Genomic DNA, 110,696 nt, shown 5'->3' with positions numbered 1-110,696 from the left:
GAATACACCAAAATATCATCTATATACACCACCACAAAACGGTCCAGAAAAGGATGAAATATTCTATTCATATATTCCATGAAAACACCTGGCACATTAGATACTCCAAATGGCATCACAGAATACTCATAGTGTCCATACCTCGTTCGGAACGCAGTTTCGGATATATCTTCTGCCTTAACTCTAATCTGATGATATCCTGATCTCAAATCAATCTTGCTGAACACTTCCGCACCAACCAACTGATCCATCAAATCATCAATCCTTGAAAGCGGATACCGATTCTTGATTGTCACCTTGTTCAACTGCCGATAATCCACACACAACCTTATGCTTCCATCCTTCTTCTTAACTAGCAACACTGGAGCACCCCATGGAGAAACACTCGACCTGATAAACCCCACGGAGAATCACAATACACTTGAGCTTGTCTTGCTCGACCTCAGCATTATAACTAAGAGCTTGAGCTTGTCTTGCTCGACCTCAGCTTTATAACTAAGAGCTTGAGTGTGTCTATTTACAAATTTGTTTTTTTTTTTGAGATATATTTTGGGTACACCTGTTCTATCCATGTTTGTGGATTCGTTGCTATCTTCATTGCTGCCTAGTGGATTTATTTTTTTATTTTTTTATTTTGTTTAGTTCCTCTTTATTACATGTTGGTTGTTTCAATTGCAATTTATCAATCTCAACTCACCAAACTTTATTCTTTTCACGCCCATGAGCGTTTAACTTTTTCTCTCAAACGGATGCCATCGCCCAAGTGCGAGTCCACCGTTTTTTAAGCAAACTTTTTTATGGCCATGTGCGTTCAATCTTTTTCTAAAAAAACGGATACCATCGCCCATGTGCGAGTTTTTCTCTCTTTAAGCCAACTTTTTCGGCCAAATGCGACTAAATCATTTTCATAAATAAAATCAATCAACACAAAAAAAAAACACTTTCTACCTAGAACTACGTAGCTTTGATTTCTCCATCGCACCTGGAGATACGTAGGAGCAAGATGAAACTCTTGTCAAGCACAATAATAAAAAACCATTTTTTTGCATTTTTCTTTATATTATTTCTTTATTAGTTTAAATTCAACATTTTTTAGTTATCCATGCATATTTATTTCTTCGTCATTTATTTTTATTGCATTTTAATATAGAATGTATTTAGGACCAATGTACGATATAAATGAGGAAAAGTGTGTGTGTGTGTTGTCTTTTATTTCTTTACTGTTTTATATATATTCGAAAACAACAAAAACATGCAAATATATCAAAAATCACAAAAATATTTTCATAAACAAACCTTGATCTTAAATCAAGTGATCGTTCATTTTATTTTTTAATCAAATCATCAATCAATTTAATTCTACCTTGAGTCATCTTTCTTTCAATATAAAAAATACAAACAAATTCCAATTTGCCATTTGGCTTTTCATTTTAAAACCTTTTTCAAAACATAAAAAACATTCAACCAATCAAACGTCAACTTCTACCCCGAACTACGAGGTTTTGATCCTTCACGGGTACCTAGGCAAAGGACATGCGTCTTTACAAATCAATAAAAATGTAGATAAATTAGGTCTTTCTTTTCTTTCATCATTTCAAATTTCATTTTTTAAGAAAGCAAGTTTATAGCACAAAAGTTAAATAAAATCAAGAGGTTCTCGTAGAGTACTATGAATATTTAGGGTGCTTAACACCTTCCCTAAGTATAACCAACCCCCGAACCCTTAATCCCTAAAAATGTGGTATTTGAACCTTTTTCCACTTTCTTTTGAAAAGAATTAAATGTTCAGTCGTGAAATAAAATGTGAGTCAAACGGTAATCAAATGGCCTTTGACTAGTCCGAAAAATGACGCGACATCGGTGACTGGGTATGCTGCTAAGTTTGTGGAATTGACTAAGTTTTATCCACACTACACTGTTGAGACTGGTGAATTTTCTAAGTGCATTAATTTTGAGAATGGCTTGCGTCCTGAGATCAAACGGGCCATTGGATATCAGAAGATCCGTAACTTTTCCGAGTTGGTGAGCAGTTGCAGAATTTACGAAGAAGATACTAAAGCCCATTACAAGATCAGGAATGAGCAGAAGATTAAGAACCAATAGAATCGTCATAAGCCTTACAGTGCCCCTGCTGATCAAGGTAGTCAAAGAGGGAATGATGAGAGGAGACCTGGGAAGAAAGATACTACTGATGAGGTTGGTTTCTACACTTGTGGTGAGAAAGGCCATAAGAGTAATGCTTGTACTGAAGAGGTGAAACGGTGTTTCCGTTGTGGTAAGAAGGGACATACTATTACGGAATGTAAGCATGATGATGTGGTGTGTTTTAATTGCAATGAAGAAGGACACATGGGTTCACAATGCAAGAAACCTAAGAACGCTCAGGCTAGTGGGAAGGTGTTTGCTTTATCTGGTACTCAGACAAAGGATGAGGATCGTCTGATCTGAGGTAAATTTTCGAGGACGAAAATTCTATAAGTTGGGGAGAGTTGTAACGCCCGTTTCGATTATTTAATTACTTTAATGAGTTTTAGAACATATTTATATGATTGGCGTGATTTATATGAGATTTATGTGATTTATATGATTTTAGAGAAATTTATGAGACTTTGTGACTTATTTTATTGTTTAATAAAATAAGATTCGAAAATAAAATAAATATTAAGTTGTGGGGTTATTTTGTGAATTTAGAAAGTTTAGTGGTAGAAAGAGGAATAAGATAAATTAGATGAGGGGTTATAAATAAGAGAAGTTAGGTTAGAAAGACAGAGAACGCGTACGGTCAGTTTTTGGTGAAAAGGGGAGAAAAAATCAAGAGAAGAGGAGAAGACCTAGAAGTGCTGCGCTTTCTACTTTCTAAGGTAAGGGTGAGACGATCTTTCAGTAATATTAAGTCTGTGATTCTGAAATTGCATCTAACATGTTGTAGGTTTAGTTTGTGAGAATTTTGGAATTAGGGTTATAAGTTGTAAATTGTTGATTAGATGATGGAAACCTGTTGAATTGATGTAGGAAAACAGTGTTCAGACCTTAGAACTTTCATAGTACAACGACTAGAACCAGTTTTGGGGTTGAGTTGATGAAAATTGAGATTTTGAGAAAAGTGATTGTAAGTGTTTTTGGGAAATAAGTGATTCTAGGATAAGCTATTTTGGAGATTTGAAAATATGATTTTTCAGTAAAATATGATAGGATTTGTCGAATAGAACGCGTAGGCGAAAACAGAATTGGAATCAGGGTAACGGTTAGGTTTTTACGGACGAAAACCGGGGAAAAATCAGGACTGCACAGAGTTGCAGCGCAGGTCACTGGCTACTGCCTGCCCATGCCTAGGCGCAACTTGCCAGCGTCTGAGCGCAGCAAGGCAGCCCCTCATGGGTGACTGCTTTGTTGTGTCTTCGTTTGTGTGCTGTCATGACTTCGATTTTTGCGTTCTTGTGTCTTTTCACACATTTCTGTTTTGAATTGGCCTTAGGTGTAAACATCAAAGTTTTAGATAATTGTGTTAGCTTTCTAATGGTCTTGGTTTGGCTCAAAAATGATTTTTAGATTTTGAGTTATGATGAAAATACTCCAAGTGGGTCTTAGTAAAACTTTATGAGTCATTGTTGAACCAAGATATTATGAGATTTTTTGTTGAGGCCCTTGTGCCAAAGATTATGTTTAAGTTGTTGAAACTATTCCGCTGCGAAGTTTAAAATAATTACGTTGTTGGATTTGAAGGATAAATATTTATTTATTCAGTTTATGATTTTAAGAAAAGAATGTGACATTCCGTTATGATTGAGAAACTCTTATTTTTATTATGAAATTTTTATGTTGGGAAAACGGGGTGTTACAACTCACATGTCAATCTTTTTTCTTTGAAGAATTGTAATTCTAGAATATCTAAATATTTAAAGAATTAAAATCTTGCTACAAAAGACTTATAAATTCTTTAATTGAATTTTGATGACTATATTCAATTTCACTTACACCTAAAATTTGTCACAATGCAAAAAAATCAGGCAATTCATCAAGCATTCTAGAAAACATAATCATATTTAAATTACTCTCCATAGATAACCCGAAATTGAAATTATTTATAGCATCACAAATCAGTATTGCTACGTTATTTATTTAATGAGTATAATAAATTATTTGTAATGACCGTTGACATGGAGGTTTAAATTTATCTCTTTTCAATGATACTATAAATACAAACTAAATAATGAAGCATACTAAATACCTAATATACAAATCATTTTTTCAAACTTAATTGTTAAATTAGATTATTATAAGAGTAAAGCTTGTTTCTTTCAAACATACTGGGAAATAGTCATGAAGGATGTATATGCTCAGTTCTTCAATTCTTTCGATCTGGCTGGATACCTCCCAATTACTATTCAAATACTCTCATCCTTATTCCAAAAGCCCCCAATGCAGATAGTATTGAACAATACAGACCCATTGCCCTAGCTAATTTCAAGTTCAAGACCATCACAAAGGTTCTAGCTGATAGATTGTCTCAGATTCTTCCAAATTTAATATCTAAAGAACAAAGAGGATTCATTAAAGGCAGGAATGTCAAGGATTGCATAGCACTTCAGAGGCAATAAATGTATTAGATAAAAGATGCTTTGGAGGAAACTTGGCTCTCAAGATAGATGTTTCTAAAGCTTTTGATACTTTAAGCTGAGAATTTTTGCTCACTGTCTTAAAAGGATTTGGATTTAATCAAACTTTTTGCAGTTGGATCAGCTCTATACTCCATTCAGCTCATATCTCCATATCTTTCAATAGATCTCAGGAAGGCTATTTCAAATGTAATAGGGGAGTCAGACAAGGTGATCCCTTGTCACCACTTCTCTTTTGCATTGTTGAAGAAGTTTTAAATAGAGGAATTGCTAGGCTTATTGAGGAAGGAAAGATAGATTTAATCAAAGCTTCAAGGAATGCACATATACCTTCTCACTGCTTTTATGATGTTGATCTCATGGTTTTTGTAAAGGGAAGTTTTCTAGTCTTCAAGCTTTGAAGGAACATTTCACTAGATATGCTTTATGTTCTGGTCAAGTGATGAATCTTAATAAAACTTCCATTTTTGTTGGGGGAGTTTCTGATGCTAGACTGAATCAAATGGTGCAACTTTTAGGATTTTCAGTTGGTTCTATACCTTTCAATTATCTTGGGCCTCATATCTTTAAAGGGAAACCAAAGAAAATCCACTTTCAACCAATAGCTGATAAAGTGAAGTTGAAACTTGCCAATTGGAAAGAAACTTTACTCTCTATGGCTGGGAGGGTTCAATTGGTTAAGTCAGTTGATCAAAGCATGCTAATAGACACCATGTCCATTTACTCTTGGCATGTTAGTCTGTTAAGAGAAATTGAAAGATGGATCAAACACTTTATGTGGAGTGGGATGTGCAAAAGAGGAAGTTGGTGACTGTTTCATGGAAAAAAGTTTGTGCAAGCTATGAGGAAGGTGGTCTTAGTCTAAGATCACTAGTTTCTTTAAATGCATCTTTTAATTCGAAAATTTGTTGGGCCATGATCTTCTCTTCTATATGGAGTGGTGACAAATCTGAATATCAAACACTAATAACCAATTCAAACTGGTTGGTTGGTGATGGTAAATTAATTAACTGCTGGCTAGACAATTGGTGTGGAGATATTTTGGTTGATTTGTTGAATCTAAAGCCCCAACAGATATCTAAGTTTCCAAATCATCTAAATTGCTACATCCAAAATTGTTGCTGGAATTTTCCTATTGATGTTTTACTTCAGTTCCCTATTTTGAAGAAGCTTGCAGATCAAGTCATAATCCCTAGAAAAGCCAAAAGGGACAAGCTCATTTGGAAGCACAATACAAATGGTATCCTCTTTAAAAGATGCTTGCAATTTTAAAAAACCTAATTTTCCAAAGGTTAGCTGGGCCAAGTTGATCTGGTCCCTGATTACCCTCCCTCTAAATCTCTTATGGTGTGGAGATTGATGTCTAGAAAGTTGCCCACTGATGATAACTTAGCCTCTAGGGGATGTGATCTTCCATCTGTCTGTTCTCTTTGTCACTCAAAATTTGAGACTTCATTTCATCTATTCTTTGAGTGCTGCTATGTCATGCATATATGGAGTTGGTTTGCTAGCATTATCAACAAAACCTTCAATTTTCAATCAATGCAAGATGTTTGGAATTTTTGCAATAACTCCTGGAACCCCCAACGCAAAACAGTTCTTATAGTTACCATAATCAACATCTTTAATGGAGTCTGGTTTGCAAGGAATCAATTGAGATTCCAAAACAAGAAAATACCATGGAAAACTTCAATTGCTACTATTTTGTCTCAAACTGCTCTATTAGGTAATCTATCAAAGAACAAAGCTTATGCAAACATATCAAATTTCATGCTCCTGAGGAAGTTTAATGTTACTCTACATGCCCCAAAAGCTCCTCAAGTGAATGAAGTCATTTTGCAGCCTCCATCACCAAACTGGACCAAATGTAATACTAATGGATCAACAAATGGTAATGTCACTTCATGTGGAGGCATTTTGATGACATGTCACCTTAGGTTATTCTTAACATGTTTTTCAGTCATTTTCAATAGATTTTAGCAGCAAAAAGGAGGACTATTAGAATGATTGCCTACGATTTTGGGACTTTTATAATGTTTTCTATATTTGAGTCTGTAATTCTAGTTTTCTCGAAACATAGCAATTTTAGGGGGGTTTTGAAGTAATTCACGAAGAAATCATGCAAATCGGTAAATCAAGAACAATTAAAGAATTGTCAAGACTCTGGCAAGACAAAGAATGAAGATTCAAGAGGCCTTGAGAGACTTTACATAGGAAGGAATTCTGTTTTCAAGTTCCGAGGCAAGTTGTTTGAAGATGAAAACCTAAAAATGACGAAGATCAAAGAATTTGGGCCCAGAAGCACAAGAGCATGCGCCTAGGGCATGAAATTTCATTACCATGCACCCAGGGCAAGCAAAAAGCGCCTAGGGAATTTGCAAAGAGGCATATGTGCCTCAAGCACATGCCATGCACCCCAAGCATCACAAAATGCGGGGTCGCAATCGTCATTTTATTTATTTTTCTGGGTTTAGCCCGCGTTTTTAGCCCAAACCCAGTTAGAAATCTCCACTATAAATACTAGCATTCCTCATTCAGAATTTCTCGTTCGAAACTATGGCAATTCAAGAGGTAGGCTACTTTGGAGCTTCGGGAGAGAGTCTTTCTTATCCTTGATTTTCTAGGGTATGTTTTTATCTTCAGTAATTTGTTTTTAGTTACCATGTGTAACTAAATCTTTTTAGGTTAGAGTTCTAAGATGAACCTCTATATATTTTTGTTGGATATTTATTTAATTTAATATGTCATTTATTTTATTTATTTATTCTTTTGTTCGTTATTAAGTATTATTACGAAGTAGTTTTATTTCTGTGAGAGGCGCAACCCTAGATTAGGTACTTAGGTTGTGACAGGGCCTATTATTTATATCACTAATTGGATTCTTATATCTTTATATTTATATCCCTTTATTGATAACTGTCTATCTAGGAAGTAAGTGATTATTAACTAGCCAAAGATACCATAGGAATTGTTGACCCTAAACGTAGGTACCCAGTGGATGATCCCATTGGGTCGTGTGGTGCATTACCGAAGCTATGAATTAACTAGTTAGTAATTAGGGAAACAAGCACCTAGATGTCCGACTTAAAGCTATAACCTAATAGAACCATTCTCTTGAAACCCTTAGTAAGGTAGACGTAGATTAGGGCTGCCCGTTTGTAGAACTACTAAGAAAGAGTAGAGAGTGTGCTATGAGTGTCCTAAGATCCATAGATGGGCAGACCTAAGGGGACCTTGGCCTCCATTTCCTCGGGAAACACTAGAAAGCCAATATAAAGTTTATGTTTCAATTAGGTACCCAGTGGATGATGCCCATTAGGTCAGGTGGTGCCTTACCTGAGTAGGAACTCCCAACGGCCTCATCACTTGCATAGTCTACCTAAGATAAATAAACGCGACATTAATATTACTTATTACCCAACAACATATATACAGAGGGGATTCGAAGAATCCTAACCACTGCTTAATTTTCTGCAATCAAAACAGGTAAACTTGTTTTGTTGCAAATAGATAAAAATTGCAACCTAACTTTTATACCTTCAAACTTACAAAAATAAGTAACAAGAATTGTTCGAACGAAAGGACAATCCATGTTGATACAATACTCTACTTATCACTTTATTACTTGATGATACGACTGGTACACTTGCCATTAAATTAAAGGAACACGTTAATCGTGACATCAAGTTTTTGGCGCCGCTGCCGGGGATTGTTAATATTTTCGACATAACAATTTGAATTACTTATTTTTATTTATCTTTCCGCATTTTATTTTTCTGTTTTCAAAAATTCAAAAATACCAACAAAAAAAATTCAAAAATTCAAAAATGTTTAGTCCTAGTTGAGTCATTTTCATTTTTATTTTGAGTCTAGTTATTACTAACATAGTTTAATTTTTAGTTTTCCATTTAGTTTATTGTTTCCATCTAGTACTAACATTTTTATTCTTCTTTTTTGTTTTTCCCATTTAGGAACTAACCCCATTCGTTTATGTTCATTTTTATTTTTATTTTTATTTTTTCTAGAGTCTTAGTTTAGGTTTTATTTTATTGTTCTCATTTTATTTAGGGAGTCGTAGTAAAAATAACAAGTTGTTATAATATCTACATTAGATAGAGTCTAGTTTAATTAGGTTAATTATTTACAGTCATTCATTTAAATTTTGCATTTAGGATTAGGATTAGCATTTAGTATTAGTAATAGAGTCTTAGGTTTTAATTAGTAGTGTCATTAGGTATTAACTTTAATAGTTAATTTAGATCGTGTCTGCATTTAGAAAACAATCGAGTCAGTTGAGTCTAAGTGAATAAAAGTTAAAAACTAAAATCAATTATAATTATAAATCAATTTTACATCATAAGAAGTAGGTCTAAATCAAACTCACCAATTGAAAACTTGTTGTCATAAAGTATTGTTGTATTAACTTCTTGAAGGTACCAAAACTAAAGAAGAGGATCAACATGGCAAGAACTAAACGAACAACAAGAAAATCAACCGGAGGACGACCATTTGTAAACTTGAAGAAAGATCCACAAGAGGAGATCCGACAAGTCAGGTTCGAAGCAAAGTCAAACATAAGAACACTTTCAGAAGGAGGGATAGAGTTATGATCAAATCCCATGAGCTTTTCAACCCACCTACTCTTGTACATAAGGCTTGGTATGGGCGTTTCGAAATAAACCGCATATGCAAGAACAATCGTGTTGAGATCAAGGACCAGACTAGATGGATGGCAAAGGTTCCAATCAAGGAAGTAATGCATCTGCGAGATTATATGGCAGGCCTAGGTAGCTGGAGAGAAAAATCAGCTACTCAAGGGCCTGAACAAGACACTTAGACATATCCGTCAGGCTCGGGACGCTAAACACGCGCTGAATAGGAGGCAACCTATTTCGTCAAGCTAATAACTCAAAGGACAAAACTTATGCACAGTGCTATAAGTGCAGTTTTTGCTGTTCCCCAATCAAAATATGACACCTGTATTAAATTTCCACATCATTTAAGTTAACCCCTTTAATAGTTAACGTCCGTTTTCTTTCCCCTGTTTCGTGCCTTCCTAATTTCTCTCCCTCCATCAGTTTCGTGCCTTAATGTTTAGCGCTTCAAGAAACTGTCAATTCAAAATCATCTTCTTTTCATGTACCCATGAACAATCAGTGACATTAAACCTTGTTCTTGCACACGCATCGTTCCTCTTCCCTCTGTCTCTCTAATTCTTGCACCCATCTTTTATCTCTTTGAAGCCACCAATTCCAAATCCTCTTTGTTTCATGTATCCATGAACAATTGCTTCAGACCATTGTTTTTTTAGTTCAAGAAGGTACTCCAAGATGGAAAATTCAAATTTCATTGCAAGCAATGTCAATGAACCATTAGGGAGTGGCGATAAACCTCCAGTAAATATGAATTCTAATGGTATGTATTTTTCTATTTAAATTATATTCAATGTTTTTAAATATTTTTAGGAGAAGATACTTAGAAATTGATAGATAGGAGTTGGTCAGTAGGTTAGAGATGGTACAAATTGATAACATAATAAAGCATTGTTCTAGTTATAGTTGTTTATGTTGGTACTGTCATAGAATAACACACACTACAAGAAAACAAAGGGTTCATAGAGACATAACTACACCTTTAATAATAACACTATAATTGTAATTTATAACAACGTTTAAATTCATAATAATAGTAACATTGAAGCTTTATCTACCAAACTAGAAAAAAACCTACGTTCATGTTAAATGTTTACGTATTGCTTTTTCTTATAATATGTTTGCCGAATGCTTGTTTATAATAGATTGAGCCGATGATTTAACCATTAAATTTATATATTTTCTTATTCACAATTAAAGGGAATGATAATCTTGAGCATGAACTAACTGAAGAAGATATAATCCCATATGTTGGCATGGAGTTTGATACCGAAGACCATGCATATAGATTTTATAATTTATATGCTGGCTTTGTTGGTTTTAGCATTAGAAAAGATTGGAGAAACAAAAGCAAATTAGATAATGAAACTGTGATGTCTCGAAAGTTTGTTTGTTTTAAAGAAGGTTTTAAGAGGATCAAAGAATATGATGAAAAAGTGTCTCGTAAGGATATCAGAACTGGATGTTTAGCACATGTTGTCATTAGTCGGGAATCAAGTGGAAAATATGGTGTTACATCTTTCAGAAAAGACCATAATCATGAGCTTGCATCCCCTATAAGTAAGCATAAATTACCATCACAAAGGAGGGTTTCTGCTGCTCAAGCAGCTGAGGTAGAAATGGCAAATCGATCTGGTATACGTCAAAAATTGATTTTTGAGTTTATGAGTCAATACGTTGGAGGGAGGGAGAATGTTGGTTGCACTTCTAAAGATATTAGAAATCATTTAACTGCCAAGAGGATGAAGGAAATGAAGGAAGGTGAAGCATATACTTTGCTTCATTATTTTAAAGCAAAGCAAACAGAGAATCAATCATTCTTTTATGATATTCAACTTGATGTTGATAATCAAATCACAAACATTTTCTGGGCAGATGCTAAAATGGTTTTGGATTATGTTTATTTTGGGGATGTAGTATGTTTTGATACAACATACCGCACTAATAAGAATCTACGACCATTTGCTCCTTTTATTGGATTCAACCATCATAGAGAAAGTGTGATATTCGGTGCAGCATTGTTATACGATGAAACTGCAGCATCATTTGAGTGGTTGTTTAAAACTTTTCTTAAGGCAATGTGTGGAAAAAAGCCGAAGACAATTTTCACAGATCAAGATGCTGCCATGGCAAAAGCAATTTCAGAGGTTTTTCCTGAAAGTGAAACATATCATCGTTTATGCTTGTGGCATTTATTTCAGAATGCACTTAAGAATCTTAATCATGCCTTTCAGAGATCAGATTCTTTTGCTATGGATTTGAGAAGTTGCATTTATGATTTTGAATATGAGGATGACTTTCTTGCAGCTTGGAATTCGTTACTTGAAAAGCACGACCTTCACCAAAATAAATGGATGCAAGATCTCTATAAGAAAAAAGAAAAATGGGCTTTAGTATATGGGTGAAACACATTTTCAGCTGGTGCTACAACAACACAATTAAGTGAGAGCTTCAATGGTCGTTTACGACTTTACATGAAGTCCACTTATAATGTGTTAGAATTTTTCACACACTTAGAAAGATTGATAAATGACATGCGTTATAAGGAGATAGAGTCTAAATATGAAATGAGCCAGAAGATGCCTGCATTGAATATGGATATCATGTTACTCAAAACTGCTAGAGATATCTACACACCAGTTATCTTTTCTCTAGTTCGTGGAGAATATGAAAAGTCTTGTAATCTTCTTTTGAACAACTGCTCTAAAAACTTGCAATTATATGAATATGTAGTAAGTTTTTTCAGGGACATGAGGCAGCATAAAGTTACCTTTAACTCTGAAGATCAAAGTGTTGAGTGCAGTTGTCGACTTTTTCAATTCATTGGAATCCTTTGTTGTCATGCTCTTCGAGTACTTAATCATCCAAATATAATAGTTATTCCCCAAAAGTACATATTGAAGAGGTGGACTAAACAAGCTCGGAGTGGATGTGTGCTAGACAGTAAGGGACAAATTATCAAAGAAGATCCAAAGATAGTTGTGGCAAATCGCTTCAAAGATCTATGTCGCACTGCAGTAGGAATATCAAGCAAGGCTGCTGAAGATGGAGATGCTTCAGCAGTTTTAGCAAGAAAATTGATGGAAGCTAGCATTGAAGTTGATAAAATCTTAAGCAAAAGATCTTCCACATCAACAACAAATCTTGGTGAGGTAAATAGTCAAACCAATGAGATAGTAACAGATGATATTACCACTGTATCAAAAGCCATGGGTATAAAAAAGAAGGATGGTAAATCACGCATAAAAGGCAGGCCTAAGAGTTGTGTGGAGAAAAAATACAAAAGAAGCAAAGGCACTCACAAGCGTAGTCATGTGACACAAAATTATTCAACCATCATGCCAATTATGCAGGTACTACATAATAGTAACTCATATTTCTTTGTTTGAGTATAAATTATTTTGTTCAATACTTTATCTATTAAATTAAATATGTTTTTGATTGTTGTATGTGCAGAATTTTCCATTTTCACATACATATCAAGATCTAGAAGCAGCCAGTATTAGTACATCACGGGTTGGATTATTCATCACACAATTTATTTTTCTTTTTTGTACTTGCAGATTATTTTTTTTGTTCAGCTTTATATGTGTGTCATACTCATCATATCCCCTTCAAATGTAGGCTAATGACATGAATAACGAAAATGGAGAACACGGGGAAGAATTTGGTCATTCTACCGATGCTTATCATGGACAAAAGCATCTGAGTCAAAGTCGCATGCTTAACTCAACAAATGTAGAGCCTCAGGCACCATCTGCTGAGTTTCAATTTCAACCAAGTCCTTTGGTATTTTAAGCACTCAATGCTTTATCACTAATGTTGTCAACACTCATTACAAGCAAATTTTTTTAATCAGTGGTATATTTTTTGTTGGTGTAGGAATTTAGCTTACATGATGGCTTGTCTTCATGGGGTGGAAACAAGGAGACCAATTGATATGGTTCTTCACGCTAATCCGAAGATTGGAAGATGTTTGACTACATATTACATATATTATATTTGTTTTTTTCTGTATCCATTGAGACTTAGATACTGTCTTATTATTATTATTATTTACGTGCATTGAAAAGAGTTTTGTACCAATTAATTTTTTATTTAGCATTTGAGACCATTGTTTAGTAGGGAAAGGTATACTAGTGCATAATATTATTAGTAATGAAATTGGTTTGACATTAAGAAAGGCAGCAACAATCATAACCATTCCATTTAATTTGCTTGTTTTCCATTGGTTTATTTTGATATCAATGGGACATAAATCACACAAAATTACACACACTAACTATGTAGCAGAGAAAGAACAGAGAAGAAGAGATTTTACAACATTATATTTTCATTCACAACATTGATACTACACAATGGTTGCTTCATGCCTTTTTATAAGCTTAGTTTCTTAATACACCAGCTAAATAAAATTCTTAAATATGAGGTAAATAAGAAGGTGATGCAGCTGTACTAAGAATGCAGCTCTGCTACGATCAGGTAGAGGGTCGAAACTCCAAAAAATAAGACCCTCCAAACCCCAAGTACAACCTCGAATCGCTACTGACCCCATACCATTAGTGGTGATTGAGACTCCCACAAATTCTCCGCTGTAGAAAGAAAAGAAAAGACGATCATCAACACATTCAAACTACAAAAAGAATTGGCTGCAGACTGATGAAGAAAATGCAGAAAAACAGTCTAAAGTTGCTTCCTCGCCTTAAAAATGCAGCCTACAATACACAACTAGCAGAAAGTTTCACTGCCAACCCCAATAACAGTGTGATTACTATGAATTTTAGTGCACCTTATTAATATGATTTTTCTTTTGCAAAAACAAAATTGAGACCATGATTTTTTATTTCAATTGAGCTTTAGAATGATGGATATATATGGATATGCAATGCGTTCTCCTCATCATGAACCAAGCACGTGCTCTTTAGTCATAGGGGTTAAAATTTTCTTTCTTTGTTTGTTATCCTTTTATTTATTATTTCATTTTTTATTTATCAATATTATAATCGTATGTGCCCATATGCCATGCTATTCAGGTTTCAGATTTCATGTTCTTTGTTATTTTCTTGACTTCTTTTGATAAAATCATTGGTTGTAGTGAGAGCATTCCGAACCTTTTAAATAGTTTCTTGCTTTGTAGTTTGGTTCATAAATACAATCAACTTATTTTCCCTTTCCCTGGAGTGATGTGCAACAACCAAATCATTGTTTAAGTATTTAAAAGAAAGGATGTGCAACACTTAATTGATTCGAGCAATATGAGAATATATTGAGCTTTACGTCTGCGGACAAATTAAATGTAAGCACACATGTCGTTGTCCTGTCAGATACCGGAATACATTGTACACCAACATCGACACGTGTTATACACCAACGTGTGTTGAAAGCCAGACACTTCTTCAATCGAAAGTGTCGGTGCCACATACCTTATATATGCATCAATCGAGTGTTTTCACAACATTTTGAAAAGGATCACATTTTCAAAAAGAAAAATAAATAAAAATCATTCCCAAAACTCAGTTCTCAAAGAGTTAGTTTCATGAATCCTCTCTAATGCTTCGAAGCTTAAATGAGACATGTGTGTTGTAAGGAAAATTTGAAGAAGAATCATAAAAAGATGCTAACTAAACTTCAGAACACTTCAATGGAGCATAACCAAGTCTGCATTCTATGTATCACACAAAATCTGAAAATTCTGTTATTCATAGTTTCTAAATTTCCAAATCCAAAGACAATTCCACTTCTTCAACTCCACTCACAGTATAACTTCCCTTTAAAGATGCAAAACTTTCAACAATTGAATACCCTTTAAGTTTCAATTTTCTTCATGAACGATTTCTTAATGATCTCATAAGTAGGTTAAGAAAAAAAGTAAAGGTTGCACCACGAACACCTTCTTCTTCTTCTAGAAACTGGAATTGCTGATTTCTACTTAATTTCACTAATTTTTAATGGTATCTAAAATAGAAAGTTTTGGAATTGCTGATTTCGCGAAACTGATGGAGGGAGAGAAATTAGGAAGGCACGAAACAGGGGAGAGAAAACGGACGTTAACTATTAAGGGGTTAACTTAAATGATGTGGAAATTTAATACAGGTGTCATATTTTGATTGGGGAACAGCAAAAACTGCACTTATAGCATTGTGCATAAGTTTTGTCCTAACTCAAAAGAAGCGCTGAATAGGAGGCAACCTATTAACCGTCGGGACTCAGACGTTAAACAAGCGCGGAAAGGGAGGCAACCCATTATTTTTATTTTCCTCGTTTTTATTTTTGCTAAGCTAATATGATCTGACTAATCAATTTCTGTATTTTTTCTATTGCTTTTTCTTTCAAGTATTCATTTACAACCTTTCCTTTTATGCTTAAATTTGTTTTAGTCTTAGGTATTCATTTCAAAGCATTTAAGGTAGAGGCTAGTTTCATACATTCAAGAGCACAATTTCCTTCTTCCGCCATAGGAGGTAAATTTTTAGGGCTTGCTAGTAAAGGTACTTATAGGATCACCAACTCTTTTCTTAATAGCATAACTGGTGAGATTCAGAGCCAAATATTTCCATATCCATTCTAAGTTGTTAGATACTTAAATATTTCTAATATACATATTATGAGTGTTCCATATGAATGCTATTTTTGCTTGAATTTGTGGCCGTTCTTTACGGACGATCGATTAGGTTATTATACACACGAGGAAATTTCCTTTGGTACCTTGAGCCTTTCAAGCCACCCTTTTTAATATTCTTATTATCCATTGTAAAACCATTTTGAGCCTCCAGATGAAAGTTCTTTTCTTTATTAGTGATGAATTACGTCACAATCCTACATTTTACAAGAACCCTGTTTGATTTCACTTAGAGTTAGATAGGTATATTTTTTATGACTGCACATGTTTTGAAACTAAGTTTGGGGTTGCTCTTTGGAATTAGCAACATATTATGTTTGGGGTGGGGTAACAGTAGAACACATTTGTCAGAAAAGAGAAAAATGAAAAAATGTAGATAACCATGGATCTACAAAAAAAAAAAAAAAAAAATCAAGAGCCAAAAAATGATCTCTTAAAAAAAAAGTATCTTTCTGTCAAAAATAAAAAGACAAATAGTTCTACTGTTTTACCCATTTAGATAGAACCAAGGAAGGAAGGATGGCGGTGCAGTAATGTTTTAGTAGGAATCCTTGGGTTAGTAAACTAACTCCAAGTTTCTTTTTTAACCTACTTTCCCAAATATATCCACCCATAACCTAAGCCAAGTTATAAATCTCCAAGTCCTCCAAGTGTGTAAATAATCTGATTTTGACTGTCTGTTTAGAATTTCTTCAAATTTATAGCAAGGTACATTCATGTGACGAATGGAGTGGGAAAATGTCATGACCAGCCCTACGGGCTTTAGGAGATACATACATGTATCATGAGAAAGAGTATAGTTGTCAATATAGGTTACTTTTATGAAGCCTGGTCCACTTGAATGTACTGTGGTAAGCTAGTTGTTGATCTGCTATAAATGCGATGGATGATGTCCTAAGTACAACTCCCGGAAAGGTATGTTTTTCCTGAAAAAAATTGAAATTCTAGCGCACTTGTTTTAATATGTTCTGTCAGATGTTTTAACGTTTGCGATGTTCCGATTAATGTTTCAACATCATGCGATAAACAGAAATAAAACAAGAAAATAAAGTGCAGAAAAGTAAAGAACACAGGAAGTTTGTTGACCCAGTTCAGCACAACACGCTTACATCTGGGGGCTACCAAGCCAGGAAGGAAATCCACTAGTGTAGTCCTTGTTCAATAGCTCTCAGCAAACTCCTCGTTTACACTATATGACCTAGGACCTACCCGTCTAGACTTCAACCTAGGAACTCCTAGATCTGAGATCCCATCTCACTATCCTAATGGTCAGTCACTGCCCCAGTGACCTATCAGACCTCAAACACAAAAGATTAGAAGTTACCTTCCAACACAAACAACCAAACCTTGTTTCACAACTTCGGTTTGATGTACAAGAGTATCAATACTCACAAAACCAGTCCTAAACAAGTATCTAACACGACACTAGAAAGAACACACAATACATTCTAGACTTGCATCACAAACGACACAAGAACAGAATACATGAAGACTCAAACCCTAAAGATCTAAACTTTTTAGTATGACGGTTTGAATGAGCAATTAGGTCTTGAAGTCTTCCTTTTATACTGAAACAGCTTGGGCTAAATAATCATTGGGCTTCAGTAAACTTGCAGATCGGTTCAGCAAACCTGCAAAACAGAATCAAAAACAATTCTGGAAAGTCCTAGTATGTCGGAACCTATTTAGAAACATTCCATATCGTAACAAATATTTCCTAAAATAAAATATCTATTTTAGTAATATTCCACAACTGATTCTTATAAGATATGCGTGTTACTTGGTTAGTAAGTAAAGGAAATATGGTTTCCTTAAACGATAAAATACGAGTGTACAGATAAGGCAGAAACCCAGACACACTGAACCGTGCCAGAATGTTGGAACATTGTATCCAACATCTCACAGAGCTGCCTAACCACATGCTGGAACATTGGTTCCAACTTACAGAACAAGGATATTTGTTTTAGCAACAATGCAGCCAACACAAATACCCAACAATCTCCCCCTTTGGCAAATTTTTGGCTAAAACAAATCAAGGCCAATACTTATGTAACAGAGGGATACAAAGATACCGTTCCTTCAAGAGCATGAGCACACACCAATGAAGAAACAGCTAGCACACAGAATCCAAAGAGACACCATAGATACACTTCCTCAAGTCATCACGAACACATATTCAAGAAGAAGAAGTAGCAGATAGTATCACTCTAGAGAAAGCAGAAAGTGTGCATACATAGAATACCTCACGTATCTTCAATCTCAGCATAAGCTGACAGAGGTATTACACTGGATCAGAGACATGCAACAGCGGATCAGATCAGTAGCATAGTCTCAAGAGCTGAGGAATAAATTCCTAAGCTACAATTAGGGAACATAAGTTCTTGTACAGAAGATGAAGAGAGAACCAGTTTCTCTCAAGAGCAGAGGAAAAATAAATTCCAATGCTACAGTCAAGGAAGATAACTTCCAACACAGAAGTGGAGAGAAGCAAGATCTCTCAAGAGCAAAGGAAAATCAAGTTCCGATGCTACATACATAGGATGTTCCAACACCCTTTAGCACATCAGACAGGAGAACCTGCCACACATAGAGGCAAGGGAAAAAATAAATTTCCCATACCTACAGAGTACTGTCACTCACCAACCATAGAAGCACAAAAACCTAAATTCCTACACTTACATGTGACAGACTAGGATGCCTTCAGATAACTATCACCAACAGCATAAAGAAGTCAGGAAACACAAATTCCCAAACTTACATGTGATAGATACAGATGTTTAAACTTCTGACTCAACATCCTTCACCCAGCTTGGTTCAATCACAAGCACACATAGAAGTATCACTCCCCCTGAATATAATATCTCATGAGTGACTACTTACAGGAATATTCCATTACTCCCCCTGAATACATGCATACAGAAAATCTGAACAGATAAACTCCTAATGCATAGACATAAAAGATTCAGGATCTGGACATAAGACATTCTAGGAATATTCTCAAGCTAGCAAATTATCAGCAAACACATGCTAGCAGACCTATCAAAGGACACACACAACAACTTGACTTTAAGAAGTCATTCAGACATGTTCCATAATATAAAGAAGTAGCAGGAAACATGTACACTAAGAATCCTAAGAAAAATAAATTCTCAGAATTACACCAAGATGTTGCAGCGAAAGTGCCAACATCTGCACAGAGTCTCATAGACATGTTCCGACCTTGTATAGAACGTTTGCAGGGAACATGTACAGCATCTGAGAGAACCAGAATCTTAGAAGCACAGAGATGTTCTAGCACAAGTGCTAACATCTACACCAGTCTTCATAGACATGTCCCAACATATCAGAGAATGTCAGCAAGGCACATGTACAAACCAAAATTACTGAGACAGATTCTCAGATTAACATGAAGACCTAGCAAACCATCAAGATGTTGCAACATGAGAGCCAACATCTACACACAAACCTGAAATGGTTTGCAAAAGAAATGCAACAACATAGAATAGCAGGCGCAGTAATATCATTCAGGCATATACAAAATACAAGCATATTACAGATACATACATATACAGATAGGGAGTATAGTCAAGGAAACATCATTTTTCTCCCCCTTTTTAGCCACAAAATATGCCAAATAAAAATGTTCAGAGCATCAAGAGTACATCATTGATTGTATACCCCTGTTATACCCTAATTTTGGACCTAAAAATACTAACTCAATTCTTCTTTTCTTGCATTTCAAGTCATTTGAACTGTCTCTGATCAATTACATCTTTCTCTGCATTTTATTTCAATATTATTTACAAAATTCACATAGAAGGGTATTTTAGTCATTTCCTATGTTAAAATTTCTTTCAGTCTTTTAAAAATTTGTTTGAGTCCTTTCAAATAGTTTGATTAAGTCCTTATTTCAATTCTATGTCAAAATCCACTTCAAAAGTTGCATTTGGAGTCATTTTGAGTCAGTTTTGCCCCTAGGGGCATTTTAGTCTTTTCATGTGTTAAAGCTCTGCTTAATCCCTTAAAATTGTCTGAGTCTTTTAATGTGTTTGTATAAACTCTTGCTTTAATTTCCTGTTAAAAATCCATTTTAAAATTTGCATCTGAGTCATTTTTAGTCGTTTTAGCCCCAGGGGCATTTTGGTCATTTCACACGAAATTTCGGCAGAGAGAGGTTACTTTAAAGTACCTCATTTAAGTCGTTGGTTCGTTTTAGTCCGTTTTGTCAATTTAATCGTTCCACTTTATGTTATTTCCAAATTACGTTTTTTACCAATTTTATTATTAATTACTTTTTAGTCCTTTGTGTCATTTTGCATTTCAGTCCCTAATTTTTAATAATTGCAGTTCAGTCCAAAAGTTAGTTACAGTCTAGTGCCATGTGTCAACAGTCCATTGGTCCAGGTCCATACATGTGTCAGCCTATAAAAGGCCAACTCATCATTCAGATCCAGTCATTGTTGTACAACTCATCACAAACACTATTACTCTTTCTCTTTCCACCTTTCACAGATCAAAACCGAAAATCAACAACAAAATCTCAAGAACATTCATATCCGAATCATCATCACCAAACCCTAACCCATCAATTTTCCACGATTATCGCAAATCAAAGCCAAATTCGTTCGAATTGATCACTGATTTCTCAGAAATCAAGCAAGTTCATCCGAATTCAACACAAACTTCCATCAATTCCAAAGAAACAAACGCAAATTCGAGTCTGTTACGAACTCAAATCAGCTCCCAAAGAACATAAAAAGCCAGCAATACGAAGAGGAAAGGATACAAAAGCCAGAAAGACGAAAGGAAAGAACACGAAGGTTAGAAAGCACGAACAAGGGAGGTATTGATTCATACTTCACGAAGATTCGAAGAATCTCTGAAGCTTCTTCCCAAATTCGTCTCAAATTTCCAAGCCGAACTCACAGGTAGGCTCGTTCGCCTTCTTTCTTTGTTCAAATACAAGTTTTGGTCCGATTAGATCCTGGTAGATCTAGGGTTATAGAGGCTTGATATACGAAATTGGAGGCTAGATTTGGAACGAGGAAGATGAGGAGAACGTTTTGGCATAAAAAGATTTTCAAAAAGCCTAAAAAATAGCTCCGGTACGGTGGCGCAGCCGGCGAACCACCGCACCGGAGCAAACTCCGGTCATCTTCCCCATTCGATCACTTGCAGAGCTTCTCTCTCTAAAAGTGACCTAGAGAGAGAAGCGTATGTGTGTTATGTGTGCCTCTCTCTGAAATTTGCTTTTATACCATGCCTGTGCATCACACGCGCGCGCGTCCCTGGATCCACACCGTGTTCTCTTATGTTTTGACCTTTGGATGTGCTGTTGTGCCACGTGTACGCTGGTGATCTGTTGTGTCCATGTGCCAGGTGTGATCTGCCAGGTTCCCCTACGTTTAGACCGTTGGATCTAGGGTTTGCTAGATCTGGATCAATCCAATGGCCCCTGAGGCATCTGGATGATCCAGATCCAGCATTGGTGTTGGGTTTGGGCCTAATGTTGCTGATAATTTCGTGTTCTTTCACTTTTTTGGCTATTTTTACACTGTGTGTTGGTATTTACACCCCCTGCCTTGCCTAAAATCCTCATAAAAATTCCATAATTCTTTTTCCATATGTTTTTGATATTTTTCTTAACATTTTTTTGATACTTTTATGTGATTAATCTTGATAAAAATATGTGTAGCATTTTTTTAATTTGTTTACTATTTTTTGTTAAAATATGTGATTTTCTTGTACCTTTTTTAGTCCAAAAATCCTTTAAAAATTCTAAAAATTTTCACATATATTTCTTGATAATTTTGTAGTGTTTTTGTGATGATCTTTGCATATTAAAAACTGATAAAAGTAATGTGAGGTGTTTCTTGTTATTTTGTGATGTTTTTGTATTAAAAATTGGTGAAAGGTACATGTTCTTGATTCCTAATCATGATACATGAATATGATTTGTGAAGTGAGAGTTTATAATGGTTTTCTTGCTGTTTTGGAATGTTTGTTACTGCATGTGAATATATGGTATGAGTTTACTTGTTTTATAAGTCATATGAGTGTTTGTATGTGAATAAAATGCTAAGACATGTCTAAGACCTATCATAATTCTTGACTTGAGTATGTACTACTAATCCTCATATTGTTTAGTGTGATAAGGCCTTTAGAAAAGTTGACGTGATGTGAGGATTATAGGTCATGCACTTGTCTTAACATTAGGATAGGTTTTAGGGATATCTTGCCACTTTTAGGTTAGGAATTTCATTAACCTTTGCCAAGTTTTAGCATTTCCCTTGCTTATAATTTTCGATTTCTATTATTCCTTATGCCACTAACTATCTCTTCTCATGTTTCATGCATCCCATAAGCTTCTTTCATCTCATATTCATCTCTACTTTTCTTGCAATTTAATTCATGCAAAATTTAGAATGTAAAAAACTTAGGAACTTTTGTAATTTCCTTTTATGCATTTTTTTTAAATTTCTTGCAAGACCATAGAATGTATCTAGGGCATGATGTAAAGGACAATGGACTCTAATAATGTACACCGACACAAGCACCGACACATGCACACACATCACTTTAGGTACATAGCTAGAATATGCATGTTTAGATGTATGTTTAGGATTGTATGTTTAGATGAATGCTTAGGATTTACACTTAGAAAAATCAATTTTCCAAAAAAAAATATATGAACCAACTTCACTCAAATATTTTTCTTAATAAACCTTGGGATCAAAATCCCATTGAATTTTCCTTTTATTTTCTTAATCAAACTTTAATGAATTTTAACCATACTTAGACCACATTTTGCAAATGACTAATTCCACCTCACATTTTTTACAATCTCATGCCCTTGAGGCCTCTTTCTCTCATTCTTCAAAATTCATTTTCAAACTTAAAATCAACCAACAAAAACAAAAACATTTTTGGAAGAGAACTACGGTGGATTTGATCCCTTAAACGGGTACGTAGGCAAGGAACAAAATTCCTTCAATTCAAATAAAATAAAAATTCAAACGCTTTCTTCTCCCTCCAATTCTTGACTTAGTAAACCTTAGGTGTAAATATCAATTTTCAAATAGCATTTAAAAATAAAGCGCGCGCGTAGAAATTAAAGACGGTTCCTATAGGTTACTATAGTCGTTATGGGTGCCTAACACCTTCCCGTAGCGAAAACAACTCCCGGACCTCGCTTCTCAAGGGTTTTGCTTACTTTTTCCCTTCCCAAGAAAAAATGAGATATCAAAGGTTAAAAAGGTTCAAACGTAATCAATGTTTGACACCCGAAAACCAAGATAAAACAACCCCACATCACAAAGACGTGCAAAAATAGAAGTTTGTCAGTACGCCTCACACTGTAGATGATTAGGCTTCCTCATGTAGGCAAATTCCTAACTTGCCTCTTAGATGTTCAAATTGTTTAGCATCCAAAACCTTAGTAAAAATATCTGTCAGTTGCTCCTCTGTGTCTACATGCTCAAGTGTCACAACCTTTTCTTCAACAAGATCCCTGATGAAATGATGTCGAATGTCAATGTGCTTTGTTCTGCATAGGATTTTTTGAAATGTTGATAGCACTTAGGTTGTCACAGTATAAGGTCAGAACATCTTGCTCCACATTATACTCCTGCAGCATCTGCTTCATCCAAACAAGTTGAGAACAGCTACTCCCAGCTGCTATGTATTCAGCTTCAGCAGTAGATAAAGACACACAATTCTGTTTCTTACTAAACCAGGAAATCAGATTATTTCCTAGAAAGAAACATCCTCCAGAGGTACTTTTCCTGTCATCAGCACTTCCAGCCCAGTCAGCATCACAGTATCCTATCAGCTTAGTACCTTCACAGGATGTGTACAAAATTCCATAGTCACTGGTGCTGTTGATGTACTTCAGAATTCTCTTCACCTGAGTAAGATGACTCATTTTTGGGTCAGCTTGATGCCTTGCACACACACTTACAACAAAGGTGATGTATTGCCTACTTGCAGTAAGGTATAGTTAACTCCCAATCATGCTTCTGTACACGCTTTGATCAACAGATATGCCTCCTTCATCCTTTGTCAGCTTCAAGTGAGTTGCAGCTGGAGTTCTTTTGTGACCACCATTATTCAAGCCAAATTTCTTCACAATGTTCTTGGCATATTTACTCTGAGAAATGAAGATTGTATCCTCCATTTGTTTAACTTGAAGACCAAGAAAATACGTCAATTCACCAACTAAGCTCATTTCAAACTCTGACTGCATCTGATGAATAAAATGTTGAACCATCTTGTTCGACATTCCACCAAAAACAATGTCATCAACATAAACCTGGGCAATCATCAGTCTCCCATTGTTATCCTTTACAAACAAAGTTTTGTATGTACCTCCTTTCCTGTACCCTTGACCTACAAGAAATTGAGTGAGTCTTTCATACCAGGCCCTAGGTGCCTGCTTCAATCCATACAAAGCTTTCTTCAATCTGTACACATGATTTGGAAAGCTAGGATCAATAAATCCTTTAGGTTGTTCAACATAGACTTCCTCATTCAAGTACCCATTCAGAAAGGCACTCTTAACATCCATCTGAAACAGCTTAAATTTGAGAATACAAGATACACCTAGTAGTAATCTTATAGACTCCAGTCTAGCCACGGGAGCAAATGTTTCATCAAAATCCAGACCTTCTATCTGGGTGTAGCCTTGGGCTACTAGTCTTGCCTTGTTTCTAGTCAAAATCCCAGGTTCATCAGACTTGTTCTTGAAGATCCACTTGGTGCCTATCACATTTACACCTTCAGGTCTTGGAACTAAATCCCACACTTCACTTCTTTTGAACTGATTTAGTTCCTCTTGCATTGCTTCAATCCAGAACTCATCTGTCAGAGCTTCTTTGACATTTTTAGGCTCAATCTTGGACATAAAACAAGAGTTGGCAATAACTCCAACTGATCTTCTGGTTGTGACACCTTCATCAGGATTTCCAATAACAAGTTCTAATGGATGATTCTTCTGAACTCGTGTGGAAGGACCCTTCTTAGTGGACATTTGATCTGACTCAGTATCATTATTTTCATGGTTCAGACTCAGTCACCTGAGTAGGTGCATTAGTTTCCCTAGTAGGTGTCACAGCATCATCATCAACATCAGGAACCCTCTCTTTAGCCACATCATCAATCACTACATTGATTGATTCCATCACAGTTTCAGTTTTAGAATTGTAGACCCTGTAGGCTCTGCTGTTAGTGGAGTACCCTAGAAAAATTCCCTCATCAATCTTAGGGTCCATCTTCCTTCTATAATCTCTATCAGACAAAATATAGCATTTGCTACCAAACACATGAAAGTATTTAACAATAGGTTTTCTTCCCTTCCAAAGCTCATAGAGAGTTGTAGTGGTACCAGTCCTTAGTGTCACCCTGTTGTGAATGTGGCAAGCTGTGTTCATAGCTTCAGCCTAGAACTGATATGGTAGGTGTTTAGTATGAAGCATGACTCTTGCAGATTCTTGAAGAGTCCTATTCTTTCTTTCCACCACACCATTTTGTTGAGGTGTTATAGGTGATGAAAATTCATGTTTAATACCCTCTTCAGCACAGTATTCACTATACCTAGTGTTTTCAAATTCAGTTCCATGATCACTCCTGATTTTAACAATACCACACCTTTTTTCTCTTTGTAATTGTGTACACAATTCTTTAAATACATCAAAGGTGTCTGATTTATCTCTAATAAAGTTAACCCAAGTGAACCTAGAGAAATCATCAACTACAACAAGAACATACCTCTTTCCACCAATGCTTTCAACTTGCATAGGTCCCATCAAATCCATGTGCAGAAGTTCAAGAACTTGAGAGGTTGTTTGATGTTCCAACCTTGGATGAGACATCCTCGTTTGTTTTCCAATCTGACATTCACCACATATGCTGCCTTCAACAATCTTCAGATCTGGTAAGCCTCTGATGGCTTCAGATGACATGGCCTTCCTCATCCCTTTCAGATGCAAATGTCCCAACCTTTGATGCCACAGTTTGATATCTTCCTCTTTGCTCAAGAGACATGTTGATATGAATGATTCTTCCTGAGATACCCACAAATAGCAATTGTCTTTGGATCTTGTACCTCTCATAAGAACTTCTCCTTTCTCATCTGAGATCTGACATTCTGGTTTGGTGAAGTTTACTCTCAGACCTAGATCACACAGCTGGCTAATGCTAATCAAGTTTGCAGTTAGTCCTCTGACTAGCAGCACATCATCAAGTCTTGGCAACCCATGTTTTATCAGGTTTCCAATTCCCACAATCTTTCCATTAGCTCCATCACCAAATGTGACATAACTGGTTACATATGGTCTTACATCCTCCAAATACGTTTCAACACCAGTCATATGTCTTGAACAGCCACTATCAAAATACCATTCTTCTTTAGATAATGCTCTAAGGGATGTATGAGCAATCAGACCAGCCTTGGTGTTTCTGTGGTTCCACCCATTCCTGGACAGATTCTGCTGGAAATGCTTGAATTCACCTTTCAGCTTGAAGCAGTAGGGTCTGATGTGTCCCTTCTCTCTACAGTGATCACAAACCCATATCTTTGACTTCTTCTTAGTCAGATGTTCCTCAGAATGTTGGAACATTGACTCTGCTGACTTCATTTCAGACTTCATTCCAGTCTGTTCATCAATCTGGTTCAGTTGAAGATTCAACCTTGACAGTTCATCATTGAGCTCTGAGATATGAGCCAGATTATCAAACCTTTCATCCTGCAGTTGTGCAATCTCTCTTGCTTGCTCTTCAAGTTTCTGTGTTAGTTCACTGTTTTTGGTCATCAGGTCATGATAGGATATAGCAAGATCTTCATAAGACATTTCTTCCTCACAAGACTCAGTGTCTGACATTATTCTACCAGCTAAGGCAAAAACATGACTAGCAGATTCAGCTTTCACTTCATCATCTGAGTCATCCCCATCTGACCAAGACACAGCAAAACTTTTCTTCTGTTTCTTTAGAAAAGTGGCACACTTTGTTCTGATATGACCATAGCCTTCACATTCATGACATTGTACCCCTTTGTAGTGAGAATCTACTTCATCAGGTCTTGTCATCTTCTCTTTAGTTGGTTGACTGTCAATGTTGGGTCGGATGTTCTGCCCATTTGATCTGGACCTTCTGTCAAATCTTTTAAAGATCTTCTTGAACTGTCTCCCAAGTAGTGCCAGAGACTCTACCATGTCTTCATCATCTTCAACATCTACTAGTGCATTATCAGCATTCACACTAGAAGTAAATGCAATACCTTTCCCCTTTTTGTCAGACTTGCTGTTGACAGTTAATTCAAAATTTTGCAGGGATCCTATCAATTCATCAACCTTTAGACTAGATATGTCCTGAGCTTCTTCTATAGCTGTAACTTTCATGTCAAATCACTTAGGTAGAGATCTGAGAATTTTCCTGACAAGCTTTTCGTCAGAGATTTTCTCCCCAAGGGACTCAAAAGAATTTGCAATGTCTAGGATATTTAAGTGATAATCCTGAATGCTCTCATCTTCTAACATTTTCAGATTCTCAAATTTAGTGGTAAGAAGTTGAATTTTAGCACTTTTTACCTTAGTTGTGCCTTCATGAGCAGTTTTGAGAATCTCCCAAGCATCCTTAGCCACAGTGCATTGCTTGATTAGTCTAAACATATTTTTGTCCACACCATTGAATAGAGCATTCAAAGCTTTTGAGTTTCCAAGAGCCAATTCATCTTCATCAGCACTCCATTCTTCTTCAGGTTTCAACACATCAGTCCTGTTGCCATCAGCATCAAGTTGCACAGGATGTTCCCAACCTCTCAGAACTGCCTTCCATGTTTTGCTGTCAATAGATTTGAGGAAGGCACTGATGCGTGATTTCCAGTAATCATAGTTGGACTCATCCAACAGAGGGGGCCTGTTTACAAAACCACCTTCCTTGTCCATAGTGCTAGAATAGTACTCCCTGGAGCTCACCCTAAAACAGGCAGGGTGCCTGCTCTGATGCCAATTGAAATTCTAGCGCACTTGTTTTAATATGTTCTGTCAGATGTTTTAACGTTTGCGATGTTCCGATTAATGTTTCAACGTCATGCGATGAACAGAAATAAAACAAGAAAATAAAGTGCAGAAAAGTAAAGAACACAAGAAGTTTGTTGACCCAGTTCAGCACAACACGCTTACATCTGGGGGCTACCAAGCCAGGAAGGAAATCCACTAGTGTAGTCCTTATTCAATAGCTCTCAGCAAACTCCTCGTTTACACTATATGACCTAGGACCTACCCGTCTAGACTTCAACCTAGGAACTCCTAGATCTGAGATCCCATCTCACTATCCTAATGGTCAGTCACTGCCCCAGTGACCTATCAGACCTCAAACACAAAAGATTAGAAGTTACCTTCCAACACAAACAACCAAACCTTGTTTCACAACTTCGGTTTGATGCACAAGAGTATCAATACTCACAAAACCAGTCCTAAATAAGTATCTAACACGACACTAGAAAGAACACACAATAGATTCTAGACTTGCATCACAAACGACACAAGAACAGAATACATGAAGACTCAAACCCTAAAGATCTAAACTTTTTAGTATGACGGCTTGAATGAGCAATTAGGTCTTGAAGTCTTCCTTTTATACTGAAGCAGCTTGGGCTAAATAATCATTGGACTTCAGTAAACTTGCAGATCGGTTCAGCAAACCTGCAAAACAGAATCAGAAACAATTCTGGAAAGTCCTAATATGTCGGAACCTATTTAGGAACATTCCAGATCGTAACAAATATTTCCTAAAATAAAATATCTATTTTAGTAATATTCCACAGCTGATTCTTATAAGATATGCGCGTTACTTGGTCAGTAAGTAAAGGAAATATGGTTTCCTTAAACGATAAAATACGCGCGTACAGATAAGGCAGAAACCCAGGCACACTGAACCGTGCCAGGATGTTGGAACATTTTAACCAACATCTCACAGAGCTGCCTAACCACATGCTGGAACATTGGTTCCAACTTACAGAACAAGGATATTTGTTTTAGCAACAATGCTGCCAACACAAATACCCAACAAAAATGCAAAGAATAAAATATTTTTTTCTTTCGTTACTTGAGGACAATCAACAGTTTAAGTTTGGTTGGGATGGCAGGTCATCTTACGCTATTCTTAGCATGTTTTTCAGTCATTTTCAATAGTTTTTAGCAGCAAAAAGGAGGAGTATTAGAACGATTGCCTATGATTTCGGGACTTTTGTAATGTTTTCTATATTTGAGCCTGTAATTCTAGTTTTCCCGAAACATAGCAGTTTTAGAGGGTTTTTGATGTAATTCACGAAGAAATCATGCAAATCGGCAAATCAAGAACAACTTAAGAATTGTCAAGACTTTGGGAAGACAAAGAATGACGATTCAAGAGGCCTTAGGAGACTTTACATAGGAAGGAAGTTTGTTTCCAAGTTCCGAGGCAAGTTATTTGAATACGAAAACCTAAAAACGATGAAGATTGAAGAATTTGGGTCCAGAAGCACAAGAGCATGCGCCTAGGGCATGGAATTTCATTACCATGCGCCTAGGCCATGAAAAATGTGCCTAGGGCATTTCCAAAGGGGCATATACGCCTCAAACATATGCTATGCGCCCCAAGCATCGAAAAATGTGGGGGCGCAATCGTCATTTTATTCGTTTTTCTGGGTTTAGCCCGCGTTTTTAGCCCAAACCCAGTTAGAAATCTTCACTATAAATACTAGCCTTCCTCATTCAAAAATTCTCGTTCTGAAGTGTGGCAGTTCAAGAGGAAGGCTACTTTGGAGCTTCGGGAGAGAGTTTATCTTCTCCTTGATTTTCTAAGGTATGTTTTTATCTTTAATAATTTGTTTTTTCGTTACCATGTGTAACTAAATCTTTTTAGGTTAGAGTTCTAAGATGAACCTCTGTATATTTTTTTTGGCTATTTATTTAATTTAATATGCCATTTATTTCATTGATTTATTCTTTTGTTCGCTATTAAGTTTTATTTGGAAGTATCCTCTCAAAAAAAAATTATTAGGAAGTGAGCGGTGCAACCCTAGATTAAGTACTTAGATTATGACAGGGCCTAATATTTCAATCACTAATTTGATGCTTATATCTTGATATTTATATCCCTTTACTGATAATTATCTATCTAGGAAGTAAGTGATTATTAACTAGCCAAAGATAGCATAGAAATTGTTGACCCTAGACGTAGGTACCCAGTGGATGATACCCATTGGGTCGTGTGGTGCATTACCGAAGCTACAAATTAATTGGTTAGTAATTAGGGAAACAAGAACCTAGTTTTCCGACTTAAAGCTATAACCTAATAGAACTATTCTCTTGAAACCCTAAGGTAGACGTAGATTAGGGCTGCCCGTTTGTAGAACTACTAAGAAATCATTGAGAGAGTGTGCTATGAGTTTCGTAAGATTCATAGATGGGCACGTTGGAACAAAATATGCTTAACATTACCACCTTAAGTTTTGATGATAACAAGATATTAAAAAGTCAATTGGATATGCTAATATTTGTTCAAGTGTGCAGGACCAAAGACTAAATATTTGTAAGTCTTAAATCAAAGTATTGGCTCTGAAAGAACAATAGAAAGCAATGGAATTTGCAAAGGAAGCTTAGGTTGCAAGTCTAAGTCTGAAGACCATCAGAGTCTGAAGATTCATCAAAAGCTGACTACCAGAGTCTGACGTCATCAAGCACCTGAAGACCATCAGAGTCTGAAGTCAAGAAGCTGGAGTTAGTTAAGTTAGTTACTTTGAAGACATAAGATTGCAGAAAGAATAGAAGCCTGGAGCAATGACTATTTCAGAGGAATTAGAAGGCATTGGATGCTTATCCACTGAAGAGAGCATGAGAAGGACATAGTACAATTGTACAACCACTACTCCACTACCATGTCTGCAATAGTACAAGCTACAGATGTGTCTATGCTGGTTATTTCTCCAAATAAGGAATGGATTTCAAATTATTCCCTCCTAGGACATTAACCAAATCAAGCAACAGATCATTAGTAATGATCATGCTTCAACAACGACTCTTTTGATCGGCTGGCAATCTTCAACGTATCTTTCACACCTCTATATAAAGGAGTGAAGACTTGAAGATAAATAGAGACTTAACAATGTTTTGATAGTGTCAAAGCTCTGCTGAAATTGTTGTGCATCAAAAACTTAGAATTTCTTATAAACTTTCATATCTTAGAAATTCTAGAGTCTTAAGAGTCTGATTTTGATTTGTATTGTGAACATCACTGATAGTATATTATGTGTTCAAACCAAATATCTTTCTATGTAATTTTGTTTGTTTAGAAATCTCTTGCTTTTGTGCTTGGCCATAGGAAATATCTTGCTTGTGTGCTTGAGTATTTGGAAATCTCTTGCTTGTGTGCTTGAGCATTTGTAATCCTATTCTGATTTTGGTGAACTCTCCTTGGAAGTGCAAGGGGGACAGGACTACTTCCAAATTGTGGAAAGAACCTGTATAATTGCTTTGTGTTTTTCTCTTCTCACTCTCTCTTTTACATTATCCGTTGCATTAGACTCTGAACTTTGTTCTTGAATCTGAACTCTATCACACTCTGAACATTGGACTAAGTTTAATAAGAAGAAAAAGCTAACACAATTCAACCCTCCTTCTTGTGTTTTACTCACCTTTAGGGTAGACCTAAAGGAATCTTGGCCTTCATTGCCTTGGGAAACACTCGAAACCAATATAATGTTTATGTTTCAATTACCTTTGAATTAACAAGACCTCGCACGAAAGGATCACCGTGCGATCAGAAGGTGCAGTTAGCCATCGGAGGGCTAGGCCAAATTTGGTACCCAGTGGATGATGCCCATTGGGTCAGGTTGTGCCTTACCTGAGTAGGAACTCCCAAATTACTCATGAATATACCGTCAAATTTACAAAAATAAGTAACAAGAATTGTTCGGACGAAAGGACAATCCATGTGGATACGATACTCTACTTATCACTTTATTACTTAATGAAACGACTAGTACACTTGCCATTAAATTAACCCAACACGTTAATGACATCACATTTTCAGAAATAATCACTCTGAAGTCTTGCTTTGCTTTGGTGAAAATACTGGTATTAGAAATGCTTTGCGTGCTAAAATTTCTGGTGCAATGAGGGCAATTGAGATAGCAAACTCTTATAACTGGAACAACTTCTGGCTTGAGACAGATTCTGAGCTTGTGATTAAAGCACTCAAAAACCCTACTTTGGTTCCTTGGAGATTTAGGAATAGATGGATGAACCGTCTTCTGCTTACATCTAAAATTAATTTCTAGGCCACTCATGTTTATAGAGAAGGCAATCAATGCGCAGACACATTAGTTAACCTTGGACATAATCTTGTTAATCTTACTGTTTGGTTACATGTCCCAACTTGCATTAATGTTTCTTATGTAAAAGATAAGTTAGGTTGGCCTATTTGTGACTTATTAAGGGATTTTGGTTTGGTCCCCCTCCCCCGGTTTCCTTTGCACATGTTTTTTCCTCTTTAGCCATATATATATTTTGGTAGTCTAGCACTTTGCTAGCTACCTTTTTTGGTTTAAAAAAAAAAAATTACACTCCCCTCCCTTCAAAGATGTTTGAATTACACTCCCCCCCCCCCCCCCCCCCCCCCCCCTCTCTTATTCAAAGGATATTAGAAAATATTTACTCCCCTCCCTTGAGAGAAGCTTGAATTACATTCTCCTCCCCTCTTATGTTAAAATCTATGATTTACTCCCTCAATAATTTTTTATTTTATTTCTAATAATCTAGAATAAGAAAAAATCGCTTGAATTACATTCTCCTCCCCTCTTATCTTAAAATCTATGCTTTACTCCCTCAATAATTTTTTATTTTATTTCTAATAATCTAGAAGAAGAAAAAATCTAACGCACTTCGTTGAAAAATAGTATTGCGGGTCCATTTTAATATAATCAAATTTTGAATACATATTTTTTGCTATTTTTATTCACAATTTCATTAACATATAATCTTAAACCCTATTATAATATATGAAACTACCCAAAATAAAATTAAAATATGTGAAAAAATATTAAAAGTCGATTAAGTATGGTTATTTAAAAGTGAATTTTACACTCCAAATTATAAATTAATAACAAAATATTTAAATTTAACGATCATTGACATTTAAATTATAAAGAAATGATTTTGGTTTTTTTTTTAAATGGTGATTCAAAATTAGTATATATTATAAAAATATTTATTTATATTAAAAAATTAAAGTGTGTCCTCGTGAGCTTAACTCAGTTCGTAGGGACAATGTATAATATATGCAAGGTACGGGGTTCGAGTTCCAGCCACCGCCAAAAAAAAAGATTAAAGTATAGTGCATATTTAATTATAAAGGGAGGGAGTTGCAATTCAAACATCTCTTAGAGAAGGGGAGTGTAATTTACTCTTATTATAATTATGCAAGGATTTTTTTTTTTTTTAGGGAATGCAATGATGTTGTTATATGCAATATCTTTAATGACCAAATGAAGGTACAAAAAAACGTGAATATGTTAATAAGAAACTTTAGAAATAATAGATAAAAGTACAAAAATTATTATGGAAAAATGCATTTAATTTTTTCAGATATCAAGGACGTACATATGCATCATAATACATGAGGAAATCTCAGCTAAGTTGGTACCTTAACTTCAATCATCTGTAAGACCTTAAAGAAACATATTATTAAAAAAAGAAAAAATTGGGGGGACTATGCCAAAATCCAAGAAAACAAACAACTGCCTCATTAAAAACCTTAACAAGAAAATCCAATGAGATAAAACTTGATGAAGGAAAAAAGAGTGCAGCATACACATAAAATTAAATTTAAAAGCTAGATAAACATAATTTATATTTTTAAGTAAAGAAAAAAAGTAGAAATAATGTGATGTCCCCTAGTTTCGATTGTGCAATTATGGCCCTTCATATGAACCTTCAATATACCACCCACAAAAACCATCAAAACACTTTGTATGGCAAGGACTAATCACCTTTGGACAATTAGCGTCAGAAGTGCAAGGAATAGTAACTACGTTGTCAAATAAGGAAGAAAAAAAATGTTACTAAAATGTGATAAAAAAGGGTGATAAAAAATTTAGAAAAAATTAAAATGGTGTGAAAAATGCTTACGCATTGTGGTTGCAGTCCTCTCAAATGCCGCTTCACCAAAAAATAGAGAAAGAAAGATAATCAAAGAATAAACAAACAGAAGAAACTGAGCCATATGTTTCATCCTTTGAATGTACTAAAGAGATTTATTTTGATCCTTTTATAGTTAAAACCTGAATGTTTTGTTAATTTCAATTCAACAGTTATTTGCTCTTAGAAGTAACAAAAAGCAATTTAAAAAAGAGTAATTAATTTTATATATGTTGTGTGTGACCCTTCAGCTCACTCAATATATTATCTTTCATGCATTTCACATTAAACTTTTAAATATATAAATTTATGAAGATGAGTATCACCAAATAGAAAAAGTATAATTATCCACATAAATTTGAAATAATGTTGTTACCAAAAAATAATTCAACTTCATGATGAATGAAATTTATATAAATTTCATATCTTTAATAAAAAAATATTAATATAAATTCATATTATACATCTACTATTATTAAATATAATAAGTAATATGTAACATCCTAAACAACTTTAAGTACTGACGACTGACCTACCAAACCAACAAGAGTATTTCTCGTCTTTTGGAAAGAGCCGGTAAAATAAATTCTCAATTAAGTGAAGGAAGTATGACTGCTTTACCAATAGTTGAGACCCAATCAGGAGATGTTTCAGCTTATATTCCTACTAATGTAATTTCCATTACAGATGGCCAAATATTTTTATTTGCCGATCTATTCAATGCTGGAATCAGACCAGCTATTAATGTGGGTATTTCCGTTTCCAGAGTTCGATCGACGGCTCAAATTAAAGCCATGAAACAGGTAGCTGGTAAATTAAAATTGGAATTGGCACAATTCGCAGAATTAGAAGCTTTTGCATAATTTGCTTCTAATCTCGATAAAGCTACGCAAAATCAATTGGCAAGAGGTCAACGATTGTACGAGTTGCTTAAACAATCTCAATCAGCTCCTCTCACTGTGGAAGAACAGATAATAACTATTTATACTGGAACGATTGGTTATCTTGATTCATTAGAAATTGATTAGTTACGGAAATTATATATATATATATATATATATATATATATATATATATATATATATATATAACAAGGAGAATTACATAGAGAGAAAGGGAACCAAACACACAAATTTTCTCTAAAGGAAATAAAATTAAACCTAGGGAGCAAACACCAAGAGTCATTCCTCCACCTCTCAAGCACCGCGTTCAACGATCCAAAATCTCCAAAATCGAACGGTTCTGATTCTCGAACTAGTGAATCATGAGGGAGGCTATGCCATCCTCAATACTACGGCTGATGTTTGTTCTGCAACCGCATTGAACGCAACGACACTACCTTCACTTCTTCCGCAACCGGAGGACATTCCTCTTCCGCCGCCGTCTCCTCGAGCTTTGCCGCCTCCGGAGGTGAACAAAGTCCTCACGAACCTGGTAGCATTTGCAAGGTCACTATACAATTGTCCCATTTGCACCTCCATGTTCTTCATAGTAATCTCGTGTCGCTTTTGCATCTCGTCAACCTCCTTAGCTAGTCTGTCAAGTTGCCCTTGGGTATTCTTCAAACTTTGAGATAATATCTCTTTCATACTTTGCCTTAGGTTTTGTTGTTGAGTTCCTTGGGGGCGGTTTGTCTGTGGTGGTTGTAAAACATTGTTGCTTCGGTAAGAGAAGTTTGGATATTCTGCCCAACCTGGATTGTAAGTGTTTGAGTATGGATTCCTCTGCTGCCTAGAATAATTCCCCATATACTTTACATGCTCTTCTAAAAACCCCAAACTTTCTGGTAAGCAAGCATCACTTTCATGAGCTTGCTCACATATGTTACAGTTGGTTTTTGCAGAGAGTTGTGCAACTTCACGAGCTTCCAACCTTTTTGCTATTGTTTCTAGTTGTATGCTGAGAAGTTTATTTCTAGCAAGTTGTCGCAGCGCGAAAAATAAAAATACGGCCACGAGCGTAAACACTCGCAATGATAACGGAGTCGCCACCGAACTTTATTTATCCCAAAAGAGGGAAAGGAAAATATCGATAAAACCTTGGGTGAACATGGTCTGTGAACCATGAGATGGGTTCGGAAGTTGGTTATGCGAGAGGAAGGTGTTAGCACCCCTCGCATCAGTTGTACTCAACGGTAACCATTTAGGGGGAAGGTTCACTTACTCTCACAGGTTTAGGTTATCTGCCTATATGTTGGTTTCTTATTTCTACATTATTAAAACAAAAGATTTTTTTATTTGGGGTGCTTAACGAGATATTGTGATCCCGCTCCTACGTATTCCCATGTGCAATGGGAACTCAAAGCTACGTAGTTCTTTGTAAAAAAAGATTTGCGGGTTGGTTGTTTTTAGCGAATAATTCTTATGTCACATTTCGCTGATACAACAATGCTTGTATGCTCACATTAGGAAGCTTAAGGATGTGTATGTGTTAGAGGAATAAATAAAACAATATCCGGTTAAAGAAACAAGTTAATAACGAATAATGTTTATGTCGCATCCCGGTGATCCAACAAAAACTTGTGTGCTTGCGGAGGCTTAAGCTTTGCATGTGTCCGAGGAATGGATAAAACATTATCCATTTTTCTTAAAAAGGACATTAAGTGTGTTGGATTGATTTCAAGGTTTTTAGAATGAGGATAATCCCAAGATGACGAGACATACGTCAGGGATAGGAACTATTCGGGTACGAAAAGATATACATCGGATCGACCCTTTTCCATTCTTTTTATTATGAAAATATCTTAAGTTAAATAGTGAGGATAACCCAAGATCGCGAGACATACGTCAGGGATAGAAATTATTCGGGTGCAAAAAGACATACGTCAGATCGACCCTTTTTCACTATATTTATTATTAAAAAAATATCTTAACTTAAATAGTGAGGATAACCGAAGATCACGAGACATACGTCAAGGATAGGAATTATCGGGGTGCAAAGAGACATACGTCAGATCGACCCTTTTTCACTATATTTATTATAAAAATGCCTTTAATAAATAGTGAGGATAACCCAAGATCACAAGACATACGTTAGGGATAGGAATTATCGGGGTGCAAAGAGACATACATCAGATCGACCCTTTTTCACTGTGTTTATTATAAAAAATAAAATTTTTGTTGCATCAGACAAACCAAAAATGAAGAGAAAAGTGAAAGGGTGGAAAATGAGAGAATGCGACATGAATATGAAAATGAATGAATGAGAATGCAATAAATACACAAGTAAATAAATACGCATGCAAGACTTAAAATAAATAAATAAATGAACATATAAAACACAACAATAATGGAGCAAATGAATAAAAAAAAATAAATGAACATAAAATCATTAAATAAACATCATAAGAGAAAAAAAAAATAGGCGCTCTAAGAAGAACGCCTTTGTTAGTGCAAAGATTTGACTCAATAAGCTTAAATAAGCTATTGTTCAAAGAATCACCTATTTACATAAGCTAAAAAGAAAATGAATAAATTAAAAAAAATGACTTATAAAAATAAGCCAACAAAAAGAAAAGAAGATCTAAAAAGATCATCTTTGTTAGTGCAAAAAATTGATTCAAATGCTTAAATAAACACTTGTTCAAATAAGCACTTATTAAAATAAAAAGAAACTTATGAAAATAAACAAACAATCAAATAAAGGGTTCTAAAAAAGAAACAGTTATTCAAATAAAGTATTCTGAAAAGAACACTATTAGAGTGCATAAAATTCGACTCAAGAGCTTAAACGGTCAACAACAACACCACCATTTCATTCAAAAACTCCAAAACCCAAACGGTCATCAAAACTCACAAATGAATATACCAAATTGCAAGATTTTCGCACTGATCATGAATCTATGTTTAGATTTCACAATGGAAGTTTGTACAGAGAGAAACGTAAATAAAAACTTCAAACAAAAAAAAATCAATAACTCACAAACAACGTTTTAAGCAAATCTAAACATTGGAAAAGCTTCATAACACTTCAAGTAACATAAATATACCGAAACCCACCTTGTTTGAGCCCCAAATTGTTCTAACCAATTCCACCTTTTTCTTAGCAATGATGAGTTTAGGATTCATGGTTCTTGGTGGTTTTTCTTGCGTTTTTGAGTGGTTTTGATCTTTTGAGAGTGTTTGGAAGCTTTTGATTGAAGAAAAATGAAGGTTTATGGTGATTTGAGAAATTTTTATTTTTCTATGAAAATGGTGATTTTTTTATCTTCAACTTCCCAGCCCCCCCTTCATCTGAGCTTATGAGGTATTTATAGAAGGAGTAACTTGGTGATCAAGTGTGGAAAATTAGGGTAAGAGTGGTTGAGAAAAGGGCAATTTAGAATTTTTGCAAAAATGAGATTTTTTGAGTTTTTTGTCATGCCTTTGGTCATGGGTGATGAGGTGTACAAAAATGATGAGTTGTTATGTGTGAGGATGGTTCTAGATGCTAAAATTGTAGTGAGGGAATCAAATGGGAGGGAAGTGTGCATTTGAAGTGAATTTGTCAAAATTGGTGTTTTTTTTGATTTAATTTGAATTTTGTGCTATTGAAAATACAATTGGTGCAAAGTTATGATTTTCGTGATTGGAAATGATATAGAAATGAAATGAATCAAAGTTAGAATTTTGGGTGTGATGAAATTGACTTTTCTTGAGAACGAAGTAACAAAATAAATTATGAAAAAATAAATAAAAATGTGCATAAAAATGAGAAATTTGAAGCTAACTTGTAAATACAAGTAGCTACTATGGAAATGCATTTGATGCAAAAAAAAAAAAAAAAAGATTTATTTTGAGAAAATTGACTTTTGGTCAACTGTTGACTTTGGTCAAAGGTTGACTTTTTTTGTAAAAATTTAGAAAACAAGAAGAAAGAATGAAAGTTTTGGCTAGGGCAAAATTGGGGTATGACACAAGTAAAATATCCTGAGTGTTTAGATCTATCATACATTTCTTCCTTGGGGTCGCCTCTTCCTTGGGGTCACAAGTAAAATGTCCTTTTTTTGTCAATCAGCTCTCGTACCTCCTGCAGAAGCATCTAGTAACATCCGAGTTTCTGGTTTTAATCCCGTAGTGAAGGCTTGCATGATATCCATTTCTGACAACTTGGGACCAGGACACCTCTTCAACAGTAGCTTGTACCTCTCCCATGCATCATACAGTACTTCTCGCTCTTGTTGCTTGAAGTTGGAAATCTCCTTCTTCCGCACCAAGTATTTTTCAGTTGGGAAATACCTGTCCAAGAATTCCCTCTTAAGCTGATCTCAAGTCTCGATTGTACCACTTGGTAATGCATCCAGTCAATCCATGACCTTCCGGTCAGAGAATAAACAAAAAACCTGAGTCGTTTGTCTGATTCTGACACCTCAGCTGGGTTGATTGTGATGCAGGCATCCAGAAAGTGTGTCAAATAAGCGTTGCAATAGGTCATCTCTTTACCTGAAAATTGGTTAGATTTCAAATTCATCATAACACTATTCTTGATGTCAAACACCGCCAGGTTTGCTGGTTGGAAACCAAGTGATACTTCATCTAAGTTGTCTAGCCTCCCATAGTCTCCTAGGGTAATGCGGCGTTCATCTCTCATTTCTTACTCGTCTGATGAATAGTCTTAAATTGGGATTGTTTCATGCTATTCTGTCCTTTCTCTTGCAAATCAGGCTGCTTTGCGAAATGCTTGTTTAGTTTTGTCTATGTTTGGATCAAATTGCAGAACACCTGTTTTGGTATTACGGATAAAACAAACTACACAAAGTTCTTAGTAGGTGTTAGCCTGTAAATTCAACAGGCTCATTTAATATGGTCAACATTTGTTTGACCTTTTACTTTGCAGAAATCAAAGGCTATCTCATTCTAAGGTTGAAGATTTCGACAAAAATAGCAAGCTAACACGTGATTTGAAGTTCGATGGAACAAAGTTGAAGAGAGCTCGCGTCTAGGTCAAGCAATGAAGGTGGGAAAGCACGATTTCAAGCTTGGAAGCGGTTTCCTTAGTAGAAATGTGGGGCAAGCAGTTGTCTAAGATGGAGGAAGTGCTGATCATGGGGTTAGTGGCTCGCCAGTTAGGATTTTAGTATAAATAAGTGTTTCCAAGCCAGAAAATGGGTCGCAAATCATATACAGAATTCTACAACACTCAAACTACCGGCGTCTAGGGAAACGAGTTATACAGAATGTATGTAAACTGATTTGTAGACGACCTTTATTTTAATGCATTGCATTTACCTTTTCCTTTAAGTTTACATGCTTAAAGCCCTTTATCTTTTCGTTTTTACTTTACGTTGCTTTTGTTTGCAATCTCAAACCTGTCGAGAGACAGTGCCTATTTTTTACAAACCTGTCCTACTCTCTAAGTAACATGAGTGCATCTCGTGGCTCTTTTTCAAACCCTTTTTTCGATCAAAACCTTTGCACAACATGCTCCTGAGATCTCTAGTTTGGTCTCGCTTGTAATAATCAGAACTAGCCCGTAGTTTTCCGAAAACATCGGCAAACAAAAGGAAAAAGTCAATTGGAATAATATTTTTGGTACTTTTAAAATTTTTGAATTTTTTTTGGTATTTTTGAATTTTTTTTAAAACAGAAAAATAAAATGCGGAAAAATAAATGACTGAAAAATAGAGATTGAAAATAAGTAATTAGAATCGCTTAGTCGAAAATATCAACAAACCCCGACAACTGCGCCAAAAACTTGATGTGCAGATTAGGCAAGTGTACAAAATCGTTTACCAAGTAATAAAGGGATAAGGAGAGTATCGTATCCACATGGATTTTCGTTTCGTCCAAACAATTCGCATTACTTATTTTGAAGTTAACGATATAATAAAAGATAAGGGTTATAAAGTTGCAATTTTTATCTATTTGCAACAGAGCAAGTTTACCTATTTTTGGGTGCAGAAAAGTAACTAGCGGTTAGGATTCTTCGAATCCCCCTATTTATATTGTTGGATATTAAATAACAATCATGTCACGTTTATTTATCTTAGGTAGACTATACAAGTGATGAGGCTTTTAGGACGTGACAAACCTAGTAGGTTTGAAACTACACCTGCTGATCACACAATGATCCTTACGTGTGGGGTCTATAAATCTCGGTTAACTAGGTCTATCCCTCCAATGTTTGGTTGCACCTGCTGGTCACACGGCGATCCTTATGTGCGGGGTCCTACCACCTCAAAGGTAATTGAAAACATAGACTTTATGTTGACTTTCCACCATTTCCGAAGGCAATGAAGGCCAAGGTTCCTTAGGTCCGCTCATCTATGAATCTTAGGACACTCATAGCACACTCTTTTACCAAAGGCTTAAGAGAATGGTTCTATTAGGTTTATTCCCCGGAGTCGCTTGTTTCCTTAATCACTAACTAGTTACCTCCTAGGTTCAGCCCTACTGGTTTTAGGAGATACATATGTGTATCATAGAAAAGAGTACGGCTAAGAATATAGGTTCTTTTCACCAAGCCAGACCCGCTTGAATGTATTGTGGTAAGTTAGTTTTTGCTCTGCTATAAATGTGATGAATGATTCCTGAGCACAACTCCTAGAAAGGTGTGTTTTTCATGAAAAAAATCCAAATAATAAATTATGTTTTTCTTTCGTTACTTTAGGACAAGAAACAGCTAAGTTTGGGGTTGTGAGGACAGATCATCTTACATTATTCTTAGCATGTTTTTCAGTTATTTTCTGTAGGTTTTAGCAGCAAAAAGGAGGAGTATTAGAACAATTGCCAATGATTTCGAGACTTTTGTAATTTTGTCTATATTTGAGTCTGTAATTCTAGCTTTCCCGAAACATATCAATTTTAGGGGGTTTTTGAAGTAATTCACGAAGAAATCATGCAAATCGGAAAATCAAAAACATCTGAAGAATTGTGAAAACTTAGGAAAACCAAGAATGAAGATTCAAGAGACCTCGGGAGAATTAAAAGAGGGAGGAATTATGTTCCCAAGTTCTAAGGCAAGTTATTTGAAGATGAAGACCTAAAACGAAGGATAATCAAAGAATTTGGGCCCAAGAGCATTATTCAGAGCATTAATCAAAACTCCACCAATTAAACATCATTAAATTAATTAGAAATAGAAAATCAGGGTGTTATAGTTATTGTCACACCGGAGCATTATCCGCCACCATTGCCACTCATCCGTTCTCACCTGACACATCATAATTGTTATTGTGCATGAATCCAGTAAGTCATACGTTTTCAATTCATGCTTTCGCAAACTCTTTCGAAAATGGAAAAACGCTATTCACCCCCCCCCCTCCAGCGCATATTCCCTGGGGGTGGTTAATTGTTGTGGCATCTAGGTTGTTTGCAAAACTTAAACATGGTAGAAAAATCAAACAGTGTAAATGGGTTAGAAGATGCATTACATGTTTGTTGACGTTTGATGAGTGTATAAACTTTTTTGCAATCCTTCTTCAATGATTTGGGACCAAAAAATTTCACCAAAATTCCAAACTTTTGGGTTTTTCACAATAGAAGATAGGAAAGAAAAAAAGTGTGTATGAAGTGTAAGCTGGTAGACTATGCCAAAATAAAGAAAAGTGCACACAATGGCAATTAACTGCCGCTGGCCTTCAAACTGCCCATGGGGTATTAGCATAATATTTGAAAATTGTTGTTCACACTTCTTAAAAGGCTGAAAACATCAGTAAAAAACGCAAATACCCCCTCGGTAGTTAACTACCGATGCAATGAACCGTCGACAATTAACTACCGAGGTTCCTTCGGCAGTTAACTGCCGATGCTCTGTTATAAGAACATAACATACATAGAAATTTCCAAAACTCCATTGTTGCGGTTTTGAGATTCTTAGGTGCGATTTTCTCTAGGTTAAAGTCATTCAACGCCAATTACGAACACAAAATTAAGTAAGTGCTTATTATCCTATTGCAATGGCTTTTTTTGATTGAATTGTTAGATTTTTTGGATAAATTTTCACATGATAAGGTTTTGTTGATTTTTTATTTTTGATTTTATGATGTTAGATGTTTATGATTTATTGATTAGTTAGATGTTGATTAGAGTATAATTGATTGAATTATGTTAGAAAATGTAAGGAATTGTTAGAAATTGTTAGGTATTGTTAGAAATCTTTAGGAATTGTTAGAAATTGTAAAAATTGTTAGGAATTTGTGGTAGAATTTTTAGGATTATAGTAAGTTTTGATCTGATGTTTGCATTGTGTAGATATGTCTCAGAAACAGGGCGATCCTGCTCAATTACAAAAAGAGGGTGAGAAAAGGAAAGCAAAATCGATTGTCTCATTGCACCGAATCGGATGTGATGGTTCCTTTAAAAAAAGCAATTCAAAGGTGTCGGTGTACAATCATTCAGGGCTGAGGAGGAGCGGAAGGACTTGTTACTTTGGTCCTCAACTAAAAGCAAGTGCCCCAGGGACTGTCGAGGATAATCCAATTGACTTATGTGACGAGGAAGATGACTAAATGTAATGTCTAACTATTTTGGATATTTTTTATGTTTTTTTTTATATTTTGCGCATTTTGGTTTACATTTTGGTACTTTGAATAAAGTTTCGTATTGAATAATTTCGATTAAAGTTGCGTATTGAATAAATTTGATTAAAGTTGCGTATTGAATAAATTCGAATAAAGTTGCACAAATACACAAAATCAATTAAAAAATACACAATTTTATTTAGTTTTAATTTCATCTACATTACATTACATTCTCCCTAAATGTGGTATAATCATGATGTTGAATTTAAGTTTAATTTTTGGAAGTTTACTGAAAATCTTGGCATTGAAGTGTCATATACTTCGGGTAGAGATTTGCAACTTTCTTTGAAAAGTCAAAAGAATGAAGAGAACACAACAAATGTATTATATCAAATCAACTATATAAATTTTCACATCGAATTACCCCATATAAGATGAGTCATCACATAAAGGAATGCATTACAAGAGGTTGCGTTGAACTTAATCTACTGCCCTGCCAACTAACAAGTTTCAATTGACAGAGGAGCATGATCAAACTCAACGGAACGTCTCAAAGGTGCATTCCTGTCATCACATAAAAGAATGCATTCCAAGAGGTTTCTTTAAATTGAATCTTACTGCCCTGCCAACTGACAAGTTTCAATTGACAGAGGAGCACGATCCAATTCAAAGGAACCTCTTAGAGGTGCTTTCCCTTATGTGACACTCATCTTATACGAAGGAATTCGATGTGAAAACCTATAAAGTTGATTTTCTATAATGCATGTTGTGTTCTCTTTAACTTTTCAAAGAATCTACAAATCTCTACCCTAAGTATACGACACTTCAATACCAACATCTTCAGCAAACTAACAAGAATTAAACTTAAATTTCAACAAAATAAAGACAGTACATAATAATGATGCTACTTAAACATAATTTTCTGGCAGAATCAAACTGTTGAGAATATCTTTAGGCGATCTCAGCAACGTAGCTTCCAACTCAATTACCGGGAACATGCGTTCTCGATAATATCTATAGAACATGCTCCTCAAGCAGTCATCATCTGTAGCATTATCTTTTCGATCTGCAAATAACCGAGACGTGCATACGGAAGGTCCTCCACCTTCCTTGTGTCTCCTGGGTTGATTCCTTGATTGATTTCGTTCAGTTGATCTTTCAAATCATTTAGCGTAATATCGACCCGGACCTTGAGCTTTGAACAAATGATGGTCCATTGTTTCAGATCTACACCATAAGAAATTAAACAGTCAACGAAAAATTCATTCAAACATTTCATCAAACACTTGGAGTGCAAATCATACATAAACCCTAAAACTCATAACTATAACATAAACATGCAAACATTTTAACAAAATTAATCAACTTATATCTACTCTTAAAATGAATCATATACTCTTACTTCTAAATCTACTTAAAAACTAAAATTAAAAAAAATATATAAAAACACCAAAAATTAAATTAACCTAAAACTCATAACTTTAACATGCAAACATTTTTACAAAATTAATCAACTTACATCTACTCTAAAAATGAATCATAATATCTTACTTGTAAATCTACTAAAATTATAAAAATTGAAAAAACAACAAAATTTAACCTAAAATTAAAATTATAAAAAAAAAAAAAAAAACAATAGCACTATGATAACTTGTGATTTTGTTGAATAAATTTGGATGAATTTTGAAAAAGTGAGAGATTGAGTGATTTTGGTAGAGATTTTGAGAGAGATTTGATAATGGATGAGATAGGGGAAGAGTGAGTTATGTCTGGATTTGTATCAGGATCGCATCGGTAATTAAATGCTGATGGATGCCGCGGTAGTTAACTACCGCCGGTTATTTGCATTGGCACTTAACTGCCACCAAGGCGTTTGGGTCTTTTTGTGATGTTTTTCAGCCTTATATCATGTGTCAACAACAATTTTCATCATATTTTTTAAGAAAACATATGATGCTACCAAATAACACATATCATGCTCCAATTAATTTCATTTCATAAAGATACATTGCAAACCAAATATTAGCTTTAGTATCCACGGGTTATGCAAAAAATCGCAAGAAAAAAAGCCTCTTGAATTCTGCAACTTTGCAACCCATAGGTGTATGATTGAGAAGGAATTCTCAAGAAAAATTGCTCACTTAAATTAGCCTCAGAATTTTTATTTAAGGAAAGCCATGGGGAAACTTTTTACTCCCACCTACATGACTTCAGATGTAAACATCCCAAAAAATACATAATTTATGTTGTCAAAAAGTACACTTTCAAATGAGAAGTTAATAGGTCTTTACCCCTTGTAATATAGGTTATTTCCGGTTTTCCCCCTGTAAATTTTTTTTTTTATTCACCCCCCTGTAATTTTTTTTATTTACCCCCCTAATAGGCTAAACAAAAACGAAAATTTCTTGAAAAAAAAAATAAAATTGGTTTTTGTTTGGCCTATTAGGGAGGTAAGTAAAAAAAAAAAAAATTTACAACGGGGTGAATCAAAAGAAAATTTTTACAGGGGAAAAACCGAAAATGACCTATATTACAGGGGGGTAAAGACCTATTATACCTATTTATATTCTTTCAAAAAAAAAATGAGAAATATTTATATCGCAAAATAATATTATTTCAAAAAATGAGAAATACATATATCAATTAATTATTTCAAAAAATAATATTATTTATTTCTTTTTCTCTTTCGTCCACAAGTCTTGACTCAATCGGTAAAATTGTCAAAATTACAAAGCAGGATGCCGTGACCAAAGTTCAAACTCTGGCGTACCTCGTCCGAGACATCCAGGTTCTTTACAAATGTAATGTGCATAAAGCAGCCGACATTCATTGCAGGAAAGACATGTATGTAAGTACATTTCAAGGCTGAAAGTGGTCTATAACAAAATTCTCATATAACTCCATCAAGTCTTTGAAATATAACTATTTACTAAACTAATAAAAGAATGATCCAATGGAACCATGACATCTATATATAATTTTGTTTTTCGCCGAAAACGATTTTTCAAATGTGTATTTACCAAATGATTGAAGCCAGTTTTGCTTCAAAAGAAAATATTTCTTCTGCAATGTTAATGAAAATCCTGCATTCTTCAAAAGATTTAAACTTGAATGATATCTAGGGATGTATACTTTCCTTCCAAAAATTTATAAAGCAGCAACAAGAGGCAGTAATCATAATTGTAAGAAAAAATAAAGGAAATTCAATTGGAAGATTTACAACTTTCAACAACTTTCCGAATCCTATCAATAACTAGAGGGATTTCCTCGAACGATATAGTTGTAAAACAAATACGAAACCATCCTGGTTCTATGCAATGGCAAGCCGATCCAGGAGTTATATTTATCTTAGCAACACTCATAAACTTCTCCCATAATTCAAGTTCTCCTTTCTCGCTATAAGGTCTGATTAAACCACTCATATCAGCCCAACAGAACATACCGGCGCTGCTCTTAGCACACTTGATTCCTAGTTTGGTTAAACAATCCACAAACTCATTGTGCACCCGTCTTATTCTATTTCGGTTGGTTTCAATGTATTCCTGAATGAATCGTTTATCGGAAAGCATTGAAGTAACTAACCTCTGTGTTGGTGCAGATATAGATGAAAATCTGCTCATTTTTTTGGCAGCATCCAAAACAGTTTTGTTGTGTGAATGTATAACTCCGACTCTAAATCCAGCAATCGAAAGGTCTTTTGATAGGCCGTACACTATATGAACGCGGCTTTTATCTATATATTCTGAATCGAGAACTTCGGCTATACTCACAAACTCCTCGCTTCCGTACGTGGAGCCTGCAAATACTTCGTCAGCAATGATATGAATGTTTTTATCTTCAGCAAAGTCTAGAAGACTGAAAAGCATTTCTGGTGTCAGAATATTGCCAACAGGATTTGAAGGGTTCGAGATGAGAATTCCGCGAACTTTGACTCCTCGTTTTCTTGCTTGACTAAATGCTTGTTCAAGGGCAGTGATGTTTAGATTGAAATTGTCAGTACTTCGACAGTGAACAGGTATTAAGTCTATCCCTGGACGCCATCTTACGTCCCTGTCAAAGCTGCATAATCACTTTTTTAATTAGCTTTTAAATTTTTTTTATAGAACGATAGAATTTGAGTTAAATAATAAAAAAATAGATTTAAAAAAACTCCTTATAAATAGTTTTTATACATAAAAGATAATCTCCTTTTTAATTAAGATATTTTTAAAAATATTGTTTAGCCTAACTTCTTTTAAGAGAAATGACAAAAACAAGTCAGATCAAATAAAACCCAAATAGGAATCAATAGTTTAAGAAAGTGCCGTCGATTACCCTGGATAATAAGGTGTAGGGACAAGGAATGCATTTCCATGGTCTGCCAAGCAGAACGATAGTATCTCAATTGCAGGAGTTGCTCCCGATGTTAGTACCATATTTGACGGGTCAAATTCTACTGATCCTCCCATAACCTGATGCATAAAATCTGCCAACGCCTGCAAAATCATAGCAAACAACCAAAGTTTAACAGACAAACAAAACAACGGCAAGACCTAACTAAATCAACAAAATTCAAATACAAAAAAGTTATTAAATAACAAACTTTAAAACAACATATAATTCTGTAGTACAACCACCGTCAAAAACCTTTTCGCACTAGATAGGGTCAAACGACGCCATAATGTCTTATTATGTATCATGTCTAATGATCACAGAAAATGGCAGTTTGTTCAAATTCTGCTACACTAAAGCGCCACAATAGTAGCTATTTGACAACACTTTACAAGATGTGTTATAGCGCTATAGCGCATCGAACATTAGGCCATTTAAATATAAACTTATCTTAATAATCTAACCTATAGTTTTCCATGGTCTTCCTCTTTCTCTAACTATTGAACTATTTTCCATCTAGTCTACCTTAATAGTGCTTCTACGAGTCTTCCCCACAGATGTCAAAACCACCCAAGACAAGACTCGGCCATCTTTTCAAGAATGACTTGTTATTCCAACTTTCTATCTAATTTGATTCCTAATGCTAACTTGTTTTGTGTGACCCCCATCAGTTGTAACAAAATTAACCTGTTTCCTGTACGAAGACAACAAAGAACTCTAAAATTAAAATGTCGGTTTGTTGCATCAAGATAAAGGTGTTTATATTCAAAAAGTAACAATTACACTGTACATTAATAAGAGAATTGTGTTCTTAAACGCAAAAACTCTAAAAGCTCAAGTTTCTATATTTAACATAAAGAGAATTAAAATATACTAACATTACTAATAACTTTAATAAAAACCATTCAGCTAACAAGGTTATATCTCAACTAGCATTGGCTCAAATATGGGAGCAGTGTTGTCAAATAGTGGCTATAGGTATAGTGAAATTTGAACAAATCATCATTGCTCCGCCGTACACTATTTAGTACAAAGTGTTGTCAAATAGCGACTATAGCACTATAGGCTACAGCAGAGCAAAATTTCAACCAATCGCTATTTTCCACGATTCACAACTATGTATAGGAAAATATGGATATTATTAGAGGATCAATTCTCCAGAATGTTAGAAATCCTATAAAATTATTCATCTTAAACTTCTGGTATAACTGATTAAAGGTATCAGTCTCCATGACCAAGTGATGTGGTCTGCACTCTAAACTCTAAAGTTTGACCCTTCACACTTCAATTCTCCAAAATTTAAAAATCATCATCATCAACAACAACAACCGTAATAATAATTAAAATTAAGCACAAGAGGTTTATTACAACATTTTAAATACAATAAGTCTACAAAATTGCTAAAACTTATGGGATAACTAGTTCATAAACAACAACACGCCATAACACCTATTCTCATTGTGCTACACACAAGTTCTTGCACTTCCACTTAATATTTAATGATAACAATAAACAAATTTCAAAAATCAATACCTAAAAGCTAAATATCAACACAGAGTGAAAATCATATGATTCCTTAAAATAAGCAGTTTAGTTAAATAGTGACTATAGCGTAGCAGAACTCAAACAAATCATTATTGTTCCGTGATACACTATTTAGAATAAAATGTTGTCAAATAGCGGTTAGAGCAAGGTTAAACCACTAATGTGTGGTGCAATTTGAACAAAACACTATTTTCCGCGATCCAAGATCAACAACACTTAAATAAGTGGATTCAAATACCACAACACATGCATTCCCTCTAAGCAAAATACAATGCAGAACACAACAACCAAGCCTTATCTCACTAAGTGAGGTCGGCTACGTGGATCAAACGCCACCATAATGTTCAATGATATATCATATCCCTATATAACTCATTAATCTCTAGATCCTTAATACTTTAACCTTTAGTTTTTTCTAGGTCTTCCTTTGCCTATAGTGATTTGACTGCTCTCCATCTTATCTACTCTCCTTATTACAGAATCTACAGGTATTCTCTCTAAATGACCAAACCACCTAAGCAAAGTTTCTACCGTCTTTTGTACTATAGGTGCTACCCCAACTCTTTTTCTAATATTGTCATTTATAATTCTATCACGTCTGGTCATACCATCCAACGCAACATTTTCATCTCTACACTTATTTTACTCTCATGTTGGTTCTTTACCGACCAACACTCTCCAATGCAACATCGCATCTCCTCTACGCTTATTTTACTATCGTGTTTGTTCTTTCCCGACCAACACTTTGTCCCATACAACATTACCGGTTTTACAGCTGTATGATAAAAAATTTCCCTTCAGCCTGAGCAACATTTTTGTATAACATAAAACATAAAACAGTACAATGCAGCAAAATAACAGCTAATATATAAATAAATTCACTTACAATTTTCAATTCATTCAATCCATGAAATGATTGATAAGGCGCAATTCCATTTATACTCAAATTGATATCTTCATTCCCCATCATTGATCCCTCCAAGTTCTTCACCAACCATTTCTCAATCAAATCCAAACTCAACTGCACCACACAACAACAAAAACCCAAAATTAAAACAAAACAAAAAAAATTAAAAACAAACATACCCATAAAAGTAAAAGACAAGAGTAAATACACAATTTGGTCCGTCACAATTTTCTCGCAACCCAATTTAGGCTTAACATAAAATAATGTCCAAATTAATTCATGTCATGACATTTTCATACCAGCAACAAATCAGTCTTTCTGCTATAATTTGTGAGATACCAATTTGTCTTCGGTATAATAATGTCAGAGATTAATTTGAATTGTGTATTATATGATTTTGTAAGTGACTAAAAAAAAATTGTAAGCACCAATTTGGGTCTTTATTCAAAATGCAAAAAGACTAAAAACCCATTTTGATCCCTCACAATTTTCTCACGCCTACACTTAGAGATCGTTTGTATTGACTTATTTTTGAGCTTATAAAAAATAGTTTATACAAATAAATAAGTTTTTATGTTAATTCATAAATGTGTCAAAAAAATGTTAATTCATAAATGCTCACTAACGAAAATTGAATCATCACAAGCTACTTTCTCATAAACTACCTCGACAAGTTATCGATAATACATAAAAGTTTACTTATTTGCATAAGTTGTTTTACATAAACTAAAAAATAAACCAATCCAAACAAACCCCTTAGACACTCAAAGATAAAACCACATTTTCATACTGGGGTCAAATTAGTCCCTCCATTCTAATAAAACAAAACAGAGACTAATTTATCCTCATTATGAAAATATCAACAACAAATTTGGGTTTTATTTTTGTTATAGTCCCCAGAAAATTGTAAATGACTAAATTCGGTCTTCACTCTAATAAAACAACATAAACATTTTTTATTACTTCTTTTCTCACCCTATGAATTTCTCGTGCACTCTGTGGAGTTCACCCTATGCAACAACATAAACATTTTTTACTACTTCTTTTCTCACCCTATGAGTTTCTCGTGCACCCTGTGCAGCTCACCCTATGCAACAACATAAACATTTTTTACACTTCTTTTCTCACCCTGTGTTTCTCGTGCACCTAAATACACTGTAAAAACCTCGAAAAACACTTTGAAATATTTTGGATTTTAGAATCCAAATAAGACGCGCAAGAAACTCATAAGAGTGGAAAAAGTAACGGCACAAACATTAATTACTACTTCTTTTCTCACCCTATCAGTTTCTCGTGCGCCCTGTGTAGTTCACTCTATGCAGTTCGGATTATAAAATTCATATTGTCATAAACACAGTGTAAAAACCTCCAAAAACACGTTGAAATATTTCGGATTTTAGAGTCCAAATAAGACACGCGAGAAACTCATTCGGTGGGACAAGTAACGTCCAACATTTTTTTAAACAAAAAAACAACATAAACATTGTAAAATCCGAAAAAATCATTAAAAAAAAAAACACAAAAAAAAAAAAAAAAAAAAAACTCACCTTGTTATCAGACAAACCAAGCTGAATAATCCCATGAGGATTAAACTTAACATGATAAGGATCTTTCTCAACTCTTTCAATTCCAACATAATAAAGAGAATCATCACGTTTCGCAACAACATTCGCAAGTTTCGACACTTTCACACTCGAAATAGAGCCACGAGAGGATAAATTCGAACGAGAAGAAGAACGAGGAAGAAGAAGCGTAGGAGAAGAAGGGGTATTGTTATTATTATTCTCAGGACGACGTCGTTTAAGGTAGAGTTGAAGAAAGTAGAAGAGTGATAAAGGGATTAAACTACCGAGGAGAAAACCGTTACGACCTTGAACTACGGCTTGAAGAGGAACGATGAGTTTCATTCCGGTTCGAGAGGGAGAGGATGAAGAAGAAGAAGGTGGTTGAGATTGGGTTTTTTTGGGGTTGGTGGGTTTTTTTTGGGTTTGGGTCATTGACCCGGGTTTTTAGTGGATTGGTATGGTGTGGTTGAAGGGAATGAGTGAGTGAGAGAGAAAGGAAAGGAAAGGAGAGGAGAAGAAGAAGGGAGGAAGAAACAAGTGTGATGGTGATGATGGATGGATGTGTGCGCCAAATGAGTGTGTGTTTGTTTTGTTTTTTCTCTCTTTTTGTATTTTTGTTTTGTTGTTGATTTTTAATTGTTATTTAGATCCTTTTGATTTTGATTATGATTTGATTCCTCATAATTGTAAACACACAAATCATTGTATTATTTGAATATTGTTTTTTAATAGACGAATTGACAAAGTATTCGTAAACTCACGCACACAAAGTAGAGATGTCGGGGTTTAAATCAGGTCATGATGTCTGGTCTAATAATTTTGACATTGTTGTCAGTTGAGTTAGGACTTATTGGATATCATTATTTAAATATTTATCTAGTATGTATTTGATCTACATTATGAATCAAATATACTCGCTCCGTTTCAAAATGAGTGTCACTTTAGCCAAAAAAAATTGTTTCAAAATGAATGTCACTTTACATTTCTAATACAACTTTAAATTTTTTCTCCCAACTTTACCATCAATAAATACTTCAACTTTTCTCTCTCACACAATTTTCAATACAACTTTAATTTTGTCTTGTTCTTATAAAGTAAGGTTATTTTAGTAAAATTGCTATGACATTTGACTACTTTAATTCTTTCCTTAATCTGTGTGCAATTGGCTAAAGCGGCACTCATTTGGAAACGGATGGAGTATCAATTTTGGTTGATCAATTTGTCTTTTATAAAAGATGATCGGAGCGAGTAACAAACAAAGAACTAATTCATGCAAGTGGTAAGTGACTTTAACCCATTAAGTATATGGTTGTGGATTCGATTAATGAGTTATGTGTATGAAAAAAATTAAATTGAAAGATGAGAATCTACCTTGTGTATTTTACAAATTCTCCAACGGATAATTTCGTATTAATATCATGATAACTAAAACAATAGTTTTTGTATAATAAATAGGATATTCTTGTCCCCGTGAAAATGGCTCGATTGGCATGGACGGTGGGTTTGAGTTTGAATCTCAAATCTTAGAATATTCCCTTTGAATGATGAATTTCTTAATATGGGAAAATAATTACAAATACTTGCATGAGATAGAATTATTCACTTTTTAACACTATTTATAACATTACATCTCTTCTTAGCTGAAATTAATATGAATTTTACACGTTAAAAATAAAATTCACACAAAGTGATTTGATCCACATGAATTTCACACAATAAATGAGTGAACGTTAAATGAGAGTGTTCATAACATTCATCTAGATTTTAATTTTCTTGAGAAAAAAGTCACATTTTTTCGAATTTATCTTACAATACTCTATAAGTCGATGTAACAAAAGAAAAATCTACAGGTGAAGTGGAGATCACCTACGGTCTAATTTCACGCAATAATTGTTAATTTGAAATTAGATGGTTTTTATCACGCACTCATAACCATTGTTAACTTAATTGTCAGTCTATATCAAAAAAGTAAAAGGTCGTAACTACGCACACGATTACAACAAAGAATCCAATATTCCATATAAGTTAGTATTTTAGTTTAAGAAAAAAATTATGTCGTTTTACAATATTAGTATTAGTTTTATTTTTCTACTATACTTTAGCTATTTACTACTCTAACATTTTCTATAACAAAAAGCATAAGATCGTAACTATGTCACACGGTTATAACAAGGAATCCAATATTCTATATAAGTTAGTATTTTAGTTTAGGAAAAAAATTATGCCGTTTTACAATATCAATATTAGTTTTATTTTTCTACTATACTTTAGCTATTTACTACTCAAACATTTTCTAACTTTTGTAATTTTATAAAATAAAATTCTTCTAATTTTAACAAGTGTAATTTATCTTTCTTAATCTATTAATGAAGGAAAGTTTGTAAAATAATTTATAACTTCTTTTTCTCATATAAAATTATACGTTTCTTAATCGTGTGTCAAAGTGACTTAAATTTTGAAAAAGATGATTGAAGCAATTCAATTTGAATTTTCACTCAAAAATATGATTTAATCTCATTAAGTACACTTAATTAAAACACAACACATGCAACAAATTTCCCTTCCACGTGAATAGTATTAGTTAAGTTACTAGAGATTTTTTATTGACTTAAGTTACTAGAGATTTGAGTCCTCCCATATTAACGTGAATATATTGTTTTTAAAAAAGATATAAATAATTTTGTTAAGATATGTTGCCACTTGTGCCAATTTAATTTCTCTAATGTTTTTTATTTTACAAAACAAGGAAAGAAACAAAGGGGCTCCCGAAACTCATCATGTGCTCGATGATGTTTTCATTTGAGCTTGCATTTTGATGATAAAGTATTGGTCCGTATTGGAGTTTTGTTTTTTTGTTACCATGGGATGTGTGTGTGGATTATAATGTGATGCAATTTATAGTAATTCCAAATTTTAAGCTTTAAAAAAAAAAAAAACTATATGAATTTATGTTATGATTTGCAATTTTGCATGTGTCTTTTTGTGTAGGTTCGAATTTTTTTTATTGACCGTCCGTGTTTTTTAGAATAAATCCGATGTATAGAGTTGAATTCACTAGCATTATGAACACAATCATATAAATTCTGGTTGGAATTAACACAACCCCACAAAACTGATTTGTGAGGTGAAGATTGTCCTCATTTATAAACACATGTTTAAATTATCTTTGGTCCAATGGTTCTTGTAAGAGCCTCTGACATCATCTTAGAAATCATAGTTTGGTCTAACAAACAAAACCAGTTTGTGACATGATGATTGCCCCTACTTATAAATACATGTTCAGACCATCTTTTGTCTGATGTGAGACTCGGCCCAATGGATCTTGGAAGAGGCTCTGATACCATCTTAGAAATCGTGGTTGGTTCTAACACAATCCCACAAAATCGGCTTATGAGGTGAGGATTGTCACCACTTATAAACACATGTTCAGGCCATATTTTGTCCGATGTGAGGCTCTTTAACACGACCCATCACGACCAACATAATTAAGCTTGGTTCGTGGACATAAATGCTGGGTAGTTCAATGGATCTTAGAGAAGGCTCTGATACCATATTAGAAATCGTGGTTGGGTCTAATACAACCTCACAAAACCGGCTTGTGAGGTGAGGATTGCCCCCACATATAAACACATGTTTAGACTATCTTTTGAAACACGGGTACCAGACGGGTAACAGAGATATAGGTACCCACCTCAAACCCAAACCCGTCCAAAATGTAGAAAATTAATGTATTACCCTATTTAAAAAAATTGAAACCTAAACTCTAAATCATTTCACTCATACAGTCAGATTCTCAATGTGTCAGACAACAGTCACTCACTTCTTTGAGTTTTCTCTCTTCTCCTTCCACATCTCACACCATAGGTCTCTCATCGCCATCACCAGAACCATTGATCATCATCATCTGCATTACAACATTGCACTCGAGGCTGGAAAAAAAAATTAATTATTTTTTTTTATCCACATCGAGGATGGGAATGAGATTCAATTTCACATCTCTGTTGAGCATGGGTAAGTAACAGGTAAGTATATGAGAGTCGGGGATGCGGACGGGGAAGCTAAAATCCATCCCCATCCCACCCCATTGTCATGCCTAATTACCAGAAAGGTAGATGTAACTAATGTATGTGACTTATATATAGACAGAGACATGTGATATTCAATGAACCTAAAAAACTGTTTTTTTGCTTATAAATGTGATTGGAGGGAGTATATGCCACAACATAAATAAGGCATAAACAAACACATGTATGCTACAACATGAAAGCATGTAAAAGGCAACAACATTCATAGATGGTACAACCATATCTATACAAAAACGTGTACAATCACAATTGAATACAAGTAAGCATGCAAACATAAGCAGTTTAGAATAATATGGGAAAGCATGCAACAAGAACAATTATACACATAAAACACATACACAAACCCGCTATTAAGGCATGCAAAAGATCAATCAACTAAGAAAAAATTGCCAACTTAACATGTTCGGAACAAATGTATATAGGGATCAATTAGCTACCAAGCCAATAACCAATAAGATAAGAAATTCTTACCAACCAAGAAGCTCTAACCAAAAGTTAAAAGAAATAAAAAATAGGATCAACAAATATAAATAGACTTGTTTATTTAAAGCATAAGGATACCTAATTCCCTACGGATTTTGAGAAAAGAATCGAATGAAAGTGGGTTAGTGAAAATATCACAAATTGACATTTAATGTCAACATACTCAAAAGTCATATACTTTTTTTCAACTTGATCCCTAGGAAAGTGATGCCTGATCTCTATATATTTAGTGCGTGAGTGTAGAACTATATTTTTTTAGTAAGGTTTATCGCACTTGATTGGTATGGAGTCGAAATTTTAATCAAAGTTAAGAAGTTGTTGTTTTAGCCATAAAATTTGAGCACATCAACCCCTGACCGCAACATAGTCAACCTATCCGGTAGAAAGAGCAACATTGTGTTGCTTTTTACTATGTCACAAGACTAAATAATTTTCAAACAAATGACATGTACCACTAGTACTTTACCTATCCGATTTGCATCCGACAAAATCGAAATCGAAAAAACCTACTAAACAACATGCACTTCCTTTTCGATACCCTAAACCAAAATCTGATGTCCCTCTTAAATATCTTAAAATATTTTTCATAATTTTTAAGTGGGATTCCTCAAGGCATGCTTCATATCTAGCACACATATATACACCGAACATAATATCGAGCCTACTTGTTGTTAAATAAAGTAAATAATTTATCAACGTCAAAAAAAAAAAGTAAATAATTTATCAATTTTCACACTATTGCCAACCACCACAGTTTCACTATACCATCCGCTCTAGCCATCTCTTCCAATCAATTTCCAAAAAATATTTACAAATCCATCCTTTATATAGTGAATGATGTTGTGCATATTTTTTTTTTTATAAATTTAAACTAGAAATTCTCTCCCATGATAATAACATTGAGAGTTCCCCAAATATGCTCCAATAATAAATACCCGTTGCTCTCAAGGACAAACTCATGCCCTAGCCCCAGGCCAAGGAGCAGGGAATGCAAATGCATTGCGTGTGCTCTCTTAATTAATTTTCATCCTCAGGTTTTGTTTCCTTTATCTTTCATTTTCTCTTTACCCTTTATATGCAAAAACAAATAAAACAATGAATTTCCACAAAGAGTGTCAAAAGGACCATTTTTGATGATTTGTTGTATGATAATTAATTCTTGGACAGGGATAGTCCATTCTGAAGTTAATTCAACTACTATATGTTTTGTGTGATATGACGACATCAATAAACCATCTATATATTTGTCAAAAAAAAAAAAAATAAACCATCTATATAATGACATAATCACTACGAGACTTAAAAAAAACCTACGTACGCACGGTTATACAAAAAAAAAATTGAGCAAACAAAATTGATGTATTATATTTAAAATTAGATACATCAATTTTTTTTTTGGTGATCAAATTTTGTTAACTAACTTCTTTTATTTTTGTGTCAGGTAATTCAGAGTTTAGTTGGGAGTTAAGTATAGTCTGATCAAAAATTCTTCTACTAAAAAATAAACTTGGATTCTTCCGAATGATTTGTCATTTGATTTAGCTTATTAACCATTTGAGTTTAATCAATTTATTTATTTTTTTCAACGTCAAAAAAATTTATTTATTTTTCTTATATATAAGACCAAAGGTAGAAGAATTTGGTTGTGTTCACGAGTTCGTTAATCAACCCAATCACATGACATAAGTTTGAGTTTGATCAAAAATCTATACTTTTCATGTCAAATTCGAATAATCTAGTGATGAGCGGATAGTAAAACTGGGTCATGTGAAATTATTTTTCTCAAAAAAAATATAATTAAATGATATTTTCATTTAATTTTAAAATGGTAAATTTTATAATTTAAAATTTTAGATCTTGAATTAAATCAAAACACTACCAAAACAACACATAAAAAAACTTAAACTACATTAACAGAAATAAAATCGTAAATTTTTTTTTTTTTGAGGGAAAATCGTAAATTTTTTGAATAGGTCATAGTTGCAGATTTAGAATTATAAATGTATTACCTAAACCAAATCACATCTGCTTTGATTGAGTTGGACTCGAACTTAAATGATTTCAAATAAAACATGGGTTAAATTGTATGGATCACAAAGTTAAATAGATCGAACTGGATTCATGAACACTCTTACTTATTAAATTTATCAATAACTATTTTTTTTTATAACTTTATCTTCTAGGAGAGAAAATATTAGTTCATTTTTCCACATGCATTTATTGCTAGTTACATAAAAGATATAAAATTATTTTAAAAAAATAAAGTTAAAAATTTGACTAAGTAAATTGTTTTTAACAAAAGCTAGAGGTAGTAGTTGCCTACGTTAAATTTTACAAAAGAAATATAAAATAGTTGCCTACGTTAAATTTTACAAAAGAAATATAAAATAATACCTGCATTTAATTTCCAACAAGCACCAGTGGTCTAGTGGTAGAATAGTACCCTGCCACGGTACAGACCCGGGTTCGATTCCCGGCTGGTGCATTTGCTTTTTTTTTTTTTTTTTTTATCTTAGTTTAACTTTTGCGCAATATTTTATTTATTTATTTTTTTATCTTAGTTTTACTTTTGCGCAATATTTGTAATTTTGTATTACAATTTCGTGAAGGAAAATATGCTATTTTATTTTCTGACAACCGAAGGAAAATATATGTAGCGTTACAAACACTTTTTTTCTTATAATCAAAACAAACACATTCATTTGATTAGGACATTTGATAATTATTTTTTTGAACCAATTACGTGGTGACTGCAACGATAGAGATTAATCCTTCGAATCGGGTATGATCTTTAGTAAAGTTTTCTTTAAAAGAATTTAACACTGCTACAGTTTCAAGGTTGAATTTTTAGAATCTTTGTTTAAGCTGAATGAGAAAATCTCTTATCATCTCATTCAAATATTTGTTTTTAGATAGATGTTTGATAATTATAATATATTATTGTTTCCACTTTCGAAGACTGTATAAAAATAGCATGGTAACGAAAAATATTGATTTTAAAATTCACGTCAATTTGTAAAGGATATTTTCAACACCTGCAACTGGTTGTGAAGGGATGAAAATATGAATGTGAAATTGACCCATCACCACTTCTTTTATCAACAATTGCAGGTGAAAAGCTTCAATCTCCAATCTAAAATTTTGTATTATTTTAAACCTTTGTTTTCGCAGAAATATTTCTGTAAAGTAAATTATAATTGTTCTATCTTGCACTAAACAAACAGACACAAGACTATTAAAATTGAGTATTCATTCAATCTAAAACTTTGTATTCTTTTTTAATCTTTGTTTTGGAGGAAATATTTTTGTATAAAGTAATTTATAATTGTTCCATCTTGCACTACTCAAATAGACACAAGTTTAAAATTAAGTTTTAGACATGATGAGATTATGATATATTTTTACTTAAGCTTTATAAAGTCATAGCTTCACGCTTCTTTCAAACAAACTATGTTAACTCAAAATCTTTGAAAGTTAAACTTGATCACTTTTACTTTTGATGCTATAGTTTCCTCTTTGAAAGTTAAACTTGATCACTTTTACTTTTGATGCTATAGTTTCCTGAGAACGAGAAGGTATAGGAATGAAAAATGTTTGATGTGAGTCACGTCTCAATGTACCAAGAGGTGATGGAAACAAAATAGACTGTTGTTTATCTGTGTTTTTGGTAAACTACGAGTCTAGCTTTGCTTATTACAAACGAGATCAAACTAGAAATCTCAGGACATGTTGTACAACCTTTTTCCAAAAAATGTAAGAACGCTCACCAAGTTCATAAGTTGCTTTATGAACAAGACGGAGTTTTGGTAAGAAAATAATTGTCTCTCGACAGGGAAAAACACAGTAAAATGCAAATAAAAAGACTTTAAAAGTTTAAAACGTATAAACTTAAAGAAAAGGTAAATTGCATTAATGTAAAGGTGATTCGACAAATCAGATTACATACATTATGTATGACTCTTTTCTCTAGACGTTGATACTTCGAGTGCTAGAATTCTATAAGTGATTTGCGACCTATTTTTCATATGAAAAACTACTATTTATACATAGTGAAAACAACTAGAAAAAGCTAACTGCCATGATCAACACTTCCAATCGAAAACCGCATGTCCCTCCCCACGTTTTTCACTAAGGAAACCGCTGCTTTTGAATTTTGAATTCTTCCTTCTTCGAACTTTAAGGTTTATTCCACTCTTCCAAATGCTAAGTTCTTACCCTGTCGAAATCTCTATACTGAGGATAATGACTTCAATTCCTGAAAGAACAAAAGTCAACATATGTTGACTGCATTAATTGAACTTGTCGAAATTACAGGCTAACAACTGCTTTGATCGATACCTAGATATTGTGACAAATGATTTATTTTATTTTCTTGCAAATAAGTTTTCTACCAAAAAGTTATAGGAAGTTATAGGTCACCAGTCTCTATGAGATCGATATTTTTTTATATTATAATTTAGACAATGCATAGTTGCATTTAGTCATCCACCCATAAATATACAGTGTTTGTGGAGACACCAAAAAAATTTGATTTTCTTTTACCACCCTCAGTAGTTTGTTAGGAAATTCATGTGTTACAACATATATAACAGATTTTGCTAGTCTACACTATTTTTAGCTATAATCCTCATTTTTGCCAAGAATTTGGCTTATGTAATGAAAGTTTTAATTATAAAATATAAACCAGAACTTGAGATTCAATAATGACCAGTAACCCCTTCTGCAATGTGTACAATACATACTTTATTTTCTTACCTAAATTACACATTAGCAGAAAGAAACTGGCTACTAATTTTATTATTAAAAATAAAATGACGACCCAGTTTAGTGATAAAGACATTTGCAGTAATAACAAAAAGTTCAAGTCTCATGACCAAAAATGAAATTTGCTTCATTTAACTATCTTACATACCCAACTCCAAAAATTTATCACAGCAATGCAAAAGTACAAATCAACAAGACTATAACTAGGTATAACTATTTGGCTTATGTTTGTTAATTTTAGTTAAGTTTTAAAATTAAAGTATGCACGCATTGCAGAAAGAGAAATACTTATTTGGTCACAAACTCATAATAAATTTGTCTGGACATATTCATAGATATACAAAATTTAAAGAGAAAATAATTAAATGGTGATAAATGATGTGAGTAAATACTTTTCTTTAATTTTTTTTTCTTTCTTTCATTTTTGTGTGTGCCCAATTTTATTTTATTTGGATATGTGACTATGTAAGACTTGCTCACAGAAGGGGTTGCTTATCAATTGAATCGAAGTTATTTTATTCAATAATTTTAGTATAAGGGTGACAAATCTTACAAAGAAACATATATGACAAATTCATACAACATGATCTCAGAATAAAATTATTTCACAACCATCACTGATAGTGTGAAGCATGCATTTTCATTTCTCCCTTGACTTCTGAGCTATGAACAACGAGTTGAATAACCTGCCTCAAAATAAACTTCTCCACAAGCACTTACAAAAAAAGAATTTAAATGAATCCTAGGATAAATGAATTTTGCTAACAATAATATCTCGTATAAAATGAAATTAACTTTCTAAAATATTCTCTAATCAACTTTTCAATAACACCTATAAAGCTTATTTTTTAAGTAAAACCGGATTAAGATAACTAAAAAACTATGAAGCATAGACTCGGACACGAACATCTGACACTGCACAGACACGGACACCGGTAATAATTTAAAAAGATAACATAATTTAATGTAATCATATGTGTGAGTGCCAATGTCGGTGTCGGACACGATACGTATCCAACATATAGCTGAAAAATAGTATTGTTGATTAAAAAGGAAAATTACAGTAGAATGGTACTTCTATTGCCAAAGCAAAGCTTCTCTCAGAGAAGTGTTGACTCTCTCTAAGCCAAACCAAATGGTTCTAACAGAAAATATCTCAATGAACTCATCTCTTTCATCCCCTTACAACAGAATGAGTCTCACAATTTACTAACCCTTCATCCTCTGCCATTTCACCTTCTTTATCTCTCATTTCCTATATTTTGATACATCACTCTCCACATATGAGCTTTTGCAAACAATTAGTTAACTGTCCATTAGGCTAATAAAAAATCATAAAAGCAAATCAAAACTAGACCATAAATGTCAACATTAACAAATGGGGGAGAGAATGACAAATTTTCCTATAATTTGCGCATGCAGAAATTTTTAAAATAGCATTTGTCATAACAACCTAGGACAATATGGCAACATTTGATTCGTGTAGCCGAACCTATTTAGTGGTATAAGGCTTAGTTGTTGTTGTTGTTGTATTAGTCATAACAACCTAGATCATCTTGGCAAACACAGAACTATTTCAAGTACACAATCCTCAATGATATGTTTAGAATTAACAAGAATGAAGATGCTTCTTCAATATGATTGAAAGCGGTTAGATATAACTGAAACGGAAACAACTAAAGCAAATCAAATTAGCAAAACATCGATGTATCCATTAAAATGACAATAAATTAACAATACAATGTTTAACTTGCCTAGGGCAGCAAAGGACAAAACTTGGAAAAAGATCCATGAAATTGTAGTAAATTTCTATTGAAAACTATGTTGACAAACAAAAATAAAATAATTCAATACCAAAATTTGACCTGAAGTGGCTATGAGCAACAACTTGGCCTTTACAGAAATAATACGATTCGTCGCACCGTCGCACTGACAATGTTTTCTCATATTCGCCTCAATTTTTCAACAGAAGTAGCTATAACTACCAATCACTCTTGAATTTCCCCTTCCTCTAATTCCTCTGGCACAGGGAATTCCTCAATGACACGGCGAAAATCTATTTCGTTTACATCTTTCTCGCCAAATTCATTATCAAAATTGAGAAAGTCTTCAGGATTCAAGTGAGACATAAGATCAGAATAGGCATCGTCCATAAAATTTTCATCAAAGTCAAATGCCACATCTTCAGACAATTTTTCTAGTTCCTTGTCTATCAGAGATGCAAGTGAAAGATTACCCTCATTGTCCCCTTCAAACACTGGTTTATCTAATGAATCATTTAGTACTTTCTCAGAATTCTTATTTTCGGTAAGCACTTGATGTGATGAACCTGATTCAACGTGCTTCATGAGATCAAAAACCTTAGGATCATCAGAGTTGTTGTCATCTTCTATCACTTCTTCCCGAAATGATACACCTTCCGGACTAAGGTTAACCTCACTCTCTTCCGGAAGTGATTTAGGTAAACTTGGATTGACCTTCTTAATAACTTCAAAATTGATACTGTGAGACGGCAAGAAAACAAAGACAACAGGATACTCCAAAATGACTATGTTTCCCAATTGTTGTTTAATCGGAGCTTTCATATCCAACTCTTTGAAGGGTGACTTGGGACCCTGTATTACCATGAACAAGAAGAAATTTATAACAAGAAAAAAAAGTAAAATCTTGATGTAGTCAATCAATGACCCAAGAGTCTGCCAGCTTTTATACCGGATTTCAACCACATAAAGGTACTCCCTCAGTTCCTATATACTTATCGTTTAAAAATTATTTACACATCAATAAAACCAATAAATTTTGTCACTTTTGATAGAAATACTAATTTGTTTCCCATAATACCCTTAACTATTTATCATCACTTTTCACTTGTTTTTCTCTCTGCAATAATTAGTTAACGGTATATTGCCAAAACAATAGTAAATGTTGCATTGAACTTTGAAAATGACATGGTAAAAATAATTTTTTTCTACAAAAATGACTGTTAAAAAATATGGAAGGAGTCGAGAAAACCACCTTTGGGTATTTACGGATGAAGAGCTTGAGACAATCCAACTGGTCATCGCAAAATTCCTTTAGTTGATGATTCCAAGGACTTGGTTTGAGGTGTTTCTCTAGAATGGAACGAAAGCTTGTATTTTCATTAACTCTGAAATAAATTAGGGTAATGTCCATTGAAAATTGTATCCTCTAAACTCTTAAGCATGCAATAAGAAGATAAGGTGTAGCATCTGACTCCAAATCAAAGATATCATCGAAGTCGCTTACCCGTGATCATGTAAAACAACATTTGTCGAGTGAAAACGCAATTCTATTGTCCAATTTATAGACTTCTTCCTGAAAGCACAACAGAAACATATTTGTTATTAGAAACAAACTTCCACCATAGTTATCTAAATATGAAACATTTTTATAATCCATATCTCCTTCTGGCATCAATGCATTAAGAAGCCACAACTAAATAAAAACACTACTTGGTCTAAGCTGCACACAGCCACTTTTGCCCTGTTTGGGTAAACAACTTAATTAAGAGTTTGTAGCTTAAACTATTATCATATAAGTGTTTATGTATAAGCTATTTCTATAACAATACATAAAATCAAATCATTTTTTTTCCATATTATAAACTATAAGTTATTTTAAGTTATCTTGGAGAGCTTATCGACAAGTCGTACTCATAAGCTGTTTTAATAAACTCTCTGAAACAGTCTCACAAGTAGTTATGTCAGTAGATACGTTTAAATAAGCCAATACAAAGAGGTCTTTTGTATATTACATATCATGTATACACAGAAAGTTAAAAAAATAAAGGGTTAAATATGTTTTTGGTCCCTATAAACATACTAACTTTTCGCTTTAGTCCCTCTAAAAAATTTCTTCAACTTTTACTCCCTATAAATTTTTCAATCACTACTTTTGGTCTCCATTTTTAAATAAATTTTTGTATTTTTTAATGAAATTGTGCAGAAATGTATAGAATATTGTAAAAATCACTCCAAAAAAAAATTAGAATTTTTTAACAAAGCATGAGTTAAATATGAATTTTTTTACCGCAAAAAATATAAAAATTCATATTTAATTCATGTTTTGGTAAAAAATTATAATTTTTTTTTGGGAGAGATCCTTATAATATTATACATTTTTCTGCAAAATTTTATTTAAAAATATGAATTCTACATATGAGTTTACTTTAAAGGAGGGAACAAAAGTAATGATTGAAAATTTTATAAGGACTAAAAAAAGTTGAAGGAAAATTTTAGAGGGACTAAAACGAAAAGTTTGTATATTTATAGGGACCAAAAACATATTTAACCCAAAAATAAATAAGAATAATAATGTGTCAGGAAGAAATCTCTCTTAATTATGTACTATACTCCTAAAACAACAAGAATGTTTGTTGTCGTGAAAAACGAAAAATACCTATGGTCATATCGAGACCGATTATTCTCTCTTTTTGACATTCCATTAGGGAGAAATAATAATTTTGTGCTCCGGCTTCCAGCAGCATGCTGTAGGCTTTTGAGATGATGAGGTAACTTAAAATATGTATACAAGCCTAACTTAGTTCTCGTTCTTGAAGCAGCTTCAGCCACCCTCTTCACTTCCTCCAGCAAATTATAATCTAGATGGAGGAAAGAACAAAATAAATATAAGGGAATTAAGAAGCACATTTATGACAATTTCAAAACAATAACAAGAAACATGGCAAATTTTAAATATGTATAATTCCAAAGGGCTCAAATCATAATCCAAATAAAAACATTGACATTTAAAATAAAAAACACTTCTGTAAAATATCCAAGGATCCAAAAATGACAGGTCCTTTTGGTTGACTCAGATAATAGCAAACAGGAAGTAAAATTTTTTGCACTTATGCAGCCAACTAGGCGAAAAAACTATAAAAGCATTGACACATACAAGGAAATCAAATAAAAGACTGACGCTAATACATAGGCACTGGTAATTATTTTAAATAATGGAAGAGATTAAATGTAACCACATGTGTCTATGTTGTTTCAGACACTGACACATGTCAGACACCAGACATGCCTTCAATCTGTAGTGTCAGTACTAGATAAAGGTTCTCAAGATTCAAAGGCATACATAACATACAACAAAGTTTGAAGAGTAAGTACCCGATAATAAGATACTGTCATCAAACTGAGAAATGGGAACAAATTGAGTCTGGTTCCTCTTTCCAGTACATCCAGTACGCGTTTTGTGAGCTTTTACACAAGGAAGACTGCATGATTGTATCGAGCAACCAGGGCACTTGTATTTTGATGGGTTCGATTTGCATTCTTCACATTGGGTTAGCCCTTTAGGGATAGCTTTAATCGAAACGTTCTCAACTTGTTCTTTACTTTGGGACACGGAAGTAGACATGTTGATTCTTACAAGCAAAAATCCGTATTTAGAATAGGGCAATTCGGTTTTATGTGAATGACTTCAATCTCAATTCTTTTCATGCATCAAGGATCGCCACGCTGCACAAGCAACCAACAAAGGATTACATGACAAACTATCAAATATTAAGACATATCAATCACATTATACTGATTCCAACTGCCCAACATGCTATTTCATGATCCTCTGTATTTCAGTTGAAAATATAAACAATGAAACACGAGTTTGGATACCCAATTACCCATTATTAAAACACCGAAACAAGTGTCTTTATTATCATAACTACATTAAAAGAATCTTGAAATATCAATGAGTTTTTTAAACAAGTGTCTTTATTACACATGCTAAAAACTTGAAATTAGTTTTCCATAGATCAGTTTTTTCAAATGTTCTAGCGTTTAACTTCTCAACACCTATAAATTTATTAAAGGCTTTACATAAGAATAAAAAACTCCGATTATAATGATAAAGTTAACATAAGTTAGAAGCTAATCTTCTTTAATCTAAAATGGGGCCAATTGACTCATGCCCAGTGCTGTCAAGTAAAAGGGCATATAGTGCAACAGAATTTAAACAAATTGCTATTGTTCCGCAATACGCTATTTAATACAAAATGTTGTGAGCTAGTGGCTATTGCACAGCTACAGCTGCCGTAGCATATAGCAAAATTGAACAAAACAACTAGTTTTTTACAATCCTTTGATAGAATAACGGTTCATCACATCACTCTTAAGTATCTACAAGGCTATCCAAAGACAATCTTCCTTTCGGCAAATCCATCATATCAAGTTACACCCATCAAAAAAGCAAACCAAAAGAAAAGAAATAAATCAAAAGGGTCATTGGAACAAACAAATCCTATTCAAACAATTCAAAATCACATCATGCTAACTACAACAGTCCAACATGCTCTTTCATGATCATTCATATTTACTAGATTAAAAATTAAAAGTCAATCTGCAAAATTAGAACAAACAGCTATTTTCCACTAAATTAGTTTCCACAAATCAATTTTTCCAATTAAAAATTAAGAAACAAAATTATATGAAGCACGGACACTTCTCGGATTAGGCGTGTCCCGGTGTCGGACACGTGTCGTGTCCGACACCGACACTTTTAACTACACTGAATTATGTGATTTTTTCAAATTATTAGTTGTGTCCGCGTGTCAGTGTCCGTGTCGTGTCCGTGTCCGTATCCGTGCTTCTTTCAACAGACCAACTTTTTCAAATTTTCTCTCAATTAACTTCTCCAAAAACCGTTAAACTTCCGAAGACTTTTTCATAAGAATAAAACAAAATTAAAAAAATTGCTGAAGTTAGAAGCTAATATAAAATGGGCCTATCCAATTAAGACCAATGTTGTCAAATAGTAGCGCCATAGTTTAGCAGAATTTCAACAAATTGCTATTGTTTCACAATACACTATTCAAAGTGTTGTCAAATAGCTGCTATTGCAGAGCAATAGCTGTCGTAGCATAGTGAAATTTGAACAAACAACTATTTTTACGCTATCTGTGATTGACAACACCACCAGGGGCGGATCCAGACATTAGATATTGGTGTATGTGGCTAAAATTTCGAGAAGCTACGAACTAAGTTAAACCAAAAATAAGAAATAACATTGTTTGATGCAATACATTTACAATGAAATCATCTACCATTCATTTGTTGAAAATGAGCTAAAATAACATCATTGCTAATTGTTTCAAGAACATCGATTTCTATAGAAGTTACAAGACTGTCTTTTAACCACTGATTACTCATTAAAATTTCTTAATCCTATAATGCAGAATAGTGATTTTGTAAGCACAATTTTGTACACCTTGTCTACATAACACAACCATAAGCAATTTTCTAAGCTCTAAATCTCTAACCATAAGCAAATTTCCCAATTCTGATTAGCCAATAAATAATTTTCTTCATTTTTTTTTTTTGAAACAGCATATTTATTAGGCTAACAACCCGTACAGGACGTAACAGTTGTGCCACAATGAAAACCAGAAAAACAAACAGCCACGGAGGCACCGTATATAATCGGCAACCTCTCGCCACGACACAAAACTCCAAATGGCAAGAGCTGCTTGATGAACTCAGCAACCTCAAAATAAAACTAACACACCTAGTAACAGAGATCTATTCATACCTAAAATACCAAAAACAATAAACCCCCTATGTAGAGTAAAACCAAAACGGGCGCCCAACCTAAAACAAAAAGAAACCTGCCATGTGCACAGCAACATCATAACAGTACCTCCCTATCACACACCACACCAGCCAACTAACACTAAACAGCCATAAGCAATTTTCTAAACCATATTGGGAAATCAACCATCATCAGATTAGCCAATAAGCAATTTTCTAAACAATAAGCAATTTTCATAACACAGCCATCAGAATCAGATCCAAAATTGGGAACTCAAATTGAGGAAATCAATATTGGGGAAATCAAAATTGGGGATTAAACATTTCTCCAACCCATAACAAGCATCAAAATTGGGGAAGGAAAGATGAGAACAAAACTGCATCAAAATTGGCAGTTAGGTTATGGTTCCTGTTTGGGTTATGAGAGCTAGAGAACTGAGTTGAGAAGAGGAGAGGTTTGTAACTGTGTTTCTGATTTGAAAAAAAAAGAGAAGAGGAGAGGATCTGAGACGAGAGCGAGGGAAGAGAACTGAGATGAGAAGCACAGACTGAGTTTGTCTGGGAGATGAGAGAGCGATAGAAGAGCCTGGAGTCTGTGTATCTGTACGTGTTTAGAAAGAAGAAGAAAACAAGGGTAATAATTCGGTATGGCTAGCATTATGGAGTATCCGCCCTTGAACACCGCTCGTGATAGAACTATAATTATCAACAAGGCTATCTAAAGAGAACAAATTCTTTTCATCAAGTCTATAAATTAAGCCATGCACATCAAATAACCAAAAAATAACACTCTAAATTTGTAAGCACTTATCATAAGAATCAAAAACCTTTTGGAATTGAAATTTTTGCACAAGTTATGAACCAATCAATGTGGACATAAAACAGGTATATCCACGTGTGACCAGTGTTGTCAAACAGTAGCGCCATCTTGTGGTTGAATTAGAACAAATTGCTATTATTTCACGATACAATATTTGGTAGAAACTGTTGTCAAGGTTATTGCAGAACAATATCTGCTGTAGCATAACGAACTTTGCACAAACAACTATTTTCACAGTCTGCGAACTACAACACTACTATTCACAATCTGCGATCTACAGCACTCTCTAAAGTATCAAGAAAGCCATCCTAAGACAATCTTATTTTCAGCAAATCCATCATAAAATTTGAACAAACAACTATTTTACGCAATCCGCAATTGCAACACAGCTCATGTAAGCACTCTAAGGGCCCTTTTGGAATGGCTTATTTTTTAGCTTAAGAAAAATAGCTTACGCAAATAAATAAGCTTTTATGTTAATTCATAAGTTCTCACTAACGAAAATTCTATCTTCATGAGCTGTTTTATGGTAAACTACGTTGACAAGCTTATGAATAATACATAAAACTTTATTTATTTAAATAAGCTATTATGCGTAAGCTCAAAAATTAGTGAATCAAAACAGGCCTTAAATATCAATAAAGCTATCAAAAACAATCTTCTTTTCAACAAACTCATCATATTAAGCCATTCCCATCAAAAACTCTTAAGAAAAACACAAACAAATCAAAAGGGTCACTAGAAATTTGCAACAAACAATTCAAAGTCAAATCTTTCTAACTCCAACAATCCAACGTGCTATTTCATGAAGCTCCAAATTCAATTCAACTTAAAATGAAAAAACAATGAAACATGAAATTACATACATAACTACCCATTATTCAAAATACTGAAACAAAACATCTTTATCATAAAATAGATTAAAACAACAGTAAATAAAAAACAAAAAGAGGAAAAGCTGAACTTTTTCTTACAGATTATGGAGGTTTTGATTTTTGCAACCAGTGGAGTGAGTCTTCAACGAACTAGAACTTAGAAGAATCACGACGGAGAAGAATCGTGAAGTGACGAAGAAGGTTTTGTCTCAGCACGCGAGAAAAAGTAGGTTGAGGCGTTTCTTCCACGCCCACCGTTCAGGCACGGTGGCGTGGCGTGGCTGGTGCCTGGTGGAGAGGCAAGTTTTGTCTCAGCGTGAGAAAAGAAAGAGTAATGATATTTTAGGGTTTTAGAAATTGATGGTGATATAGATTTATAGAGATGGAAGAGAAATGAAAAGTGTACAAAACCTTTGAGACAATCTTATTTTTCTCTATCCTCGGACAATGCATAGTGTATAATGTACTTAAGGTCAGGTTCGGGGTTCAAACCTCGACCAAAAAAAAAAAATTCTCTCTTGTCAAAAACAATGGAGAAAACAAATGAAGCGAGAGAATAATAACACAATATAAGTATGAGAGAAAGTTGTTGTAAAAGTTGTCATAGAATAGTCATTTATCCAGATGAAATTGGGAGGTTAGGTTTTATGCAAGAGCGAAATTGATATTGAAAATTTTGGTTTGGGTTTGAAATTTGGGAACAAAGAGAGTGAAATTGAGAAGGCGATAGTGAACAAAACAATTGGGTCAAAGGTGTACTCAGATGTAATTTTAAGGCAAGGGTTGTAGATTAGGTGTCGGAAAATACTAAATTTGTTGTAGTGAGAAGTTCATCTATCATATTTGTATTATGCATGTGTATTGACCCTCCCAGATCTTAGATCTTTGGATGGTGGTGATGATTGACCATTGAGTGTTTAGCCTTCGGCGGTAGCAACCTTCTTCTCTAGTTGATGGAGGTGATGTAGCTGTACACACTAAGACGGTCGGTCAAGTCAATAAGCATTGTGGGTGATAGAGGTATTTAGAGATAAAAAGTGAGTGTATTTGGATTAATGCCATGAGTTAGTATTTATAGAATAGGTTTATGATTTTTGGCCCTTGAACCGTTAGCTAGACAACTGTCCACGAGGGAAATTTGTAAACAGATTAGGATAGGTCATCATTGGATCTGTCTTCAATGATCCATATCATCTGGTAGGGCCTTGTTACAATGATTTTTAAGGCGAGTCCATGTTATGGTCGACCTACATATGAGCTTTGAAGGGTACCGAATCTAGTCGGGGATTGATCTCAACCCAGTCTGATACATGTACTCTTTTAAATTCAATAAAATTTGTGTTAAAACACCACAATTTTCCATCCTAGTGGGCTTCTATAAGTCTGGCATAAAAATTAACACCCAATTTTTAAGAGGAACAACAATATTAACCCCTTACTCATTTTCTGAAAATCATACCCCTTTATATTTACAATTCCGTTTGAAAAAAATAAACTATTTATTCTAATTTAGAAGGAGTAACATGTCGGATTTAGTTTTTTTTTCAGGAAACCCTCATATATACAATATTGAGTTTGGTGTCTGGATATAAATTGACGGTGATCTTAATCGATAAGCTTTGATATTATATTAGCTTTTTTTTATTGAACCTACCTCATTCTTATAAACTCTAACTTATAAGATGAGGAGTGTCTCTTTAGAAACTCTAATCAGACCTTATTTTTAACCTTTTTATGACCTTAATTCTTACACCATAAGAGGTAAAATAGTGAGACAAATTTGCGGGGGAAAATGACCATTCAAAACTTTGAAAAAGAGAGAGGTGGGGCGGTCTAGCGAGGGGGTGGTTATGTACTCAACCTGAACATAATCAAAACACTCTTTTTCTTTACTGACATTTTGGCGGAAGCAAGGACAATGGATTTAAGGAAATTGTTTCTGAGGTATGGCAAGGTTGGTAAAGTTTTCATTCCAAGGAAGGTGGGTAAATGAGGGAAGACGTATAGCTTTGTGAAGTTTAAAAAGGTGGTAGATGCGGCGTTGTTGGAATGACAATTGTGTGACATGAGGTGGGGGAACTACATACTTATGGTGAAAAAGCTTGTTTTGACATGGAGGAAAAATTTCATGGGATACAGTTGGAGATAGGGTGAAGGGGAGCAATTTCAAAGTTGTGGTAGGGAGAACTTTCAAACATGCCTAAAAGAATGTGTTGGAGAATGGAGAAGTTGAAGAGGGAAGGGAGGTCCATGCCTTGGAAGTATTACCATGTAAAGAGGTTTTGGATTAGTTGGAGAGTAGTTTTCTAGGTGCCATAACTTTTTCTATTGAACCGAAAGTGTTGCAGATTTCAATCTTTATGGAGGGTTGGAATGGCATCAAGGTGTATGCTATGGTGGTGGACGTGGTGTAACGGCCATTTTTATTTATTTATTTATTTGATTGAGTTTAGAGTCTTTCCGTTATAATTTAATTAATATGTTTGATAAGTGATATTTTTTATTATGTGTTGATATTTATTAGTAGCCCCTATTTTATTATTTAGTGGAGAAATATATTTAGTGGAAGAATATATTTAGTGGAGAAATATATTTAGTGGAGAAATATAATTATTTAGAATAATGAGTCTTCGGGGCAGAATTGGAATTAAGAGAAAATAAATAGGTTAAAGTTTATATAAAAAGGAGAGCTAGAGTTAGAAAATTATATTACGTGCAAAACTGTTTTGGAGAAAGAGGAGAAACCTAGAGAAAGAGGAGAAACCTAGAGAAGAGAAGAGTCGGAGAAGAGAAGTCTATAGAATCCTTGCAATCAATCAATCTAAGGTAAGGGTGAGACTAACCTTCTTCAATTCTAAGTAATATAATTCTGAAATTGGGTTTAACATGTTTTGTTGTGAATTTGTGAGTTTTGAGAATTTAGGGTTTATGAGTCGTAATTGGTTGTTAATAGAGTAGAAAATCCATTGAATTTGTGTATAATTGATGTTCAGGTTGTAGAATAATCATAGGTTAAGTTTCCTATCAAATTTGGGATTTGGGTAGATGAAATTTGGGTTTTTGGGTGAAAAATAGAGTTTTCCAGCATACCCTGTTTCATGTTTTTGCGTCTTTTTCACACGTTTCTATTTTGAATTAGCTTTTGGTGTAAACATGAAAGTTTTAGATAATTTTGTTAGCTTTCCAGTGGATTTGGTTTCACGTGAAAATGATTTTTGGTTTTTGAGTTATGAAGTAAATACTCCAAGGAGGTCTTAGCGAAATTGCACAGTGACAGCATACATTGTTTCATGTTTTTGCATCTTTTTCACACATTTTTGTTTTGAATTAGCCTTTGGTGTAAACACGAAATTGTTGGTATGGATGTTACATTTCTAATGCCATTGGTGTGACTTAAAAATGATTTTTGGTTTTTGAGTTATGATGAAAATACTCCAAGGAGGTCTTAGTGAAATTTTATGAAAATTCCGCATAACTATTTCTAAGTCAACCCAAAACTTATGGATTGTCTCCAAAAGTCAAAGCTTGTGTACTATGAGTTCAATTAAGGTGTTTTAGAGTATTTAACCTATGTTGTGATGAATCTAACTTGGTTTGACGTGAATATCTTTGATTGATGAAGTATTATATGAAGGTATATGTTGATGGATATGATGTTATATGTTGTTCATGATTGATGAAGTATTATTATGTGAATGTATATGTTGATGAATATATGATGTTGTTTATGATTAATGAATTATAATATTGTAATGCAAAGATGTTGTTGTCGTCGTTGTTGTCGTCAATGTCGTTAAAGTTGTAAGTTGTTGTTGAAATTGTTGAAGTTGTAAGTTGTCGTCGAAGTCGTTGAAGTTGTTGGTTGTTGTTGATGAGTCCTTGCATACTCATATAAAGTTGGGGGCTTGATGTCCTGTTGAATGCTTAGTCATTCATAAATAAAGTTGGGGGCTTGATGCCCTATTGAATGCTTAGTCATTCATATAAAGTTGGGGGCTTGATGCCCTGATGAATGCTTAATCAGTCATACCACGTTGAGAACCTATGCTCTATTAAGTTGGGGGCTTGATGCCCTGATTGGTACCACATGCATATAAAGTTGTCAAGTTGATGGAGTTGTCGTTGCATTGTCGTTGAAGTCAAGTTGTTTAAGTTGTTGTAGAGTTGTCGATGTCGTTGTTGTGTTGTCAAGTTGTCATTATAATTAATGAGATGATAATACGTAATTATGTGAAGCATTAACATTGTATAATTGTTATTTATGATGTTAAATTTGTTGTTATCTATATTGTTAAATTCTGTTGATGAATTATATGCTTATTATTATTAAATGTGAATCTCACCCCTTCTGTTTGAATGTTGCCTCTCTCACGCGTCGTCTTAGGGTCGCTCTGATACGTAACCGGATGGGGATCTTTGCTTTGTTTCCTTGTTGTTACGTGTCTTCATAAAATATGTTGATGAACCATTGAAATGGATGTTTAATAAGTTGTTTATGTTGAGGCCATTAGTGCCAAATATTGTTTTAACATTTGATAATTTTCCGTTGCGACGTATTTGAATTTATAGACAACATGTGTTAGAAATAAAGAGTAGGTTTTAACTCTATTTATATTTTGAAGAACGAAATGTGACATCCTGTTTTAAGTTGAATATTCTGATTATTATGTATTATTTTACATGTTGGGAAAACGGGGTGTTACACGTGGTACTATTATGAAGCAAGGTGGCTGAGGAAATAGAAGAAGCTAAAAGAACAAAGGAGAAGTGGTGGGAGAAGATATTTAAGGAGATCAAAAGGTGGTTACCACAACTGGTAACAATAAGATCAGGGTTTGGATTCAAATTAGAGGTATACCTTTCCATGTTTGGGAGGAAATTGTTTTTAAGAAGACATGAGCTTTATTTGAAGAGTTTGTTGATTTTTATGAGCAACCCATGAGTAGAAAGAGGTTTGATGTTGCCAAAGTGTTGATTTCCACCCTTAGAATGGGAATTATTGGTGAATGGACAAGTATCATAGTTATGGGTGTTGTGTTTAAGATTTGGATGGTTGAAGATTCAAAGGTGGGATTTGCTGGAGGGAAGGTTGAATGGTCTGGAGGTGATGTGGAATCTTTTATCAATTCTGACGACTTTGTGAGGGAGATGATGGTGGCTAAAGTTGTTTCCCGCGAAGAAAACGGCAACTCCGATGGGGAAGGTGATGACAATGATGGATCGTACAATTCTCTACGACCCCATCAGCTAGTGGTATGTAGGGTCAAGGGTTGACATTGGAGATCAGAAATGATCTTATGATAAAACCCTTTTAGGATCTCAAGAAACGTGGATCCCTTTGGAGAAAGTTTCTCTATGAACCCAATAGATGAAAAACAAGTGCAAGAACAATTGACGAAGTTTCCAAATTTCCAAGATGACAAGACTAGCAAGCTTGAGTTTGTATCACACGCAAAGGAAGACTGGATAGAGAAGTCAAACACGTTAGAGTATGTATCACGTGCGCAGCTGAACTAATGTGTGAAGGATGTTAAGGTGGCGTTGAGCTTGAGGATGTAGGGAGAAATTTTACAGAAGGTGGATGTGAGTGGTACTGAGATGGTACATTTTGAGGCCCATGGACTATATGATCTCAATATGGGGTTATTAGGTATATGCCATTATTTCTACAACTAATGGTGTGAAGGGGGGGATAATGCTAACGAAGCGTGTACATATGAGCCTGTTTTGATGGCAGGGTTGGGCAACAATAATTTTCAAAAAGCCATGGAGGAGGGATGATGTATTATCTGATTTTTCAGATTCATTGGAGTTGGAAAACTCTGGGGGTGAGGTGCTTTTAGCAACTTTGAAAAATAAGAAGAAGGCGCATGGGAAAAGGAAGCAACCACCATATAACAATGGTGGCATGGGTTGAAGTAAAGAAAGATGTGCCGCATGGATTGTTGTTATGCCAAGACAATTTTAATTTTGTTGCCTCAATTTTTTTAACATTAATTGAGGGGCTGAAGTAAAGAAAAAAAAACCTTAGTGGCTGAAATCAAAATTCTCTCAAATGTTAAAGACCAAAATAAATAAATAAAATAAAAACACGTTTATGACGTTATGGATAAATGTTTCCATTGAGAAAAATATGATTGGACAATAAAGAATTTTTTGTTGGTCTGAGAGCCTTCCTTTTTTTTTTTTGGTCAGGTAGCCTAGTGGCTAGAATTCACCTTATAAGGTGAATTTTTTTTTTTGTTGGTCAGGTAGCCTAGTGGCTAGAATTCACCTTATAAGGTGAATAAGTGGGGTGTCCGGAGTTTGAACCCCGGCCCCTGCATATAATAATGCGTTGTCCTACCAACTGAGCTATGCTCACGGGACATTGAAGCCTTCCTTTATGATGATGTTATCCTTGTTGGTGTGCACATATATAGAATTTTCTTTGAATGTTGTATAAGTGTTTTGATTTCAATAATACACTATTTTACTTTATTTTAGAGAACAACCGTCGTTTTTCCATGTGTTGTTTTGAGACATCGCGTATATTACAAGACTATTTAAACAATTAACCCTTTTTTAAAAGGGCTGTGCTATATCAAGCAAATATAAACTCGCGAATATATTACGAGTGTAGTCTTATATTTCTAACATGTACTAGCTTTCTACTTTAAAAAAAGAAACATGTTATGGCTTTCAATTTTTTTTTTTTTTGTGCAAACTAACATTCAGTCTTAAGCTTTTTAAGTTTTTCTTATTTTTACTTTTAAATGTTAAATATATTCAAAATGTTAAATATATTTTTAGTCCCTATAAATTTACCAACTTTTTTGTTTGAGTCCTCTAAAATTTTAGGGGGATTAAAATAAAAAGTTGGTATATTTATAGAGACTAAAAACATATTTAAACCCAAAAAAATATTATCAATACATAAAAATTAAGGTGAACATAATGGTACCTTTGAATTCTTAAAAAACAAAAAAATATTATCAATACATAAAAATTAAGGTGAACATAATGGTACCTTTGAATTCTTAAAAAAAAAAAAGAGATCATTGAAGGCTAGTTTGGTATGTACTCATCATCCAATTATTCAACGTCATGTCATATTATTTGTATTTGTTTATTTAAAAATAAAATAAATTTTCAATAAATTGTTTATAGGTTACCCGTACTTGACCAATCTTTAGGGTATCTAAGAATTTGCCAAAAATTAATCCCTTTTGTTATTTATAACTATATTTTAATTTTTTTATTAATATAATAAAAGTCATGGAGTAATTAAGGCTTTGTCATATGTGATGTGATGCTTAGTTGCTTACTAAACCAAAACGCATTCCATATCAAAAAACACGTATTTATTGCCGTTCGTGAACTTCTCGTGGAATGCATTTTCCTTTTTAAAATTATGGAAGTGACTTGTTCAAAAAAAAATTATGAAAGTGAAAAAAGAAGCTATCTTATTGAATTGGCAACTTCATTCAAAATACACAACTTTACACACAAAATTTACCCAATTTAATTCTTTAAACAAAGTCCTAAAATTTGTTAAGAAAAAAAAATAAAACAATGTCCTAAAATATTTGTTAGCATCTTCAATATTCTAAAATTAGAAGTTGACATAGTGTACTTCATTACCCCACATGTTAGGAAATTCAAAATTTGGTAATAATGTCATTTGTCACTAACTTAAGCCGGCACCATATAAAGAAACATATATAACTAACCAAACTCTTCATATTTTCAATTTCAACTGTTTTTCTCTCCCCTCTTCATCCCCTATCCTATCAATTCTCTCACCAACGAAATCTTCGCCATTTTCTCCTACAAAATTTCCTTTCCATTTTCCTCTTTTAATTTCAATCTTTGTTATCATCAGATTATTATTTTCTCAGATTTCAACAGGATCAATATATTCCTAATGATCAAAACAAATTGTAAATTAATTATTAACAATAATTAATTTATTACGATTCCAAACCTTCTCTCTCGTTTTCTGGGGAAATCGAATAATAAACGAATTTTCCCAGAAACGAGAGAGGTAGGGACACATGTTGATGAAATATTGAAAAATAGAAACTTGTTTTTGATTCTGAATTCTGAATTTGGTTACAAAATGTTGCTTCTTTTTTTTATAATGGATAGTTAAGATTTTGTATGAGAAAGAAGAAGAAAAAAAACATGGAAGAAGAGTTCGTGGAGATTGAGGTTGAAGAGTCTTCTTTATGTTTTGATGATGAGATTGATCTTATTTATGAATTTGATGCTCCTATGTTTTATGATTTTACAACACAAGAAACGCTTTTCGATGATTGTGAAGCAGAACAATGGTTTGAATTTGCACAAAGTTATCCACCTTCACGTAAGAATTTAATTAAGGAAAATTATTAAACCTAGTTGTTATGTTTTAATTTGTTGTTTTTGAAAAATAGGTTTTTTAGGAGTGAAAATTATGGAAATATAACTACCAAGTCATTAAAAGTTGCATTATAAATTCGTGATCGAGGGCATGTTTGGATTCACGGTGAATTTTGCAGAATCTTGCAAAAATTACGAGGATTTTGCAAGCAAGCTCACCGTGATTCCAAACATACACAGAATGTTTACGTTTTGATTGGTTTCTTTTTTTGGTTGTGTGTTTTTCTGTGTAGCATTTTTGATGAAGTTTAGATACGGAAACGGTGGTGCAACTGAAAATGGGAATGTTACTTGTGGGGATCCTCAACACGTTTCGACAATGGAAGACAACAATAGTAGAGGTAAGGTTTTCATAATTGATCGCTTAATGTATTGAATTTTGATGCTAATTATTGTGCTTTGTTACAAGGTTTTAAATTACGGCATGGAGTCGCGCTTGTGACCGCGACATCAAGTTTGTTTTTATGTCTATCTGATTGTATTGTGATTGAAATTACGACAACATCAATCATATTTCACAGCAAAGTTGTTTAATGCCTTTGTGTGACTGTATTATGACTGCAATTGCGACAACTACGATCATATTTTGACTGCCTTTCTAATTAATATTCCTGTTAAGCAAATTGAATTCTCCTTAAATTTCTTGATATTTTCGTTTTGTTATCGAGTAACTGAATTCATTTTTGTTTTCAGGAGTTGAAAATTGCAATCAAACAACACAAGATACTCTAGATGGTAAGATAAAGGGTCTCACAAAGTCAAGTTCATCAAAATCTAAAGTTTTCACTTTCATGAAACCAACAGCAAGTCATTTGGCAAAGCTGAAGAACCCTCAAGAAGTTCAAAACCCTCGAAATTTCAGAAGGTAACATTTACATCTCACCCCCTAATTTTTTTTCTTTGTGAACAATTTTGTATTGAATGCAATGTTTTCAAATAGCTTCTATATCGTAGCGGTATACATGAACAAATCATTATTTTTCTGCGATACACAATTTACAAAGTATTTTTCTGCGATAACATTGTAGCGTAGCAGAATTTAAACAAAGTGCTATTTTCCGTGTTCTGCATTGGTAACACTGATTGAATGTCTAGTTATGTAATTGACAATTTCTTTTGAGTGTTATATTTTTGAGTTTAAATCCATTTGATTTTGGATATGTTTTTTTTTTTTTTTATAAATAGTAAATTATATTAAATTTCCTCCTTGCAGGATTCAAGAAAAAAGTTCTGCATCCATAGATTTACTATTAACGAAGAGACAGAAGCTTGAAGCTGGTTACTTGCGCAAGGTATGATGAGTTTTTATGTATATAAATTTCATTCTAACATTTTTGAACTTTACTTTAGCTTAATTGAATTTGCAACCTCTTTAATTCAGTTGTTGATATTTGATTGAGTTGGTTAGTTTTTTTTTTTTGTTTTCATGACAGGTTGCTCAACTGAAGCATCAAAATCTTCTTACACATAAGAAAACTAAGGAGGTAACCAATTTTTAAGCAAGTATAATCTATGAAATTGTTGTAAATCACATCATAGAAAACAAACATTTGGTCGAATTCAGCAACACGCCGCCTACACTACAATGCTATAGTGACGCTATAGCTTCTATTCGACAACACTTTATTCTAAATATCATACAGCACAAAAATAACGATTTTTTCAAATTCCGCTAAACAATAGTGCTGCCGCTACTTTACAACACCGATCCATCATTTGTTTGATTTGAATCTAATCGATATGATACATGTCTAATTATAAATTGTGATACAGGTTGATCGTACGAATGTAAATTTAGCCTCTAAACCAAATGTTACTATTCCTAGAGAACCTAATCTCCAAACAGCACTCAGAGCACAAAGACACAAGTATATCAACTACTTCTCAAGATCATAATAACCATTTTAGTGAAATTCTATATCTTATGTGACAAAATGTTAAGCATAATTTTGTGCCTTTTTCATAGATCTAAAACTAATGTAGAATCAGAGGAACATGCAAAATCGAGTTTTCAGGCTCTTAAAGCACGGCCCTTAACTAAAAAAGTAAGTATACAATTAAATTATTTTCATATAAGTTATAAGACGTTTTCTTAAGTCGTTTACTTGAAATAAATGGAATATGAATATGTCAAAAAACAATTTTCACAAGTTCTCTCAAAATTGCAGGGTGGAGGTACATTGAACAGCAGTTCCATCTCAAATAGCGAAACAAGGTAACGTCTATATATATACTATAACAATACCGTTATGATTACAAAATATACATGAAGGTTTATCCTTGCCAATGAAGCACCAGTACGAACACGACATTGACATGTAGACAATACTAATTAGTAACCGTGAATGATTAAATGTAACTACATGTGTCAGTGTTGGGCACCAGACACGCCTTCAATCTAAATGTCAGTGCTACATAGATTCTTGGTTGCATCTTTACATCTTTTTTTTGCGCATGTTCATGAGTAATTATGAGTTCGCTCTTATCTTGTTCTATTTCTTTCAAAGGAAAAACACTAGTGTTGGCTCAAGACAAGAAAAGAGTAGAATCAATAGCAAACCTCAAGGTGATGATAAGGTAAGTGATCATTATGAGTGAAAATTTCCATTCTGTTTCACTTTCCTTCAGGAACAAGTCATTGATTATATACATGTTGTGCTCAGAAACTCACAAGTAAAGGAGAAAGAGGTGTCTTCCGAAATATCAAAGTATATCCCTTGGTAATTCATTGAGGGCATGTTTATTAATTGAAGTTTCTCATGTTTGTATCAATGTTGTCGTCTGTGTATCATGTACAACAACATCTTGTACAAATTCCTAATGCATATCGTAAAATATTTATTGTTTGTTCAAATTCGGCTACGCTATAAAGTGCTATAGCGTCGCTGTTTGACAACATTGGTTTATGTGTCTTTCATTGCAATTCATTTTTCTTCTTCTTCTTCTTCTTAGGAATCAAACGACAAGAGATTTACCGATGAACCACCAACAGAATTACTTAGCAAGGTAATAACTAATTTCAACTGTTTTTTCTTCTCAGTATCTACTACTTAAGTTAATTTTTATATATATGCTTCATTTTTTGGATTAATACACATTCAAGTTCCTTTACTTTTCTCTATTTATTCTATTTATGTTTTTTATTTTTTATTTTTTGCCCTACTTTGTAGCTCACCCTAACATCTGAAGCCAAACAAACTGCAAAATCACAATCAAAGAAGCAGTCAATTTCTAAGGTCCATCTCTCTTGGTATTTCTTAAGACATTTTCATTTCCTATTTTGACTTTAAATAGAAAAGTAGTCTTGTTTTCGCTTGCTTTTCATTTTTTTTTAAAACTCGGCATCCGATCCTAGAATCAACTAATCCCACCCCCCATTGAAACTGACGCTTGCTTTTCATTGTAAATCTTTGAAAACACAATCACATTTTTTTTATTCGTTAGTAGTGGAAACAAGACATGTTTACTCAACATTAACAGCACCTAAATATATTTTTTGTGTGTGTTTCTTTCATCTCTAGTGACTCATGGTTATATATTCCTATCATTACATTCCAGAATTTGAAGGAAAATAGACCTGGATCGTTGCGCCAGGAGCATGAGGTATGTTAGTAGCTGTGGATGTACATTCACTATAGTTTTTGTTGTGTATGAAATACATTCAATGTGTGTGAACTAAATAAACTTCATATTGTATTAGATTATACTTGTACACTTCTCGCTTCAAGTTCAATGTATGCATGTTTTTTTTTTTTTTTTTTTTTTGAAAATAATAGTTTTCTTTTAAAGAGGTTATAAGGAAACCCATATTCTTTTCACAAAATAAACTTATGACAAGGTTTTGTATCACGCCCTCCTAGGTTGTCAAACTCGAGAGTCTAGGTAAACTCGTATAGTCTGTGTAGACTCGACTCATAAACTCGCAAGAGTTTACCTAATATTATAATAACATATATTGGTAATACTTCTATTGGTAACACTTCTTAAAAAAAAACATATATTGGTAATATATTATTAAAATATTAATAATAATAAAACATTACTTCTATTTAATAAAGTGTAACTAATTTTAAATAGATAAATATCTATAGTAGATCTAAAAGAATTGGTGAAATAAGAAAATGAAATGGTAGAAAAACAACAAACTCATATGGAGGCATAATAGGCGTCCCTCACAATAACACTAGAAATGTAAATTTACTTTTTCAAATAAGTAGATATTGCAACACATGAGTAATTAAATCAAATGTTGGCTAATACTTTCCAAAATTTTATGTTTTAAACTAAACTCATGTAGAATCATAAACTAACACAACTAGTAAAATCGAGAGTTTACAATTTTATCATAGTTTTCGTAAATTTGTAAGAGTATACCAAAAATAGAGTTTACATTCGAGTTAGTTCATTTTCATGACCTAAAATCATAGTTTAACAACCTTAGCGGCTAAGGTCACATAGTGATCTTTGATACCATAGAGAATTGCGATAAAATGTGGATGAAGAGGCTATACGCAGAGATATGAAAACCTTTATTTCGTGGTTGTGTATTATTTTTCAAAATCTTTGGCTTCTCAAAACACTAAATTTCACTTATATATGAAATTCTCCTTGTTGTCTCAACATTTTATCAAGATGATGAACTTGGTCAAAGAAGAAATTCAGAGGTTATGTGGCAAGCAATATCAATGTGCTCAAGAAATGGGGTCCCTTGTCACAAAGCAAACTTGTATGCTGGTAAGTTGAACCAAATCTAAATATTATTTTCTTCTAATCAATTCTTTAAAAACTGCATTGTCTAGTTCAACCAGTTGAATTGCAGTTTGCTTCAACTAGTTTTGATTTTTGCATATTTTATTTTTTATATACTTTTTTCATATTTATTTATCATATGGTTCAATTGCCATTGAACCATAATCTGGTGTTCCCACCAGATCAATCTATAGTCCGGTTTTTAAAACATTGCTTATAAATTTTTCAGTGTCATCGTTTAGATACTATTTTTTTTGTCAAGGACATCGTTTAGATACTTAATAACTATGTAATTTACACAATACTAACCCTCTCCTTTTGACACAGGAACTTGGACATTAAATGATAATAGCCATGGTTCTCACCATTGGTGCTCTTTAGTCTAGATACATTTGCTTAAACTTGGACAAAAAATTCCCTCAAAAATCGGAAGCTCAAGTATAAATTGCATTGGAAACCATCCAAAGGATCCTAATTTGCTACTAGTGGTAACAAAGGGAAACCAATTACTTTGGGAAGAAGTTCCAAAGTGGAACCTAATACCTTCATTGTACAACAAAAATCATTAGAAAATTGGAAATTCTCTCTGCTCATTTCTCTTCCATTTAATTCTATTTCTTTTATGTATAAAGAAAGTTACAAAATGCAATGTCACTTTGATACAGATTGAAGCATATGAATATTGTAAATTTCTGGCTTCAATTACATTTACTATAATTTGTAGCACACTTTTTTAGATGTTTGCAACAGTGGCTGCATTTGACATTTCTAGGCAATTTTTTGAAGCGGACTAAGCTCCATATATCAGTTTATTACTTGGTAAACGATTTGGCACATTTCCTAATCTGACCATCAGTAATCACTAACCAAAGATAGAAAATTGTTATTATCATTTTTGTTGATGTTTAGGTAATCATGTAAAGAATCTCCACACCAATAGTCCTGCCGAAAACTCATATATATCCTTTCCATTTCCCACCAATCAGAATGAAATATCTTTGATTGTCAAGCGTTCAGCTTTGATACTACTATATATCAAATAGTATATTTGGTGATTTATATGCTTGTTCTTTTTTATTGACCTATTCTTTAATACTATAGCCCAATCTTCATTTGAATGCAATATATTCCATCCCTTTTTCAAGTTAAATGATTCATATGTCTTGCAAATTGCTTTTTTTAAAGCTATTGTCACTAGCTTTCTCTTTTCTGTGTCCCTGATCTTGATGAAAGTCTTGATCAACTTTTCAAATCTTTCAAACGAGAGACATGCTAGAAGTACATTGACGTTGTGTGTGTTAACATATTTTGATATCCATTTGAAGATTGGGACTCCAAGGTATGTGAAGAGCAAGGTTCCAATTGTGAAACATAACAATTTGGTGATGTTTTTCATTCTACTGCGAGTGATTCCTATATGAAAGTGAGAAAAACACAGGGAGGGGGTGTGTGTTGAATTGTGTTAGTTTTTTCTTCTTTTTAAAACTAAGTCTAATGTTCAGAGTCTGATAGAGTTCAGAGTCTGGAACAGAGTTCAGAGTCTTTTGCAGCGGATAAAGTAAAGAGATAAAGAGAAGAGAAAGACACAAAGCAATTATATAGGTTCCTTCCACAATTCGGAAGTAGTCATGCCCCCCTTGCACTTCCAATTAGAGTTCACTAAAATCAATATCGGATTACAATTGCTTAAGCACAAAAGCAAGAGACTTCAAACAACTCAAGCATAAAAGCAAGAGGTTTCCTATGCTCAAGCACACACACAAGAGACTTCCTATGCTCAAGCACAAAAGCAAGAGACTTCTAAACAAACACAGTCACAAAGAAAAATGTTTGAGGTTGAACACTTGATATACAATCAGTGGTGTTCATAAATACAAATCAGATACAGACTCTTAAGACACTAGAATTTCTAAGATATGAAAGTTGTTAAGAAATTCTAAGTGAACTTGATGTGAAAACAATTTCAGCAGAGTTTTGACACTTGTAAAATTGTTGTGAGTCAAAAGAGTCGTTGTTGACTTATTTTTATAAGCCATTTTTTTACTTTAATTGCTTTTTAGCTTATTCAAATAAGTGATTATTCGAACAATAGCTTATTTAAGCTTATTGAGTCAAATCTTTGCAATAAGAAATGTGTTCTTCTTAGAGCACCTATTTTTACGTTAATTGCTTATTTTCTTTAAGTCTTTTGCTTAATTTATTTTGTGTTTGTTCTTACTTTCTATTTAGTAGTTATTCCATATTAGTCTCTTAAGATTTAAGATGTTTATTTTAATTATTTTATTACTCATTCAATGCTCATCTATTTATTTATTCATTTGCTCCATTCATGCATGCATTGTTTATTTGTTCATTTATTTATTTATTCGAAGTTTTGCATGCATATTTACTTACTTGTGTATTTACTGCATTCTCATTCATTTCATTTTCATATTCATATTGCATTCTCTTATCTTTTACCCTTTCACTTTTCTTTTCATTTTTGGACTGTTTGGTTAAACACAAATGGTACTTTTATAATAAACATAGTGAAAAAGGGTTGGTCTGACGTATGACTTTTCACACCCGGATAATTCCTGTTCCTGACGTATGACTCGTGATCTTGGGATTATCCTCACTATTAATTTAAAATATTTTCATAATAAAAAGAATGAAAAAGGGTTGATTTGACGTATGGCTTTTCACATCCCGGATGGTTCCTATCCCTGACATATGGCTCGTGATTTTGGGATCATCCTCATTCTAAAAAACTTTAAAATCAATTCAACACACTTAAATTCCCTTTTTTTTTAAGGAAAATGGATTATGTTTTATCTATTCCTCCGACACATACAAAGTTTAAGCCTCCTAGTGCGAGAACACAAGCTTTTGTTGTATAGGCGGAATGTGATATAAACGTTATTGGTTAATAACTTGTTTTCTTTAACCAGATATTGTTTTATCCATTCCAATGACACATACACATGCCTAAGCCTCCTAATGCGAGCATACAAGCATTGTTGTATCAGCGGAATGCGACATAAGCATTATTCGTTAAAAACAACCAACCCACAAATCTTTTTTACAAAGAACTACGTAGCTTTGAGTTTCCCATTGCACACATGAATACGTAGGAGCGGGATCGCAACATCTCGTCAAGCACCCCAAATAAAAAATCTTTTTCTTGTTTTAATAATGTAGAAATAAGAAACCACTATACAGACAAATAACCTAAACCTGTGAGAGTAAGGGAACCTTCCCCCTAAATGGTTCCCGTTGAGTACAACAGATGCGAGGGGTGCTAACACCTTCCTCTCGCATAACCAACTTTTGAACCCATCTCATGGTCCATAGGCCATGTTCACCCAAGGTTTTATCGATATTTTCCTTTCCCTCTTTTGGGATAAATAAAGTTCGGTGGCGACTCTGTTAGTGTTTCGAGTGTTTACACTTGTGGCCATTTCTTTTTTTTTTTTTGGCACCGCGACAATATCGAAATTACCATAATACTCTTTGTTCTAAAATTACCAATTTACCCTCAGTCCTCAATTTACCAAAATGGCCTTATTCCTTAAGTGACTAAAATACCCTTCTCGCCTATAAATCCACTAATCCCTAAATCAAACACACAAACAAGTGATGTAACACAAGATAAATAAATAAACAAAATAAATAATCCTAGCGAAAATCGATGTGTTAGGCATGGCAGAGGCGTGAACGGTGAGCGGCAAGGATTTGGTGCGCAACAATATGTAACACACCCACTCACGTAGTAATAGAAAATGTTTTAGTCATTTTTTTGTCCGCATTGAGCATAGCTCGGTTGCAGGGACATGCATTGTTATATGCAGGGGCCGGGGTTCGAACCCTGGACACCCCACTTATTCACCTTGAAAAAGATGAATTCTAGCCACTAGGCTACTTGACAAAAAAAGGTGCTTTCTCTCACCAAAACCAAGAAGAAGATTGCAACACGTTAATAGCTTAATTAGGGAGATGAATAAGGCATACAATCAATTGTGTATTGAATAGCATGAATCAGTGAATCAAGAATCAATGATTCATGTTGTTTCTTTTAAAGTTTGGTGAAACGGCGCTTCGGCTAAACCCTAGCAGAAACTATTAGATAAAAGTTTGGTGAATAATAGATAAAAGTACATAAATTATTATGAAAAAATGCATTTAATTTTTTTTCAGATATCATGAACGTACATATGAGGAAATCCTATCTAGGTAGGGATCTTAACTCTTTACAATCATCTGTAAGACCTCAAAGAAGCATTTTATTTAAAAAAAATTGGGGGACTATACCAAAACCCAAGGAAACAAATACTACTACTATAGAAATCTGCCTTGTTAAACACCTTAACAAGAAAACCCAATGGGATAAAACTTGGTGAAGGAAAAAAGAGTGCAGGGTGTACACATAAAATTAAATTTAACAGCTAGATAAACATAATTTATATTTTTAAATAAAAATTAAAAGTTGAAATATTGTGATGTCCCCTAGTTTCAATTGTGCAATTATGGACCTTAATTAAGATCATCTACCAAACAAACACCAGTAAAACACTTAAAATATGGAGGTTCACCCATCTTTGGACAATCAGCGTCAGAAACGCAAGGAAAAACCCAGATTGTTGCTACATTGTCAGATAAAGAAAAAAAATGTTACTAAAATATAATAAAATAGGATGTACAAAAAAATTAGAAAAATTAAAAAATGGTGTAAAGAAAATGCATACGCATTGTGGTTTCAGTCCTCTCGAACGCCGCTTCTCCAAGAAATAGAGAAAGAAAGATAATCAAAGAATAAATAAACAGAAGAAACCGAGCCATATTTTTCATCAGTTGAATGTACTAAAGAGATTTATTTTGATCCTTTTATAGTTAAAACCTGATTGCTTTTTTAATTTCTTCAACAGTTATTTGCTCTTAGAAATAGCAAAAAGCAATTTAAAAAAGAGTAATTAATTTAAAATGTGTCCGATCAAATATGTTGCGTGTGACCCTTCAACTCACTCAATATATTATCTTTCATGCATTTAACATTAAACTTTTAAATCCTCGTGAGCTTAGCTCAGTTGGTATGAATATTGCATATTATATGTAGGGGGCCGGGGTTCGAATCCTGGACACTCCACTTCTCCACAATTAAATTGTGTGAGTTCTAGCCACTAGGCTACTTGACAAAAAAAAAATTAACAAAAAAATAAGTTTATAAATTTATGAAGATGGATTATCCGCAATTAGAAAAAGTATAATTATCCACATTAATACAAAAAACTAATTATAAATATAAATAATAAAAAGTTAAGTTTATAAATTTATGAAGATGGATTATCCGCAATTAGAAAAAGTATAATTATCCACATTAATACAAAAAACTAATTATAAATATAAATAATAAAAAGTTTTTTCTAAGCTCAGTTGGTATGGACGATGCATATATGCAAGGTTCAGGGTTCGAACCCTGACCACCACATGACCACCACAAAAAAAAAAGGGTTTTTCTAACCTGTGCAATGTTGCTTAGCTTAAGCCTTAACTAGACTTTTGACCCGTGTGCGCACGGGTCTTTTTGCTAAACATAAAACAATTAAAATTGTTCTAATCGGTTTTTTAACAAAATTCACAAATAAAAAAAGATGTTAATTTTTTATGATTAGTATTTCTAAACAATGAAATAGTAAATGATGAATTCTCTCAACTAAACTTATATTGTGTTGGCAACAACGTTACGTGGCAGATTTGTCTAAAGGGTGGTTGACGATGAGATTTTAATGAGTTTTCATCTGTTCGATCAGGGTTAGATAGTTGTTTTAGTTTTCACTCTTGTTTTCTATGAATGAGATCTTTTTTTTTTTTTGAGATCTTTTTGTTTTGTTATAGCTTGGTTAGAGTATTTATTTTTATTCATTTTTTGCGTATTTATGTACTCTTTCTATAGATTTCTAGTGTACTTATATTAATTGAAATATATTTGTCATTATTAAAAAAGTTCATATTAAAATATTCAATCCTACTTGACCAAAAAAAAAATATTCAACCCTACACTACATTTGAAAAAGGAAATTGTATAGTGATTCAAATTGCTCTAAGTTGTTTTTGGCAATGATCAATTTTTTTTGTTTGTGCCAAAGACACCGTATGAATATCTACTTTTCAAGCAAATTACTTTTAAGGGTCGAGTGAATTTTGATCTATGATTATTCACTTTAGAGGAGACAAATTATTTTCAATACCATATTAGAATGATGATCAAATTCTATAAATTTTGCAACTTGAATAATCATATGTCATTTGTGTAAAGACAATAGTGAAGAATATAAGTTCAACTTTCAACACGATATAACAATCAAGAAGCTTAGAGCATCCACAATATTTGTAAACTAAAAAGAGTCCTTATATAGGCGATGATAACTAATAGGTGTTCAATTTTTTTCTTTCTCCGATGAGTATCCCTAATATGTTGGAGTCCCAACCGAATATTCTTTCACCTTAGCCAGCATTGTTTGAATAAGCATCCATCCTTACTTATCACATCGAGAACTCCTCGCTTGTCTTATGATGCATTCTTGTTAAACTTGTGTTACCAACCGAATATTCTTTCATACCAACTTCCATGTTTCATGATTAATCAATTAGCTTCCATGGCGCTACTCTGATTCCCACTGGTTGGATTAGACCATTACTCTAATCCATTAGAGCAATTGAGACTTCAATTCATGCTTATCACTTGATTACTTACTTCTTGAGATGTTCCATGTTGCAATTGAGACTTCAATTCATGCTTATCACTTGATTATCTTATACTCATAATACTTGACTTGGGGTAAACCTCACATTCTTGCTAGTTAGATTTACCGGCTGGGGTATACATGTCATACTTGAACTTGTTTCCGAGTAAACTCAAATTCCTTTGACAAACTCGTCTTGTACTTGAACATATCTTTCTTAAACATTTAACCTTGTACCTTCGCATTCTCGCGTACTATATTTTGCTTAATCATACCAATGCTTGCTCGTTGATTTTTTTTTTCTTTTAAAGAAAACTTTGTAAACTAGCGCACGGGTCAATGACGTTGATAATTTTCTACTTTATAGTATATTGAGTTTAGGCCCGGCCGTTGCTCTAAAATCATAGAACGAGTTGTTAACACATACGTGTCATCAAATCTAGACTCTAATAAGTCTAGCCCGCTCTACGAATGTAGTAGCAAACCGGTTCCTAGAAAATCTCGTGATTTTTCCAAAATGTCAACTTCAATCACCCATACGCGCAATTTTTTTTTCTTTCTAAAATTCTTTAAACTTTATAACTCAACATCATATCAAGCCTTAGCAAGTCTTTTAAGCAAAACATAGATTCGAGAGATACGTCATAATTCCACATAATCCGTGAACCTTGTGATTTCTCATAACTTTGCACCACTTTAACTTCTTACTTCATACCTCATGCATAAACATCCGTGACTTTCCTTCTAGATGTCGGAACTTCTATACTCTTAATTTTGGATCATTCTTAACTCTTGACTCATTAACTTCCAGAGTTACCTTAAACCGTATCGATTTCGTTGATGGTTGCCCATGTCTTTTCCTTGGAAATCTTAGGATATGATATGCATTCATTACTTGATGTCATAAAATATTTTCGTCACATAAAAGGTATTTGTGGAAACATCTCTCTAATAGTCATTGCAAACCATAGGGACGAACGAATAGGTTTCATAAAAAAAACAGAAAGTTTCGTCCCAGGCTTGCTATTGGTGAGCTTCTCCGACTCTATTTTTCAGAAAACATTTATTGCATAAAATTCTTATTCTCAAGTATACAATGCACATCATTCATTCCTATCATCGTAAAATATTCTATAACATAGGCATGGCAATCCTCAACCTTTTTTGATACAATTATTGGCACGTCGGAAATCATTGTCTTAATCCTGTTAACATAATACTTTCTCTTGATTCCCTAACTTCCTCCACTACTAATAACTTACCTCATTACGTTGCCACTTACTCAACTTCCCGAACGTACATGTACTTAACTTCATTCATATAATACTATCCCTGATAGCCTGCTGACTTCGTCAACATAAGTCGACTTCTCACTATCTTGTAACCTTGTACTGTCATTTCAGAATATCATAAATCCGTTCCAACATCTCTTACCGAAACTTTCGGTCATGATTAGATATATATATCCAACTTCTTCGTTTACGGGTACATTAAGTATCACTATCATCTTACCCGACATTGTCGGAACGTTCCTTCTTAACATGCCTTACATTCCCGGAGGTTTCACACTTGCACCTGATTAGTTCACCGGCCACCTTTTGGCACGGTCAAACTTCTTCATCACATACTTCGTTCCTCCTGGGTCCTATTCAGCTCTCAAGCATCCATTCTAATCGTTAAATGCTAAATTGAGTTGATCAGGCTCAACTAACATCAACAAATAGAACATTTACCCGGAACCCAATGGTCCCACTACCTTAGTTGTAATTTAATGACCCAAGGCACGGTCTGAATCGACCTGCTCTGATACCAAATGTAACACCCATACTAGACGTATCTAGAAAGTCTAGCAAGTGCATGACTTTTAGTACTGGATACATTAAAATATACAACATTAGATACATACGAATGAATATTTATACAACAAATTGCGTTCATACGTAATTCACCTAATACATCTCAACCATACATATATAATTTAATTCCTGAAATCCAAAGCATCCTACAGCGATACGAACGCACACTAGCTGAACATCCATCCGCCTTCAAGCTTGCATATCCATCTACTTATCTGAAACAAATAAGGATTGGGATGAGACATAATGTCTCAGTGAGTTCCCCTAAATCCTAGGCTATAGGCAACCTCAAGGGGAAACCTAAGGTCACCACGTGTCTACATTACAACCTGACGGTTGATTATACGTGTGTGGGGACTTGCATACTTAGACGGTAGTGCATACTAGAGCCGTCATAGTCTTAACTTACTTGTTATAGGCTTCACTTCCTATACGTGTCATGGCGGCCGAGGGAACCTAGGACCGCATTGCCAAGAATACGCTCTACGTATCGAGGCCTAAACATAACATAATCATGGCACGATTCTAAACCAGACGATTAGGGGAAAACCTAAGATCGTCATCGGTATCATAATCTTTACTTGCTCTATACATAACTTGTACATGCTTGTAGCATCTAATGCTCTTGTTCTTAAACATGGTCTTGCATGGACTCATTCTACATGCCATAACATAATCATATTTATATCATACATAAACGTATCTAAATTGATTCATTATGTTAGCGTTGAACAAACAGTTATTATCTTGATTCTTTTTACGTAGAGCCCCGGGTGGAGTAACCCCGAGAACAATCCCATAAATGACCGATGTACGTACATCGGACTCCCTCGGTGTCGTGCGGGTCCCTTGCGGCTTGAACCGTTCCCCTTAGGTTGAGAACCTCCCGTATCCCCCTGGCGTGGATAACAAGAGACACGAGCACCGCCATGCGGTTATAATCTTAGTCTTGCGGTTTTGGTGACATGCGGGTCCCTTACGGCTTGAATCGTTCTCATAATGAGAACCCCTTATATCCCCCTGATGTGGATAGCAAGAGACATTCCGCCTACTTATACATGTCATGGTCTTGTCATTAACTTAGGATTAACCTAATCATGCATACATGTTTACCTCGGATCCTTGAATCGATCCGATTAATGGTAAAATCTTACTTGTTCATACTTATCCATTCTTAATCATGTTGGAGTGTTTAACCAAACAAACCACATCTTAACATGCTTGTTATATCTTAATCATGTTCATGTGCGAAGATCATATACTTCGCTTTCTATCAATCTAGGAGTTCATGCTAACTTGCTAGTTCTCGACTACTATGTCGAGGCTCTAGTTCTCCCTTGCTTAATGGATAATTTACTACCTGATTCATGACTTGATTATCTCGTATTCCATGCCTTACTAACATGCTTAATACTTGCTTCACATCATAAGAATCATGTTTCCTTTAATCATCATTTAGGACCTTGGTTTGAGGGGTTTACTTTCGTAAAAAGACACCACGGAGAAAACCGCATCGCGAATCCCCATGTCTGCCTGAAGCAAGCAAAACAGTAAGGTTTCTCACTGTCTTACTCGCCTAGGCGAGTGATTCTGCTGGGGAGGCAGTGATAACTCGCCGTGGCGAGTTGGGGGCGAGCAGGACCCCCCTTTCGGAGTTCTAGCTCGCCGTGGCGAGTAATAGCTCGCTGTGGCGAGTTAGGACAGTCCAGAACATTTAAAAATGCTATTTTTGACCCAAAAACCTAAAACCAAGTGTCTCTATGTGTTTTGGAACATATTTGATCATTGGAAACTTATAAAACATTCATTTGGCAAGTATAAACATGTTTTGCATGCATTGCAAGAAAAGGGGCAACTATCACAATACATAATCCTAGACTTTTCATAGTTTTCATAATAAACTAATATGGCATAAACATGATCCCAAAGGGTAGGAAAACTAGTTATGGAACTCACCTAACAAGTTTCTTGAGACATTCCAAGCTTCCAAGCCCAAACATCAAAACCCTAACTTGATTCTATTGAAATCTTAGCCCATGCCATCAAACTTGTCATCCTTTTTCCTTGCAAACCAAGACTCCTTGTTAAGCTCAAAGCCATGCTCCAACACCACCCTCAATCACACATAACCAGACCTTAACCTCAAGAGAACTCCTTGTGAGAGAGAGTATTGAAATCATCCATTCCATACTCATGCTACATCCTTGATCTTGTTAAATCCATAACATATACTAGCTCAAGCTTCAAACATAGCCCTCACTCAACACCAATCAAACCCTAGGTTTCCAATCACTTATTCAAGAGAAGAAATAGAAGAAATCAAACATAAATCATACCTCCTTAATCTTAAATGATCATAAAGGAACAAGTTTAGAAGCTTACCATGAGAGGATGAGGTTCCATGGAAGATTGGTGAAGAGGAAAAGAGAGAGTGGCGTGAGAGATGAGAGGAAAGGGAGGATTCAAACAAACTCTAGCTTGCATACTTCTCTATAATCTTGAAGAAACATAAGTTAAAGCCTTGCCTTGAGGGAAGAAGATTTGCAAAGGTTTGATGGAGGAAAAGAGAGGAAGATGGCGATGGGTTAGAGAGAAGGGAGAGCAAAACTTTCTCTCAACCCTAGAGAGAGAAACACAAGGGAGAAATGAGATATTTTGTGCCCAACACAAATAAATATCCTTTCAACATGCGATTACCATTTTGCCCTTGCCATAAGCGTGTTTTAAACATCGCTGATACTTTATCCACATTGTGCTGACATGTCATAAAATATTTCCAATACTTACTTTCCATGAATTAAATTCATCTGACACGGTCAACGGGTAATATACCGATACTATCAGGCAGGATATTACATTGACAATGAAGCTAAAATTTCGTGTGTTTCTGACAGTGATTGTCCAGAGGCTACAAAACCATTGATTTTAACATGTATTGATAGTATTTGTGAGTACACTGTGAAGTGGAAGAAATAGTCAAAGAAATGTGGTTTGAATTGTGACCCTTTTTAAATTTAATCCTAAAAGTTAACAAGTTTATGTACGCAAGAAAATTCTTGGTAAATGTTAGTTAGATAAAAGAAGAATAAAAAGTCTTTATATATTTAAACAATTGTTTTATCAAGGACCTAAATGTTTTGGATAAAGTTAATTTATAAGCAGAATGATAAAACAATATTTATAATTAACTAAGGACCAGAGTATTCTGAATAAATATTAATTATTTTATCAAGGACCAAAATATTCTAGATGACAGTTATATGGTTGATTTAAAATCAAAGTGATAAAACAATATTAATGATTAATTAAAGGCCAGAGAACTCTGGAGAAATATTAAGAGCTTATTTTGCCAAAGACCAGAATGTTTATGGATAAGAGTTATATTGTTAATTTAGAGGTAGCATAATAAAGCAATATTAATGATTAATTAAGGACTAGAGAACTCTGGATAGATAGGACCTGAAAATTCTGGATATGTTATTAATGGTGATAGTGTGTGAGTAGTGTTTAAGGAAAATAATAAAAGAGTAAGGTTAAGAAGATTACACAAGAGAATTATCATGGTTCACCCAAAGCAAGCTACTTCTAGTCCCTACACTTCGTGTGAGATTTTTCACTATACTATTTTGCTATCAAAAACTTATGAATAGCACTCTGTGTTCTTGATATCAGATCAGTCTGTTACACTCTGTATTATCAACCTCAGCATACTTCTTACAATTCTTTGTTTTCGCAGAAGAAAGGTTGGAAAAATTCTTTCTCAAACTATTGTAATGAATAGACTTGAGAAATAGATTACACTTTGTATGATGAGATGGTTTTGGATCAAAGATGTTTCACATCTCATGTTTGAGATTTCAATAAACAAACCCAAAAGATTATGTTCCAATGATATAGTAAGAGAGCTTAGAGTTTGTTGTTTGTGAGTTTTTTAGACTAGTGATGATTCCACTTATGAAATGATTCTTTGTTATAAAAACTCTAGCTATTTCCTTCAAGTCTTCCTCTATTTATAGAAGATGTGAAACATGGTGACCACTTCATAAAGATGATATGTGGATCAAAATTATTGCCTAAGCTTGAAAACTATTTTGAGTGGAATTTATGTATGTGATGATGATTCACATTGGACTTACGATGTACATGAAAAATAGTCAAGTAGCCTGGTTAGTGACAGAAGTGTGCTTCTGAAATTCTTGCACAAAAGTAATGTGTAGGCATCCTAATCACACTATTTTACTATCACACATGATATAATTTGTAAGAATTAAATTGACATACATCGAATTATTATATAAAATTAGAACACACTTACTTGAAAACTATGAATACCAGACTCGTCGAGATTTGAGACAAAGTTTCTCTTGCCTTTCACATGCTCTGAACTTAGGGTTTTCAATGGAGCAAACCACTAATGAGCATAATAGTCAGAGTGATGACAAAGGGGACCTAGCCTCGCTATTTATAACCGTGCAACCCTAGGTACCACCCTTCATGGGCCTTAGTGTTTGGGCCTACACTTTGTTTCTACACAAATCATACTAAGTGCCAAAAAACCCATTATTTATTGATCACTCTTATTAGAGCCTAAGCATCATCAAATAGATTACAATTAATCTGTTGCTATTAAGAAAATTGTTGTTCACACTTCTGTTAAGGCTGAAAAACGCCACAAAAAAGACCGAAATACCCCACCGGAAGTTAACTGCCAAAGTAGCGTAGCTAACCGGCGGCAGTTAACTACTGCGACATCCATCGACAGTTAACTTTCACTGCGATCCAGATACAAATCCAGGCAGAACTCACTCTTCCCTTATCTCTCATCCATTATCAACTATCAATCTCTCTCAAAATCTCTACCAAAATCACCCAATCTCTCTTTTTTTCAAAATTCATCCAAATTTATTCAACAAAATCACAAGTAAGTTATCATAGTCCTATTGTTTTTTTTTTATAATTTTAGTTTTAGGTTAATTTAATTTTTGTTGTTTTCCTATTTTTATAATTTTAGTTGTTTAGTAGATTTACAAGTAAGATATTATGATTCATTTTTAGAGTATATGTAAGTTGATTACTTTTGTTAAAATGTTTGCATGTTTATCTTATAGTTATGAGTTTTTGGTTAATTTAAATTTTGGTGTTTTTCTATTTTTATAATTTTAGTTTTTGAGTAAATTTACATGTAAGATATTATGATTCATTTTTAGAGTAGATTTAAGTTGATTAATTTTGTTAAAATGTTTGTATGTTTATGTTACAGTTATGAGTTTTAGGGTTTATGTATAATTTGCGCTTCAAGTGTTTGATGAAATGTTTGAATGAATTTTTCATTTACCATTTAATTTCTTATGGTGTAGATTTGAAACAATAGACAATTGGTTCAAAGCTCAAGTACGTTTCAACGGTGGAAACTGTCATTTGTTCAAGGTCCCGGTCGACACCACGCTAAAGGATCGGAAGGATCAATTGAACGAAATCAATCAAGGACTCAACCACGGAGATACAAGGAGGGTGGAGGAACTTCAGTATGCACGTCCGAGTTATTTGCAGACCGAAAAAATAATGCTGACATACGATGACTGCGTGAAGAGCATGTTCCCGATAATTGAGATGGAAGCGACATTGCTGAGATCGCCTGCACATATTCTCAAGAGTTTGATTCTGCCATAAAATTATGTTTAGGTAGCATCATTATTATGTATTGTCTTTATTTTATTGGAATTTAAGTTTATTTCTTGTTAGTTTGTTGAATATGTATTGAATTATCGTATACTTAGGGTAGAGGTTTGCAGATTCTTTGGAAAGTCAAAGAATGAAGAAAACACAACATGTATTCTAGCAAATCAACTTTATAGGTTTTCACATCGAATTCCTTCGTATAGGATGAGTGTCACGGAAGGGAATGCACCTCAAAGAGGTTTCTTTGAATTGGATTGTGCTCCTCTGTCAATTGAAACTCGTCAGTTGGCAGGACAGTAAAATTTAATTCAAAGCAACCTGTTGGAATGCATTCAATATGAAAACCTATAAAGTTGATTTTCTAGAATACATGTGTTGTGTTCTCTTCATTCTTTTGACTTTTCAAAGAAAGTTGCAAATCTCTATCCGAAGTATACGACACTTAAATGCCAAGATTTTCAGTAAACTTCCAAAAATGAAACTTAAATCCAACATCATGATGATACCACATATTTATGGAGAATGTAATGTAGATGAAATTAAAAATAAATAAAATTTTGTATTTTTTTTAATTGATTGTGTATTTGTGCAACTTTATTCAAATTTATTCAGTACGCAACTTTAATCAAATTTATTCAATACGCAACTTCATTCAAAGTACCAAAATGTAAACCAAAATGCGCAGCATATAAAAAAACATAAAAAAAACATCCAAAACAATTAGACATTACAAGCCATTACATTTAATCATCTTCCTCGTCACATAAGTCAATTGGGTTGTCCTCGACAGTCTCTGGGGCACCAGCTTTTGATTGAGGACCAAAGTAAGAAGTCCTTCGAATTGGTTGGGGCACCTGCCTGGAATGATTGTAGACCAACACTTTCGAATTGATTTTCTTACGGAACCATCGCATTCGATTCCTTATCATGTCACAGTCGATTTTGCTTTCTCCTTTTTACCCTCTTTTTTTTATTTAGCATCATCGCTCTGTTTCTAAGACATGTCTACACAATGCAAGCATCAGATCAAAACTTACTCTAATTCTAAAAATTATAACACAAATTCCTAACAATTTCTAACAATACTTAACAATTCCTAACATTTTCTTACACAGTTCAATCAATTCTACTCTTATCAACATCTAACAAATCAATAAATCATAATTATCTAACATCATAAAATCAAAAATCAACAAAACATAATTATGTGACAATTTATCCAAAAAATCTAAAAATTCAATAAAAAAAAAACAACGCAATAGGATAATAACACTTACTTGATTTTGTGTTTGTAATTGGCGTTGAATGGCTTTACCTTGGAGAAAATCGCACCTAAGAGTCTCAAAACTGCAACAATGGAGTTTTGGAAATTTCTATGTCTGTTCTGTTCTTATAACAGAGCATCGGCAATTAATTGCCGATGGAACCACTGTAGTTAACTTCCGCCGGTTCATTGCATCGGTAGTTAGCTGCCACCGGGGAATTCACATCTTTTACAGATTTTTTTTAGCCTTTAAAGAGGTGTGAACAACAATTTTCTTTTATTAAAACCAAAACCAACAATTGATTGTGGCCCACAAAATATTAAAATAAATTCTAACATTCTCTAACTTGGGCAAAATCAATCGTGTATTTTTAATTTGAAGAAAACATTGTTGAAAGCGACTCTTGGACTGATAACAAACTTCCTAATGTGGCCACTAAATGATCCCAAGATGCAACATTTACTTAAGACTCCATTTAACAAAAAACTGAATGATATCGAATCATGGTGGTAGTTATATCCTTATTGATACAACACTTTCCATGGTTACAAATATCACCAATTCCGTCGACTAGTCATCTGTGTAGAGTGTAACAAGAAATGATATGTCAACGTGATCATCAACCATACTATCATTTTCATTGTCGGTTTCCTTAAAAAAAATCATTTTCACTGTCGGACTTCAATTTCTATCAAATGCCTTAAAACTAGAGAAATTATGTGGTTCAGGGAAAACCACATTGCCTCAGCTCCAAAATAATGTTGATCACCAACATAACGATCCCATTAACACTGAGCTCTAAATTTCATGTGTATATAATATCTCAGCTCCAAAATATTATTGATCACCGACATAGTGATACTGTTAACACTGAGCTCAAATTTTCACACATAAAACATCAGCTCCAGAATATTGTTGACAGTCGGCATAGAGATCCTCTCAAAATTGAGCTCAAATTTTTCACATGTAATGTCTCCACTCCAAAATAGTGTCAATCACCGACATGGTGATCCCATCAACACAGAACTTTAATGTTTCACATTTGATATTTGATATATACAAGAATTCATCTCATCATCAATAATTAAATTGAATGAAAATTCACATCAATATATCAAAGAAAATAAGCGAAATATAAATTCAACATCATAAAAGTGATGGAATGAAATTCAGACTCCCACTAACCAAACACATCAAATGAATTTACAATAATCATGTATTGAATGTGACTCTTTAAATAAAATGAGTCTAAATCATATGGTTAAAAGAACAATAAACGTCAAAGTTAGGGAACCAATGAATGTAATAAATAATTTATTACCATAAATTATGGGAGTTGGGAGCCACTAATTTCAATATCGACAATTTCTAAGGGTTTATAAATGCTAGCTGTAACCTTTAGTTTTAGTAAATTTGCTTCTAATGCAATCCACACAAGTACCTGGATCATCAAACTTTAAGAAAGGTAGAATATTTACTTTGATTAATTTCTCAGCTCTTTCCCCAATAAATATGATCCAAGTGCTTATGCCATAAAGTAAAGGATGTCTTCCTCAACATTAGACCTTATAGCAATAAAAGTTTTGACAACGAAAGACAAAGCAAGGTTATGTGAAGTCAAAGACAACTTATATAAACCATCAACAAAAGATCCAGGAAGTCATGAACCATCTAATAGAGACCAATTATATAGATGAACAAAGGATGAAGAAAGGTTATGTGAGTTTAATCTCAAACTTAGTTTTCTACCTCCAAGAGTAAAACTAAAACAAAGTTGCTCCAACAAAGAAACACAAACAAGATTCATCCTAAAGGAACATATGTGAAACATATTTTTCAAAACAAGTTCAAAACTAGAATGTTAAATTATGGTGACATCTCCCACTGACTTCACAATTACTCCTAGATCATATTAATATGAAATTAAGTTGACATCTCTCACTGAATTCACAGTTACTCCTAGATCATATTAATCTGAAATTAAGTTGACATCTCCCACTGACTTCACAGTTACTTCTAGATCATATTAATATGAAATTAAGTTAACATCTCCCACTGACTTCACAACTACTCATAGATTATAACATTGTAATATTTTTACGTCCAATAACTTTTTCATTAGACATATGGAGACCAATATGGTCAGGTACTTTAACTTGTGAGTCATCTCCCACTTACCAAAAGGTTATTTCAGTTCAGACATGTTCTCCTAGAGATAACTCCAAATCTTACTTCCATTTCTTACAGTTTGACCCATATAGGATCTCAAAGGAAGTAGAACAATTATTCATTGATGGGAAAAAATAAATGAATTAAAATATGTCATAAGACAAGATATAGTCAAGTATGACACGAATCACCAATTATCAAGTGCATGCAATGTTCTAGACTCTTCTAGAAGCATATGGTATATAACACCCTAAACCCATAAACCGATAAATCACGCGAATAATACAAATCATGGAAAGGATTTAGATGCTACATTTTCTAAAAGTCCAAACATGCATAAATAATTTTTCAAAAACATCGCAGCGGAATAATATCATATATCATAACATCTCATCAACAGCTAAATAAAAATCTCCAAGTAGCCATGCCACATAAGCATAATACATCTCTAGAATAAGTCTAACACCTCAACATACTGAGTGATAAAATATCATAAAGTCATAAAACATAACAATAGACAGACATCTTAACCAGGACCCAACACACTAAGATTCTGAAAGTAAAAGACGATGTAGCTCCAAACCTAGCCTCCAGCATACTCACCAAGCAAAGCAACTACTAATCATGCACGCCGTCTACCGATCCATATGAATAAGGTAGGCGGTCAACCAAACGACAACTGGGGGTTAGATAACATTCCATAATTAAGGTATAATCAACCATAAGCATTTAAGGATTTCATGCATAACACATATACATACTCATCACTCCTAGAATACTAACATCACATGAATATTATCTCCAATACAATATAAATCATGTTATCATACTTCTATCATAGCATAGCAAGCATATTCATTCTTAGATCAAATCATAATCAAAGCTCATCATATTAACAACATCAAATCATTTCAAGAATTTCTCACCTCATTCCTTATTTAGCTTAACCAACTCAACAAATACAATTCGTCATTTCAAAAGTATAACCAAAAAAGCATTGTCACCAAAGAAATCACCAAATTATATACATATAATTCACACTTCATTGATGTCGCCAAAATAAACATCATCGATTAAAATCACCAAGTGTACAAGTATCACCAAAAATAACAAAAATCATCATGTACACGTCTTCACACAATTCACATATTTCACCAATTCAATAAATCACCAAGTTTCACCAATGCACATAATCACCAAGCACATGCTCAAATGATTCACATAATTCACCCATGCACATATTCACTTTGACTTAAATTTATGCAATGCGCATAAACACGACTCTATATGCATGTGGTACCGGTCGTCACCAAGGTCGTCACCTCAAGATAAACTGTATCTGTAACACCCATACTAGACGTATCTAGAAAGTCTAGCATGTGCGTTAGTTTAGTACTGGATACATTAAAATATACAACAATAAAACTACGAATGAATATATATATATACAACCAAATGCGTTCGTACATGATAATACAACTCAACTTTTCTAAGGTATAATAGATGCATCCTTGAATATCCTCATTGTCCTGCAGCGGTACGAATGAGCACTTGTCGCAACATCCATTCGGCTACTAGCTTGCTACTCCAACCTGTTTATCTGAAACAAATAAGGATTGGGATGAGACATAAGGTCTCAGTGAGTTCCCCTAAATCCTAGGCTATAGGTAACCTCAGGGGAAACCTACGGTCACCACGTGTCTAAAATACAACCTGACGGTTGATTATACGTGTGTGGGGACTTGCATACTTAGATGGTCGTGCATACTAGGGCCGTCATAGTCTTATCTCACTGGTTATAGGCTTCACTTCCTATACGTGTCATGGCGGTAGAGAGGAATCTAAAACCGCAATGCCAAGAATACGCTCTACGTATCAAGGCCTAACATTCTATAATCATGACACAATTCTAAACCAGACGATTAGGGGAAACCTAAGATCGTCGTCGGCATATCTTTCTCTATTTGCTCTAATGCATAATACGATGTTTCTAACAACGTATCTTTTCTTGCTATCATACTAGTTTTGACGATCTACATCTATGTTCTATTATTCTTGACGATCTACGTCAAGGCTCTACTAATTCTTGACGATCTACGTCAAGGCTCTATGACATAACATAAATATGTCTAATAAATATGCATAGTCAGATTCATTCATGAAGTTAGCGTTTAACAATCAAACATTATCTGAGTTCATTTTACGGAAAGCCCCGAGTGGAGTAACCTCGAGCGCAATCCCTATCTATCCGTTGGAAACCTATCTAAGGTATAACCAACGGCACTCCTGAAGTGACGTGCGGGATCCTTACGGCTAACCCCGTTTCACCTAATGGAAACCCCTTGAACCAACCTAGTGTGGACACAAGAGACATGGAACCTTTAACTTTAAAGTCTTGGTCTATATATATGCATGAGTATTAAATCTATACTAGCTATCTCTTTTACCTCGGATTCCTATAAGATCCAACTAGAGGTAAACTTATATGCTTGCTTAACTTGCTATGTGAAGAGATGTCTGATCAATTCATGTCTTGCCATAATTGTATGGCACTCTAGGTTCTATACGAAGCGGATACTCTATATCACTTCGCATCTAATCAAGCATACTACTCATGCCTAACATTCTATTTCTTTACTAACTAGTCTAGTTCTTGACAAGCTATGTCAAGGCTCTACTTTTATCCCATGCCTAGTTCTTTGCTACCCGAGTAATTCGGCTAAACTCTCTTGAATCACTCTTTCCATTCATGTTAAGATTGCCATGATTTTCATTTCAAGAATCGTTTGATGTTATGTGCATTGCCTAGATGTTGTTTTGGGGTTATAAAGTTGTAAAACGTTGAAAGAAAAGTATCGGAACGCACCACGGACCCCAGACTGAGCCAACAGCCAAAAAGCATGTTGGCTGGTCCAGAGGCCTGCGTTAATAGCGCCCCTGGAGCGTGGCATGTCCGAAGAATTTCGCTATTAGCGTGGATTTCGCTAATAGTGTAGTTCTTCGGGTCTGTGGTACCAAATTTCCAATTTTTGACCCAAAACTCATTCTAATGGTTCCTGCAATGCACCAAAACATCCAGCAACATATATATACATTATAAAACATCTTTCATGGCAATAATAACATGTATAAAGCAAGATCAAGGCTAGGGTACTAAAAATCATATTTCTCTAATCTTAACAAAAATCATGATTTCCTTGCAAAATTAAGCACATAAACCCAAGGTAGGTTCTATCTAAGAACTCACATGATATTTGCATCAACTAACAAGCTTCAACATCATATTGTTCAAGATCAAACCCTAACTTCAAGTTTCCTCAATCATGCTAAACTTCTCCCTCTTGATGTTTTCTTGTTCCCAAAGCTTCTTTGATCCATGCTTGCTTACCACTTGATGATCTTGGAAGAGTTTGAGTGGATTGGGAGAGGAAAAGGGGCGGCCTCCTAGAGAGAGAGAGGAGAGAATTCTTTCTCAAAACCTAGAGAGAGAAAGAGAAGTGAAAAATGAATATTTTGGCACCAAAAACACTTATATACTCCCTGGCGCGAGTTTACTTAAATGCCCCTCGCCTTAGTCGTGTTTACCTGACACTGATGCATAAGTTCATACTTGACTGATATTTAATAATAATATCGTCTGTCGTACTTAACATTCTTTATCATAACCGTTTTCCATGAACCTTGGTCCTCTGATACATTTGACAGATGAAATTTCCCATTAGCTGACAAGCGGGATATGACACTCTACCCCCCTTAAAAAAATTTCGTCCTCGAAATTTAGAATCATCTACCAATCATCGCAACAAAAATCTATGTCCTTTGGTTTCTGCTATACAATATCTGATCAAAACCACTCTAGGGAGGTTGAAGAATACTTTTCTCAACAAAGCATGCAATTTTTCCTCTTTCTTATTCTGCATATAATTGAACATGGTCTCTTCAATGTTACTATCTTCCTCAAATCACAGAACTATCTGAGAACATAGTGATTAAAACTAACTTTTGTTATAGGAGGATTGCTTGTCTCGGATCTATTCCTTCTCTGCTTAGCATGAACTCTGCATCTAAGTAACTTTCCTCTATCTGATTCACTCAGGATTTGCCTTTAAACTGGAGTTCTACTGATATCCAGGTTAGCCCTGCAGTGCTTACTTGTATCTAACACATCTTATCATGCATACATCTTATCACGCATACATAATCTTTCTTACCGCACCTTGCGATTTATGCTTCTTGCTGATGCTACATATCTTGATGATTCTACTCATCTCTAATCATAATCTTATGAAACCTTTCTATCTCTTCATAGTCTCCCTGTACTGCAATTCATGGGTAGCTCGTTTAACTTGGCATGAAGAAGCGAAATCAATTACTCTAATTCATCTGACAATCTATTAACCTGTCTGACGGTTCACAAGCTCTTGAAACTTTCTAGTAAGTCCATTTGCACTTGCATTGAACACTCTAAGCACAAATCCGTGCATCCCGTATGACATGAGTATCACAAGGGCATTGTCATTCATAAAACTTTATCTTTTAGTACTGGCATACTTTCTAGCGACATTGCTTGTTAGTTAATAACGATACTCATTCTAGCTTTTGTTTCTAAGAGTTTCTAAACTTTGGTACATAGGTTCTTGGAACGAATAGATACATGACTAGAAAAATATCATTTTAAAACTAAGTCTATACTAGTACTGCAGAACCACAGGACGAGTCTCTATATCTTAAAAAGGTTTTATGACTCTCCTTCACACTTGTATCTAACAAGTTGGTCCTGAAGTTTGTACGTCTTAAGTGAGCTTACTCGCTTACGACGTATCTCATCAGTTTTAACAATGTGAAATTTCATGTTTTTAAAATAAACATCGTTCCCAAGTTCCTCAATACCAATCTTAACTTTAAAAGTTATAAAATCATGGCTTGACACCATTCAAGAAAGTATCGTTATCACCTAACAAGTATGGTAGAAAATGATATGTGCTTCTCTGTGCATATCTCATGAATCGTATTTTTTCTCATATATATCCTTTCTGTCTAACCAACAGCTCTTCTACGCATTCGACATCACCAAAAAGGCAACCCGATTAATTCATCTGTGTTAACTCTAGTCTTTCTCATCTTACTTGAGTGAAGATACTTTCTTTAAACTTTTACCTTAATCAATACTGGCTGTATAAGCATCTATACTTACTTAACATAACGAGAACTCCTCGCTTTCCACATAATACTTCTCACTGAAATGGTATTTCTATCCCGAACATTTTTCACGAAGATTCTTACTACAAAATTCCATGTTCCTTGGCTACTGTTCGCAACTTAATTAATTAACTTCCGTTGCGCTACTCTGATTCCCACCGGTTGGCTTCAACCAATACTCTGATCCGTTGAGACGAGTGAACTTTATTCTTCTTCTATTATTACATTAATATCTGCTTGAACTCTGCTCGATATTTCTATGTTGTATTCTACTCTGCAACCACGCTCTAATCTTTGCTGGTAAGATAGAATCTCAAGGAAACTTACCTCTGGACATATCAATGTCATACTTACTCTTATTCCCGAGCAACTTAACTCACGGAGCACATCTTTGCTATTACATACCTACTATTCCATGAATCGTTCTTACAACGTCCCATAGTAGACTCATCTTGCACTCGGACATACTTCCTTATGCATCTAACATTGTATCTTCACATCTCGCATACTATGTTTTGCTTAATCATTTCTATGCGTGCTCGTTTATTTTCTTTAAAAGAAAACTTCATAAATTAACACACGGGTCATTGACGTTGATGATTTTTCTACTAAATAAAAACATATACTGAATCTAGGTCCCAATTGTTACTCTAAATTCATAGGACGAGTCGACAACACATATGTGCCATCAAATCTTAGTCCTAGTGAGTTTAGCCCAAGCTACGCGAGTCGTAACAGACCGGTACCTACAAAAATTCATTTGAATTTCAAAAATTGTCAACTTCAATCACCCATATGTGTATATCTTTCTAAAATCATGTAAATTTTACGATTTAACATCCTAACGAGCCTTCGCAAGTCCATCAAGCAAAACATAGATTCGAGGGGTACTCATAACTCCACAAAATTCGAGAGCCTTGTGATTTCATACTACTCTTCACCACTTTAACTTCTTGCTTCATGCCTTCACATCTGTGACTTCCATTCTAGATACTGGTGCCTCTAGACTCTTGGTCTAAACTCATTCTTATCTCTTGTCACATTAACTTCCAAAGTCACGTTAAACCGAATCGATTTTCGTTGATGATTGCCCATGCCTTTTTCCCTTTTTAAAACTTTAAGATATGATATGCATTAGTCACTCGATATCAAAAAAAATTCGTTACATAAAAGATGGTGAAAACAACTCTCCAATAGTCCCTGCATTCCCTAGAGACGAACTGAAAGTTTTCGGGAAAACCGAAAATTTCGCTCTAGGTTCGCTATTGACGAGTTTCTTCAGCTCAATTTTTTTCAAAACATACTTTGCATAAATTTTTATTCCTCAAGTAAATCAATGCACATCAGTCATTCCCAACATCTAAAATATCCTACTACATATGCATGGCAAGCATCAACCTAATTCGATACAATTCTCGGCACTTTAGAAACTAATGCTTCATTCCTGATAACATAAATCTTTCACTGAATCCTTTTCTACTATGAGTAGCTTACTTCTCTGCGTTGCCGCTTAACATAGCTTCCCGAACACTAGAACCTTGTTCACTTTGAACATTCAAGACCATTACTTCAATAACATAACGCTAATCCTGAGAGTCTACTAATTCTGCCAACATACGTCGACTGCTCTCTATCTTGTAGCTTGCGCTTACTTTCTGGAATACAATTCCGTTCTAAGTACGACCCTTACTTAAGCTTCAGGTCCTGCTAAGATATTTCTGTATTCTTCACTTATGGGTATACAAAGTATCACTAACAACTTACCCAACACTATCGGAACGACCCTTCTCATCATTGCCTTACATTCCCGGAGGATTCATTCTTCTACTTGCTTAGTTCACCGGCCACCTACTGGCACGATCAACTTATTACTAATACTCATTCCGAGTTCTTACTTCTGAGTTCACACTTTCCAGTGCATCTTCATCACATACTTCGTTCCTCCAGGTCCTATTCAGCTCTCAGGCATCCATTCTAATCGTCGAATGCTAAATTGAGTTGATCAGGCTCAACTAACAACAACAACTAGAACATTTACCCGGAACCCAATGGTCCCACTACCTTTGTTGTAACTTAATGACCCAAGGCACGATCTGAATCGACCTGCTCTGATACCAAATGTAACACCCATACTAGACGTATCTAGAAAGTCTAGCATGTGCGTTAGTTTAGTACTGGATACATTAAAATATACAACAATAAAACTACGAATGAATATATATATACAACCAAATGCGTTCGTACATGATAATACAACTCAACTTTTCTAAGGTATAATAGATGCATCCTTGAATATCCTCATTGTCCTGCAGCGGTACGAACGAGCACTTGTCGCAACATCCATTCGGCTACTAGCTTGCTACTCCAACCTGTTTATCTGAAACAAATAAGGATTGGGATGAGACATAAGGTCTCAGTGAGTTCCCCTAAATCCTAGGCTATAGGTAACCTAAGGGGAAACCTACGGTCACTACGTGTTGATTATACGTGTGTGGGGACTTGCATACTTAGACGGTCGTGCATACTAGGGCCGTCATAGTCTTATCTCACTGGTTATAGGCTTCACTTCCTATACGTGTCATGGCGGTAGAGAGGAATCTAAAACCGCAATGCCAAGAATACGCTCTACGTATCAAGGCCTAACATTCTATAATCATGACACAATTCTAAACCGGACGATTAGGGGAAACCTAAGATCGTCATCGACATATCTTTCTCTATTTGCTCTAATGCATAATACGATGTTTCTAACAACGTATCTTTTCTTGCTATCATACTAGTTTTGACGATCTACATCTATGTTCTATTATTCTTGACGATCTACGTCAAGGCTCTACTAATTCTTGACGATCTACGTCAAGGCTCTATGACATAACATAAATATGTCTAATAAATATGCATAGTCAGATTCATTCATGAAGTTAGCGTTTAACAATCAAACATTATCTGAGTTCATTTTACGGAAAGCCCCGAGTGGAGTAACCCCGAGCGCAATCCCTATCTATCTGATGGAAACCTATCTAAGGTATAACCAACGGCACTCCTGAAGTGACGTGCGGGATCCTTACGGCTAACCCCGTTTCACCTAATGGAAACCCCTTGAACCAACCTAGTGTGGACACAAGAAACATGGCACCTTTAACTTTAAAGTCTTGGTCTATATATATGCATGAGTATTAAATCTATACTAGCTATCTCTTTTACCTCGGATTCCTATACGATCCAACTAGAGGTAAACTTATATGCTTGCTTAACTTGCTATGTGAAGAGATGTCTGATCAATTCATGTCTTGCCATAATTGTATGGCACTCTAGGTTCTATACGAAGCGGATACTCTATATCACTTCGCATCTAATCAAGCATACTACTCATGCCTAACATTCTATTTCTTTACTAACTAGTCTAGTTCTTGACAAGCTATGTCAAGGCTCTACTTTTATCCCATGCCTAGTTCTTTGCTACCCGAGTAATTCGGCTAAACTCTCTTGAATCACTCTTTCCATTCATGTTAAGATTGCCATGATTTTCATTTCAAGAATCGTTTGATGTTATGTGCATTGCCTAGATGTTGTTTTGGGGTTATAAAGTTGTAAAACGTTGAAAGAAAAGTATCGGAACGCACCACGGACCCCACACTGAGCCAACAGCCAAAAAGCATGTTGGATGGTCCAGAGGCCTGCGCTAATAGCGCCCCTGGAGCGTGGCATGTCTGAAGAATAGCGTAGTTCTTCGGGTCTGTGGTACCAAATTTCCAATTTTTGACCCAAAACTCATTCTAATGGTTCCTACAATGCACCAAAACATCCAGCAACATATATATACATTATAAAACATCTTTCATGGCAATAATAACATGTACAAAGCAAGATCAAGGCTAGGGTACTAAAAATCATATTTCTCTAATCTTAACAAAAATCATGATTTCCTTGCAAAATTAAGCACATAAACCCAAGGTAGGTTCTATCTAAGAACTCAAATGATATTTGCATCAACTAACAAGCTTCAACATCATATTGTTCAAGATCAAACCCTAACTTCAAGTTTCCTCAATCATGTTAAACTTCTCCCTCTTGATGTTTTCTTGTTCCCAAAGCTTCTTTGATCCATGCTTGCTTACCACTTGATGATCTTGGAAGAGTTTGAGTGGATTGGGAGAGGAAAAGGGGCGGCCTCCTAGAGAGAGAGAGGA

At 34.2% G+C, this 110,696-nt stretch overlaps 4 protein-coding genes, 2 long non-coding RNA genes, 1 other non-coding gene and 3 pseudogenes across 9 annotated transcripts; 3 read left to right on the top strand and 7 right to left on the bottom strand.

The window, feature by feature from the left end:
• The first annotated feature begins 10,917 nt into the window (after positions 1 to 10,917).
• LOC146916663 (protein FAR1-RELATED SEQUENCE 5-like) lies at positions 10,918 to 12,657 on the top strand (annotated as a pseudogene).
• A 10,761-nt stretch (positions 12,658 to 23,418) lies between these two features.
• On the bottom strand, positions 23,419 to 23,811 carry LOC146916662 (secreted RxLR effector protein 161 pseudogene; annotated as a pseudogene).
• A 1,513-nt stretch (positions 23,812 to 25,324) lies between these two features.
• LOC146916661 (uncharacterized) lies at positions 25,325 to 27,829 on the bottom strand (annotated as a pseudogene).
• Positions 27,830 to 33,646: 5,817 nt separating this feature from the next.
• LOC146916660 (uncharacterized) lies at positions 33,647 to 34,168 on the bottom strand. The gene is made up of 2 exons (XR_015015205.1): positions 34,055 to 34,168; positions 33,647 to 33,953 (listed from the first exon to the last, which is right to left on the bottom strand). It is a non-coding gene; the product is annotated as an uncharacterized LOC146916660 (long non-coding RNA).
• A 4,882-nt stretch (positions 34,169 to 39,050) lies between these two features.
• Positions 39,051 to 39,631, bottom strand: LOC146916659 (uncharacterized). Its single transcript, XM_085721691.1, has 2 exons — positions 39,384 to 39,631; positions 39,051 to 39,279 (listed from the first exon to the last, which is right to left on the bottom strand). Exons 1-2 carry the CDS (start codon positions 39,629 to 39,631, stop codon positions 39,051 to 39,053), a joined length of 477 nt encoding a protein of 158 aa, XP_085577817.1.
• Positions 39,632 to 46,602: 6,971 nt separating this feature from the next.
• LOC146916658 (putative aminotransferase ACS12) lies at positions 46,603 to 52,453 on the bottom strand. The gene is made up of 4 exons (XM_085718649.1): positions 51,873 to 52,453; positions 50,305 to 50,439; positions 47,817 to 47,977; positions 46,603 to 47,561 (listed from the first exon to the last, which is right to left on the bottom strand). Exons 1-4 carry the CDS (start codon positions 52,320 to 52,322, stop codon positions 46,706 to 46,708), a joined length of 1,602 nt encoding a protein of 533 aa, XP_085574775.1. The 5' UTR covers positions 52,323 to 52,453; the 3' UTR covers positions 46,603 to 46,705.
• A 6,419-nt stretch (positions 52,454 to 58,872) lies between these two features.
• Positions 58,873 to 58,943, top strand: TRNAG-GCC (transfer RNA glycine (anticodon GCC)). The gene has a single exon. It is a non-coding gene; the product is annotated as a tRNA-Gly (tRNA).
• A 3,970-nt stretch (positions 58,944 to 62,913) lies between these two features.
• On the bottom strand, positions 62,914 to 70,818 carry LOC146916656 (HIT-type Zinc finger family protein). Its single transcript, XM_085718655.1, has 6 exons — positions 70,567 to 70,818; positions 66,358 to 66,708; positions 65,642 to 65,843; positions 64,490 to 64,558; positions 64,238 to 64,370; positions 62,914 to 63,837 (listed from the first exon to the last, which is right to left on the bottom strand). The coding sequence occupies exons 2-6, from the start codon at positions 66,605 to 66,607 to the stop codon at positions 63,211 to 63,213; spliced, it is 1,281 nt and encodes a 426-aa protein (XP_085574781.1). The 5' UTR covers positions 66,608 to 66,708; positions 70,567 to 70,818; the 3' UTR covers positions 62,914 to 63,210.
• Positions 70,819 to 78,207: 7,389 nt separating this feature from the next.
• On the top strand, positions 78,208 to 84,336 carry LOC146916655 (uncharacterized). Of its 3 annotated transcripts, none has more exons than XM_085718654.1 (15): positions 78,208 to 78,814; positions 79,104 to 79,211; positions 79,564 to 79,735; positions 80,084 to 80,162; positions 80,304 to 80,354; positions 80,644 to 80,738; positions 80,837 to 80,915; positions 81,039 to 81,085; positions 81,378 to 81,447; positions 81,534 to 81,578; positions 81,823 to 81,876; positions 82,041 to 82,106; positions 82,429 to 82,473; positions 83,503 to 83,604; positions 83,947 to 84,336. In XM_085718654.1, exons 1-15 carry the CDS (start codon positions 78,610 to 78,612, stop codon positions 83,959 to 83,961), a joined length of 1,233 nt encoding a protein of 410 aa, XP_085574780.1. In that variant the 5' UTR covers positions 78,208 to 78,609; the 3' UTR covers positions 83,962 to 84,336. The 3 variants fall into 3 exon arrangements, 2 of the variants coding, with proteins under 2 accessions (XP_085574780.1, XP_085574779.1); XM_085718653.1 differs by having other exon boundaries at positions 81,534 to 81,590; XR_015015203.1 differs by lacking the exon at positions 83,947 to 84,336 and having other exon boundaries at positions 81,039 to 81,086; positions 81,380 to 81,447.
• A 3,525-nt stretch (positions 84,337 to 87,861) lies between these two features.
• LOC146916654 (uncharacterized) lies at positions 87,862 to 88,483 on the bottom strand. Its single transcript, XR_015015204.1, has 2 exons — positions 88,344 to 88,483; positions 87,862 to 88,241 (listed from the first exon to the last, which is right to left on the bottom strand). It is a non-coding gene; the product is annotated as an uncharacterized LOC146916654 (long non-coding RNA).
• Positions 88,484 to 110,696: the final 22,213 nt, after the last annotated feature.

Source organism: Medicago sativa, chromosome 6 (assembly GCF_051527215.1).
Source record: "Medicago sativa cultivar Bolivia chromosome 6, Bolivia_mono, whole genome shotgun sequence".
Classification (NCBI taxonomy): Eukaryota; Viridiplantae; Streptophyta; class Magnoliopsida; order Fabales; family Fabaceae; genus Medicago; species Medicago sativa.
The sequence above is the reverse complement of the archived record's forward strand: the minus strand, read 5'-3'. Positions and strand labels throughout refer to the sequence as shown.

Coding starts and splice junctions, on each gene's coding strand:
- LOC146916659 (XM_085721691.1), bottom strand. CDS start 39,631: ATGAGAGATGAACGCCGCATTACCCTAGGAGACTATGGGAGGCTAGAC. Junction 39,280..39,383: donor GAATCAGACAAACGACTCAG/GTTTTTTGTTTA, acceptor ATTCTTGGACAG/GTATTTCCCAACTGAAAAAT.
- LOC146916658 (XM_085718649.1), bottom strand. CDS start 52,322: ATGACCCAAACCCAAAAAAAACCCACCAACCCCAAAAAAACCCAATCT. Junction 50,440..51,872: donor TTGGTTTGTCTGATAACAAG/GTGAGTTTTTTT, acceptor TGTGTGGTGCAG/TTGAGTTTGGATTTGATTGA. Junction 47,978..50,304: donor GATTGAATGAATTGAAAATT/GTAAGTGAATTT, acceptor ATGATTTTGCAG/GCGTTGGCAGATTTTATGCA.
- LOC146916656 (XM_085718655.1), bottom strand. CDS start 66,607: ATGTCTACTTCCGTGTCCCAAAGTAAAGAACAAGTTGAGAACGTTTCG. Junction 64,559..65,641: donor CGGTCTCGATATGACCATAG/GTATTTTTCGTT, acceptor TTGTGCTTTCAG/GAAGAAGTCTATAAATTGGA. Junction 64,371..64,489: donor GTTGTTTTACATGATCACGG/GTAAGCGACTTC, acceptor AATTTATTTCAG/AGTTAATGAAAATACAAGCT.
- LOC146916655 (XM_085718653.1), top strand. CDS start 78,610: ATGAGAAAGAAGAAGAAAAAAAACATGGAAGAAGAGTTCGTGGAGATT. Junction 80,739..80,836: donor CTCAGAGCACAAAGACACAA/GTATATCAACTA, acceptor CCTTTTTCATAG/ATCTAAAACTAATGTAGAAT. Junction 81,877..82,040: donor CAACAGAATTACTTAGCAAG/GTAATAACTAAT, acceptor CCTACTTTGTAG/CTCACCCTAACATCTGAAGC.